The following is a 124467-nucleotide window of genomic DNA, read 5'->3' as shown; positions in this document are numbered from 1 at the left end:
TAAATCATCCACCAGTCACCTGAAGACACTAAGTCTTAGGACTGAAGCCCAAGACACTCTAACCGATACCCTAGAAAGAAGGATATCCAGGATTCCTCTTATATGTCCAGGGCTTGGGGTACACAGAGCCTACAAGAAAAAAGGAGTTCAGTTACAGACCTTATGTTTTCAAGTTACCTCTTCCAGCTTTTCCTTTCAATGCATTTCAAACTACGGTCTCCATCATTTTGCTCAGGTGCTTACTGTTCTCTGCCTTGTATTGCTGCAGTAGCTTTTATGACAGCATACCGACCCGATCCCAAGTATTCCAGACTCACAGGCTGGGGTGGGGGGACAGGATTTTGCTGAAGATTTAGATAAACAGGATAGGGATTAGTAAGAGGTCCATCACATGACAGGCAAGCTGCATTATCAAACACCTTAAACCTGAACCACCGAATTCCTATTCTTTAATAGTCCCATGCCAAGGTAATTTTCACTGGTTGTTGTGTTCATAGATGCACCAACCACTCTCCCTATGGCTAGAGCGCTCTCTCTCCTTTAGCTCTCCTCTTTCTCTGCTCTCTAGTTTGCTGGCTCACAAACTTTCGATTTTCTGGTTTTGTTTTGTGTGTGTGTGTGTGTGTGTGTGTGTGTGTGACTGGAAACTAAACCTAGGGGCACTCTACCACTGAGCTACAACCCCATTTCTTTTTTAAGATAGGATCTGGTTAAGTTGCTAAGGGTAGTCTGGAACCTGAAATATTCCTGCCTCAGCTGCCTAAGTAGCTGGAATTGCAGGTGTGTCCCACCATGCCAGGTGCCTATCATTTATTCTATAGAACAATTTAGCCACCTAATTAAGCCCTACTAATGCAGACCCTTTACATTCTATCCAGAAGATCTTACCTTCAAAACCCAAGCATGCCATTGTCTAGTTACATATTGTTGAGCAACAATCTACCCACAAACTTAGTGGTTTAGAAACAATAGAAATCATTTATTTAGCTCATGAATCTGCAGCTTGGGCAGGGTTCTACACTGAAGGTTTCTCTACTTCACACAGCAGTACAGAAGGGACTGCAGAATTCACTCACATGATGGCTCACTTACATGCCTGAGAAGTTGATGCCAGAGGTCAGCTGGGGTGGAGAGCAAATGGCCTGAATTCCTTTTCATTTGAGTTTCTTGCTGCTTGGGCTTCCTAAACACATGGTGGCTACGTTCCAACAGTGTGCATCCCAAGAGGCAGGAAGCAGATGCTGCTAGTTTCTTAAAGCCTATCTCACGAACAGCATCACTTTTCTATTCTCTATTTAACAAGCAATTGCGGAGCTAAGATTCAACAGACAGGAACACAATGCCCACATCTTAATAGGAAGAGTGCCAAAGAATTTGGAGACAAATTAAAAAAATCATACTCATTAAGAAGCATTTTAAATACATACTTCTTATTTTTTCCAATACTTGGGATTTGAACTCAGGGCTGCTCTATCACTGAGCTACATCCCCAGCCCTTTGTATTTTATTTTGAGACAGGGTCTTGCTAAATTTTTGAGGCTGGATTCTAATTTGTGATCCTCCTGCCTCAGCCTCTCAAGTAGCTGGGATTACAGGCTTTCAACAGAGCACCTGGCAAAACAGATACTTTTAAAAAGGAATTCTAAAGTCAGTTCTCAGATCAGTGTAGGCTCATTCTAAGGGAAAAAAGCAAATCCTAGAATGAGAGTAGTTTATAAAAATTTTGGTGGGCTAGGTGCTGTGGCATACCCCTATAAATCCCAGTGATTCAGGAGGCTGAGGCAGGAGGAATCACAAGTTTGAGGCCAACCTCAGCAACTTTGTGAGACCGTGTCTCAAGATATGAATAAATAAATAAATAAATAAATAGATAGATAGATAGATAGATAGATAGATAAACAAAAGAAAGAAAGGACTAGGGATACAGTTCAGTGATAAAGTGCCCCTGAATTCAGTCCCTACCCCCCACCACACCCACCACAAAAAGTTTTGGTGGACATGTTTGCTTTTTGTGTTTTAAGCAATATTTTGGAGTCTTGAGGGCAGAAATTGCTTGGATGTGAGGGAATCAACTTTCTTTGGGATAGAACAAATGTTTACTATATGCCAGGTTCTCTAATTCCTGAAGAGGTTAGGATTTCAGGAAGCCTTTAAATATGGTGAGCATGTCTGATATGCTGATGAAGCTGTCTAGTTTAAGCCTTGCCAGAGGCGTGGAGATTCAAAGAGGAAACTGGACAGCAGCCACTGACAAGAGATTCATGTCCACCACCCAGCATGGGGTGGGCAGGGGAGTAAAGAGGGCTAGATGTGAACAGCCCCAGGAAAACCGGAGCAAGGCAAGGGATTGAAAGCAAAGCCGTTTGGCTTTGCAGGGACAGGTCAGTCACCGAAGGGCGCAGAAGGACAAATGAAGGACAAGCAGTATGATCGAAACTTTTTGAGTATTTATCAAGCAGAAGTAGTATAAAAAGTAGTCATCCAAATACTTAGCAAAAACTAATATTTTGTTTTCTGCCTCTTGAATTTATAGCCAGATCAATGATCATCCCTTGAATATTTAATCTTCTCTAAAGTTTTATATAACTTTACCTCTTACACCATGGGATGAAAAGAAAGAACACGTTTTTTTTTTTTCAAGTCAGAAATGCCCGAGTTCAGAATTCACTTCAACCCCTTATTACCAAGTTACTTTGAATTCTTAAACCTAAGTTATCTTCTTTGTAAAACTAGCATAACCACATACTAGAATATTGTATGTATGCACATGTACTCTATAGTATTACAGAACAATATACTGTTATAACATATGGTAGATATTATTATAATGTGAAAATTATAATGAAATAATACATATTATTCTTAGTCTCTAGTTACCTTTTAAGAAATGTGAACTACTTCAACATACCTCTTTATTTTAGCACTTCTGTCTCTGAACAATTCAAATTCATTGCTACATAGGTTGCTTAAAAAAATACTCAAACCATTTATTGTGATTTTTCCCATTTATAAATATAATGCAAATTCATGGAAGGAACTTTGGAAAATAGTTTAAAAGTTGAAAACTTGAAAAATCAGGGAAAGAATTCTTAAGCACTTGATTCTTAAGATTCATTACACAAGTAGCCTTCAGAAAAATAAATATTTATAAGTGCATATCATATTTTACAGGCTGTTTTGTGTCTACTTTTTGCTTCATAACATTATGAATTTATCTCTTCTATTTTCTAATATTCTTGGAGGAACAAATATTAATGACTATCTTGTTTCTTCACATTGTTGCAACATAATGGTTAACTAATTTCATATTTTAATTATTTGGCTTTTTATAGTTTTGGGCTATGAAAATAATGCTGTGATGAACATCTTTAAATGTAAATCTTTGTAAGCACCTCTGAGTATTTTCATGAGATCAAGTTCTCTACTTAGTATTACTGAATAAAGATCATGAGCACTCTTAAAATTTTGACATGAGATTCCCAATTCCACTATTTTCAACACACTTATATTCTCAATTCTTTAGAAATATTTGATTCTAATGAAGAGTTGCCATGTGAACACCCCCGTTAGAAACTTCTGCTTTTGTGTTTCCTTTGATATTATCCTGAAAATGGAAGAATAAGAGGCTCCTTGTGATTTGTAGAAATACATATTTTACTGCAGAAAGTACAGACTTGGCTTTTGTGTCTACCCATCACCACCCCTCAGTTTATAAACACTGGAAAGACTAATGATCTTAGGATTTTAAGTGTCTTCCTTCCTCCCTGGGTCAAATTTCTCTGGAATAGGGCTCTCAACCAAGCAGGGCACTCAAAGTGTGGTTGCCATGCCAACAGCATAGGCATTACCTGTGATGCTTATGTGTTTCCAGTGCAAATCCTTGACCCCCCTCCAGGCCTGTTTATCAGAAATGGAGGGGGACTGATGAGAAGTGGAAATCTGTGTTTTAACAAGCTCTCTGGGTGCTTCTTGTATAAATTTAAGAACTGCTGCCATGGACCATGGGCAGTGACCACCACAGGTTGAATATTTTCCTGGAGGGCAGGAGGAAGGCTGATATTTTGAGGCAAGAACTCTGCTTTTGACCCATTAAGCTAGTGCAATAGTACCCAATGAGACAGTTCCTCTTGAATTCTCTTTTCCACGTTTTTTTTTTTTTTTTTTTTAATGAAGGCAGTAAATGTCCATCTCGAGATTTTATTTATTTATTTGGGGGAGGTATCTTTTTAAAAATTTTTCTTTTAGATATACATGACAGTAGAGTGTGTTTTGATGTATTCTATATACCTGGAGCCTATCCTTATTCTAATTAGGATCCCATTCTTGTGGTTGTACATGATGTAGGGTTCACTGGTGGTGTTCCAGAATTTTAGTGAACATATTTAAAATATAGTTTAAGAAAAGAAAGTGTTTTCCTTCCTGTTATGGTTTGGATAAGCTGTTGTCTTCATGCAGGAATGTTCAGAGGTGAAATGATTGGGTTGTGAGAGCTGTAATGTAATCAGCCTATCATAGATTGAAGGGACTGGGTAGTGACTGTTTGAAAGTGGGCATGACTAGAGGAGTTGGTCACTGGAGTTATGGCCTGGAAAGGGTCATCTTCCCTGTGGCCCTTCCGCTCTTCTGTTTTCTGGCTGCCATGAATGGAGCAGCTCCCGTACGGTGACCTTCAGCCATGATGTTCTGCTCACTTGGGTCCAGAGCAATGGACTTGGCTGACTATGGACTAAACCTCTGAATCATGAGCCAAAGTAAGTTTACCTCCACTGAAGTTGTTCTTTTCAGATTTTTTTTGCATTTTTGCATTTATTCTAATTAGTTACATATGACAGTAGAGTGTATTTTGACACATCATACATAAATGGAGTATAATTTCTCATTCTTCTGGTTGTACATGATGCAGAGTTACAGTGGTTTTGTAATCATATATGCAGATAGGGTAAAAATGTCCAATTTATTCTACTATCATTCCTACCCCCTACCCCCTACCCTCCCTTCACTCCCCTCTAACTAATCCAAAGTACCTCTATTCTTCCCTAGCTGCCCCCCAATTGTAGATTAGCATGTGTATATCAGTGAAAACATTCAGCCTTTGGTTTTTCTGGGATTGGCTTATTTCACTTAGCATGATATTCTCCAGCTCTATCCATTTACCAGCAAATTGTATCATTTCATTCTTCTTTAAAGCTGAATAATATTCCATTGTTTTATATACCACAATTTCTTTATCCATTCATCTTTTTTAAAAAAATATTTTTTTAGTTGTAGATGGATGCAATACTTTTATTTTTATTTATTTATTTTTATATGGTGCAGAGGATCAAATCCAGTGCCTCACACATGCTAGGCAAGTAAACTACCACTGAGCTACAACCCCAGCCGTATCTATTCATCTTTTGAAGGGCATCTAGGTTGGTTCTATTATTTAGCTATTGTGAATTGAGCTGCTATAAACATTGATATGGCTGTGTCACTGTAGTATGCTGATTTTGATAGCTAGGTCAAATAGTGGCTCCATTCCAAGTTGTCTGAGGAATCTCCATAGTGCTTTCCATAGTGGTTGCACCAATTTGCAGTCCCACCAGCAGTGTATGAGTGTACCTTTTCCCCCATGTCCTCCTTAGCATTTATAGTTGCTTGTATTCTTGATAATTGCCATTCTGACTGGATTGGGATGGAATGTCAGGGTAGTTTTGATTTGCATTTCTCTAATTGATAGAGGTGTTGAACATTTTTTCATATATTTGTTGACCAATCATATTTCTTCTTCTGTGAAGTGTCTTTTCAGTTCCTTAGCCCATTTATTGATTGGATTTTTGGTTCCTTGAGTTCTTTATACATTCTGGAGATTAATGCTCTATCTGAGGTGCATGTGGTAAAGATTTTCTCCCATTCTTTGGCTTTTCTCCCATTCTCTCTTCACGTTAGTCATTGTTTCCTTTGCTGAGAAGAAGCTTTTTAGTTTGATTCCATCCTATTTATTGATTTTCTATTTTACTTTTTGTGCTTTAGGAGTCTTGTTAAGGAAGTCAGTCAGTTCCTAAGCTGAAATGGTGAAGATATAGGCCTGCTTTTTCTTCTATTAGGCACAGGGTGTCTCTGGTCTAATGTCTAAGTCCTTGATCCACTTTGAGTTGATTTTTGTGCATGGTGAGAGAGAGGGGTTTAATTTCATTTTGCTTTATATGGATTTTCAGTTTTCCCAGCACCATTTGTTGAAGAGGCTATCTTTTCTCCATTGTATGTTCATGGCACGTTTGTATAGTATAAGATATTTATATTTATGTAGGTTTGTCTCTGTGTCTTCTATTCTGTACCACTGGTCTACAGATCCATTTTGGTGCCAATAATATGCTGTTTTTGTTACTATGGCTCTGTAGTGTAATTTAAGTTCTGGTATTGTGATGCCTCCTGCTTCACTTTTCTTGCTAAGGATTGCTTTGGCTGTTCTGGGTCTCTTTTTTTTCCAAATGAATTTTATGATTGCTTTTTCTATTTCTAAGAATTACGCCACTGGGTTCTTTATAGGAATTGCATTAAATTTGTATAGCGCTTTTGTCAAAATGGAAGTATGGCCATTTTGACAATTTTAATTCTGTCTATCCAAGAGCATGAGAGATCTTTCCATCTTCTAAGGACTTCTTGAATTTCTTTCTTTAGTGTCAATAATTTTCATCATAGATGTCTTTCACCTTTTTTTGTTAGATTGAATCCCAAATATTTAATTTTTGGAGGGAGGGAGCTATTGTGAATGAGGTAGTTTTCCTAGTTTCTCTCTCAGTGGATTCCTCACTGATGTATAGGAACACATTTGATTATGGGTGTTAACTTATGATTGTTATGTCTTGTTGATATATGATTCCCTTAAGCAGTATGAAATTTCTTTCTTTATACCTTATGACTAGCTTTGGCTTGAAGTCCACTTTATTTGACCATCACAATAAAAATCCCTGCTTGTTTATGCAATACATGTAAGTGATATGTTTTGTCCCACACTTTCACCTTCAGTCTGTGGATGTCTTTGCCTATGAGGTGAATCTCTTGGAGACAGCATATTGTTGGGTCCTGTTTTTAATTCAATCTGCCAGCCTATGTCTTTTGATTGGTCAATTTGGTTTATTTCTAGTTTTTAATTTGAATTAGTTTCTGTTTGATTGACTATTCCTTTAGTGCTGTTCCTCCCTTTGCTGGTTTTCACTCTTTTTTTTCATTTTCTCTTCATGGAAAATTTTATTGAGGATGTTCTGTAGTGCAAGCTTTCTAGTTGCAAATTCTTTTAACTTTTGTTTATCATAGAAGGTTTCTATTTCATCCTCAAATATAAGCTTAATTTTGCTGGATATAAGGTTGGTTGGCATCCATTTTCTTTCAGAACTTGGTATATGTTATTCCAGGACCTCCTAGCTTTAAGGCTCTTTATAGGAATTGCACATTCCTATAAAGATTAGAAATCGCCTGAGATATGAATTAGTTTCCCCATATACATAATCTGATACTTTTCTCTCACAGGATTTAAAATTCTATCTTTATTCTGTATGCTAGGCATTTTCATGATAATGTGCCTTAGTGTGGGTCTGTTGTACTTTTGTACATTTGGGGTCCTGTAAGCTTCTTGTATTTGATTTTCCATTTCATTCTTTAGGTTTGGGAAATTTTCTGATATTATTTCATTAAAAAGATTGTGCATTCCTTTCGTTTGTATGTATGCACCTTCATGTATCTTGATAAATCTTAAGTTTGGTCTTTTCATGTTATCCCATAGTTCTTGGAAGTTCTTTTTATGGTTTTTAACATCATCTTTCCATGGACAACTCTGTTTTGAAGATTATATATTTTGTCTCCATTGCATGAGGTTCTGTCTTCTAAGTGGTCTAGTCTGTTGGTGATGCTTTCTATTGAATTTTTAATTTGGTTTATCAGTTCCTTCATTCTGAGAATTTCTGCTTTTTTTTTAAATCTCTGTCTCTTTATTGAAGTTATCTCTCACTTCCTGTATTTTCTTTCTGATTTCATTCCTTACACTGTGTTTACTTTGAAGATCAGTTTAACTATTTACATTCTAAACTCCTTTCTGACATTTCCTCCACTGTTCTATCAATGGATTCTCTTATTGGATTATCTTGATTTATTTGGGGTGACTTTTTCCCTTGATTTTTCATGATGTTTGTGTGTCTACCCATCTAACAGTATGGATCTGAGACAGTTAAGTTTTTACCCTGTGGACTTACAGTGTCTCTGAAGGTTTCTAGTACCTCACTGTTCAGGGGGAGACAAATAATAACAGCAACTAATTCAAACAATGTACAGCATTCAACAAAATAGCTCCTACTATGATGTCTACAATGTTAATTATCACAATAAGCAGAAATAATATGATCAGTTATTGACTACAATAAAAACAACAAGTTTGCGAAAGGGTTTATAAGTTTAAAACCTTAAACTTATGGACAGGGAGAGAAAAGAAGTGATATATGACATTATGGTTATGAGGGAGAAGGAGAGAAGATAGTTTAAAAAATTAAAGGAAGAGTGAAAGATAGAGATTGGCTGTTAGCAGAAGAAAAGGAGACTCAAGGGAAACAGGTAGGAGAAAAAAATATATAAAGTAAAAATATATAAAGCAAAAATTTCAAAAAAATAAAAAATAGTAGAATACAAAACAAAAATAAAATATTTTGATCAAACGTCCTAGTTCACAAAAAGAAACTAGTCCATGAAAAATAACTGACTTCAAAAATGCTAGAAATTAGAAAAAATATATAAAAAAATGTAGAAGTGTCCATTAAGGTCACAATTAAACAAAGAAAAAGAATTTTTTAAAAAGTGGGGGAAAAAAGATCTTGATGAAGAGTTAAAGAATTCTTTCCATTGAAGTTCAAAATATTCTAAGCTTCTCTTTTCAGCAGTTTTTGGTAGGGTCATCTGGAGCTTGATGCTTCACCCTCTGGATTGCTAGAGAGAGAGGTAATCCCTTGTGGAATTCCTAGAGTTAGGGTTTAGGGTTAGGCAGGTTCCAGGCTCTTTGGTTAATTTCGATTGTTCTGGAGATTTAAGTCAGCTCACCTCCAGGACCCAGTACTTGCTAGTTCATGCTGGAAGACAGTACCCCAGGGATCTCCCCTGGGTTTCACTCCTGTGGTAGGGGAGCCAATTCTTAGTTTCCTACATCATCTGCAGATCCCACGTTTCCTGGTCTCAGTCTCTCCTGCTCCAACCCCTCTGAGTTCCTGGCCAGAGGCATCTCTCCCAGCAGATCTGCCAAGCAATCCGACTGGAGTGGGAGCAGTAGAGCTGAGCGGGTTTCTGCAACCAGTTGTCCCCTGCATAAACCTCTTTCCACATTTGATTCTCTCCTGGTCACTTAAGCATACTCTATGCTTACTGGGCCTGTATTTCAGGTCAAAATTGGGTTTGCCAGGAATCTACTCCCTTAACTGCCAGCACCTGTGCCATGGCTGCAGCATGGTTCCTTCCTTTGTCCTCCTCAGGCTGCCTGGAGAGACGGCCGCTTCTTTCCCTGCACACAGATATTATGCAGTGTGTCTTTCAGGTTTGTTTTGGGCAATGTCCCTGATCTCTAAACACTCTGTACCCAGACACCTCAAGCCTCCCCAAAATATGGGTTCCTTTACCCTTCACTATGCTCATGGAGGGATCGTTGGCTGTTCTTTGGCCTGGCCATGGCAGCAGCTATGTCGCTGTTGATATTTTCCCTTACCTTATTATATTCAACCTCCTCTGTCCTAGGTCTGTTTTGATGTCTGATTTCAAATTCCTGCGTAGCACCCCCTCTTTTTTTGTTGTTCACCCACCTTGCAGAGAAGCTGCCTGTCTGCTTGCACGGTTTCATGCCACGGATCAGCCAGGAAAGAGGCCTCCTCTATTCCACCATCTTTCTTCTCAGGTTTTTAGTCACAGAAACACAAAAAATGGATCAAAATACTCCTTTTTAGTAAATTTAATCCAGCCTTTATTTTTTGACATTTTATTTAGTTTTATTCTTTTAAGGGGAGTAATAAGAGCACTGTGCTATGGAGGCAGAATACATTGCTTTGCTATGGAGATTGTGACACAAATCTGTCCTCTTCAAATGACACCTTGGCCATCTTGAGGAGCACTCTTAGTTAAAAATGCCCTGGGAGTAGTTTGGTAGTCATTGAACACTTGTCACCCACTGCATGGAGGATACTGAAGACTATATGCATCATCCTAGATTGAGAAGGTTACATTTCTATTTGGGAAGATAAAATACTTACATAAGAAAAACAAATACATTAAAAAAATAAAAACTAGAATATACCAACAGGAGGCAATGGAGAAGAACAGTCATCCAAGTTGGTATGGTTAATTCCTATGCGGGTATATGTAATAAGCATACCTGGGAAGCAGATATCTCTGTGGCTGGCAGCTTCTAGGCACAGGAAATGGGATAGGAGCTGGGCTTGGGAAGATCCATTTAGGCAGAAAGGCAGGAGAACCATAAGAAACGAGGAACAGTCAAGAGTAAGGTCTCTTTGGGAGAGCCACCCTGCAGGGACAAGAGGCAATGTTGTTCATAATGTCATGCATCCTAGGCTAGAATGAAACGCATAACCTCTCTAACACTTAGTGTGCTTTGATTCTCATAGACAGAGGATATAATAGTCCTTATCTGATTTGATTCTTATGAAGTGCCTGTAGTAATACCTGGGACTTAAATGCAATATGAAATTTGGTTAAGAAATAAAGATAGAGGGAGACTTTGGTTGGGCATAAATAATTTTAATTTGGAGGACTTGTCTGATTAGCCAAGTAGTTTGTATTTACCGTGCTTCAGATCTCATTAAAGTGCTAAAGTCTTCTTTCCTAGTTAAGGAATATATAAGAACAGCTCTATCTTTAAGTATCTTTGTATATCTCAACAATTTGAATATTTTCTCTCACACTGACTTCTTATTTTATGACTGTGTTTACATGGTGAATCTTTAAGAAAACTAGGTGGGAGAAATACATTTAAGTACATTTTTTTAAAAAGTGGAATTAGGTACTCTGAAACAGACTGGAGTTGATTCAGTTTCACTAAAAAAACAAATCAGGTAATTTAAACCTGAAGCCTACTCTGGAAAGAGATGTCCACAACTTTTTACATGTAATCCTAGAAGATTATGGCAGGAATCTTTCTAATAAAAATAGAAGGGTGAAAAGAGTTTATAGGTTTATGTGATGTTCCAAGTCAACTGTGAATAAATTAAACTTTTATTAATAGGAGGGTAGCAAAGGATTACTGATGTCATTCAGTGGTGGAATTTTTATGAATTTCCAATGGTACAGCAAGATCTCTGAGCGTGCAAATTGTTTACACACCCAAGCTGAAGATAAACAGGACTGACTCCACCCTGGGGTTTTGGATGCCATGGATAGTACAGGAAGCTGATACACACAGCCAAAGCCAGAGGCCAGTTCTGGGTAAGTAGTAACTGAGGTAACAACAAAGAAATCATGGGGCTTAGTTCAAATATCACATCCTCAGAGATGTTTTCTTTATCTTTCCCTTGTAACATTCTCTCACACATGAGCTTTTGGGGGACACCTCACATCCAAACCATAACAGACGTGGAATTCTCTTAATACATTTTTCAAGAACTTCCTATTGGAAAATGCCTATTCTGAGACTGAATTTTAGACTCATCTCATACTTCCTCATGAAAATACTTATTCTTTCCTCTTAGTAATTACCACATTCACAGAGGACAGAGACAATAGAACTTGATGAAGAGAACCAGTACAACCTCAAGATTCTGAACACATTTTTGGGAGGTAACATTTATACCATTGTGCTAAATGACACAAAACTATTTTTATTTGTATTGCTTTCCTCGTTGCCCTGTTTCTGGAGGTCAGGCCATCTATCTTGCTGCTTTCTTTTTCAACCTAGTACGTTTCTTCATCCTAATGGATCCTCCATTAACAAATTGCAGGAAAGCATCCATCACATGTATGGGCTAGATTTCTTCTATTTCCCCCCTCCAAACCACTCTTGACTCTCTCCACCAGCTCTGCCTAGCCTAGAACATTAAGAACTCTTGCCTTCTGGCTATTTCGATGGGTATTGTCCTCAGGTGATTAGAGGGAAGAAGTTGAAGTCAGGTATTGTTTCTTTCCTGGTGGAGTTAAGGAAGGCCGTTCATGCCTTCAACCCCAAGCCACAGCTCTTTCCACCCCTTGTCCTGTCAGGCTCCCTGGTGTTCTGAGTCTCAGGGTGCTATGCCATACCCTGTGGTTTTCCTACACCCTGCCCATATCTTTATGAAGTTTATTGAGTTCCTCTCAAATTACCCAGTTTTAAAGGCTTCATGTAGTAACTCTATTTCTTGCATGGATTTTGGCATAGAAAAAGAAACTGATAGGGAGATAGTGACTAAGAATAATAGTCTTATGCTCAAGTTCTGAGAAAGATAATGATTAGGCTGAAGTATGGTCTTCTGGCATTTTCTTCCCTTTCATAAAAACTATTTCATTTATGACATTGTTTTATTTAGCTTTTTTGCTGCTGTGACTGAAAGACCTGACAAGAACAATTTTAGAGGAGGAAAAGTTTATTGGGGAGCTCACAGTTTTGGAGGTCTCGACCCATAGACACTAGGCTCTATTCCTCAGAGCTCCAGGTGAGGAAGATCATCTGGTGGAAAAGTGTGGCAGAGGGAAGCAGCTCACATGATGATCAGAAAGCAGAGAGGGACTCCACTTACCAGATACAAAATATATACCCCAAAGCCTAGCCCCCCAATGTCTACCTCCTCTGCCATTTCCTACCCACCTTCAGTCACCACTCAGTTAATCCTCATCAGGGGATTAATTCACTCATTGGGTTAAGGGTCTCATAACCCATCATTTCTCCTCTAAACCTTCTAACATTGTCTCACACATGAGTTTTTGGGGGATACCTCACGTCCAAACCGTAACAGACATGGAATTCTCTTAATACTGTTTTCAAGAACTTCTTATTGGAAAATGCCTATTTTGAGACTGAATTTTAGACTCATTTCATACTTCCTCATGAAAATACTCATTCTTTCCTCTTAGTAATTACCACATTCACAGAGGACAGAGGCAATAGAACTTGATGAAAAAAATCAGTAAAACCTCAAGTTAACTTGGGCCTATGGAGAAATGGACAAAAGTCATGTTTTACACAAAATGAAAAACAATTGTTATAATGTGAAAGTAGTGTTTACATGATAAGTAAATAAAATAACAAAACTGGTAACCTTTCCAAATCTCATATGCCCATGAGTAAAAGTCCAAAAAACAGATTCACTCCCCAAAGTCAGAACATGACTCTCAGGAGTGCTATAGGACTGCACATTAAAAGTTAACATTAGTGAATACTAATGAAGTGCCTGGCACTTTCCCTTGACCTTATTTCATCTGCAAAACCACCTATAGGCTGCTGCTTGTTTGAAAGATGTAGAAGCTGAGAGGTTTAGAGGTTTAAAATTTTATATCAGTAATAAGAGGAAGAGGTAAGATCTCAGATGTACAGGAGTACCTTGCTCCAAATCTCATTCTCTGCCTTACTCTCCTAGTCCCACCTTCCTGGATGCTGCATGTGAATGATACCTAATGCTGTACTACTCCAATCCCTGAGAATTAGAGAAGAAATAACCCTGGGCTCTCCAACTACTTGCAAGGGGGGCGTAGAAACAAAGTGCAATAAAAACCTCTTTTATCAATAACCATTGATGAGAACCTTGCTCGCTGCATCTCTGATGGCACACACATTAACCAAATACTACTGTGTGCCATGCACTATGCTTTATAGGCATTATCTCCTGGATCTTTAAACAGCACAGTGAAATAGAAATTATCATACCTCTTTCAGCAATGACAACCTGAGTCGCATGTCCCAAATCATTTAGCCAGTAGGTAATGGAGCTGAGATTCCAGGCCTGGCCTCTCTATTCTTTCCTGCTCCCTTTTCTTCTCACTGCCTTATTTAGGGGACAGCTCCACTGGTAAGGGAATGCTGAGGTTTCAACCAATTTGAATCTTGAACAGATTTTGAATGCTAGGATAGGTCCCCTGGATTCTGTGTTCCCGTCCTTTAACAGGAGGCCACTGAGATGATTTCAAATGAGCTTTGATTTATTTGTACTTAGTGAAAAGAGAACTAATGTGATGACTGCATGATTTGGGCTTTGCTTTCCTGCTCTGTAGCTCTTGGCAGCCTGTCACATTTTCACAACACTGTCATCTTTGCTATGTGCACTCTTGCCACTTTTACTTAGCATTGTGCCGGAGACTGCATTTAGAGAAATTAGGCAATAAAAATGAAATAAAAGCCATCCAGATTAGAAAGAGATAAGTAAAACTATCCCTATGCACTTTTTTTTAACAGAAAATTCTAAGGAATCTGCCAAAAGATATTAGAACTATTAAATGAGTTTAGCTGGGTTGCAGGATGCGTACACAATAAATGCAAAAAGTATGCATTTCTATGTATTTGCAATAAACAGTTGAAAAACCACAATTGCATTTATAACAGCATTGAAAATCTTAAAATATTTGGAATAAATTTATCAAAAGAAGGGTAAAGCTTATACTCTAAAAATTACAAAACATTAAAAGAAATTAAATATTTAAGTAATGGAAAGATGTCTCATGTTTATTGGTTAAAAAAATAATATAATTAAGATGGCAATACTCTCCAAATTTATGCACAGTTTCAACACAATCCCTATCAATTCCAACTGGGCTTTGTAGAAATTGACAAGCGGATTCTAAAATTCATATAGAAACTCAAAGTACTTAGAATGACCAAAATAATCTTGAAAAAGAACAAAATACGTGGATTCATACTTCCCATTTTCAAACTCAGTATGAAGCAACAGTTATCAAGACAGTGTATGAATGGCATAAATATGGCATGTCAAATAGTGGAATTAAATGAACAATCCAGAGTTGAGCTTCCCTATTCATGGTTAATTTATTTTCAACAAGGATATCAAAACAATTCAAAGGGAGAAAGAACAATGTGTTCAAAATTGCTATTGGAACAACTAGACATCCGTATACAAAAGAGTGATTTTGGACCCCCTCCTTCACACAATATACAAAAATGAATCTAGTACCTAAATTTAAAAACTTAAACTACAGAATTCTTGAAAGGAAACATAGGAATAAATCTTTGTGATTTTGGATTTGGCAATGACTTTTTCTTGATATAATACCAAAAGCACAAACAAAATGAAAGAAATAACAGAGTTCATTAAAATTACAAACTGTTTTGCTTCAAAAGATACTATCAATAAAATGAAAATACACAGAATGGTAGAAAATATTTGCAAATCATATATATCATAAGGGACTTATAGCTAACATATGTGAAGAATGTTAGCAACTCAATAAAAAGATAAGTAACTCAATTTTTAAAAGGGAAAAGAATCCAAATAACTCTTTCTTTAAAAAAATAAATGGTCAACAAGTACATCAAAAGATTCTCAACATCATTAGGCATTAAGAAAATATAAATCAAAGCCATAGTGAATGCCAGTTAATATCCACTAGAATGTCTATAATAAAAAAGAAAGACCCAATGTTGGTTAAAATGTGGAAATAGAACCTTTGTATGCTACATTTGGAAACAAAGTGATTGTCACTTGAAAAAACAATCTGACAGTACTCAAAAAGTTAAATGTGGAGTTATATTTGATGTGGCAACTCCATTCCTAAGTATATATGCAAAATAAATGAAAGAATCTGCCCACCTCAAAATCTATCAAAGAATTATTCTTAATAGTTAAAACTGGAAACAAACCAAAAGTCCATCACTAGTAAATGGATAAACAAACAGCACACCCATATAATAGAATACTGTTTGACCAAATCTAAAGAATAAAATACTGACACATGCTACAATGTAGAGAAACTTTGAAAGTATAATGCTAAATTCCAACTACATGAAATGTTCAGAATAAATCTACAACCACAGAAAATAGGATAGTGATTTCCTAGGACCTGGAGATGGGAATATTAGAAACAATAGCTAAAGAGCACAGATTTCTTATTGAAATGATGGAAATTTTCTAAAATTGATTATGGTGATGGCTGTACAACATTTTGAATGTGATAAAATATTAAATTATTTACTATAAGGGAGTGAATTTATATAGTGTGTAGATTCTATCTCCATAAAACTATTACAAAAAATGTACATTTGTTATTGTAAATTCAAACTTGCCTCTGGTACCATCACAGAAAGAGATACAGGAGTCACAGAGTAAGAACTTTGTAATATAAGGCTTTGTAGCTACTGTCCCATTTGTTAATTTCATTGACCTACCATTTTCATTCTCTTACAAACAAATCTTTGTAACCAAAAGAATCCAGTAAATATAGCATAGTGGGTTGAGAGAGCAGGTTCTGGGGTGAGACCGTCTACATCTGAGTCCTTGTTCTACCATTTTCTAGGTGACAAAGCGTCTTCTGTGGAGTGAGGTGTCTTCTCTGCCTCAGTTTCTCCATCTATAACTACACTGCTCTGTTCAGTGATCACTAGCTATTCTAGGATACTGAGCACTCAAAATATGTTTAGCCATCTTGAAATGTGCTATATGTATAAGGTATCACATTTCAAAGACCCAATCCTTCTCCAAAGTAGAATATCCCATTAATAATTTTATATTAATTCCATGTTGATATGATGATACTTTTAATGCACTGAGTTAAATAAATAAAATGCACTATTAAAATTAATTTCTTCTTTCTCTGTTTACTTTTAAATGTAGCTACCAGAAATGTAAAAATATTTGACTCACATTATATTTTCCTCATTGGTGTTGATCTACAACATGGAAATATTACTACTTTTTAAATAAGGTTGTTGTAAGGGTTAAATGATTTGATATATATAAAACTCTTAAAAATACCTGGCAAATAAAAAAACACTAAATAAGTGTGAGTTTTAACACTTATTTGAAGGTAAAGACAGGACACATGACAGGAAACAACAGTTCACAGAAGAGAAGCCTGGCTACATCCATACCACTCATAGGAAGGAGCTGACGGGGCAGAGGCCTCGAGACTCATCTTCCAGGACCATGTGGTTTCCAGACAGACATCTGCACAGAAGATAGAGGCTGTCTGACATTTGCAACTGTGAAGTGGTCAGAGCTGGCTTGGATGTGTCATTTTCAAATGCAGAATATCAAATGCAGAATATAGTCCATCCCTCTTAAAATTCTACCATGTTCCTCTAAAAAGGAGTCACTGTTTATCCTAGGCTTATGGTTTCTTGTTTCTCTGGAGAATGCTAAGGTTTCCAGCATGCCCTGTCTTCATGTGTGAGCAGCGATTTGGTTAAGTCTGCTAGATAAGCAGTCTGGAGTGGCAAAGCACAAATGTTCAGGGCACCAGAGTCTCACTTCTAGGGAAGTGAGTATTTTACATTTTAAAGAGGCAGCTGTGAGTTGTTAAACAACCCATGGCTGAGGTGTGTCAGCCCACTATATCTTCAGCTCACGCCCTGGACCCACTTGTCAGGGCATGAGCTGACAATATATTTACTGATGCTTCCTCAGTGGCCGATGCAACCATCTGCTATGCTCCTGCCACTCTCGGTTTCTGACTCCTTTCTCCCTTGTGAGTAACAGAACACTAAAGGTGCTGTTTGGAGTTTTCTGAAAAGTAGGTTTATGCTTTCTTTTTGAGCTTCCATGTCCTGACTGCTGTGGTTTTCAGGGGCCTGTTCTCCAAATGTCTCTGACCTCCCATCTAGTGACCTTGGCCAGCTCTGCTGTGGAGGCTTGGCTGTATGTGATCTTGGTCTCATAGTGTTGGGAGTAATAAAAGACACAAGGATATCCATAAGATTTCCACATATTTATTACATCACACTTCATTTTCAATTTACAGCTCTTAGTGGGCTAGCTAAACCTTCATCATATGTGTGTATGTTTAATGGGCAAATAAGCACCTGTCATTCATTTTGGGGTTTATCACCATAAACACATAGATTTTATTAATAAATATTTTCAAATGTTTGACATATACAAATAAAGAAACTATTTTATTTCATACTTTCAAAATCCAAATCCATTGAAGCAATGTTCCCTCAGTTACAGTGGTTATCATGCAGATTGTAATCAAACCAACCAAGTTTCTACCACAAAACACGCAAGGCAGAGAAACCTGTATAAGGAAGTCCCTTATAAAAAACAGTGTGCCACATGTCTCAAGCAGATGTGGCATAAGAGTGGTCAAATGGAGTTTCCAAAATTAGGGTGTTTTTTTTTTTTAATTTCTATGTGCTAATTCCATTTGTTTTTTGTAGGAGGTAGAAATCTGAATGGATTCCCAGCAGCCTCATTGCATGGCTAGCAGAAAGATAAAATGATGTGTTTTAATTCTGCATATTCTCTACCTTAATGCTTAATAAAACAGAAGATGTAAATATTAATTCTAAAAGCTGGCTAATAACATTCTTTTAAAGTCTGGTCTTCAGCCTCTCCCTGCAGCCTCACCCCAAAAAAAGAGAAGAAAAAAAGAAAAAGGTCTGATTTTTTTTTTCCCCTTAGCAGACAATATGCTTCACGTAGAAAGCCAGACAGGCTTAAGGTTCTCTCAGAGGCTTTTGTATCTATCGACTGCCAACTGTCAAAACAAAATTGGATTCTCCTAAGTGTATGTGTTTTTTTGTTTGCTTGTTTTGTTTTTAAACACTTGTTTCTTTTTAGAGCGGAACTAATTTCTCTGTGCTAGATGGGATTTGAGAGAGGTACAAGAAAAGTAGAAAGTTGTTGAAAGTGTCACGTGATGACTCAAAGTGACATTGCAGGTAGTGTACTGAATAGGCCCAAATTTAATCAATTGAAGTTTTCCATCACTTTTTTACAAAAATCTTAAATACAGGTAAATATGTAAACACTGTGCTCTCAGAGAGCAAGTACTTAGGCATGTCTCATTGTATCCCTTTGGAGGAGACAAATTCAAGTGAAAAATCAGCGCTCAGTTTCAAAACCATCCACCTGAAGAGGAGTCTTCTGGTTGCGGGGGAAACACCATCTTGCACATCTCAGAGTTCTCTTGGTGGAGCGGGAATTCACATCCTGCCAGTAGACTTTCTTTCCTTTTCCGAGAGACATAGCCTCTGCCTGTGGACAGCCTTTCGTACTTTGTCTCATAGTGCCTGCATTATGACGACAGCAACAACAAAATCACACACGTTAAAGTCACCCCACACCCATCCCAGCCAGGTTTCTGAGTGTACACTTGACGCTTCTGTCCCAGAACAATTTGACAAAGGACTCAAGTACCAAAGATTACTGTGCTCCACTCCCTAGAATGGGTTGGTTTTCTTCTTCACATTTCCTTTCATGCTACTAATTATACTCCAAATGCCTGGGATATGGGAGTCCTGCCATATATTTTTCTGGAATGAAGGACTGAATGCCTTTCATTTCTTTGGAGATGTTTGATAGAACTAAGCTTCACAGGCCTTCGATGTCTTCTGCTCCCCATTCCAGAAGCCCCACCTTCGGGACACTCCCCTTTAGGGTAAATAGCAAGTCCAACCAGATTTAAGCTGAGAATGCTGACAGGAAACATTCCCAAGGCTCCAAGCCCAAGTGAAACATGGAACCAAACCAGGTAACCATGTGGCTGGGTTGGTGGCCACTGCATTTTGGCTATTAGAAGGTTGACATTTTTCATGCATGGATGGATGGTTATTCTAAGCATAAGATAGTATAGGTTAGTGATAGTTTAATATTCTAACTATAAGGCACTACCATTTATTTCATGAAAATATAACCTGTTCATATTTGTACTTATATTATATGGGTCATAAAATGTTAGTAACATGAGATACTCTGGCCTGGTTATCCAAGAAGATGATGTAAATTGTGACTTGCTATTTTAAGTACACAAATTATCTTATAGTCAGATAGTTTATGTCAAAGAGACTTCTATAACTATCATTAAAGAATCAGCGTTACCTAGACCCAAAACATTCTAGCTCCATGGGACAGTACTGCTCCAAATAGTGATTAAAAGGTTCAAGGACACAGTGTTCATGAGAGATTCTAGATTGGAGGAGAAGTTGTGAAGTTGCATGAACAAGTATCTATTTGGCTTTAAGACATTAAGCATTCTATTAACCCATTTTTAAAAATTTTCAGAATTCTAAACACTTAAGCTTGAATTCAAAGTTAAACAAGGCCAGGTTGATGTATAGGATAACTAAGAATTGTGAATTCATCTTATCCTTTAAACCATTGTAAATGGGTTGCCAGGTGTTTTGAACTTTCTGTCCAGAGGACAATTGTGAAAGATACCAGACAGCAAATGTACATCTGGTATTTTGGCTGAAACGATATGGTAACTTTTACAGTAAATCAAATCTCTTTTTTATCTTGAAGAGTTATTTCTGGATTAGAATATGATTTAATTCAGAATCAAATAAACTAGTCATTGGAGTTGCATGGTATTCTAGGAACTGACTTCTTAGTTTTATTATTATTTTAATTCTTTAGGGAAAATTCATTTTTTGCTTAATTTCTAATGTTTGGTGATTCTTTTTTTTTTTTTTTTTATTCTGAAACTGAACACTTAAAATTGAATGTAGCTCCTGGTGAGCATAGATGGTCCTGGATCGTTCCATGAGCACTTATCTTACCTGAATGGAGCTTCAGCCCTATCCATCTGCATGCAAACTAAGAATGGATACTGAGAAAACTGCACTGTGGAGATGAATTCCAGGCCACCCTCTGCTTCTGCTCTGGTTTCCAGGCCAGCTTTCACAAAAGAGGAGTCCACTGTGATGTCACCGGTTATTACCACAGCCACCCTAAAGATTGAGAAAAATACATGTTCATATCACAGTTAGTAGAGCTGGACTGATAGTACAAGTTGTCTGAACTTATGACACTGACAATTGGAAGGAAATACTTAGCAACCTGAATGGGCTTGAGTCCTGCTGCTAACCAGGGTCCGTTTGGTGTCAGAGATGAGCCAGGGAAGTTTGCCCTTCTCCTCCCTTCTGTTCTAGACATGGGAACCAAATGTGTACCAGGTCTGACATTGTGTGCTATGGGTATCTCAAGGACCAAGAAGAAAACATCCTAGAACCCAGTCCTCTTAGGAGGTCAGAAACACCTGAACTATCTTTTAAAGAAGTATAAAGTCTCCAAGGAAACAACTGGTGTTTATAACAATTTTCTCGTTAACTATGGCTCTGGTGGCTTTGAGGTAGCTATATAATTCCATTTAATTACTTTCTCCAGAGTCTCTAGTGGCCTGAGTCTAGGTTGCCATAATATCTGAAAGAATATTAGTTACAAATAACCATTCCTTCAGTGGGGCATGTGCAAGGCATGCTCCAGGAGGGTAGGTTTAACTATGGTCCTCTAGAGAGAGAGAGAGACAGATTGGACTGGCTGGGGAATGTGGCTTGGACGACAATGAAGAAGATTAAAAAAGAAAAATCTCCATAGGATGCTTACAACCAGGATCACTAAGTAATTATAGACTTTAAATCAAACTGTGGGTAATTACTCCCATAATCAAATCAGTGTCAAATGTCCATACTTTTCTTTTTCAAAGAAAAGAGATTGTCTTAATTTTTTGCTGTGCAAACTAAAATCCCTACTGCTGTGGTTGCCAGCATAAAAGTAGGTCAGTGGTTGTTTTAATCCCTGAATCCCTTACAGAACCTTCTAATGGTCTCTACTCAGCAAAGGCTTAAGAGATATTTTTTAAATGAATGAATAAATGAAAAATGGAGAACCCATTAGTTACAATATGGATGCTGATAGTTTCTTAGGGATATTGTGTCCTCTCTAAAAATCCAGACTGTTTTGTTGCTGTTGTCAATTCTTCTCTGCAAAGAATTCTATTCAGTTTAATTTGGAGAAATTTCTGTCTAGAAAATACTTTGAAAAGAGAAGATAATTGGTTCAGTAGGACGCCCCAACTTAGGCTGCTCTCTGACCGTCAATTCCATTTCTCATTCTTGGGTTCCTTCTAGTAACAGTATGTGTCACCCTCACTTTAAATATGACACCTAGATTGTTCTCAGTTGCTTCATCCACTGTTTACAATGAATAAAAGTTCAATTTTATCACTAGGTGTGGTGACACATACCTGTAATCCCAGCAGGAGGATCATGAGTTCAAAGCCAGCCTCAGCAAAAGCAAGGCACTTAGCAACTCAGGGAGACCCTGTCTCTAATAACATATAAAAAACGGCTGGGGATTTGGATCAGTGGTCAAGTGCCCCTGATTTCAATCCCCAGTAGCCCCCCCAAAAAAGAAAAAATGTTCAATTTTATCATTCTTATCTCACTTCTGTCCCCCTAAATACCCTAAAATATGAAAATAAATTGCATTTCCTCTTCATTTTCTTTAATTTTATGACAAACATATCATTGGCTCAGAGACATTGTTTTACTTTCAAAGTAAAACATTTTCATTGAATCTCACAGTAGATTAGAAAATCTAAAAGACCTGAGAAAAAGGTATGTTTATTAAAAAATGTAAAAACCTTAAGGACTCCTAACATTTAAAACTTAGATTCTGAATAGAAGAGATTGTCTTTTTATTTTAATTCATTGAAAATAGCAAAAGAGGAAAGATCTGGGGCTGGAGTTGTAGCTCAGTGGTAGAGCACTTGCCTAGCTCCGGTGTGGGTGTGGTCCTCAGTACCACATAAAAATAAATAGATAGATAGATAGATAGATAGATAGATAATAAAGGTTAAATTATTTAAAAGAAAAAAAGAAGAAAGGTTTTAAAATCCAACAATTGAGTCAAGCTAAAAATTTAATTGAAGGGGCAACCTTATCAGTTACTAAAATGGAATAGAAAGAGAAGAGGAGGCCCCTCTTCTATGGGGCACAATGATGCTGTCTTTAAAACTTGAATGATACTCAGTTGAATTGTCTTAAGTACTGATCTACTCCTGAAAAGCTATGAACAGAATGACATCTCGTGATCAATTCTAACTCTATGATTTAGTGATTGCAAACAGCATGGATTTTGAAAACTTCAAAGGTTGACCAATTCCCAAAACATAAGTCTGCCATTCTTTGTATAGAGTATTAAAAATCTTTTGCTTACCGATTTTTCACTCGGGTTTTAGATTCACGATACCACAGACTAAATTCCATTGCACCTGAAATATCAATAGCTAGACCACCCTGGACCTCTATGTTGGCCTTTAGGCCAGATTGCAACTGAAGTTCCTAGAAGAAGAAGAAGAAAAAAAATTATATATATATATATATATATATATATATATATATATATATATATACACACACATATATATATATATATCTCCACACACACATGTGCATACACTTGTATATTAATAGTGATGACAGTAATAAATACAGTTTAGTCAACCCCCTTTCCCAAAGCACGTTCAAGCTCCTGCTGTAGATGATGCCACTGAACTTGTGTTGATGTTAGAATCTTTCTCTAGGCTTGGAAACATGTTGGTCTTTGTCTTGATCACCAGGAATAGACTGCTGATTTGCTAAATTAATGTGTCGAATTAAAATACTAAAGAAGTGAAGCACCAGTTGAGAAGGGTATTTTCCTTCCATCATTGTCTCACTTTGGGAAGGCCAAATGGTTCTCAATATGTGGTCCTTTGAGAAGCAGCATCAACATCACCTGGGAACTTGTTCAAATGCAGATTCTCAAGTCCCTGACACCTACTGAATTAGGAACTCTTGACAGTAAGGGCCAGACATCAATATTCTAATAGGCCCTCCTGTGATTCTGATGTGCCTAAATTTGAGAGCCACTGAACTAGAGAAAATGAAGGCACCTCTATCAGAAATCCAGTTGTGGCTTTTCTTTCTTCATGGTGGTGAGGGATGGACAAGATGACCTCCTTCGGCCCTTCAGCACTTCTCTAATTATATGCTGTGTCAAATATAGACAACTTCATCTTTCTGACAAAAGGCAGGATTAAAAATTCCCAGTGCAATATACAAGTTCCAGGAATTGCCTAGATCAAGCTTGGAAAGGAATGCAAGGCAATTTAACTAAGCCTTAATACCTTGCTTTCTGACATTTGAAATGACATTGAATTAACTGCCAAGTCCAATATGAACTCAACAGCATTTTTCAGAGGCACAGTAATCATTTACAAACAGACCATCCTGAGCAATTTCATGGTTGTCTGAAACCCATTGTTTTGTGTAGTTTGCCTGCTTTTAACCTTTAAGTCTTGGATTTTCCAAGTACATTAGGCAGGGTGATGTTGGCTGAAACTTTTTTCAGCTAGATTGGAATCAGATTGCCTATGGGAAGTGTTGAAAGTGATAATGATTCTGGGAAAAAAAGCTTAGTCTCCTCAATTTTGATATTCCTCCAAAGATTGTAAGTTCCTGGCAACTTGCAGCATGACTCACTTCTTTATGTAACTGCCTTACTCAGCCCAAACAAGCCATGCATTTGCCAACTACAAATGCCATGATTTCACTTTCTGAAAAGGATTGTGTTGATCTCCCTGAATTTCAAAACGTGTGGCAGAAAAATCTCAGACAAAGAACTTGGTTAATGATCAGATGTCCTGAGAAGGTATGGTAGTACATGAAACGGCTTTCATTCCGAAGGGCACTCCTGGACGGAGGCATGAGATTCTCAGTGCCATCTCAGGACACATCAGGAGATATTCCTACAGATACTTAAAACTGTGTTCAGTCTAGAGTTGAAAATGTGGTTGTTGTAGAATAGGGGGGTTGTATCATGTACCACAACAAATGAACACATTTGTGACCCGAGAAAACTATGGTCATGTCCAAACTTTAACCTGTGAATTACAGGGCCAGGATATCTGAGATCTGCATGTGCACTGTAATTGTGGTTATGTCAAGAAAACCCTATTTTGTGTCCTGCCTCAGAAGTATTCCTTTCTTTGCATCTTCTCCTCTCTTCCTAATTCGAAAATCACATTTTTGTTAGTCCTTCCAGGCCTGTGGGGGTCTGTAAAGTAGACCTTGACTTTTCCATTGACCATACATTAGGGGGATGTCAAAATGCACCAAGTGCTGTGGACAAGAACATTTTATGGCTATTAGACAATCCACCTTTTGAAAGAAGAGAGCATTTATGTTGCGATGTGATTTTGAGGATTTCTAAGAAATTCTTTTTTTTTCTCATGCAAGGGGACCATGGAAGAAATCTTATATGATGTCATAAAGGAATTTTCTTGAATCTCTTCATGAGGGAAGACCATAGATCCCTGTAGAAGAACAAACTACTTTTTCCTTTTTGAAAGGGAAATCCACATTGTGCAGTAGTTCTCATTTTTGAGATATAAAGTAAGTGAAACTAGTAACTTTTGAGGGCCTATCTTGTGCCCAAAGTGCTACTTTTGGTAACTCATTTAATACTCACACCAATTTTCCATGGTAGGCATTATATTTGAAAGCTGAAAGGACAAATCAGGCCCAGAGGCTATACTTGGAGGCAGAATAAATCCACAGACTGCCTCTAAAGTGGAGACTTTTTTCTACTATAATATGTGGCTATCACAAACTCATAACTCTCTTTTTTTATCCTCAAGTGCAAGAAATTCTATTCCAAAAATATACTGCCAAAAAGAAAGATCATAAGCTAATGTACCTGTTTGACCCAGAGTAGATATTTGTTTAATTTTTTGCCTAGAAACTAGGAGAACACATTACTGAAACTTTGATTTGTAGCTGTGTTTCACATAGACACTGACATTTTGACAATTGATCCCATTGCTTCCATTTATGAAAATGTGTTCTTGGCTCAAGAAGATCCCCTTATTAAACTGACTTTATCAGGATATCCTTTCCTGAAGAGTAATCCAATTATCCAGAGAGAAACAGAGAGAGAGAGAGAGAGAGAGAGAGGTAGTTCACAGAGTAATTCCATCTGTCCCAGTGGCTGTGACGGGCCACCTATTGCCAACATTTCCTTCAATGTCAGCACTTGACCTAGAGTGGTATGTGCCTATGAAGAGAGGATGACATTACTGGAGTGCTCTGCAGAGCCAGGGGACCACAGACAGCTTATTTGTATAATAGCTCAGTTCTGCCAAATACTCCAGCCTGACATATACAGACATTGGTTAGGTTTAATAGCTAGGGGACAATCTTTTGTATAGTGCCTTGCCGGAGGCACCCAGACTTAATGAATAGAAAAAAAAAAAAAAACATAAGATAGTCTTAATCAGAGCCTGAAGGCAAGTATGGCCCACTGGATGTTTTTGTAAATAAAATTTTATTGGAATACAGTTCTACTCATTTGTTAATATATTGCTGATGGCTATTTTCACTCTACAACAACAGAGTTGAGTAGCTGCAACAGAAACTGGGTGGGATTTAACACCTAAAATATTTACTTTCTGCCCTGTATTTACAGAACAAGTTTGCTGACCCAGAGATAACTTGCATTGAGTTTTATTCTCTAATCTAAATCTTTAGGCACTGTTAATGGTGGTTCTTGAACTGTTGTCCTGTCTTAAATTGTGAACTACTTCCTTGGCACTCTTAGGCTCTGGTTAGAGCTTTCTTCCATTAAAAGTGAGATAGGATTGCGGATGTAAACTTCTGATGTCCTTTGAGAACAGCTTTTCATGGGTGATTTGCTAAAGGGATATCAGAGGCACTGCTGGGCTTCCTCTTTCTCTCCCTTCATGTTAATAGAAACATGGTTTCATTTGGAGTGTGCCTACCCCAATACAAACTATGTTTACCAGCTTCCCTTGCAGCTATAGGCAGCCATGTGACATAGTTTTGGTCAATAACCTTCCAGAAAGGGCTTCCAAAAAAGTTCGCCTTCCTGGAACAAGGAAGCCATGCTTCAGGTGAAACAGCTACGTCATAATCACCAGGTGACAGGTCTGAGGGTAAAAGCCACATGTAAGGGTGGCTGAGTTGAAGGAAGAGAGCTTGGATTCTGATACTGTAGGTTTTCCTTATTAGCCCTGGACTTCTTCCAAATATATATTACACAATAAATGTCAAGCCATTTGGTTAAGCCACTCTAAAATGTTTTTTTGTTTTTGTTATATCTGGCTATCCTGAACTGATATGAGGAATAATAAAGATAGAGAATTATATTATTTAGTTTCAACTACTGATGTTTTGGAAGAGTTTCAATAAAATTTGGTAGCTAAGGTTTGTCCATCTCTTAAAACCTATTATTTTACCACCAGAATCTAACAAGTAAGAATCCTCAAAGAACAGCAAAGCTGGTAAAATATTTGGATCATCTTTTTAAATGCCCCCACTTTATTAGTAGGAAGTCATGATTTAAAGCTATTAAGTAACTGCTCAAGAGCCCGCAGCAAGAAAGTAGGAAGTCAAAATTCAAACCTACAAGTCTATAAATTTAAAATTCATTCTCATTATACAGCTTCAATATAATAAGTGTTAATCAGAGTGTGCTGTGATTTCCCTTAAGATTCTTATTTAGCCAACATTCCATTTTTTCTTATTGCTTTGCTTAGGCAGGAAATAAAATAAATTCATTAAAGGAAAAATATTAAGCATGAAACATTCAAACTCAGCATTCAGACTAACTGCCTTCTGTTTCGTTGAAAATCCAAGTAAGCAGACCAATCTTATCCCTTAGAGGATCTTGGTTACCTCAATCTTACCATGGAGATTATAGCCTTATTGGACTTTGGCTCAGTAATGTAAGATTCAGGATCAAGAACAGTTGAAAATTATTCTAGACTGGGCTTCAAGTGAGTGAAATACTCCTTCTTATTCTCTAAGAACAAACAGCCCTTCCAACATTCTATGATCATGAGAATTTGGGGCAAAGAGACTCTGTGAAACTTGTGGCTAGCATCAGTGGTTGCTTGTGCCTCTATTAATTTGGCAGGATCAAAATGATGCTCTCCTCGGATCTTCATCCTTGTTATCATTATGAACATTATTGGTAACTTATGAAGCCATGTGGTTCAGCAACTAAGGATAAACACCCAGACTGCCATGCCCAGATAAGCCCAACCAGGAGATAATGCCATCCCTGCTCTGCTATATCCTAGGGATTCTCCATAATCTTATTTCTGTTAGCATCCGTATTTTTCATTTATCTCAAAAGTAAAGAGATCCCTTAATCAACTAACAAGTGCAAAAGAAAATAGCAAAGGAGAAAAGGCGATAATATCAAGAAGTTCAAATGCTTAGAAGGTGAGCTCCAAGATGGACAGAACTTGTCCTTGTATCCTCCAGGCACACAGCACATTCAAAATGTGCCTGGCAATTTAAGAGACTGAATAAATACATGCAGAGTTGGATTACCTGAGAGTGATCTACTAGCAGAATAAGTCCTTTCACCACACTGACAGGGTCACTAGATGCTGACAGCATTTTGGACATCAGATCGCTGTATCCATTGAAAAAAGTGACAGGTCTGAGCTGAACATCGAAAAGGATGGCTGACATGCCAGCGTAGGAGTCCAGATTCTCCTCCCCCTCATCAGGAGTGGCTGCAATTAAGCCTTCCAGCCCTTGAGCTTCGAGGACCACCTAGGGAAAAATGGACACAACATTCATGACACGCCTGCTCTGTAAGTAATGGTGAGGCTTCTGAGCTGAGCTAGAACTTTTCTGGGGGTCAAAACCTCAAATGTCTGTAGTAGGCAGGCAAAAACAAAGCTAAAGTAAAACAAAACCTCTATGCCCCAATATAAGGCAAATTAGTCTCTTTCATGTAATTGTCACAACTATTCTTTAAAGTGTAGATGATTTTACCCATTTTGTAAGTGAAGCAAAAAAAAAAAAAAGTTCCCTCAGTAGATGGTAGAGATGGTAGAGGCGGGATTCAAACTTCTGCTGGAAGACCACAAACACTATGAGTTTTCTTTTTTTTTTTTTTTTGGTACTATGGATTAAACCAGGTGCAGCACTTTATGACTGAGCCACACCCCCAACTCTTTTTATATTTATTTATTTATTTATTTATTTATTGTGATACTGGGGATTGAACCCAGGGCCTTGTACATGCAAGGCTAACTGAGCTATATTTCCAGCCCCTTTTTTATTTTATTTTATTTTTTATTTTGAGAAAGGGTCTTGCTAAGTTGCTGAGGCTGGCCTTGAACTTGCAATCCTCCTGCCTCAGCCTCCCAAGTTGCTAGGATTACAGGAATATGTGTAACACTGTGCCTGTCATGAGCTTTCCATTTTATGGTGTCATCTTAGAGGTGCTTGGTCTCCCCAGGACTGTTATATATACATAATGAATCAGCTATCTTGGAGAGCTCTGAAAGGAGATGGAAAGTTATTGGCACAGTTGTCCCAAGGTTGCTGCCACAAGAGGGCCTGCACTCTCCAAGCCATGACTCATACATGTCCATGTCATCCTTTTCTCCCTTGCCAAAAATTAAAAACATTTTTAAAAAGATGACAAATACCATGAGAAGGTTCACAACCTAATTTCTACCACTCAAGAATTTTACACATTTTCTGTCCTTCCTACCCAGCCCCAAACCACTGGGTGCTTGACATTTCTGAGTGCATATCAGAAAACAGATGGTGAGTCTTCTGGAGAGAAGGGCATGGTATTCTAACTGCAATACTATTAAAGAGTGAGGCAGTTAACATTGAAGGGGACTCACATTTCTGTGGCCATGGATCACTTCTAAAGCTTAACTGACTTCAATTAAGAAGGTTATAATGTAATATTCATAAAAACTAAAAAAGAAGGTATATTTCATAATAAGGAAGGCTTTATAAGTCATCACCAAATCTTGGATAAAACCGACAGAATGAAAAGTTGCCAGCCAGTTGTTGAATGCTTACACTTTATTCTTTTTTTCTTCTAACTGTATTGAAGAAACACAGATGGACTCTAAAGTGAGAGTCATATTCTATTATATAGTTTCATTTATGTTGAATCAATCAATAAAAAGGCAAATATATTACAGAATTAAATACTTGAGAGGGTCCAAAGGAATATATTTATAAATACAAATAAAATTTTATAAAAAAGTTTAAGTGAAGAATACAGACACAATTTCAGTTTTGTGAACCGTATACCTTTGAAAAGACAAATGGATGTCTGGCGAGTTGTGTGTATCAGTTACTTAGGTTCCAGGTACATATCTGAAACTCCCTCTATGTCTACAAACCTATCCAACCTTTGCAGATGATGGAATCATGGCAACATGAGATAGAAGCCATCATCAATTTACACATTCTATAGGGCTGCCATCAGGATATTTTATTTTACTAATTTTTTTACACACTTTATTAAGCACAATCCATGGAAAATGAGTTACCTGGCTACCGTGAAGATCACTCTTCCCAATGTACTGAAAGATGTTCAGGTTACTTCTCCTTAGAATGCCAGAACCGGAGTAAAGAATGTCAAGGCTGTAGGTAGACGCGGCACGGGGACTACCTAATGACAAAGCAACCATGCATCTTAGCAACAGTGCCAGCAATGCCAACCTGGGGATGGGCATCGAGGAGGAGAACCCCTTTTTTGGGTTACGTACGTTCTATGTAGCCGGTATAGGCAGAAGAGGATCCACTCTTGGAGAAACGGTCATAATTGTGAGTGGCCATCTCCTTGAGAACTCGACGGACCATTTTGCTGCAATGTGTAAGAAGAAAAAGCTGCACATTCATTGTAATGGCTGTTTCCCCAGTCAAATTAGGAAAGAAAGAAAATCCTTAGAGGAAAAAGGAGGGGGCTGAATTTTTCCTTATGCCACTCCAAGACTGGGAGAGGTGCCAGCTGGACATCAGCATCAAGATTAGGGCTTTCCCCTTCATTACTCAGATATCTGAAAATTTCGTTTGGTATTAAAATGACAGCAGGGCAAGGCTTCCCAGCTATGATGGGGCTTCAGCTGACAGTGGACACGGAGTGAAAAACACGTGCTATTTGAGTCATCACCGTTCTGCTGTTAAACTGTCCATAAGTTTAAGGAAAACTGGACCAAACTAAGGTTAGCTGCACATTGTGTCTTTAACATTTTTCTTTAATGTTATCATTGGCTCATGATATATAACAGCAAGTTCCCAGGATTTCTTCTATATCTGGGTAGTGTTCAGTTACAGACACAGCTCAATAAAACCCATAAGGGAACCGTGGTCTCCAGGTCTTCCTTCTTACTCCATGCCTCTGTCTATTCTATGTAATTAGTATTGAGATGTTTTCTCTTTTTTTTAAAAAAAACCATGTAACACTAATAATATCAGCAGTAATAAAATTACAACATGGTGAACATCAAAATAATCAACCAAAGTAAACTGGACCTAGACCTAAGGTAGAAAATATTTGAGAGGGGAAAATGGCCCAACTTTATATGCCCTCCATCCTCCAGTACCACAAGATTATAAGATTTCATCTTAGAGGAGCAAAGATGAGGAGGGTCATAATAGGTGCCCCTAAAATGCAAAGGGTATTCATGTGGCTGAATGATTGATTATACATGCTTTGCTTAGCTCCAGAGATAAAACCAGGGCCAGTGGGAAGACTTCAGTTCAGACAGAGACATGGGCAGAGTCTGAAGAATGAAATAGGTTTCCTCAGAGGTGATGAGTTTCTTGGCCACTAGAGAGGAGCAGTTGAAGTCTGAACACCAAGGTCCCTACACTGCAAAGACACACCAAGCAAGGTGGCCTTTAATGTCCTTCTTGCTCCTAAGAATCTGACCCACAATGTTGGTGATTGCTTCATGCCATTTCCTAAGCTGAGCTCTTCCCCATCTTTTTCCATATTCTGATTGTACCTTCCTTTCCATCCCTAAATTATTAGACTCCCAAGACATCGTCAGCAAACACACCCCCGAGACCTCCTCCACAAAGCCTCATAAAATCAACAAAGGTGTAGAAAAAGAATCAAATCCCCGTTCACATGGAAACACATGGCTGCCCATAGTCTTGGCTGCCTCCCCGTCTCCCTCCCCTGCTCAATGGCTCCTTTCCTTTCCTGTTGTCTTGCTCTTCTCTCGGGTCTTCTCACCTCCCCTGTTTCTTGTACTTTCTCTCTTCTTGTTTCTTTTTCTTTCAATCTTTTGCTTTCTTCTTGTTAAATTTATTTTTCTTTATTTCCCACCCTCCCTCATCTGTTTTCCTCTCCTTGGGGGACTCTTAAAGTTCGTTCTTTCTAGGGGGTGCTATTCTGCGGGGACCTCAGGGCAAATGGGAATTCCTTCTCTAGACCTCTGATTCCAGTGAGAAGGAGCTTCAGGGGAGTCACCCTGAAGAGTGGCATGGATGAATTTGGGAAGAAAGACTTGGGGCCTGGAAGGAGGTGAGTCTGGCAAGAGTAACTGAAAGCAGTGAGGTCTGCTGATTCAGACCTCGAATGGACCAAAAATGTAGGCCATGCCTAAAGTTTTCAACTGTAATGGCAATTAAATTGGCCATTCATTGGAACTATGATAAATGAGGATTCAAAGATTTCTCACATTCGGAAAATTAAGATGAATGACAATTCGGTGAGAACTTAACACCATTCTGTTGTGCTACATATAAAAAGAATCCTGCAATTAGGTTTTAAAACATTACTAACATATGGCAGCATGTAGTTAACAGCCTGAACAGGATAACCAAAGTCAGACTCAGAGCTCCCAATCACAAACAGCCAATATGAAGCTATTTTAGCTGGCTCACTTCTACACAGCCCTCTTTGGGCAAATTTGGCTCCCTTGGTTTTTATGCAATAGAACACCATTATTATTAGCCACACAGTACCATATCACTACGTAAATAAACTTAAGCACAGAGACATGCAATGGGTCATACCTTGCAGGCATTTCAAACCGCAGAATGTCTTGAATAATGGACAGCATGTATTTATTCATTTCTTTGGGAAGTTCCCCGATAGACAGCAGGATGTTTTTTACCTCCATGTAAGAGGGGTTGTTTTTTAAAATGACAGTAGCTGCAGTCGTGCGCACAGTCTTTTCATGGACTTTGCGATTCTGGTGGTATATCCTGTTCAAGGTCTTCTTCACCTGCTCATAAGATAGTCAAAATTAGTGGCACACCCAGACTTTTAAAATTGATATTGTAGCAGGGACAGTGAGTAAATGCATGCATTACTACATTTCCCAGGTTCCTTCATCATTAGGTTGGAGCTATACAACCAGTTCCAGCTAATAGGCCATGACACAATCAATATGAATCACTTCCAAGCTAAGGCAATGCCTTCTCCATCTTTTCCTTCCATGACTGAAGTGAACTGATAGCCACATATTGACCCATATCAGACACACCACGAGAAATAAACTTTTGTTAAACTTCTGAGATTTTGAGGTTCATTCGTTATGCAGCATAACTTGGTACCTCCTAATATAACTTTTATGAATACTACTGCCGCGTGGCAATGGGGATTTGGGGAGAAATGGCTGTATGAATGGATATTTCCTTACAGTGAAATATCTCAGAATCTTCTTTTTTAAAAATTATTAGGAGATATATATATCCTAATAATATATATATATATATCCTAAAATATATATATATATGTATATACATATATATATATATATATATATATATTTTAGAGCAGTATTAGGTTCACAGAAAAATTGAATAGGTAATAGAGTTTTAATATATCCCACACGCCCATACATGCACAGTCTCCCATTCTGTGCATATTTTGCAGCACAGTTGTTATAATTTGAATGTGGCTTGAATGTGTCACCCAAGACTTGTGTGCTAGAAACTTGGACCCCATGAGGTTGTGTTGAGGTGGTGGAATCCTTGAGAAGCAGGGCTTAGTGGATGGCAATTAGGTATGGGAGATTCGACCCCAGGAGGAATTGATGCAGTTTTATAAGACTGGCTTAATTCCTCCAATAACAGGTTATTACAAGGGATCCTGACACGTCCCCTGAATCTTTATTCCATATGTGCCACTGACCACTCTTGCATGCACTTCTGCCATTGTGATGCTATTGGCCATAAGCTCTTAGCAGAGCTGAGAAGATGTCAGCATCATGTTCTTGAACCTCCAGAAATGTGAGCTAATTAAGTTTCTTTTCTTTATAAAACACTTGACAGTTTTATGGTATAGCAATAGAAATGGACTGAGACAACCGTGGTACAGCTGTTACATTCAATGAACCTGCTTGACAAATCATTATCAATCATAGGGTACATTATGGCCTTTTTTTCCTAAGTAATATTTAAATCAATGCAAATGTGTCATAATAGTTGTATTCCATGTCAACAAGTAATTTTATTGGTTACAACATTGTCTATAAGAAGATATGGTATGTGAAGTTCTTTACTAGGCATTTATAAATGTTTCTTTCAATTCTGCTTTCCTCTGTCTTTTCCTATTTCCCTCAAACCATGGCCTTGCTCTCAGGCATCTGGAAGTTAAATAACTCATCCAAGAACAAACAACTAGGAAAGAACAGAGCCAGAATTTACACCTAGGTCGTCTTTCTCAAAAGCCTGTGCCCTAACCATCATGCTTCATTGCCAACCATATTTGACACAAAACCAGAAAGGGTGCTTAACTGCAAAATGGAAATATCATTCTCAGTGTTAGACACTACTCAAGTAAGTTTATATTAATGTTAGAAATATTCTCTGTCCAACAAAATTTTAAGTTAGGTGACTGCTAAAAATGTAGTTATATGAACAAAAGAGGCCGTGGTTAAGCCAGGATATTTTAGTGTTGAAAATTTTTACATCTTAAAATTTCTAAGAGGAAGTAAATTTCTGAAAATAATTTTTGTCTAAAAATAAGAGGGTATACTTCAATATTTATGCTTCAGGATATAGGACATTATCTATTCAAAATGTGAGGCTGCTTCAGAATAGCCTTCAATGAAACTTTAGAGTTATTTCTAAGCAGAAGAGAAAAAAAAGGGAGGGGGGAAATAGAGTTACTTGAGAACAGTTTGCATTTGACTCATGTTCAGACGTGCTTTTCCCCTTCTGTTCACGTTGCAAATATTCTTGGAGGTCTCACCTCATCTGTTATGAAAGGGACATCATATCTCTGGAGAGTGGTGGTGGCGAGGTGGCTGATGGGCCCTTCTCCTGCCTCTGCGTACTTCAGAAGGAGCGGGATGCCTTCTGGAAGCAGGGCATTCTTCAGGGCCAGCAGGTACATCATAGTGTCCTCCTTTTTCTCTGGTTTTTCAAGTCCTCCCAGGATTAACTTCTTGGCTTCAACTACTGCCTAAAAATGTCACACACTTTAGACATATTCATGACTGTACATAAAACAAAACTTGGGCAAGAAAACAACCTAAAATTTCCAAAAGGTTTGCACTGTTGGTGCCTGAGACATATCATGAAAAGAAGCAAGTTGAGCTTCATAAAGGTGTTGTGAGTGTGTGTGTGTGTGTGTGTGTGTGTGTAATATATATATATATATATATATATAGATAGATAGATAGATAGATATAGATATAGATATAGATATAGATATCAAAACATTGTTAAGAAGCAATGAGTATATTTAATAAGGGGCTGACTTAGTTTTGAATCTATTCTGAATGTAGAAAGCCATTTTAATTCCCTTGCAATTGATTATTTAAAAAACTTTCCATTTATTGAATTTCTAAAACAAAAATTAGATGGAGCCTGAATGTCACCACACACATTTTCTTAAGAAACAACTTGAGTGAAAGTGATTAGAGCTTGCTTGACACATAAGGCCTGCTTCTAAATGTTTTAGAAGTGTTTGTTCTCACCTGAAGCCCAAGTTAATTAATGCTGCTATACAATTCAAAAACATTCTTAAATGCCTTCCATGTGGCAAGTACTTTGTAGGTACTTCTCAAATATGTTCTGCAATTAGGAAAGGACTTTTTTTTTTCCTGGCCTGGAGGATGGGGGAAACATTTCTCTGGGGACAAGCTAATAGTTTGATGGAAAGGCAAATTAGAAATAGGAGCATCTGAGTTCTGGTCTTATATTTTGCCACTACATGTTTTCTGGGCTTTTGTTTCATCATAAAGATTCCTAACACCCAATTCATCTACAGGATTTGTGAACTTTGAAATGAGGCCACAGGTGTATACACACACACACACACACACACACACACACACACACACACACACGAGGAAGGGGAAGAAATCCCTAAACAGAAAGAGACATAACAGCTGGGGGTGTAGCTCAGTTGGTAGAGTGCTTGCCGCCCATGCACAAGGCTCTGGGTTCAATCCCCAGCACCACAAAAACAAAACAACAAAGAAGGAGACATAATAAATTTCACACATACCTAATTCAAGAAGTGACATTTTTCAAGTCTTAGATTTGTTTAAAAAAATCATGCTTGATAATGTATTTTGTTTGTGAGGCTATGGGGAAATTGGCATTCTTGTGTATTGTTAGTGGAAGCATAATTCATATGAAGATAAATGGAATTGACAAAACTAACAAAATTCCATTTTAATTCACAGCTCTTGCCCTGGTGCTACACCCCCAACAATAAAACCAAGGTCCCTATAAAATTATTCATTTCATCATTAGGTGAATTTGCAAAAATAGTGGAAACAACTGGCATGATTGCATATAGGAGGCATTGAATAAACAGTGGTCCAATGGAACAATAGGGTACTAAGCGGAGACAACAAAAGTCTCTGTTACCAGACCAGTATGGAGTGATTTCCACAATATATTGTTAAGTGGAAAAAGTAAGATACAGAAGAGGATATGTAGAATGGTATATTTTGTACAAGAAAAAAAGAAATAGGAATGTGTGTGTGTGTGTGTGTGTGTATGTTTGTGTGTGTGTGGACTTCTACTTGCTGTTGTGAAAAGAAATATAGAGAGAAGATACCAAAAATTAATGATAATGCTTTGCTACAGGAAGTAGGTCACAATAGGTGGGATCGATATCCTTTTTGAGGTTATTTTAAAAATAGTTTTGGCTTTTGAATAGTGTTAATATTTTATATACTCAAGAAGTAAAATTAAGTCAACAAGGATGCAAAATTACTAAAATCCAATTCAAACATAAATGAACCTAAATTTATATCAAATTGATAATAGAACTCAACAGAAGAAGACAATGAAGAATTTATCCAAGCAACTGTTGAGCATAGGATTCAGACTGCGTACCTTCAGTGGAAAATATCCTAAGGAGGGAAAAAACTGTAATGAAATCTTGAACTGAACTTAAGTTTGTTTTTGTAGTGACATCGGTGTAGCAATTTCAAAACTATTTTGTGTGAAATCTTAGAAATGAGCAGATGAACAAATAAATTTTGGGTTCTCAAAAACCCAGGATTCTTGTTCTGGGAGACAAAAGGAAAAATTATGGAATGGTGGAAGGAGAGAAAGAACCTTGGATGTTCAATTAGAATTAGAAATATAGGTATGAACTCATCCTTTAATAAATTATACGTATTTTGTCCAACAGAAGAGCCTAGACGAAATGACACTCAAGTAATAGTAAGTAAAAAAGATTTTGGAGTAAAATATGAAATGTCTACAATGTACTCTCAGATGGTTCAATTAAAATAAAACAGAATGAGTTAACATAAATATGTCAATATTTCAAGAATTGGAAAATATAAATGAAGAGGATATACATGTTCATAAAATTGTACTATTCTTAGAACTTTTCTATAAGTTTTTTTTTTCAAATACAAATTTTTTGGGAGAATGAAATTAGGATGAAGGAAAGTCAAAATGTAAACAAACAAAAAAAAATAGAAAAGACATCATGGGGTTTAGTCCTGATTGTGAACTTGTTTAGCTACCATTCATTTCTGATGCTGGGCAGAAAATTCCACGCTAATAAATACTGAGAAGCCATAGCACTGGATGGAATCACAGTAATTTGGGGTAGCATAAGTATTGCATGCCCAGCAAATACCTTAAATTTGTGTTAAGGATACATCATTTCCTTTCATTTGTCTTTGATTTGGCCAAAAGGTAGATGAAAGTTCCATAGCAGAAAATTGAAAAGAAAATTTGAACATTAACTACCGTCCATTTGGTGGCCAAATCGCATTATCTGAACAATGCTTAAAATAAAGTGGCTCAAAAACATTAACAAGATTGAATGACAGTGATAGAGGATAGTTTGCAGCTACTGACATGGTGATTTTAAAAATGTGAAAAGAGCTAAGCTGTCCCTTTATCAGAAGAACTTTGATCAGTAACTCAGTTTCCTTTTCATGCCACATGCCTTGGTAATCCCTTTTTCTCCCAGGGTTTCAACCACCCTCTATCTCTAGCTCTAACTTCTCTCCTGTTCTGTGATTGTGACCATCTGCCTGTTGAACAACTCAACCTGATGACCCAAAGGATTTAAGACTTAATATGGTGGGAAAAAAATTAATAGCTCCACCTTACTCTCACTACTAAATTAGGCTCTGGAAACCTTGATTAAGTGGTAGGCATTGCCGTACTCTGGTATTCTAACCTGGAAGCTTTGGAGTCACCTAGATTCTGACCTCTGTCTCATTCCCTGCATCTCATCAATCACTAAACACTATTGAATCTACTTCCTAAATGGCTCCTGAATCTGTCTCCTCTCACTCCTTTGACCCTACGTTAATTAAAAACTATTAATTCTTGCCAAAATTATTGCAAAATGTTTCTAGTCAGATCTTACTGACTAATCCAGCCAATACTCAGTTCATATATCACCTGGCTTCTTCCAAAATAAAATTTTAAAAATGAAAGTGTGTCATTCACCCACCTAAAAACTTCACCAGACCTCCTTGTTGGATAGAATGGAGATGAGGCTCCTTAGCTCCTTATTCATAAAGATCTGTTTACTTTTCCTCTCACTTCCCCTCTTTCTGATATCTTCACCCCCACCTACTAGGGGGCAGGCATATATATTTTATGTTTCAGGGTCACAAAATTTCTCGCTGTTCCCAAGCACACTGGGTCCACTTCAGGACTTTTCATACAAAATTATGCTATTGTAGAATGTCCTTTATTCCATATTATGATTTCTTCACCTAAAAACTTCTTCTAGACCAAGCTCAAATACTATTTTGGTGAAACTGTTCCCTAACACCCTAAAACAGCAAAGGTCACTGTGGCTTCTGTGTTCCCACTGTCACTTTGTTTGTTTTAATATTATATTAGTCCCTTAGTATGCATGAGGGGTTGATTATAGGACACCCTGGGGATAACAAAACATACAAATTCTTGTAAAGAATGGTAAATATGGTACTTTCATATAACCTGCACATATAAACCTGTGTACTTTAAATCATCTCTAGATTTAAAAAAAAAATAATTTGAAGGTTGATTTGTTTATTTTTGTGGTGCTAGGGAGAGAACATAGGGTCCCAAGCATGCTAGGCAAGTCCTCTACTGCTGAGCCACGCCGCCAATCCCTAAATCATCTCTGGATTACCTATAATACCTAATATAATGTAAATGTTACACTTTTTAGAGGATGATAACATGAAGGAATAGTCTGTTGATGACAAATCAGATGTGATTTGTTTTCCCCCCAATAGTTCAATCCATGATTGGTTGAATCCTGGATGGGGGACACACAGATACAGAGGGCCAACTGCACTTGCCTGTCTGCATTTGATAAATAGACAAGGAGTTCTTTGAGGATGGTAGAATGTTTTATATATCTTTATATTAAAGGATTAGCATTATGCCTATTACAGAGTAGATGCTCATTAAATACAGCTGTTTTTTTTTTCTCTGTGGATTTTGTATTTTTGCCAAGATATTTAATAAATGAATTTCTGAAGCAATAAGCTACTCAAGTAACTGTGGAAACTGAAAAACATAAAAATTCATAGTTCTGTACTGTCATACAATAATACCAATTTTGATTTCTGCCAGAACTGATATTCAAATATTTTCAGTGACCATCTTTTTAGTTATCTTCTTTATACTTTGTGTACAATCTATTTTGGAGTTGCTTCTTATGAAATTATTTGGTTTCAAAAACATTCTCAAAAAATGCAAATCAAAACTACTCTAAGATTTCATCTCACTCCAGTCAGAATGGCAGTTATCAAGAATACAAGGAATAACAAGTGTTAGCAAGGAAGTGGGGAAAAAAGCACATTCACACATTGCTGGTGGGACTGCAAATTGGTGCAACCACTATTGAAAGTGGTATGGAGATACTTCAGAAAACTTAGAATGAACCCACTATTTGACCCAGCTATCCCACTCCCAATTTATAACCAAATAACTTAAAATCAGCACACTACAGTGATGCAGCCACATCGATGTTTATAGCAGCTCAATTCACAAGAGCTAAACCATGTAACCAAACTAGGTGCTCTTCAACAGATGAATGCATAAAGAAAATGTGGTACATACACAAAATGGAATATTACACAGCCTTAAAGAAGAATGAAATTACATGTAAATGGATGAAACTAGAGAATATCATGCTAAGTGAAATAAACCAGTCCCCAAAACCAAAAGCCAAAAATTTTCGCTGATAAGCAGGAGGGAGGATAGGAAAAATGAATGAACTTTGGTTTGTGTAGAGGGGAGCGAGGGGAGGGGTGGGATTGTGGGGATGGGTAGAAAGAGATAGACATTATTACCCTATTTACATGTATGATTTCACTACTGGAGTGACTCTGAACCATGTACAGCCAGAGGAATGAGAAGTTGTGTGCTCCACTTGTGAACTATATGTCAAAATGCATTCTACTGTAAAATAAACAAACAAAAACCCCATTTTCAATATTGTTTTAAATAGCAAGCATTTAGGAAGCAAAATAATGCAATTATGCCTTCCTGTGGCAGAACAGGAAGCTGGCAATATAATAAATATGAACAGAGAAAATGCTTTATTTGCATTATAGAAAAGTAGGGTGTGTTTGATTTTAATCTATGTAGAATTTCCATTTTGGTTATGCCTACAAAGTGAGTATTTTTTGCTTTTTTATGTAAGAAGATGTGAAAATTGATAACTCTCAGGAAAACAAAGAAGCTTTGAGCAAATGAGAATAAAAACAACATACAAAGTTCTAAGTGATTAGAAATAACTAAATTTCCACTGACAAAACTTAAAACTATAAAAAACATTTACTATAGATAAAGTTCTGTTCTGAGAGAAAACCTTAGCATCTATTTTTTTTCCTAAGAACAAGAAGTAGAAGAAGAACACACCATTCAAAGCTGAGTAAGAATAAAGAAGGCCATTTATTATGATAAAGAGGTTCATTCATCAAGAGGACATAACAATTGTAAATAATATGTGCCCAACATGAGAACACTGCAAAACATAAAGCATAAGAGAACTGAAGGGAGACATACTGCAGCACAAAAAATGTTGAGGATTTTAATACCCTATTAATGACACTAGACAGATCATACAAACAAAATCAATAAGGAAACACTGGACTTGAACTATACTTTAGACCAAATGGACCTAATAGACATATATAGAATATTCCATCTAATATCTACAGAATAGATATTCTTAAGTGCACACAGAAATCTGCCCAGGCTAAATCTTAAACCACAGAATAAGTTTTAACAAATTTAAGAAGATTGAAATCATATCAAATATTTTTCCATCCACCATGGCATGTAACTAGGAATCCATAATAGGAGAAATCAAGGGAAGTTAACAAATATGTGTAACTTAGATAATATACTCCTGACAACTCTTAAATAAAAGAAGACATTAAAATGGCAATGTAAAGTTATTTAGAGATGAATGAAAATGGAAACACAGCATACCAAAACTTATGGGTTACAACAAAAATAGTCATAAAAAGGAAGTTTATAGCACTAAATGCCTACATAAAAACAGGAGGAAAGTATCAAGCAAACATTTTACCCAAAGAATTAGTAAAAGAAGAATAAACAGGCTCAAAATCAGCAGAAGGAAAGAAATAACAAAGATGAGAGTAGAAGTTAATGAAATAGATAAACACCAAAGAAAATTAAACTAAGTTTTTTTTAAATGAAAATAAAATTGACAAGCCCCTAGCTAGATCACGATAAAAAGATAGAAGACCAAACAGGCAAAATCGGAAATGAAAGAGGAGATATTACAACTTACAAATAAGAAAGATCATAAGAGCCTACTATGAACAATGTCTATATACACAAACCAATTGAACAATGTAGGAGAAATGGATAAATTCCATGAAACATTTAACCAAGAATGAATTATGAAGAAATCAGAAATCTGAGCAGAGTGATAATGAGAAAGAAAATTGAATCAGTATTTAATAGTCTTCCATCAAGGAAAAGCCCAGGACCAGATGGCTTCACAGCTAAAATTTTCCAATTGTTTGAAAAAGAACCAATCTTTCTCAAACTCTTCCAAAAAATTGAAGAGGAAGGAATACTTCCAAACTCATTTTTTAAATAATTTTATTTTATTGATTTCTATGTGATGCTGAGGATCAAACCCAGGCTCCTGTACATACTAGGCAAGCGCTCCACCACTGAATCACAACCCCAGTTCCTTCCAAACTCATTTTTACAAGGATAAGGATAGCTTTACTGTGATACCAGAACCAAACAAAGACACAACCAGAAAAGGAAAGTTGAGACTAGTATCACTGCTGAGCATAGATTTAAAATCCTCAACAAAATACTAGCCACAATACATTAAAAGAATCATTCACCATGACCAAATAGGATTTATCCCTACAATGCAAGGATGGTTCAACATAAGCAAATCAATGAACATGATTCACCATATTAACAGAATGAAAGCCAAAAACATGATCATCTCAATGGTAGCAGAAAAAAGTATTTCACAAATTATCATCCCTCATTTATAAAAATTCTCAACAAATTAGGTACAGAAGGAATGTTCTTCAACACAATAAAATCTACATATGACAAAACCATTACTAACATACTCCAGAGTGAAAAGTCAAAAACTTCTCCTCTATGATCAGAAACAAGACAACAATACTCATTAGCACCATTTCTTTCCACCATTATATTGGAAATCCTAGCCAGGATAATTAGTCAATAAAAAGAAATAAAAGGCATTTGAATAGGAAAGGAAAGAAGCGAAATCACCTGTTTTCTAAACACATGATTTTATATACAGAAAACCCTAACAACCCCATAAAATGGCTGTTAGAACAGATAAATAAATTCAGTAAGTTGCAGGACATAATATCAACTTACAAAAATCAATCACAATTCTATAACTAACCACATACTATCTTAAAAATAAATTTAAAAAGCAATCCTATTTGTAACAGAATAAAAAAAATTTCAGAGAAAATTTAACCAAGGAAGTGAAGATCTATATACTGAAAAATATAAAACATTAATGAAAGAAACTGAAGAAGACACAAGTAAATGAAGAGGCATCCCATGTTTATCTTTTGGAAGAATTAATATTGTTAAAACATTCATGCCTCCCAAAGCAATTTAAAGATTAAGTGCAATTCCCATCAAGATACCAATGACATTCTTCACAGAACTAGAAAAAAAAATTCTGTAACACTTATGGAACCACAAAGATCCTAATTTAACAAAGTAATCTTGAGCAAAAAGGCCAACTGGATTTTTAAATATATTACAAAACCATAGTTAAAGAAAAAAGAGAGAGAGAGAGAGAGAAAAGAACCAGGGGGACATTGATTCAGGCAGAGAGTCCTTGGGTAAGACCGTAAAAGCACAAGATCATGAATGCAAAAATAGACAAATGGGACTCTATCAAATCAAAACTTAGGCACAGAAATGAAACAATTAATAGAGTAAGGAGACAACCAACAGTCAGGGAGAAATTATTTGCAAATCATACACCAAGGCTGATACCATAATCATAAAGGCCTAATATCTAAAACATACAAAGAACTCAAATTAATGACAAGAAAAAAAATAATCCTATAAAAATGGACAAACAACCTGAATAGACATTTCTCCAAGAAGACATACAAATGATCAACAGATACATGGAAGAATGTTCAACATCATTAATCATCCGTGAAACCAATTAATACCGCAATGAGACATCACTTCACATCTATTATACTGGTTATTATAAAAAAAGTTGAAAGATAAAAAATGTGGCGAGGATGTGGAGAAAAGGTAAACCTGTGTAGTTGGTAATATTTTAAGAGATTATTCCAACCATCTTGGAAAACAATATGGAGGTTCCTCGAAACACTAAAAATTTAATTTACCTGATGATTTAGCAATCCTGCTTCTGGGTATTTATCCAAAGGAAATAAAATCAGTGTGTTGAAGAGCTATCAGTACTCCCATGTTCTTTGCAGTTTTGTTCAATAGCCAAGAATGAATGCACCTTTAAAATGTGGTACAGATATATATTGGATTAGTAAATCCTTTAAAAAGGAAATTCTGGCCCAACATGGTGGTGCATGTCTGTAATCCCAGTGGCTCAGAGGATGAGGCAGCAGGATCTCTGGTTCAAAGCCAGCCTCAGCAACAGGGAGGTGCTAAGCAACTTAGTGAGATCCTGTCTCTAAATAAAATGAAAAATAGGGCTGGGGATGTGGCTCAGTGCCCTGAGTTCAATCTCTAGTACCACACACACACACACACAAAAAAAAAAAAAAAAAAAAAAGAGAGAGAGAGAGAGAGAGAGAGAGAGAGAAATTCTGTCACTCACAGAAACATGGACAAACCTGGAGGACACCATGCTGAGTGAAATAAACCAGGCACAGGGAGATAAATACCCACATGATTTCATTTGCACATGGAATCTAAAAAAGTCAAACTTACACAAGAATATGGAGAAAGGATGGTGATTGCCAAAAGCTAACCAAAGTAAGACAAGAGAGGGGGAATTAGGAAATGGAAGATATTGGTCAAGGATACACAGTGTCAGATAGGAGGAAGAGATTCTGGGGATCACTCAGCCTGGTAACTATTATTAATAATATTGTGTTGTATATTTCAAAATACCTAGAAGAATGGTCTTTGAATTTTCGTACCACAAAGAAATGAAAAGTACTTGAGGTGATGGATATATTAATTTGATCATGTCTCCCAAGATATAGATGTATCAAAACATCACACTTGACCCCCCAAATATATATAATTATCAAAATTTGTCATTTGAGAATAAAACAATGACCAAACAAACTGGAATACTTAATGGGTGCTCAATAAACATATTTGGTAGGAATATCAAAGGACTATTCCCTTTCTAGCAAATATTTATTGATCATTATCTATGCACCAAGCACTATTTTAGGATACTGGTTCTGAAGGAAACAAAGATCCATTTCTGCATGGAGTATACAGAAATAACAATAGATATAATAAACAACTGAATTTCCAAGTATGTTAGATGGCAATAATTGTATACGAAAAGGAAAATTAGTAGAGTGGGGGAGGATTAGGAGTGCTATGGGTGGGCAGCAAGATGAATATCAAGTATGGTGGTTGGGTGATGGCGGGCATCACTGATTCGCACTTACTTTGAGTTTGCAGCCTTCATTCTGGCACAGCTTCTTGACAAGGGCTCCAATGATGATCATAACAGTTTCTCTGATGTCATTGCTTGCAAAGGAACCTTTGAACTTACTCTATTAACAGGGATAAAAGAGGCCATTAAGACATTTAAATATTTTAGAGGGACACTTTTAGGAATAAAGTAACCAATAACTTGAGTAAAATATTTTCATGTTCCTGGATACCAAACTCAGAAGGTTGCTTTTGAAACATTTAGAAATTCACTATCTAGTTTTGAATGAAGAGTTAAAAGCATGGGCCCTGTCCTGGTATTCCTAACCACGGCCTTTAAACTCTTATTCAAGGGTTTATGGATTGGGTTCATCAGGTTAGTCAGTGAACCACAAAAAGTTTTAAAAATTTAAGTATGAATGAAGTCGGGCTTCATTGTTTTTTACCAGATTCTCAAGTAGGCTTGTTTTCCAAAAAGATTACAGACTGTTCCACTAGATCATAAGTGGATAAATATAATTTTCTAAAAAAATCTCAGACTCAAGAGAAGTTGGGTCTGCACTGAATATAAAAATTTAAATAAGGGAATAATTGTATCTCCTCAATGTATCTGTATAAATACCATAAAGATTTTTAACTGAAAGGAAATTTTAAGTTGCTTATTAAAGCATAACCTAGACTTTTCCCTTCTAAAATATCATCATTTCCCACATATGAGAAGTGAGTCTTTAAGTTTCCATAATGTATCATTTATGCTAATTAGTGAGACTGTAAAGACACTAAGTGAAATATTTACTGTGCAGTCAAAGATCCATGGGTAGAAATAGTCCAGTGAAGTCTGAATGTGAATACTCAGAAGGTATTCACAGTTTGTAGTCTTCATTCTGATCTGAACAACTTTTAATTACTGCTTATATTCTTGCAGGTTTTCGGTTTGTTTTTTGCTTTTAGCTGCTGAGAGTCTTTATTTTCCCTGAGTCTACTTGACTTACAATGAGTGTTCTCAGGAGTTCCTCATCAGGATGGGAGGCAAATCCACAGGCGTAGAGAAACCTCTCCTGGAGGACAATGCTACTGTCACTCTTGAAATCCAAAAAGTCCAAAATGGCTTCTAATGAGGCTGGAGTCTGAGCAGAGGTGACAGCATCCACCAGCTGAGGTCTATGAAAAAGGCATCGTCACACATATCAGTGCTTTGGGTGCTTAAGGAATTATTAAAAACCTCGACCACTCACAGACTCTCCACTGATTTGAATTTCTTGAAGAAGTGAAATATTTGAAATATTTTTATTTGAACAACAACAAAAAAATCTTCTCCAAAAGATCCCCTTCCCATTTTATTTAAATTGCTCCCTTAAGTCTTCTTTTTCTCATTTAAACAATATATGCATAGAATATACAAGCTCATTTTACTATATTAACCTAAGTCAAGAATAATTTGAACATTTGTAAAATTAAAATTATATAAATAATATTATAAATTAAGCTCAAATTCTTCTCTATACCAGTAATATATAAAAGGGGTGGTTCATCAAATTGATATTTTTTCTATTTTTTAATATCCTCAAGGGAAGTAAATAATAAATATGATCAAGAATAAACAGACTTTTCAGATCAAAAACAGAATTCTCTTCTTGATGGTTTGAGTCCTTTGAACTCTGACAGCTGCTGTGGGGGCGGCGGCTGCCGTGTGTGTGTGTGTGTGTGTGTGTGTGTGTGTGTGTAAGTAACTTGGCCAATTTCCATTTTTGATTATGTTAATAGAGTCTACTTTCTTTTTTACACATGTTAATGAATCACTCTTTCACCAAATATTGCAAAATGTGTGAATTTCTTTTCTCTAGATTCTTTTGGTTACTTACGACAGTTCTCAATTTTCTGTATAAAATGAGACATCAGTTAGATCGTTAATGAAATCACATGTTCAATGGAAAAGTCATACCATTCTTGTTTGTTTCAGTCAACTCTGAAATCTTTTCAAACATAAATTAATAGCTTGAGAACACAATTGCAAAAACAGCAAGGCACCCGTGTGCCAGGGTGTCCTGATGAAGCCCTGGCTTTACCTCTCTTATGCGCCCATCTAACTCTAATTTAAAATATGTGCATCTTGAGTCACTCTTAAAATTCGTTCTTGGATTTTTGGTCCAGTGACCATTAAGTCATTACATTATGGCATATATAATTGTTGGATAAAAATGTAGAACAACAGAATAATTGATTTGGAGGTGGGGTAATTGATTTAGAAGGAGTCTTTCTTGCTTGATAAAAATGATAACTCAGCAGAGTTTTCCTGACAGAGCAACCCACTGTAAGTTTGGGGAACTTACAGGACTTCTTTCTTTTCAGTCTTCAGAATTTGGAGGATGTCTTCTCTCTTTGCAGTCCTGAGGTGCTGAACAAAGGCCAGGAAGTTTCTGACAGCTTCAGTATTGGAGAGGTTGTCAGGCTCCAGGTGTTTCCTGATGGACTGCCAGTGTTCTGACAGCTATAAAACATAGCCACAGGCTCATGTCCTGCTCCTAGTTCTGAGCATCTACATTTACAAAGGCTGTTCTCCCCAGAAATGAAATTTTACTTGTATCTGACAAGCAGAAGACGCTTTTTGTATCTTTGCTCAGTATGGTTCTTGTCTCCCTGCCCATATCACACCACTCCTGAAGGCCAGAGGCAAATTGAGAGGCATGCTAACCCTGAGTGCCATTCCTCTTAGGAGGATCATTTTTGTCTATTAGTAATAAATTTGAAGGACCTTGGGAAATAAATCACTTGTGCCAGGGCATATGGTCATCCCATGGCTATACTAAGGGAATTATATCAGAGACCAGACTTTGACTACCCTAGTGAAATTGTGCAGAATTTTAATTAACAGCAAGATATTTTGTAAGGAAAAAAAATCAGAACTGCTGAAGTATTGTAACAGGTTTCTGATTCATTTGCCCCTCACTGGATGGCACTTTTTTCAATAGTTTGGTTCCATACTCTTTTTATAGTACTGTTTGTATGAAATTTAATGTTTTACTGTTACTGAGATCTGAACTTATATCTATGTTTAGTAGAGTAGTATATACATAAAGGCAGTTCTCTCTCACACACACACTGCAATTATTCTACTTTGGTTTTAAAACATAATTCTAATTGATGACATATTTAAATAGTAAATAATTCTAATTGATGACATTTTCTGGCTTGGAGAAAAACTAAAGAACTTATTTATTGTACTTGTCTACTTTTCACCTAGCTGTACAGAATATGTTAAATTGCATCAGTGACCTCTAAATTTCTAACTCTGTGATAATCACCATTCTCCTGGTTTTTAAATTATTCATCCATTCTTGTAAGCAACAGACACTTATTTTTCTCTTTTGCAAATCTCTTTTAGCTATCTCATCCGAAAGGATATTCCAATGCAAAATTCTAGCGATATTTAACTTCATATTTACGAGGTTGTTTCTGAAGCCAAAGAGCACATCTACATGAATTTAGATTTTTTTCTTTACAAAGTTGCTGTAGTAACATTATACTGAAGTTGGAAAAGCAAAGTCCTCAATAACATAAACACTTTCTGCAATAAATAATCTTAAACAGCTCATAATGTTTAATAACTGTGGTGGGGGACTAATAGTTCACAACATAAGAAAATATGATTCCTTTCTTTAGTCATTCCCTTAAATAATTTTTATCTCATAAGACATTGGAAAATTAAATGGCTGTGGAAGGAAAACAAATAAAAGAAGAAATAGAGTTTGAAAATTATAATGTCATGTTTCAAAATGTTTCAATTTTCCTCTAATCCATAAATTTTATAAACTAATCAGGTATCAGACTGTTGTCCTTTAAACAAATTGTGGTATTATTTTCTGATGACTTCATTTTTCTGAATATCAGTAATGTTTGAGGAAGGAGCTCTGTATAATAGCTACACATAGAACTTGCAGCCAAGGTTTTCTCCAGACAAGTAGTTGAATATTAGGAAACACAGAACCTTAAAGTCATTTCTGTGACCATAAAGCACAACTGATTCATGCAGTCAATGAAGTTTCTCTTTGTTACACTGAAAATCTTACAAGATGATCTATAGTTTGCCTTTGAGAAAGAATATCCCCTTTGTGGCTGTAGTCATAGAAGACACTGAAGTATGGTAGAGACACGTACCCTAATTCAGGCAGAGAATTTGGAATCCTCCTTAATCCTGAACAACAATACTTAGAACATTAGGATCAATAAAGTACCTTACATCTGAAAAAACCTATATACAATTCTGCCCTTACAAAATTCAAACACTTGCCTGTGTTCTTGAGAACATTTATTTCCCCCAGCTTCATTAAGTCTTTCCTCCCATAACCTAAATTCCAGGTTTGATTTTCAAAAAGCTGTCTTTAAGTCATAACATATTTTGTTAAGCAAGTAGTAATTATTTCTTCATTATTGTTATATCACGCATCATCTCAGGATTGTGTCGTTCAGGCTACATCACCCTCACTTTGTGGTGGCTGGTAGTTCTTTAGAAACTTTCTTCATAAAATTAGCTGATGCTTCCAATGGAGAGAAAAGGAAAATAGAATCTTAAGCCACTATTAGCCCTCAATTTTTTCATACTTACAGAAGGGCATCTTTTACATTCGCTCTGGAAGACCTGCCCCACAATAGGGATAGCTGTGTATTTTGAATCAACTGCTTTAATTACTGCTGCAACCTGCTTTCCAGGTTTCAGTCTTGGGCCTGCTTCCGTTGTCCTCAGCTCTAATTTCTGCCTGCATAATGCCAAAGAGAAATTGCACTTTATAAGCATTCTTCTGAGTGAACAATACAAATTGTCATTCTTTTGAAAAACAAAATACACAGGTTATTCAGGTTGTAAAAGTTCAAACTTGGGTATCTCCAGGGGATAACTGAAACCTCAAGATAATTATGAAGTCTTTATAAAGCAGTGATTTTGTTCAATGATTCAAAAGTTTGTCAACTTTCAAAATATTATGACAAGAAAATAGAGGAGAGAAAAATTCTCCTCCAGCATGCAGAACCAGATGTGAGATGTCAGCCTGCTTGAATTTAGACCAGCTTTCTGAAAATGATACTTGAATACAACCATGCGTCACTTATTAACAAAGACAGTTAGGAAGGCTTATTTTCCAAAAATGGACTTAACAATATTTTCATCTAAAATTATCTTCCAGAACTTAGTCTCTCTGCCATCATCTCCTTTCTTGAAATGGGATAAGGGTGCCCCAACTAAGAGAGAACAGTAAAGTGACATAGTGTGACTTCTAAAGCTCGGCCATAAAAGGGACTTCAGCTTTCATCTGGCACACCATCAGCACATAGGCCTCTGGAGTCTTGAGTTGTCACATAAGAAGTCAGTATTTTTTCTCTCACATGTGGAAGCTACAAAGAAAAAAGTAAAAGAAGGATGGGCGGGGGATCTCATGAAAACTGAAGGGTGATCAGTAGAGTAGAGCAAAGGAAGCAGTAGGAAGAAGGAGAAGAGGGAAAGGGAAAATACTGGAGAATGATACTGGCCGAATTCTATTGTTATATTGTGTGCATATACAGATATGTAACAATAAATCCCACCATTATGTACAACTATAATGCACCAATAAAAATTTGTGGATAAAAACGTCTGGCCACTTGAATAGGCCATGCCCAGAGATAAAGAGATGATTGAGTCTTCTCAGCTCAAGCATCAGACACATGAGGGAGCAACCTTAGAATAATTCTAGCTCTAGCTTGTCACTGTCATTGCTTAGCAGACACCAGGCCAAGGCAAGCCCAAAATTATGAGAGAGAATAATACAGTGGTCATTGCTTTTTATACCATTGAATTTGTGGTGGTTTATTATAAGGAAACAGAAACTGGATAGACCTGATAAACAATTTTAACCATTTATTTTATATAAGAATATATGAAAACAATAAAGAGCATGAAGTAGAATGCAAAATTTAACTCCAGATGAGACTTGAATAAAATTTCAAGGTCTTTATGGTTTGAGACACTTCTCCTCTGATTTGCATTCATCTAATTCTGATGTTAGGAGCAGTTCAAAGGAAATTTTTTAAAAGCAATGGCATAACATATAATTCACTTACTGTTGAAAATGTCCTTTTGAATTAAAATATCAAAATAAAACAAACAGAGTTGAAATTTCAGTTCTTAATCTTGTTAGAACCATTCTGATCAGAGAACTGGTCTTAAATTCATACCAACAAGCTCAAATATTTACATACTATAAATCTCATCAAAAATTGTGTCACATTTCTTTACTATGGAACTTTTTATGTTTCTTAACAATAACTTTAAAAACTCTCAAGGATGCTGGGGGGTGTGGCTCAGTAGCAGATTGCTTGCCTAATGTGTACAAGACCCTGGGTTTGAGCCCAGTACAACAAAAGGGAGGGGGGGCAGGAAAAAAACTCCCAGAGAAATAAAAAGCAAATGCCACCATTTTTTTAACTATAACATTAAAAAACACAAGAGAAATTAGAAAATGAACTAGTAGTTTGTCTTTTTTAAATTTAAATTCAAATCAATAAATAATTCTAATGAAATTCTATTAAAAATGGTATTTACTTTGTGCCATGTATTATTACAGATGATGTGAAAAATAAAGGTGATTAAGATGTAATCTCTGTTTTCAAGAAACCCACAGTCAAATAAGGGAACACCATACACACACACACACACACACACACACACACACACACACACATTTATAAACCAAGTATAATGTCAAAAAACAGTAATGGAAATTATAATTTCAGCATTATCTTACTTTGACACTATTGTTCCTGTGATGGTTTGGAGGAAATTCATCCCAAAAGCATGTATCTCTTCTGCAAGCACAGCTACAACAAAACTGTCTTCTATCTTATAGGTAGTGACAGATGTGGCTTTGGAACTGACACCCAAAACCTAAATAAATAAAAAGATAAATATCTTTTTAAAAAAGAAATACACTTTTTTATTCTTTGAAGTAAACCAAATATATAACTATCCCACACTCTTCCAAAGAACTACCCTTTTATCCCCTTCCCCATCACCCATATCTACAACATATTTAACTAAATCTACTTATTTGACATATATGAAACTATAACTGAAACATATAAATGTTTCCAAATTATATTTATACCTTATTTTTCTATTATTTAAAATTAATCTGTACAACATGTAATTATTTGATCCTACCTGATTTTGGGTTGTAAATGCAGACCTCTCAATTTTGCATGAATCCAAGGCCTTAATTTTTATCACTTTATCTTGATGAGCCTGGTAAGTCACTTTACAATTTCCAGAGACATCTTCCTAAAAAAGAAAAGCAAAAATATAATGTTTGGAATTTGGCAAGAATCTTTTAATTCTAGTGGGAAGTGATTTGAAAATGGAGGTCCCTAATACATAATTGGGGGATGCTTTTTATTTCAGGATGACAAAACGAAAATAGAGAATTTAGTCTCCTCTAGCATGTTGATTCTTTCTCACCTTCTTTGGTTGAAGATTAACAGCATCCTTTCAATTGAGCCAGGAATATTTCTCTCTATGCCCAATAAGAGTTGGACAAATGGCCTGGCAATAACTGAAATCTCTAGTAAGTAGATAATTATGTGGCTAGGAGAGTTGATTTTTTTAAGGCTGTATATAGACTCTGTGTGTGTGTGTGTGTGTGTGTGTGTGTGTGTGTGTGTTACTTTGACTAGCTGTTGACTACTGCGTATGCTTAAAAATCTGTGGGATTAATTAAACTCATTATTCATCAATTTGAATTTAGGCAAATGTTTCCCAATGTAGATTCAGTTTAGCTTCTCTGAGCTTTCCCCTGGGATCTGCCAGCCCCAGTCTGCCTCAACTCTAGCAAACTAGCCAGCATTCCCTTGTCCCAGCCCTGCAATCAGATTTTCTCTTCCATTTGTGGGCTAGTTAAATTCAGACTAGGAAAGTTGGAGTCTAGCCCTGACTTCAGTGTGATACTGGTGGATCTGTTTAACTTCCCCAATTAACCTCAGTTTCCTTATTTGCAAAATGAGAGAAGTTGGTGCCAATTATTAGTTCCCCACACTGACAGTGCATCCTAATTATCTGAGGAGATTGTTAAAATACAGATGTTCAGGTCCCCTACTCTACTGATCACAGTCTCTGGGATAATCCTCATAGGGTAGTGGTACACAGCGATGTCTGGAGATCACTGGAATGATCCCCAAAGTTTCCTGTATATCTAACAATTATTCTAAGTCCCCTTGCTTATTAGAAGTGATTCTAAATCCCTTTATCTTGTATTTAAGTAATAAAACATTGGGATAAATGACAATTGTTTCATATGTAAATGAGAATTGAGCAACCAACTCATCTTTCCTGAGCAATATACCATAATAGTAACTCATCTACTTAATTTCTTAAAGAAGAACTTATAAACAAATTTGGCAACTCTATTGACAAACAAGACACTGACTCTTATTAAGTACCTCATCTGTTTTTCCAGAAGTTAACTGCATCTGAAATAGGCTAGCCAAGCCTCTCTTGAGATTTACTATGGCCACTGGCTCATTTGGATATGAATAGAACTCCTTGACCTATGAAGAAAAAAAAGAAGAAATATATATGAAGCAAAAATGCATCACTTATCAGATTTAGTTAAATAAGTGACCAGAAAGGTAATAGTCTCACCTCCACTAATTCTGGAAGAAAGTGCTCTATTACTACAAAGCTGTGAGTTCTTTGTGTATGTGTGAAAAGAAGCGATTTAGACTTCTAAGAAGATAGATCACTTAAGATGTGAAATTTAAGGGGCTCACAGTGAAGGTTCTGAATATGATGGGCCCTGCATAGGGGAGAAAAGAGCACTGGTACAGGCTGGGATTTCTGTCAAAACAAGACTTGGTCAAGAAAGAAAAATTAGGTATAGTCCCTTTGAACATATCACCACGTTCCTTACCTGCAACCCTGTTGAAATGAAACTAACCAGGATTGAAAATAACAGCAAATAAAAAGATTCTCAGAAAAAAAAATGATAATTGTCACCCTTGAAACTTCTGAGGTAGCAATAGCCTATGAAGGTCATGACAAGGACCCAGGCATGGCCAAGATGCCCAAGGATAAAATTCCAGAGGGGCGAGGTTTTTTTCCAGAGCATTCATGTTGACCTTGGGTAAAAGGAGATACAGAAAGTTGGAAGATTTGAGATGGAGTTGCTACAGGCTGCCCCAGGTACTGCTTTGAGTTTCTTCTAGAAGATAGGGAAAAGAGGAGGAGAGGAGGTGACCGTGATTTGGTAGCAATAATAAGTAACTTATCTTTGTTTTATTCTTTTTCCTTTTTTTTATTAGTTGCTCAAGACAATACAATAATCTTGACATATCATACATTTGATTCAAATAGGGTATGAATTCTCATTTTTCCACGTGTACAGATAGGTACTGTGTCTTTTATTGTTTGGATAAGTTAGCCGATGTGTAAGAAACAGGATAAATACACAGAGAGAATTCTCTGGGAAGCAGCCTGTTGTTTTTTATCCTGTATTGACTCCAAAGACTCACAAGTTTTAGAAATAGAGGCTAGATATGTTTTCCCTATAAAGATTCCCAAGGTTTGTGATAATTATAGCTGAGAATTTCTACCAGAAATATCTAGAATGCCTTCCTATTCATCTTGAAAAACAACCATGACTTTTCAAGTAAAAAAGAAAGTTCAGTAATTATGTAATGATTCAATTAATATAAATCTGAACAATTCATCCTACATAAAAATCTGTCATGCATTAGAAGAGAATATTTGGCTAAATTATCCAAACAACAGTCTCAACCCTTTATTTTTATTTCCTACATATATTCTGCCTAGTGACATATTTACTAGACACTTTATCTGACAATCAATTTAGTCATTACACTGGACCACTGGACAAACCTATAAATGTTAGAATAGTGTTGTTTGTCCCAGTTAAAAAGGAACTGGAATAATGATCTCAGTGTCTGAAAATCCATGGTATCATGTTCTCAAACAAATCACTGGCAATTTCTCAAATCCAAGCTGAGTTTCTGATGTTCTATATTGTAAATGGGGTCTTTTTTCTTTTAGTAAACTGGGTCTTCTTTACTTTAGCCATGATAATGCCATTTCCTTTGCAAATATCTGGAGGTATGATATCTCCAGATAACATGCCTATTAAGATGTTTAATGGGATTGCTTGAACCCAGGAGAGTTAGTGTTCACTCAGTGGTGTTGTGCACATGAGTCTGGCTGGTATATTCTGGCCTGAGACTTCAATAGTTTAGACAGCATAGTTGTTTTTTTCCCCATTAAGTGGGGAAAATACCTGTATCATTATTCACTTCATTTTCCTTCCAGATTACAAAATGTGCCTATTTACAGAACTATTTAAATTTTACATGAAATTTTAGGAAACCCAGTTCTCAAATTTAATTTTTTACTATGCAAAACATCAAATACTCTTCTCTTATTGACTCACTTGTTTTTCCCCAGAAGCTTGAAGAATGTAAACTATGAGACACAAAGAAAAAAAAATAATTCTTTCAATTAGTTTTATTGTTTCCCTAGAAATAGGAAAGGGGACTAGTCTCCCCCCCCCCCCCTTTTGTATGACTACTACCTCTGGAGCTTAACTTCTGTCTCTTCAGAGCAGACCAGTGAAATCCAAAGTGGAGATAGTATTTGTATACCTATTTGCTAAGGGTCAAAATTATTTTAAAAAATAATCATACAACAGAACTTTACAGTTCTGAAATAATGAATAAGTTCATTATTTCACAACAGGAACTAAGTTTTATTATACCCAGGCCAAAAAGCTGATTACTTCATTAGGTACTGAGATGGTTCTGAACATCCCAGAGCACAAGGTTTTTATCCAAATCCACAGTCTCCAGAGTTTCCAGAGCACAGTAGCAGGCACAACCAGGTTATAAACTAAGCCTTTAACCCAAAGAAACCAAATCTAGAAGGAGACTGGGAAGGTTGTCAGGAAGGGAAGCAGTGCCTCTTCTGATCAAATTTGGGTGGCCATCTTCTCAGAATCCAGCATCATTCACATTTTTTCTATAGAAAGGAGATGTATATCTGCACACACTCCTTTAATTATATATACTTTAAAAACAAAAGAAAAAAATTATATTGCCTGGCCAAATAGCAAAAATAAATGAAAAGATCCCAGCCAACAGTGATTGATCATTTTATCTTAGTTATGTATCTCAGACAGCACATCTAGGAAATGGCACTTTGGAAAACAAACAAATGAAGGAATAGATGGAGAATTTGAAAACTCTTAAGGTGTCGCAGTTCCTTTGAAGGTTCAGTGTGTGTCCAAGAGGGAGGCTGCCAGATTCATAGAATAAATTAATGCCTGGAAACAACACAAAATAAGAGGCCAACTCAGCAGCCATGCGGTTAATTTAATCAATACAGACAACCAAAACCAGGAAAGGAAAGCTGATAATTATCTGGTTAATTAGATTAGCATTTCAGGCTAAAAAAAAAAAAATTGAATTTATGCTGCAACTTGAGGCTTCTTTCTCTCGTCAGTGTTAATCAGCCCAACCAGATAACCGTCACATTTCCAACTTACTTCATGATTTGTAGACAAAACCAGAGTCGCACCCAAACACTTATGTAGGGAAAATGAGCAGCAATGGAAAAAGGAACATGTGCAATGAATATGCATATGAATATTTTTTGAGAGAGAGAGAGAGAGAGAGAGAGAGATATGCATATGAATATTTTGATGAGTTTTCTTTTATAATGTAAATAAGGGAGTTCCAAATGGGAAGGGGAGAAGGGAGGACCTCTCTGGAAGGACAAAAATACATGCTGATGAGCATCCTTGAAATCATAGAAATTTCCAGTAAAACTTAATTTCAGTAAAAAATGCTCCCTAAGAAAATTGCACCTCAGCATTTTTACCCTGTCTTTGCATAATTTCTCTCACAGTAAGCTGAATTCCCAAAGTAATGATCTTTCTAACAATGATATAGCTGAAAATTCCACTTTGGCTTTTTAGTCTCTGGGGTCAAGTATTTTCGAACAGGTACTTTATCGTATAATTGAGAGATATGATGATGTACTTTAACCTGTGGTGACAGTAAATCATGACAAATCAGAGCTCCTCTAGAACTGGCACATTGGCATCACTGAAATAATGACGTGGCTGTTCCATCCCAGCCTTTGAACAGAGAGGGCAGTGAGTTCTTTTGTGCATGTAGCAGAAGACTTTGTACTCAACTGTAAGTGAAGGAGCTATAAAATGACTGGGTGTCATTAAGATTATAAATGCAATTAATATTTTACAGACTCAAATGTCTTGCTACGTTGGAAGCCCAGAGAAGAAAATAAAAGTATGTCATATTATTAACCAAGTCGAGACATATGCAAATCAAGTAAGTGAACACATATGGTAAAGAATGTAATAATGCCTACACCACGTCAAACAAAGAGGCATTTTCACAAATGCTTTCCAGCTGAAAGATAGTAGAACCTAGAAGTTTGACCACAGACTCTCTTCCAAGTCACCAGTAGTGTGGCCTTAGCTAAGATTCTTAACTTCTCTTAACTTAGGTCCCTGTCTATCACAAGATGATAAAGCTACACCTGCTTCCTGGGGCTGTCACCAAGATAAGAAACAATACAGGTGATGTCTTCAGTCAGCACCTGACACACAGGAAGTGCTCAGTGAGGTTTTGCTACTATTCTATCAACAATAAGGAAAGTCTTTCTCAAAGTCTGACTTATTTTAGCCCCAAATAACCTTGTTTGTCTATCCCTTTATTTTACAAGCATTTATTGAGTTCCCCCTATGAGAAAGGTGTTGAAAATAAAGACATTTTTTTTCCCATAAGAAACTCAATTCTGAACATAGACTGCAGATAAATAGAGAAAATTGCAATACTCTTTGATACAGAAATAAGCTCAGGGGCTCTGGGCTGTGGAGGGTGTTGGGTAAGACTTTATGGAATACTACGCCAGTCAGTACAGGGAATGGTTTTGGGGACTTTGCAGAGAAAGGGAGTGGGAGAACATGAAGTAGAGGAGGGGGCTTGAACAGAAAGAGGAATGGGCATTTCCTCCACCTAAGTTACAATCTAGAAATGAATGCAAATGGTCGAAAGAAAAGTGATAAGGGACACTAGTGAGCTACAAAGTGCCAAGAGTGTTCTAAAGAGGGATGGTCATTTCCAACTGTCTGGAAGGACATGAACTGTACAAAATAACAGGGCTGTGAGCAAAACCCACACGCAGAAAGTGTCTTGACAAGTGAAGAAGAGGAAGCATTCCTGAAGACAGGGATTCATAGTTGGTCATAGGAGAGGCGAATACATACATATACATATATATATATATGTATATGTATGTATATTCCTTCTTGTGAGTCTCTTTTCAGTACATTATACAAGTAAAAACGTGCATCCTGATTAGCAATAGAGATGTCTGAAATTTCTATTTTAAAATATTTGTTTTCATCTTTAATTTGAATCTGAAAAGTTTAATTATAGAGATATGCAGAATTATAACTATAGTGTTCCTTTTCTGTTTTTCTACTTTGGTGCCTAAAATTGAGTTCTCTTCTTCCCTGATGTATTTTGTTTATGCCAGTGAAATATGTGTAACTTCCATACATACACTCACAAACGTAATGCAGTGGGGCATGCTTTGAAGGCTGAGGCAGGAGGATCTCAAGTTTGAGGTCAGCCTCAGCAACTTAGTGAGACCCTATCTCAAAAAGAAAGAAAGAAAGAAAGAAAGGAAGGAAGGAAGGAAGGAAGGAAGGAAGGAAGGAAGGAAGGAAGGAAGGAAGGAAGGAAGGAAGGATTGGGAATGTAGCTCAGTGGTAAAGCACCTGGGGTTCAAACCCCAGTACCTGTGAAAAATTGCCTCTCAATTCCAAATATATTATGACGATTTAAATTAGACAATGTTCAAACCATAAGTAATGACCTGTTGCAGAATATCTCAAGCTGATTTTCAAATGCATATTATAGCATTCGTTCTTTATTTTGACCATTAAATGATTTTTCCAAGTTATAGTTTTTTAAGAATCTCTAAGCAGTTAAAAAAAAATCAACCACACCTTAGACATTCCATGCCCTTTAAAAGCTTTGACTTTGTACTTTGGCTAGATATTGATATCCTTGAAACAATTTAATATCATTTATCTAAGATATATCATTTCATTCTAATTTGTCTACTTTCTTGAATTCATCTAATCATGCTGTGATGTCTTTCTGTATTATACCATCCCAACTCTTTCTAATTGAATAAGGAATGTACTTTTTAATAGTGCTTCTCATCAATAGATACTTTACTGTAAAGATTTTCACAAGAGTAGGAAACAAATTGGCTAAAAGGTATAAGAGAATTCAGGTCATCGATTTACTTTGAAAACATTTCATTTGCAATTTTTAAAAATTTATTCTTGAAATAATTCCTTTTACTACAAAAGTAGTGACAACATGATTCCCTCAAAAATAAAGGGAAGAAAAACAGCAAGTTGGAGAAGAAAGATGTGGAATCTCCAAAATCCCTTTACCTTCCCACGGATTAGGTGAAGGAGCACAGGTCTTTGCAGAGCTTCCAGGTTTGCCTTTCCTATGATTTTGGGTGGATTTTTTCCTTTGAAGATACTCTTTTCTCCTCTCTGCTGATTCACATTTTCCACCTTTACATCTGTTACCTAGAGTCATGTATAAAAGCCTGTTAGAAAAGCATCGAAGTCTGTTTCTTGGAAAATAAAATGACAAATAGACCAAGTAAGCTTGTCATTTTTTAATCCATGATGTATAGGACCTTGCCACTGTCACTTAACAAGAATGGAGAAGGTATTTTACAATTAGATTTTTCAAATTAGGCAAAATATCAATACTCAAGAATCCTGTGACCTCAGACTATAACGGCGATATGACTACAGCTCTTCCACACCAGTTTCACTCTTGTCGCTTGTTTGAGCCATTGCTGTCTGCCTGATCACATTGCTTTCTGTACTATTTGTCTGAAAGGACTCCTGCCCCATTCTACCATATCTGTATATATAAAATTAAAGGTAAACTATCTGAACAAGGATGTATATAATGTTTTTTTTTTGCAGAATAGTTTATTGTTCTTTTGAGAAATGGCTCTGAGAAGTAGATGATGATGCTTTGATACTATTTGAAAAATACAACAACCACCAGAGACATCCAAGCAAAGACCACTTGGTAAATGAGTTGCATCAAGCCTTATTGTAAATGACATCAGAAACTATTTGTTTCAAGTACTTGATTCCTGTACCTATTACACATTAATATGCAGAAAAATTACTGACTTAATTTTTTAAAAAAAAAATCTATTGTCTTTAGGTTTTGGAAAAGCAAGTATGGAGTCATCATAGACCATGCAATTGAACTTCATTCTCAATATATGAATCTAAACCATCGTCATTGACCAAATAGTGCTGTGCAAGGGCGATCTTGGTTCTTTCTTTGGGAAGAATGCAAAACAGTTGTACTCCCTCAATGGTGATTCCTCTTGTTAAATCAAGAATCTCCTAATATATCTTGCTTTTCACTTAGCGTAGTCTCAATTGTTTTTCACATGATATGAACTGTAGATTCCCTCACTCCAAGAATGTTTTGAATGGATTCCGGTTTAATGTCTGATTAATATACAGAATTGGACATAATACTTTAGTTGCCCACAAGCATATAGTACCTGCTTCATCAATTTGGAAAAATAAGATCACTTTTGATCAGCAAAAACTTCAAAACTGTGAATCTAGCACTGATTTTAGAGAAAAATAACAAATAACATAGTTATGTAATGAAGAGCACAACACAAGTGCTATCAAATGGTATATATCTCAAAAGACTATATTGACATCTAATCCATGTGTGTGTGTGTGTGTGTGTGTGTTTTGTTTTTAGCAGAAAATGCTCACTGTGATTTGGATCAGTTGGTCATCATCACCATCAGGGTTCCTCCACAGTAGGACAACATCCACATTGGAAGAGATTCGGTAGCCCACAACATCTTGGAGTTTTCCTTTACCCCCATTGAGGAAAACTTCAGTGGAGTAGGTGAGCTTGTACAGCCGGTCATTATTTAATGAGAGACCAGTTGTGTGACCTGCATAAAGAGAGTGATGCAAGTCAATCTGTAAGACAGCTGTTAGGCCAGGGAACAGAGTGACTTAACACCAATACCTTCCTCTAGCTCACTGGTACTCACTGGGGGCTTAGTACTTACAAAGATACTTATCTGCTGAAGCAAAGATGGTCCTGCTCCTCCACCTGTGTGAGATCAGTGGCTTAGAAAATATAAATAAGACAACCAAAAAAACAAATTCCCATTTCAGAAAACCTTAGTTTGTACCTCTTGTCAGTTATCAGGTTATCCAAATATTAACCTGGTTGAACAAAAGAACATTTTTTTAAAAAAATGCCATTGCATTGTTTCTTATTATGTTTCTAGGAACCACAGCAAAAGTATTATGATACATGACACTTTTGGTTTAGGTGACTGCCAGCTAGCCATTGAGATGATATGATTATGTTAAGCTTTACATTCATATGGATATTGGACTCCTGCTGTTCACCTAGGCCTGTTAAGGGACTCACATTACGGGACTCCCGGAGAGTTCCCATTGGTTGGGGAAGGATAGTAGGAGGGAACTTCCGGGGGAGGTCTGGGCCCCCTTTCCAGTGGAGACACACGTGGGTCCACCGGCTTGCTAGCAGGGCGCACACAGGACGCTGGCGGCTTTTTTAAATAAAGCTTTGTTTCCCGCTTGAGCGGCTTGTGTTTCTGTGCCCAGCCGGGTTGAGCGGCTCGTGTTTCTGTGCCCAGCCGGGTTGCGGCATTATGTAACATGAGCTCAATTAATTAATAGGAGTCACTTGATACATTTATTAAAAATTATTTATAATTAATAAGAACCATTTGTAATTTCCATCTTTTTAATGCCAACAGTTGAATGCCAAAGTAGTTTTAGTAGTTCTAGAAGGGCACTTCTTTAATTTGGATATTTTTGCTTTTTAAAAAATAAGCCCCCATGTACTTTATTAATTTACTTAGTAAACTTTTAGTACAAAGGTACTTTTAAAAAAATCTTTATTTATTTATTTCTTTTTATGTGGCGCTGAGGATTGAACTCAGGGCTTCATGCAGGCAAGGCAAGTGCTCTACCACTGAGCTACAACCCCGGCCCTGTACAAAAGTACATTTTAAGACTACAACTAAATAAAGTGATTTTTTTTTACTACATAAAGTCCTAGCATAGGCTTAAATTTGACCAGGGGCGATTTTTTATTTACTTATATGAATTTAGTACTGGGGACTGAACCTAGGACTTAATGTATGTTAGGAAGCCATTTACCAGTGAGCTACATCTCTAACTCCACCAGGGGCCAGTTAATATCACAGAGTGTGCACATACATAGTATTGTGGGACAAGAAACTGACATATGGAACTTTTCCAATTCAATTTAACTTATCCCCAAGAAATGTAAAGAAGGAGCAAGTAAGCCTTCTCCAGAGATGACTTGGAGTTTATAGTCATATAATTTGGGGTGGGTGTATTTTCTATGAATGGGTCTCAAGAGATTATCAAGAAAAATTCAGTATATGTTTCTCCTTAGGACTAATGAGGTTACATTATTACCAAGTTAACTGTAACAGGCAGTCATCACTTTTCTTCCTGAAGAACTATATGTATGGAGGGAGGGGCAGGAAAGAGAGGGGAGTAGCTACATCAAAATTGAGATTGCTGAAAAAGGAAGTAAAATTACTTTCAAAAACCAAAAAAAAAATTAAGAAAGCCTCTGAAGCGCCCTTACCATCTACACAGTAACGAACTATTCCTCTGGCTCCACTACCCACTAAAGCACATATTGCCTGGAGAAAAAAAAAATGGTCAAAATATATTGTCTCTAGTTTTTGTGTATGGACATAAAAATCTACTGTGTTAAGCACTAGCATTACTCATTTTCCAAATGTGGAAACTGAGCAATTCAGAGATTTTACAATTTACCCAAAGTTCCCCAGGTAATTAGCTGTGGAGACATAATTTGAACCTTAGTCATCTAGCCCTAGAGACCATGTTCTTGCTTATACTATAGACGTTGGAAACTTTAGATTGAATTATTTTCCATTTCTATGGAGTGAGATAGAAAATTCACTCATTCATTGAACAAGGGTGTACTGAGTTCCTGCTGGATGGTAGGCAATTTTCTGGACTCTGGGGCTGTACAAACTAACAAGGATACAAAATTGCTACCCTCATGGATTTACATCCAAGTGAGGGGAAGATGAGTAGTAAAGCAAAAATAAGCACAGGAGCAATTGATATGCTATGTTAGAAAGGCGAATGAAAACAACTGAAACCCAGAAGGGAATGGGGATGCTGAGGGGGAAGACCTCTGTGGGAAAGTGAAGCCTTTAGGCTATCCACATGGAGAACTATGGGAAGAGTTTGCCCTGCTCCACTGCCACTTGGACTCCCCATTCCCTCTGCACAAGTAGCAAGTGCAGAGGCTTAGAGCAGGATCCCTGCAGTGTGATGCAGGACGGGCCTGGAGGTTACTGAGGGCTGCAACCCAGCAAATGAGATGAGTCAGATAGGGCCCTATGGGCGTCTGGGAGACTAGGGAAGACATCTGCATACACTTGGAGGTTGACTCAGAGCTGAGACAGAAAGCTTGCCAGACAGTTTCAGTGGTGACCTAGTTTTAGGTTTCAGGTATTACATGATCTGATGAAGTTTCAAAGAAAGAAGACAAGAATTTAATAGGAATCAAGAGGTGGATAAAGGAGGTGTAAGAATAGGTATCTAAGTGTGTCCAACTGTCCAAACATCGAGTTGGGGATCTGAGGTCTGAGATACAGAAGGCAGAGAGAGTCAGGAAAAATCTTGAAGGAGTTGATCTCCCCAGCATCCCATCTCTGCTCTTCTACATTTTAACTGGGGATTCTGCAGGAGGTACAAACACTGGCTTTGAGTCCGGGAAAGATATTTTGGCTGGAGAAAATAAGAAGCTTCTTTTATTTATTTATTTATTTTAAACATTTTTTTTAAATGACACCTAATAAATTCCACATAGGACATAAAGGAAATAAATACATGTTTTTGTCATCTAATCTTCACAGCAATTTTAAAAGGTAAGCACTATGGGAAAGCTGACAGAAGCCAACTCCCAAGTGTGACCCAATAAAGTAGATATACTGCAGACTTTTAATATTCAAATTCAACTGAAATCAAAGTTTGTGGTCTACATGAATGAGCCTTCTGATTAAAATAACTACAAAAAAAATTGGAGGAAGGTAGTCTATCTTAAATTTCAAAGCTTTCACAACTATTATGCGGTTCATTTTTTTTCTTACTTTTATTTTACTGTTCAACGGAACACAAAAGGGAACGATAGATCAATTCTTGATTATGACTTGAAGAGAATAAAGCACAGGGAAAGAAAAGAGCCCTGTTGACCCAAAGGTTTTTTTCCTCCTGCCTTCAACAGGCCTAAAATGTTGTTCTTTTGCCTAATGCATCAAAAGCCTAACATGGTTCAAATAATTAGTGTGCCCTAGTATTCTTTCTGTGATCCCTGCCTCTTTCTCAGTTGTGTTATTCAGAGGTCTGGCAACACTGGGAATCAGAGGCATGTTATATTATTGACTTAGTTTCCTTTTTTAGGGTACTTGCTCTTCAGAATATGCACAATGGCCCTTTTTGGGAACTGATGTTAGTGAAACCAAAAGTAAAACTAAGCTGAGTCAAAAAAGGAGTCAGTATCTGTTCAATTTGCCCCTTCAAATGCATTTAGAGTGTTTAAAAGACTGAAGAGCAACAAAACTCTCAGTTTGGAAAGCTTAAAAAATATTTTAAAATACTGTACTCATTCATAAAACTTAGGTAAAATAAAAAGCACTACTAATTGGCTTAAGCATGGAGACAAAGCAGAGGTAATCTAAAATGAGGTGTGAGGAGCCGGGCAATGATGGAAAGAATGGGAGGTGATGGAGTATAAGATCCAACACAGAACTATAAGGTCAGTAGTAAAAAAGAAAAAAGAAAGATGATTCATGTAAACAGACCAAAAAGTAAGGGTAGGGCTAGTCTGAGAGAAGACTGAAAGTGAAGGAACCATTCAGGTTAAAGGTGGTGGCAAAATTAAACAGAAAGTAAAAAAGTGTTATATAGAGAACACCCAAATATAATATTGAGAACAGACCCGCCATTACGAAGTATAATTATGAAAAAGTAGAAGGCTGGGTACCGTGGTTCACACCTGCAATCCCCAGACTCAGGAGGCTGAGGCAGAAGGATGGTAAATTGGCCAGCCTCAGCAATTTACTGAGACCTTATGCAATTTAGCCAGATCCTGTCTCAAAATAAAAAAATAATAAGGGTTGGGGACATAGGTCACTGGTAGAGTGCCCCTGAGTTTGATCCCAGTACCTCTTTCCCTAAAATGTAGGGAAAATTTGAGTCTTTAAGAAAGTTCAGACTCAATAAATCACATAGACTCTCTCTTCTACTAATATTTTAATCCCAGCCCTCTCCTCCATTCTCTTCCTGTGCCATCTGCCCTCAACATCCACTCAGAGTTTAGAAATTACTAAATAGTTGTATTGGTAATTTAAAGCAGAGATGAGTTTTGAGGTGATGCACGGGATTCCAACATTTAGAATGGCTTAATTTTGAGATAGCTTGCTGTTTAGATGTAAATCATTATGAAAGCAAAGAATCTATAATGAAATCATGGTACTATAATACTGAAGGTCATTCCATGCAAGTAGAAATAACTAGTCCTTTTTATTTGTGATATTTGGAATAAGCAATATGCATTTAGCAACCAGTTAAGCTTAAAGGCTCCTTCCAGGACTTTGGAAGGGGACCCTAGTGATGTGTACACATTCCTTATCTTTTTTAGTATCCCTTGAAAAAACAAGATAGTTTTGTAATCTTTTCTCAAAGGTGGACTCTAAATTGCTTAAGCTTCAGGTTCTAAAATCTGGATTTGCCACTGAGCTTGTACACAGCAAACTATCTGTCATGTTCTAAACTACAATTTCCCTGTGTGCTGTTGGGTGTATATGTGTCTATGCATGTATATGTGTTTAAGAATAGAAATTAGAGATGTCCACCATTATTTTTCTCAAAACTATCATGATATTAGGTTTGATATTATGGTATTTGTATTATTCATACTTCAAATATTCTAGAGTTTGGCAGTAAAATAGTATGCTCTCTAATAATTCTCAGATATTATTTACAAATCGCTATTTTTTCTCATTAATTTTTTTTCAATCAAGTAAGGACTATCTTTAAATACAGTTTAGAAACTGGTAAAACTGTATTATCTTTAATTATCTATAATTTGTTTAGGTGAAATAGTTGACATTCAGTCCTCTTCTCATTGTTCCAATGACAAAATTTGCCATTTTCTCTGGAAATTTCCTGCATAAAAAAATCTTGATACAGATTTTGCTTTATAATCAAAAGCCACATTATCCCAAACAGATATTAAAAGTTTACCAAAGAGTTGTTTTGTATCAATTTCTTAGAGTAAGTAGTTTTACAAAGTGGGTCCATGTTAAGTGGTTTGCTAGATGGACGTGTTTTAACAGTGTGTCTTCTTAAGTCTCTAAAAAGTGACAATTTTATACAGAGCAACATTCAGAAAGTCAAGGAGTTTATAATCTATCTGATTTAAAATAAGTTTCCATATTAGTACATTTTATACAGCCCTTTGAAACCATTTCTCATAAAATATGGATTTTTTTCCTCTTGCTTTTTCTGGGGATATCAATTTGTAACTTAATCAATTTCATCTTAAAATAAAAACTAACTCACTACACTATTTTTCCAAAGATAAGTCTTATTTCTTAAACTCATATCATGTAGTTTTATTTTCTTAATTCACCAACTGTGATTATTCTAGCACTTTTGAATGGTAATGGGTTAAACACATGCATTACCATTTCATTCATAATTCTTTGGCAAATCAAATGCCTTTTTCATTGGATCTAATTCTTCTTGATGTCACATTGCTAAGCAACTAGAAGGAAATTTAAGTACTGGAGGTTTTTTAAATCCTGTTTTACAATTCAAATGAAGGGAGTTGCATTCAGCTTTACCAACAGCCATGAGTAACAATAGCTAGCTTCTTTTCCCCCTCTTTTAAAAATAGACCCGGAATGAGAAACTGAAGCTAGAAACCCACTGGTAAGAAAGACTAAAATGAAAAGGAAAATGGAGGCAGAAAGTTGAATTTAGTTTTCATATCAACCTAGTCTTGCTTTCACGAACATTCCAAAATCACACAGCTTTAAAGATAGTTTAGTTAGGAACTCATTCACTACACACACACACACACTTTCTCCCCAAAGACCAAAATCAAAGTTTAGCAAAAGACAACACAAACTTACCTTTAACAGAAGCTGAATATGAGGAAATGAAGCAAAGAAAAAGCACAGCAAGAAGAATCATATTGACCAGCTACCCTCTACTGCATCCAGTCCTGAGCAAGGAGTCACTGAGAAGTGGACTCTTCAGATGGCAGGCAGCAAGGGAGTGACTCTCCTCAGAACCTGTGACAATAATGTTTATCTTTGGGGAAAGGTCAGATTCCAAACTCCAAAATCAGACCTAGGTTCACCAAAGGGCTCATTATTAATGATTAAACGTAGGTGGGCTGTAGTTTTTAGCCTCTTGCTCTTTTTATTTATTTATTTATTTTTACTCCCTATGGAAAATCTAGAAAGTTTATAATTTGAGAGCTAAACCAGGCCAGTCTACCTTCCTACAAACACAGAAGTACTGAGAGATATTCCAAGAAAAAGGTGGTGATATTTTTCTGCCCAATACATAGTCATCATCATGTCTATAATATTAACTGCCTATATTCACATTTCACCACTCTATGTGGGAGGGTGGCAAGAGTTCTCAGTCCCAGATAAACCTAACTGAATTTTAATGTCTTCTATGGTCAATTTTGAAAGTTTTTGTATTATTTGTATGCCATTATTAAAAACCATCCTGAATATTAGAATTTACATTTAGACTAAGATGTGCCACTGCCAATTACTTTAAAATAACATTAAAACAGAACTTTCATTCCTAAAACAGAGATGATTCTCCTTGTATGTGAAACTATAGCGGGTTGGGGCAAATCGGTGTTGTCCATCATTAATGGGCTAGTAGGCCAATGAGTAGGTCATGATACACCTCTATTTGTATCTAAGGGGGGCATACTTCTATGAGTTCCCAGACTGATTGATTCGCTTTCTGAATTTCATTTCTAGGAAAAGATTCAGAGAGCAAATCATAGTTCTCAGCCATTTTGCTACAGAATATTAATTAGGAAATTTCTCTAGAATTAAAGCACATATTCTGGTATCGCTAAGGCCATGCTAGCTGAATCAACCTTTGTCCTTGAAATCTCCCATGAGAAAGAACTGACATGAACAAAACCTACTAAATAGAAGTGGCATGGAAGAAGGGGAGGGTTCCTGGTGAAGTGTCATCTCAGTGTACTTGAAAATACTTATGGCCATGTTTCAATATAAAATGGATTCTTAAATATACCCTGATTCCTTTCAAAACCTTACATTTTATTTTTTTGTAAGAGAGAGAGAGAGAGAGAGAAAGAGAGAGAATTTTTTTTAAATATTTATTTTTTAGTTCTCGGCAGACACAACATCTTTGTTTGTATGTGGTGCTGAGGATGGAACCTGGGCCTCATGCATGCCAGGTGAGCACGCTACCGCTTGAGCCACATCCCCAGCCCCAAAACCTTGTGTTTTAATCTTTCAGACAACTAGGGAAAAGATAGCAGACTTAATGGGGCCACAAAATAAATACAAAATTTAGAAATCTCTAAAGTATATTTTCATATAAGGAATAAAAAATGAAAATTCTTTGTGTTATCATCTATAAAGAGTAGAAATTTATATGCTATTATCAGTTTTATATAAAATAAAACAAAAAAATAAGTTGTTTGATTAAGAATATCTCTTTAAAGCTCTAAATACTAAGTTATCCTGGGATTTAACAGAAAAGGCCACATTTTTTTGCCCCTGTAAGGTCCTTAAAGTAGAGACTATCAAACTTGCTTCTTTTTTTTTTTTTAAATTTGTCCTTTTTAGATATTCATGACAGTAGAATGTTTTTTGACATGTTATACATACATGGAGTATAACTAATTCTAATCAGGACCCCATTCTTGTGGTTGTACATGGAGTAGAGTTTCACTGGTTGTGTATTCATATGTGAACATAGGAAAGTTATGTCCAATTCATTCTATTGTCTTTCCTATTTCCATCCCCTCACCCTTCCCTTCATTCTTAGAAAAAATAACTTTGTTGAGAAAATAAAAGTATTATGAACAGAAGGGATTACCAACACCAGATAATGTGAAAGTGCTCTTTGCTTTCCATTTGAACAGATTTCTAAATGTTCCCACAATTTCCATCGGGATATGAAACCATTATAGTCACTTAAGTTTTACTTCCACATTTATTTAAGAACTAGTTTCCTTCTTATTTGATTCTATAAGAATTGTCTTTTGTATTTTCATTTGAGACTCATAGTGAAATAGACTTTTAAAGTTCGTTGTTAGACTATGTTTCATGATACGTGTCTCTTCGGGTAAAGTACTGTCTGTTGTCAGGAGTTTATCAGAGTCCAACCAATAAAAGGCATATCACTATTGCCTAATAAAATAACTGCTGTTCCATTTGAGCATTTGATTTCCACTAGAAAGTGCCTGTCATCGTACTAGAATTGTTTCAACATAGGATATTCAAATAAGCCCACTTCTATTGGTTAAAATAACATCACCCTTTTATATTTTGCGAATAAACTTTTCTTTTTACACAGACATTTGAGAAAAGAATTCCTGTGATTGCTTCACCAAGATGAAATAAGAATCTCAAATCCTTTTCATATTGAATGAACTCTGGACCAAAGAAGCATCCTCTTCTGTTGCTCTGTTGATCAAGCAGAGCAAAAGCTCTACAATATGTGTTGGAGGTACTTCCTAAAACACACTGGCTATTTTACATGGCATGTGAGGCAAGGCAGATGTACATAACAGCATAAAAATCACAAGAGTTGCTATCTGTGGAACAATAACTATATACGATACACTATGTTAAGTGATTTATAATTTTTTATAATATATCTCATAATAATCATCTTACATATCAGAAAAACTAGACTCAGATTAATTTAGTAAAGCATTTTAAGGAATATAAGAAAACAAACCTTAAAACTTAGATCCAATACTCTTCTTTATTTAAAACCATTAAAGGTGGGAAGTAGAAAAAATTAATTTCTTATGCATGCCATGAAATTATTATTATTAGGAACTGTCGTTTTAGTAAGTCCATCACAATTGTCTATGGAAGCTCATGGAGCACTTGATTTTTGTGGTTAGATGACCCAGGCTGACAATACAGGGGAAAAACTGATTTGTACTAGTCAGGAGAAATCATAAAATACATTTTAAAACAGTGCTATTACTGTGAAATTCCTTTGGTAGAACGTGACAATGAAATATTTGCTGTACTACCACTTTGCCTTGATAAATAAGAACATTATGAAATAAAGAAGGACGACTAATTCCAAAGTGCAGTTGTGTTTCTATAGAGTTTCATAGGTTATTAACAGGGGTTAACTTACATTTGCAGATTAGAAGATATATGAACTTTACCCACTAAAGGTTGAAAGGAAGTGTATTACCCCACTAGATACTGATATAGTAAGTCAGGGTGTAGGATCACTATATAAGAGAGTCATCATCAGAATACTTTGCTTTGTCTTACAAACATGACATTGTTAAAAACAAAATTTTAGGAGGATATTTTCCTAAAAGATCATAATGGTTTAGTCTAGTAATATTTTCAGTTTGATAATGGACTTAGCATTTTGAAAGAATCCTGAAAAACATTTTTTGTTAGATTAACAATTTTCTTATAATATGATGACCTAATTTATACCAAGGTAAAATCATGGAAGAATAAATACACTATTGTAATAGGTGTTGTTCAAGAGCTGTCTTTGAGAAAATACTCATTAAACACCTTACCTTAAAAGTCAAATTTAGACTTAGGTAGGAGATATTTATAATTAAAACTTCAAAGAATATAGTCATTTGTTTCAAGATAGAATTATTAAGCAAACTTGACCCCATCATACACATACATATCCACACATATTTGACAACAATCACAAAATCCTTATGCATCAAGTTAGTCAGCCTAAGAGGACTCTACCTTAACAATTATCTTTGGCCACTCAAAATTGATTTGCTAGCACTTAAAAGGAGAAAATTGATAGAAGCACTTTTGGTAGACTACTGTAAAGAGAATAAAATTTAAATTTTGATCAAAATAATTTCATTGGAATTCTTAAACACCAAAATTTCAGAGCCTAGGGAAAAAAATAAATGTGATTTTCTTTAAAAATTGCACATAATATAATATAATTATGCTTATGGCTTAATTATGAATATGTATGTATAAAATATGAGTTTAATTGAAGTTGAAATAGAAGCGAATTATTTTTGAGTAACATCAAAATAAAGAGATTCAAAGTATTAAAAAGAGGTCAGGAAATACATAATATAGAGAGAGTATGAATAGGGTGAAAATAATATTTCATGAGACTATTTGAAGAATTTCCCAGAACTATTGAAAAGCACTATGGTAGTTCTCTGTAGTTGCCTAACAAATTACTATAAAATTACTTACTTAAAGCTATATATTTATTGTCTTGAAGTCCCGGAAGTCAGCAGTCTAATAAGGGTCTCAGAGGGCTGCAGTCCAGGTGTTGGCAGGGTGCATCCCTTTTCTTGAGACTTTGGGGGAGAATCTGTTTTCTTCTCCTTTACAATTTTTAGAAGCCACCTGCACTCCCTGGCTCGTGGCCCTTTTTCTCCTCTTCAAAACCAGCAAAAGAAGGGTAAAGTCCTTACCACTCTGACCACCTCTGTAGTCTTCCTATTCTACTTTACAAACACTTTTGATGATATTGAGCCCACCTGGATTACCCAGGAAAATCTATCTTGGTCAGCTGATTAGGACCCATAATTTCATATGGAGTCTGATCATGGATATTCACAGGTTCTGGGAATTAAGACATAGACATCCCAGGGGAGCCATTTTCTTCTGCCCACCACAGACACTAATCTAAAGATGCAAGAGGCTCAATAGACCTCAAGTAAGATCATTAAAAAGAAACCCACATGTAGACACATCATAATGAAAGCACAGAATACCAAACAGAAAGGGAAGATATTTAAAGGAACCAGATAGAGAAGACAGATTACCTTAAAGGAAGAAGAGAATCATAAAACTGCTAATTTATTAACAGTAACAATGAAAACTAGAAGACATTATAATATTTTGAATGTGCTGAGAAAGTGATTACCGATTGACAATTATCAGCAATCATCATCATAGTATTGTATGTTCTGTAAATACATCTCTTAAACATAAAGTTGAAGTAAAGGTATTTCCAGAGAATGTGCAACCATACCTCCATAATTTATCTTTAAGAGAATCCACTTCAATCAGAAAAAAAAGTGTTCCCATCTGGAATCTGAGATTCAAGAAAGAACAAAGAAAGTGGTAAATAATGTGGGAAAACCCATAGATTCTTGAAACTAATAAAAATGTCTTGTGGGGTGGGGTTGAACTCAACTTAAAAATATGCAAGAATAATTATGTCACATTTTGTGGCATAGTGAAATTTTGGATACTATTATATTTGTTTGATGACAAGAAGTAGTTAAATTATGAAACATCAATTCAACATGTAGCCATTTAAAATAATACTGTACAATTATGTTTATACATTTTTACATACTTGGAGAGTAGACTGCTAAATAGCAGATACAGATGTCATTTGAGATCATGCCTTATTCAATCATAGGTACATTTATATGAGTATAGAAAAAGAATTAGAAGAATAGTGACTAAAAACTTTTTTATTTTTGAGAGATGGACATGTGATTTATGTTTATATTTTCTCTTCTGTCTTTATTTATAGTATCTCACATTCTATCTTATGTTACTTTAAAATATGTTTTATTGCTTCTAGAAATTTTAGATTTACAGAAAAATTGCTAGGTTGGGACAAAGATTTTCCATATGGTCTCTACCCTGTTATTCCTATTGTTAATATCTTTAAATTAATGTGATAGGTTAATAAACCAATATTGATTCATTATTATTAATTCAAATCCTTTTTACTTAGGTTACCACTATTTTCTAATTAGATTTTTTTTTAACCTATTCCAAGATTGCATCCAGGATACTACATTACATTTAGCTGTCAAGTCACCTCAGGCTTTTCTTGGCTGTGAAGACTTTGAGAACACTTATCAGTATTTTCTAAGATGCTCATGCAATAGAACTCTGGGATATTTTTCTTGCGATTTGACAAGGGTTATAAGTTTTTTTGGAACTGGAAGCTATGGAGGTAAAGTTTCATATTCACCACCACATCCTATGTTAAGAAGATATTATCAACATGATTTATTACTATTTATGGTGACCTGGATCACCTGGCTGAGCAGGATTATCAGGTCTCCCCACGCAAAGGTTTTCTTTTGCATCTTCTTTTTCCATACTCTATGTGATTTTCAGAAGGAAAGGCCATGTGTATACCACATTTAAGGGTGGAAAGTTTTATTTCTCCTCTTTAAGAGGGGAAATGGATATAAATATTATATGGAAAGCTTCTGTAAAAGATATGTGTCTTCTCTTTCCCATTCATTTATATTTGCATGAATTCATGGATATTTATTTTATACCTGGGGATATAACCCAATACTATCTCTTTTGATTTGTTGCTACAATTATTTCATTTTTAGCCATCAGGAATTCTTTCATTTTGGCTCCTTTGACCATATCTCATATCCATGTGTTTGTTTATTGATTTGATTTTTTTTTAGTATTCCTATTCTTCTTTTCATTTTGTGTATTTTTACCCTGATCCAAGAATCAGTTGTTTCTTCAGGAATTTCTGGTTCCTTCCATTGAAGAATGTCATTAGAAACCAAGATCGGGTACTAGGTGTGTTCTTGGTGTAGCTATGCTTTAAAGAATATTGAGTTTCCAGTCCACAAACACATAATATCTCTTAATTTAGATATCATTTGATTTCTTTCTTTGGAGTTTTGTAGCTTTCCTCATATATATTCTATACGATCTTTGTCAGATTTTATATTAAACAGGTTTTTTGTTGCTGTCATTAATACCTGAGGGTGGAAAGACTTAAAGGAGGATTTATTTTGACTCATGGTTTCAGAGGTTTCGGTCCATGGTCATCTTGCTCCATTTACTCTATCACTTTGGGCCATGGCCATAATTATGGTAGAGGAAAGCTGCTCAGTCCATGACAGCTGGTAAGCAGAGATCAGGACTGGGGACAAGAAATACCATTCTGGGTCATGCCCTCAGTGACCAACTTCCTCCAACTAGTATCCACTTCCCAATAGCACCATCAGTTGCAAATCCCTCAATGGATTAATCCACTGATGAAGGTAAAGCTCTCATAATCCAGTTATTTCCCAAAGCCCCACCTGTGAACATTGCTGCATTGCAGACCAAGCCTTCAACACATGAGTCTCGAAAGGATGTTCCAGATCCAAACCACAACAGATTTATATCAATATATAAATCTGATATATATATATATATATATATATATATATATATATATATATATATATATATAATGATAATCTAGTTACTTTCCAAGTTCCAATTGTGTATTAATGATATATAGGAAAGCAATTGACTTTTGTATCTTAACTTTGTATCCCATGAGTTTGCTATAATTGCTTATTTGTTTAATAAGGGTTTGGTAGGATTTTTTTGACATAGAGAATATTATCATCTGCAAACAGTTTTATTTATTTTTTCTTTTTATTGCCTTATCCTATTGCACTGGGTAGGATTTTCAATACAATGTTGAATATATATGTGTACTTTTAATATTTCTTATTCTTTTTTGAGTTCTATTGTCCTCTTTAATAAAATATTTTCTTGAGTAATTTTGAGTTATTGTCTTTTGTTCTTTCATATTTTCTATCATTTAACATTTTTGAAAATTTTCTAGGAATATTGGGTTATAGTTTTCATCTTTTTTTTTTCTGCTTCATCGTTCCCTCCACCTTTATTTAACTATAGCAACTTTGAATAGAATTCAATCAGAATCCTTTTCTGTGACTTATTTTTAACTACATCTTATTTTGTAATTTTAAGAAGGAAAGGTGTATAGAAGAGTTTTATAGCTTTATCATTCTACAGATTCTTTCAAAATATTATTTTAGTTGTAAATGGACACAATATCTTTATTTATTTATTTTTATGTGGTGCTAAGGATTGAACCCAGTGCCTCACCAATGCAAGGCAAACACTCTACCACTGGGCCACAGCGGCAGCCCCTACAGATTCTTTTTCTGGTATTTTATGACATATGTTAACCTCAATTTTTGAACCCTTTCTCCTGTCTGACTTTTGGGTGGGCCCACATTATTACTTTGCCCTCTATTGTCCTCATCCTATTCAGTTAGGATTTTACTTCTAGCAGTTTCTCCTTGATGTTGGACTTTGTCCAAGAATGTAGTTCCTATTTGCTGGAGTTTCTAGACTTCACATTATGTGGTAACTTTAGAACTTTCTGTTCATTCCTTTACAATTGACCTAAACTTTTTGTTGACCAGACTCCCTGCCCATTTTGCAGCTGATCCCATGTTGGTCTCCTTTGCTTTTTAGCAAATATTTGGCATTTTGGGAGCTTCCCATTCTCAAAGCTTTCAGGTTCTTTGTTGTGTTCCCCTATTTCCTTCTACACAGAAGGCGATATTTCGAAATTTATTAAGAATGCTTTTTTAACCTAGTTATGACTATTGCCTAATAATGTTTTTGTTATTTATTTAGTTAGTTTTAGCTATTCTAGATGCTTTACTTGCTTTTATGAGGATATTCAGGAAGTTCTCATATTACACTGTCTCTCTAGTCATCTTCCTACTCTTCAATATTTATGTACTATTTGAGAAGATGAGGTACTTTAAAATACATTTCAAACTTGATTTTTGAAGTCAATCAAAATGAAGATAGAAGGAAGTTTACATAAGAAGCTGATAGTTCCTTATAGATGCCTTTTAAGTCATGTTTAAAATTGGTTCCTTTTTGGTTTTCTTCATGTGAAATTAAGTACTTGCAAGTGTCATTCTATTCCTCCACCTCCCCATTCTCAACCAGTTGAAGAGTACTCTCAGACTTAAAAATCAGAAGTAGGTTTACGATAATAGAATTTGGAATGATTGCTCAATGTGGCCAAACATAATGGAGGAGCTCATAATTGCATTTACTACCATATTATCATGTGCTAAAATTCTGATTTTAGCTCCTTCTTATTCTACAATTTGCAGTCCGATTTAATACATTGGCTGTCCATTGTTTAAATGGGATCCACAGATATGATTTCTTTAGACTATTCTGTATTTATTTATTGATTTGTAGTTAACTTCGCAGATGCTTTTTTTCTAGTTTTACATAAATTTTATTGTATATATTTAAAGTATACAACATATGTTATGGAATACATATAGACAGTTAAAAACATTCCCAGTTAGGCAAATTAACATACCCATCATCTCCCATAGTTACCCTTTTTATTGTTGTGTCTGTGACAAAATCAGCCTAAATCCACTTATTCAGTATAATTCCCATATGCAGAATAATTTTATGACCCAGTAGTCATTGTAAATCAGCTCTCTAGACCTATTCACCTTATATCTGTTACTTTGTTTTCTGACCTATTGTCTTCCCATTTTCTCCTCCCCCAACCTCCCAATCACTCCTGTTAACTATTGCTTTAATCCATGTATTTGAATTTTAAAAAAACTTATAAGAGAAATAGTACAATATTTTTGCAGCTGGCTTATTAGGATCATGTCCTCCAGTCTCATCCATCTTGCTGCAAATGACAAGATCTCATAATTTTTTAGGGCTGAATAAATACTCCATTGTATATCTTTAGCAGTTTCTTTATCCATTCATCAATTGACACTTAAGTTGTTTCCATATCTTGGCTATTGTGCATAATGCTGCAATAAACATGGAAGTATAGATACCTGCATGAGGCAGTGATTTCATTTCCTCTGGATATCCATACAGAAAAGGGATTTCTGGATTGTGTGGAAGTTCTACTTTTAATTTCTTTAGAAAACTCCTGATCATTTTCTATAATAGTTGATCAGTATTTTAAAAACATACAAAATAGTTGCCAAAGCTTACAACCAAGTTTCACGTACAAATGCAGATATCTGACTGATCTTAAAAAACCTGAAGCCCAGTGTCATAATGCCTACATTACAAAATGGAACTTGTATCCTGATTAAAGAGGCAGTGCACTCTCAGGCTTGTGACACCTTTCATTTCTTACCTTCCAGTCCTGATAGACTTGGTAAATCATGGACAACTTCTTATATTGGCTTAAACTATAAACATGTGCTGTTGATTTTTAAATGTTTCTATTTAGATGTCCTACAGACTCACCAGAATTCACATATTCAAAACCAGCCTATTTTTTCTAAAACCTAATTTTCTTCCAGTGTTCCCTTAATGACACAGTTAACGGAATTACATTTCTACAGCTGTCCAAATTAGAAAAATCCTTAGGGTTATTTTTCTTCTTTCTTCTTCCCTCTATGCACAGCTTTTAGTCATGTGTAAAACTGTGACCCACTTAAGTCTTTCTTTTACTGGTGTCTGTATATTAAATTCCTTTCCCTTCCTGATGTCTGGAAAACTCCTACTTACTTTACAAGATGGAGCAAAATCATTCAATCTTTGAAACTATGTTCTTTGTCTCAATAAACATTTAGTTGCTCTTTTCCCTCTACAGATATCTCTAATACATTGCATATTTTACGTTGTTTATTTACTTCTGGCTCTTCTACTAGACTAGGAATTACTTAAGGACATAATGATTTAGCTATTTACCACCAGAACTAAGAAAAAAGCATGGAACTAGACAAATACATCAAATAAACATGAATTTTACAAATCAATGAGAATTGTTTCATGTCCAACGATTCCACCTTAAACTTTTTATGATACAATCTTTGGTTAAATTCAATTTTGTTTTCTTTTTTGCTCATACTTTTTTGGTACTTACTTTGGATTATTCTAGGGCCTTTAAATTTGGACCATAAGACTACAAATTAAATGGTCAAGTAAAAATTAATTTACTCCATTATTAAAACATGAGGACTTTTTAATGACTTACAAAACTTTGTTTTAATTATCTAAGGATGCCAGGTATTACCTTTAAAAAAATGTGTAATTATTTATAAAACAGATCCCAGAGAGGCAACTGAACAGCTGTTGAAAGATCTGGCACATCACTGTGCCAGCCTGAATTTAATGACCTACATGTGAAGGGCTACATATCCAATTACTAATCCTCCCTCAGCTACTCTTTGCCCCGATATGGAGGCAGCTGAAAAAAGATGCCCTACTAACAGATCAGAAAATGAATCCAGATTTCATTGCCAATGTTCAGTTACAGAGATCTTTTAGATTTCAGATGAGGAAGAAACTGAGAGGGACTCACAATTGTATTACAGCTCACACAGTTTTTCAAATAAATTTGAGAATTTAAAGCAAGAGTGACTTCAGTTTTGTGACTAAATTCAGAGACACTGAAATTATTTTAGAGAACCTAAAATTCTGAATTTAACTTTCTATTCACTCAAGCCTTAAACACGTTCAAATGTCTTCAAACATCAAGGGAAAAATACTTCAGAGTTCCTTCTATATTAAGAAGGCCAATTTATATTCCAAGATTCAAACCTCATTTTTAATCTTCAAATTTTACAGTAATCACCTATTAGAAGTAGGGTCAAATAAAAAAAAAATAGAAAACGACAATCCACAGGATTGAGTTTTGCTTCTCCCTTAGTTGACTTGGTCTATATATAGCAAAAAGATTATATAAGGTCAAGTAGTACAAACAATGAAACATCACCTGATGTTTTGCAAAATAGCACAGGAAAAATAGGTCAAAGAATGAATGGAGAGTAAAGCGTCTGGCTTTTTTTTCCTTAAGCCATAAAAAAAGGCTTAGAAATTCCAAATTTAAATGCATTTTTATTATGAATTTGACTAATTTCTTGAACTCTTATTTTCCACTTGAGTCATGTAAAATCATGCCACCGTGTTAACCTTTTTCTGTATAAAACAGACATAACTTAGGCAAGAGATGCTTTCCTCTACTCTTCAACACAAAACTAAGAATCTTTCATCCGTACCGCATTTTTAATTTTTAAGAATGGGACTATCTTAAGCACTCTACGCCGCCGAACACAAACAAGAATATGAATGAATAAATGCCCGTAGGTACACCTTTACTTCTTTAAGGGGAAAAACTGACGTCACCGTAACTACCTCCCACTCCCCAAATCCTAACTCCAAACCCCGCCCGAATAAACCCCTCCTCCCCCCGGCCAGCTGAGGCGGAAGTTAGCGCAGTTCAATGACGTATGACGTAATCGCCGTAGCCACCACCGGGTAACTCTCGCCTCTGCCTCTGGGAGTTGAAGTTTCCAAGGAGGACTCGCCCGCGGTACTGAGAGCACACAAGAGAGGCTTTCTGAACGAACTACTACGTTCCCCACATCAACTCAGTTTGGTAAATCTCCTGGCACTGCGGTTCGCGCTCGCTTCCCCTTAGGTAACGTTCGGATACAAAAGGGAAGCATGCCATGCCACCCTCGAGTGGCAACAAGGGCTTCCGGGGTATGACGGAACGGGCCTGTGCGAGTGGCCATAGCCATCCTGTTCCTGAAGGAAATTACGTTGGCTAGGGCGCGCCCCCGAGGCCTCCGCAGCTCTCTGATTCGCCAGCTACATTTTAGTCCCGCCTCTCTGCTGCTAGCGCGGCGAACGGTGTAGATAGGGAGGGTGGACTGGGCTCTGCTGGCCTGCAGTGGGGCGCTTTCCTTTCAAGTTATTTAAGGATGGGCCCTCGGTTCCTAGGATGCAAAGAGTGTGGTCTTACAAAAGATGACGGGAGAGAGAATATAGACTCCGAAGGGCCGAAAAACGAGTTGTGGCAGTGCCACCTGTGGCTAGAGACCAGGGGCGAGATGCTTAGTACCTCTTTACCCGTCCCTTCCCTCTAGAGCTGACGTTGCTGAGCCCTCTGAGATGCAGGGAGCTCGAGGGGAAGTTGTTGATGCTGCTAAGCCCCATGGTGGTGAGCTGGGGACTATTAAGTTGGCTTGATTTCACTGAAGCACGTTAAGAGTTTAAAATTTGGGAATTTCTCCAGAGAAATGTGGAGAGGATAGCGGCAGGTTACCTTCTCACCTATTAAAAACATTTCTTCTGAGGGAGATCTTTGGCCCTAGGGACTTGACATAGAAACAAAAGGCTTTTGCTACCACCGATTTGATTAACATGTTTAAAGAAAGGTCTTTTACTGTCACGGTCAGGTCCTTAATTCCGTTGTGCAATTATTCCAATATTAGATCTTTCTTGAAGGGAGCTGTATTGTAAATTACGAAGACTTTTTAGTTGTTTGATAACACGGAAATTTTTAAGATTTTCCTTTTGGCTTTAATTGATTTATGAGGTGTATTCTCCCTGCTTTAACGGGGTGAGGAAATGTAAATATTGAGATGCCTTTTTACCTATTCCACCAAGTACCTTAGTCGCTTTTATCTAGTTCTTTCTCTTTTAAGCCCACCCGATAACCTGGATCTGTGAATTACCCACATTATTTTACGCTAAAACAAATTTCACACAAATATTTCTATAATTAAAATACCGTTCTTAAATATTTGTTGGACTTGGTTTAACGACTGAAAATGTACTGTGAATATAACTGCATGTCACAGAAGAACACAAAATTCTGCCATAGAAAATTTACAAATTATGACCCAAACTAAAACAATTAGGAAACTAGTAATTGTGCTATTTTTTCACAACAGGTAATCTGAACAAGCTAGTATGTAATGAAGTGATGGTCAAAGTTGGTTTATCTTTGTAAAGTCTACACAATAATTTTTATCAAGCTAGTATTTTTTCTTTTTTTGCATTCCACTTATGTCTCAGTGTATCTATGTTTGAGGTTCAGAAAATTCACCTACTATAGTGCATTTTCTTAACGGAGAATAACTAAAGAAAGTGAATGATTATGATGACTAACTACTTCATGACCTTTTCTTGTTTTTGATAGGCTGTTTAAAAACATGACTATGCTGTGATAGGTCATGTTGAATTTAACAAGACTTATTAAATAGGAAAGGCAAAAGCTCCCTCTGGTGTACATGGTTGTAAAACACTGCGTTAGGTTGCTTTTAACATTCCCACATTATAGAGCTCATCAACCCTTGAGTTTTTGAACAAAGTAGAGAATTAGCCAATAAATGGAAAGTACTATAGAAATGTGCTCTTTTGGAATATTATTATTTTACGAAGAGAGCAATTTATTTCCTGTTATTTTAATTGTGCTTTTAAGTTTGCATGTTTAGTTTAACAGACCATGTTTTTCCACTCTTGCTTTGGGTAATATGCACTGCTGAATTTTATGTAATTCAGTGCATATGAAAAGAAGGTAAAATAAAAGTTGTCTTGGGAAATCACCCTCTATCTTTATGTATATTTAAAGTTTTCTTCTTTCTAATCTTTTTAGGTTTACTGAGTTTCTCCTGCCACCAGTTTCTAAATTGAATACTAACATTATTTAACTATTAAAAAAAATAGTGGCATGGAAATGAAACTAGAGATTTTTTTCATCATATATGACACAGATCTCAAGAGTCTTCTATTATCAGAATTGACACAGCACAGTTCTTTTATGTTCTTTGGAACCCCTCATTTGTAAATAAGGTTTTGCATTACTGGGAGGTTACAGTAGAGTTAGGTTGGGTTTGAATCCAAACTCTAGCCCTTCATTTGTCTAATTATTCAACCAAGTATTGTGAGTATATATTTTGTGCTAGATTTGCTTGCAGTACCTTGTTTCTTAGGAATTATAGTAGCTTCGTAATTCTGGGCAAGTTATTGAGCCTCACTGTGCATTCTTTTTAAAGTAAGGATAAATAATACAATCAACCTCATAGAGTTGTTTTAAGGAATGAATTAGATAACAATACCTTACTATTACTATTTTCATTGCTTTTTAAAAATCTTTCATCATACTATATTCACTCATTTATTTACTCCACCATTATATAATAAGCATCAACTAAGTACCAGCCACTATGTTACTGACATATTACAATGTTGCACATTTTTTTTTTTTTTTGGTACCAGGGATTGAACCCAGGGGTGCTCAATCACTGATCACTGAGCCACATCACCAGTGCTTTTTAATATTTCATTTAGAGACAGGGTCTTGCTCAGTTGTTTAGGGCCTCACTAAGTTTCTGAGGCTGGCTTTGAACTTAAACTTCTCCTGACTCAGCCTCCTGAGCTACTAAGATTATAGGCATATGCCTCCATACCTATCCAGTGTTGCACTTTTTAAAGAAAGCAAGAACCACATAATAAAACTACTGCCTAAATTATGCTCTGCAAATATTTTATCCTTTAATTATCTAAATTGTGGGATTTTTTTCTTTTAGTTAGTAGCTTCTCCATAGACTTATTAGCAAGCTTTGTAAGAAGGAAGAATCATTTCCTTAATGATACATTTACCTTAATTCAATAGAAATTTAGTAGTATCATGCTCATTCATTGGTATGGATAAATAATAATTACGGTTTTAAGCTTCAGTGTTACTAATCTATTAAATAGAAAAGAAATATCAGTATTCTAGCCTTTCCTTAATCTGAAGGCAAGTTCAATTTTACTTAATAGGTATAGTTAATAGGTAAAGATGTATTTGGCATCATCCTAAAGCATTCCACAAAGCCATACTGATTACAGAGTCAACTTTCATGTTTTGTTTTTTAGTCAAGACTAAAGTGGAGGATTTACATATTTACAATGAAATATAGTGAAGGGGGCAATGTTGTCTGTACTGTCCAAAATTTATAAATCTTATAACAACTTCTGTCTAAAACTTAGTGTGAGTATACAACCAGATAAAGAAATACCATTCTATTTCCCTCATTCTGCAGCATTGAAAATTACAGGATGATGTTTTTCCATCTCTTTTTAAAAATAATATTTTTTCCTTTATAAAAATGTATTTTCATTATAGAAAACCATGAGTAAGAATTAAACGTGTATGTGCATGCTTTTAAAAATGACTGGATGTGATGGATATATTGGTTTTTGTTTTGTTTTCTTATTTAAAATATTATAACCATTTTCCCTTATCAATAAGTAATTTTGGAAATGTGATTGTTACTGCTTAGTAATCCTAGTCTGTGTTATAGATGAGTGATAATTTGTTTATTCTCCTTTTGCAGACATTCAAGTATTTTCTAACTTTTCATTATTAAAATAACACTGCAGTGTGTACGCTCTGGTGAATCTTTGCATGTACACTTCTGATTCATTTACAGGAACTTATCCTAAGAAAATTAATTACTTGATTGAAGGGTCTCAATTTGTTAAAGATCTTGTGTTACCTTCTAGAAAAATCGTGTGATAACTACCAATATTATATTAAAATACCCCATTTCTTTAGACCTTTACCATTTTCTTTAGACCTTTATCATTCATTTCCAATGAATGATATTTAATTGGTATTAAATGACAGTAAAATGATTTTTGCAAATAAATGACATTTAATTATCTAAATTTACATTTGTATTTTTACTGATATAGTTTAACAATTATCACCAATAATTTTAATCACATCTATTAGTTATTACTTCATGTGTTTGTAAATTATCTTTTCATGTAAAAATTGCTTTTCAATTTTTCAGAAACACCAACATAATGTCATCTGAAACGTCACCAGCATTTATTGAGTCTTCTAATGTTGAAAGGAAGCAAGACTTAACTGAAGATCAGGAAAAAGAGAAACCAAGAATAGATGAAGGGATTGAACCAGTATCTAAACGACAAATGAAGAAGCTAATAAAACAGAAACAATGGGAAGAACAACGAGAACTTCGAAAGTACGTGTTTCAAAATATGTATGCTCTACCTTATTCAGAAATATGGAATATTAGACCTTAATATATTAAAAGTAATTGTGTTAATCAAAATTGAGGTTCTGCATATTTTTTGTTAAAGACTTGTCAATTGACTTAAAAATTGTATGTGTCCTGAATTAAATTATATTTTTTGGCACTATTGATGAACTTGCACTCTACACTTTTCTCATCCAGAATCTTTTATGAGTAGCAGTATAGTTTCTGAAACAACTATTATAGATAAGGAATATAGTTAGTATCCGTGTCCTAGATATGGAATAAAAATAATCCAATTCCAAGTGATCAAATTTTGTCCCAATATTTATGTTGCTAGAATAAGTTTTTTATGTAAGCATTTAGGCTACAGGTATTGCATAATACCAACATATGTAAGATAAAATAAACTATAGTTGATATGGAGAAAAATTGAGTTTTTTTTAAAAGGAACCATTTTCTTTTTTTCTGTACTTTTTGATTGTTACTTGAAAATCATGTAGGTAAAACATAGTAAACCATGTAGTAAAATCCATCATAACTCATATTTATTATTTTAAAAATCTTCTTAAGGATATTGTGTTGCTAATAATAAATGAAACTGTTGAGAAGTAAGTATAGTTAGGATTAGATTAAAAGCTTTAAATTGTGCAATCATTTCCTTCCTATATAAAGCTATTACATGGACTACATAAAGTTGCTCATACTTGACCACTTTTGACCTGTGAAAGTGGTAAATTTCATATGATTTAACTTTAAAAAAATTTGTCTTTTAGAACGGTCTTGTGAATATTTAAATATATAAATAACAAAGTTGTTTCAATTACTAATTTTAGACAAAAGCGGAAAGAAAAACGCAAGAGAAAGAAATTAGAGCGACAGTGTCAACTGGAATCAAACTCAGATGGAAATGACAGAAAACGTGTTCGAAGACATGTTGTTCACAGTACTCTCCGCCTTATCATTGACTGTAGTTTTGATGATTTGATGGTGTTAAAGGTATCATGAATCATTGTCAGAAAAATCCTGTACACGACCTAGGCTGAATCTCCTTATTTAAATGCATAATATTTCTGATATAAATGTATATGTAAAGTACATCTTAAGTCAAATTTTCAAAATCTTTTCCTTTTCATTTAAGTTAATAAATTGCTTTGATATATGTGTTCCTATTTATGTGCATGTTTTTTGTGTATGTATAGATTGAGAGAGACACATGTTTCATAATTATGTAAGAGTCAGTATTTGTGTACATAATTATGTAAGAGTCAGTAAAGATTTGTGGGCTTTTACCAATGCCATTGGTAAAGCATGAAAATAGTAATTCCATGGCTCTTAAAAGAGTTTTTTATTGTTTATGAAGAAAAGTAGATGTTTTTCATGAACTAGCATTTTATATGGATACAAAATAAATATAACGTGTCACTTATAGATTATTTACTTATAATAATTTTGTTAGTATGTAAGAAAATTAGTGAAAATTGTCAAAATTGATTTGTATTTAAGGACAAAAAAATCCATTCTATTTATTCTATTTTTTTAGCACTATGGAATAGCTATAGATCATTTTGATAACTACTTTTAAAATTTTTTTTTCTAGGACATTAAGAAACTTCATAAGCAGATCCAACGATGCTATGCAGAAAACCGACGAGCACTGCATCCTGTGCAGGTATGTCTGAAGAATTTTTTTTTTTTTTTTTTTAATGTTGGTTGTTCAAAACATTACATAGTTCTTGATATATCATATTTCACATTTTGATTCAAGCGGGTTATGAACTCCCATTTTACCCCATATACAGCTTGCAGAATCACATCAGTTACACTTCATTGCTTTACATATTGATAAACTCATGTCTGTTGTATTCTGCTGCCTTTCCTATCCTCTACTATCCCCCCTCCCCTCCCCTCCCCTCCCCTCTTCTCTCTCTACCCCCACTACTGTAATTCATTCCTCCCCCTTGTACTGTTTTTCCCTTTCCCCTCACTTCCTCTTGTATGTAATTTTGTATAACCCTGAGGGTCTCCTTCCATTTCCATGCAATTTCCCTTCTCTCTCCCTTTCCCTCCCACCTCTCATCCTTGTTTAATGTTGGTCTTCTTCTCGTGCTCTTCTTCCCTAGTCTGTTCTTAGTTACTCTCCTTATATCAAAGGAGACATTTGGCATTTGTTTTTTAGGGCTTGGCTAGCTTCGCTTAGCATAATCTGCTCTAATGCCATCCATTTCCCACCAAATTCTATGATTTTGTCATTTTTTACTGCAGAGTAATACTCCATTGTGTATAAATGCCACATTTTTTTTATCCATTCGTATATTGAAGGGCATCTAGGTTGATTCCACAGTCTTGCTATTGTGAATTGTGCTGCTATGAACATCGATGTAGCAGTGTCCCTGTAGCATGCTCTTTTTAGGTCTCTAGGGAATAGACCGAGAAGGGGAATGGCTGGGTCAAATGGTGGTTCCATTCCCAGCTTTCCAAGAAATCTCCATACCGCTTTCCAAATTGGCTGCACCAATTTGCAGTCCCACCAACAATGTACAAGTGTACCCTTTTCCCCATATCCTCGCCAGCACTTATTGTTGTTCGACTTCATAATGGCTGCCAATCTTACTGGAGTGAGATGGTATCTTAGGGTGGTTTTGATTTGCATTTCTCTGACTGCTAGCGATGGTGAGCATTTTTTCATGTACTTATTGATTGATTGTATGTCCTCCTCTGAGAAGTGTCTATTCAAGTCCTTGGCCCATTTGTTGATTGGGTTATTTGTTATCTTATTGTCTAATTTTCTGAGTTCTTTATATATTCTGGATATTAGGGCTCTATCTGAAGTGTGAGGAGTAAAGATTTGTTCCCATGATGTAGGCTCCCTATTTACCTCTCTTATTGTTTCTTTTGCTGAGAAAAAACTTTTTAGTTTAAGTAAGTCCCATTTGTTGATTCTAGATGTTAACTCTTGTGCTATGGGTGTCCTATTGAGGAATTTGGAGCCCGACCCCACAGCATGTAGGTCATAGCCAACTTTTTCTTCTATCAGATGCCGTGTCTCTGATTTGATATCAAGCTCCTTGATCCATTTTGAGTTAACTTTTGTGCTTGGCGAGAGAAAGGGATTCAGATTCATTTTGTTGCATATGGATTTCCAGTTTTCCCAGCACCATTTGTTGAAGATGCTATCCTTCCTCCATTGCATGCTTTTAGCCCCTTTATCAAATATAAGAAAGTTGTAGTTTTGTGGGTTGGTTTCTGTGTCCTCTATTCTGTACCATTGGTCCACCTGCCTGTTTTGGTACCAGTACCATGCTGTTTTTGTTACTATTGCTCTGTAGTATAGTTTGAGATCTGGAATCGCTATACCACCTGATTCACACTTCCTGCTTAGTATTGTTTTTGCTATTCTGGGTCTTTTATTCTTCCATATGAATTTCATGATTGCTTTCTCCATTTCTACAAGAAATGCCTTTGGGATTTTGATTGGCATTGCATTAAACCTATAGAGAACTTTTGGTAATATCGCCATTTTGATGATGTTAGTTCTGCCTATCCATGAACAGGGTATGTTTTTCCATCTTCTAAGGTCTTCTTCAATTTCTCTTTTTAGGGTTCTGTAGTTTTCATTGTATAAGTCTTTCACCTCTTTTGTTAGGTTGATTCCCAAGTATTTTATTCTTTTTGAGGATATTGTGAACGGCGTGGTTGTCCTCGTTTCCATTTCAGAGGATTTGTCGCTGATATACAGGAATGCCTTTGATTTATGCGTGTTGATTTTATAACCTGCCACTTTGCTGAATTCATTTATTATCTCTAATAGTTTCTTTGTAGACCCTTTTGGGTCTGCTAGGTATAGAATCATGTCATCTGCAAATAGTGATAATTTAAGTTCTTCTTTTCCTATTTTTATGCCTTTAATTTCTTTCGTCTGTCTAATTGCTCTGGCCAGTGTTTCGAGAACTATGTTGAACAGAAGTGGTGAAAGAGGGCATCCCTGTCTTGTTCCAGATCTTAGAGGGAATGCCTTCAATTTTTCTACATTCAGAATGATGCTAGCCTGAGGCTTAGCATAAATTGCTTTTACAATGTTGAGGTATGTTCCTGTTATCCCTAGTTTTTCAAGAGTTTTGAACATAAAGGGATGCTGTACTTTGTCGAATGCTTTTTCCGCATCTATCGAGATGATCATATGGTTCTTATTTTTAAGTCTATTGATGTGGTGAATAACATTTATTGATTTCCGTATATTGAACCAACCTTGCATACCAGGGATGAATCCTACTTGATCATGGTGCACAATTTTTTTGATATGTTTTTGTATCCGATTCACCAGAATTTTATTGAGGATTTTTGCATCTAGGTTCATTAGAGATATTGGTCTGTAGTTTTCTTTCTTTGAAGTGTCTTTGTCTGGTTTCGGAATCAGGGTGATGTTAGCCTCGTAGAATGAATTTGGTAGTTCTCCTTCTTTTTCTATTTCCTGAAATAGCTTGAAAAGTATTGGTATTAAGAACTATGTAATGTTATGAACGACCAATAAAAAAAAAAAAAAAAAAAAAAGTATTGGTATTAGTTCCTCTTTAAAGGTTTTGTAAAACTCTGCTGTATACCCGTCCGGTCCTGGGCTTTTTCTTAGATGGTAATCTTTTGATGGTTTCTTCTATTTCCTCAATTGATATTGGTCTGTTTAGGTTGTCTATATCCTCCTGACTCAATCTGGGCAGATTATATGACTTAAGGAATTTATCGATGCCTTCACTATCTTCTATTTTATTGGAGTATAAGGATTCAAAATAATTTCTGATTATCTTCTGTATTTCTGAAGTGTCTGTTGTGATATTGCCTCTTTCATCCCGTATGCTGGTAATTTGAGTTCTCTCTCTTCTTCTCTTCGTTAGCATGGCTAAGGGTCTGTCAATTTTATTTATTTTTTTCAAAGAACCAACTTTTAGTTTTGTCCATTTTTTCAATTGTTTCTTTTGTTTCAATTTCATTAATTTCAGCTCTGATTTTAATTATTTCTTGCCTTCTACTTCTTTTGCTGTTGTTTTGCTCTTCTTTTTCTAGGATTTTGAGATGAAGTATGAGATCATTTATTTGTTGGTTTTTTTCTTTTTTTAAGGAATGCACTCCAAGCAATGAATTTTCCTCTTAGAACTGCTTTCAATGTGTCCCATAGATTCCGATATGTTGTGTCTGTGTTTTCATTTAACTCTAAGAATTTTTTAATTTCCTCCTTGATGTCTTCTAAAACCCATTGATCATTCAGTAACCTATTGTTCATTCTCCAAGTGATGCATGATTTTTCCTTCCTTCTTTTATCGTTGATTTTCAGTTTCATTCCATTGTGATCAGATAAGATGCATGGTATTATCTCTACTCCTTTATATTGACTAAGAGTTTCCCTGTGACATAATATATGTTCTATTTTTGAGAAGGATCCATGTGCTGCTGAGAAAAAAGTGTAGCTGCTTGATGTTGGGTGGTATATTCTATATGTGTCAATTAAGTCTAGGTTGTTAATTGTATTATTGAGTTCTATAGTTTCCTTATTCAGCTTTTGTTTGGAAGATCTGTCCAGTGGTGAGAGAGGTGTGTTAAAGTCTCCCATGATTATTGTATGGTGGTCTATTAGATTCTTGAACTTGAGAAGAGTTTGCTTGATGAACATAACAGCCCCATTGTTTGGGGCATATATATTTATGATTGTTATGTCTTGTTGGTGTATGGTTCCCTTGAGCAGTATGTAGTGTCCCTCTTTATCCCTTTTGATTAACTTTGGCTTGAAATCTATTTTATTTGATATGAGTATGGACACTCCTGCTTGTTTCCGCAGTCCATATGAGTGATATGATTTTTCCCAACCTTTCACTTTCAGTCTATGTATATCTTTTCCTATCAAATGCGTCTCCTGCAGGCAGCATATTGTTGGGTCTTGTTTTGTGATCCATTCAACTAGCCTGTGTCTCTTAATTGGTGAGTTTAAGCCATTAACATTTAGGGTTATTATTGAGATATGGTTTGTTCTTCCAGCCATAGTTTGTTTATTAATGCTATTAAACCTGATTTGTTTTCCTCTTTGATTATTTTCCCCCCTTTACTGTCCTACCTCCCACTGTTGGTTTTCATTGTTGTTTTCCATTTCCTCTTCCTGTAGTGTTTTGCCAAGGATTTTTTGAAGAGATGGTTTTCTAGCTGCAAATTCTTTTAACTTTTGTTTGTCGTGGAATGTTTTAATTTCATCTTCCATCCTGAAGCTTAATTTCGCGGGATACCCGATTCTTGGTTGGAACCCATTTTCTTTTAGCGTTTGAAATATGTTATTCCAGGATCTTCTAGCTTTTAGAGTCTGTGTTGAGAGATCAGCTGTTATCCTGATTGGTTTACCCCTAAATGTAATCTGCTTCCTTTCTCTTGTAGCTTTTAAAATTCTCTCCTTATTCTGTATGTTGGACATCTTCATTATAATGTGTCTAGGTGTGGATCTCTTATGATTTTGCACATTCGGCGTCCTGTAGGCTTCTAGGATTTGGGATTCTGTCTCATTCTTCAAGTCTGGGAAGTTTTCTTGTATTATTTCACTGAATAGATTGCTTATTCCTTTGGTTTGGAGCTCGGTGCCTTCCTGTATCCCAGTGACTCTTAAGTTTGGTCTTTTGATATTATCCCATAGTTCTTGAATGTTCTGCTCATGGTTTCTTAGTAGACTTGCTGAGCTATCTATGTTCTTTTCAAGTTGAAATACTCTGTCTTTATTGTCTGATGTTCTATCTTCTAAGTGATCCACTCTGCTGGTAGTATTCTCAATTGAGTTTTTAAGTTGGTTTATTGCTTCCTGCATTTCTAGGATTTCTATTTGTTTGTTTTTTATTACCTCTATCTCCCTGTGAAATTGATCTTTTACTTCCTGGATTTGTTTGTCAATGTGATCTTTCATTGTCTGATTTTGCTGTCTCATGTCTTCCTTGAGACTCCAGATCATCTGAAGCATGTATGTCCTGAGCTCTCTATCTGACATTCCATCTGTTGCAGCTATTACCTCTTCTAAAGTTGAGTTGACCTGCATTGCCTGTGGTCCTTTCTTTCCTTGTCGTTTCATACTGCTGGCGTTTCTTTCTGCTTGGTGAAATTGTTGTGTCTTTGATATTTTCCCTCTATTTATTTATATTGCTCTTGTATAGTTGAAAAATCACCCTTGCAGGGCAGGTAGTGGCTGTGATCCTCCTCTAATTAGTGTGATCCGTCTACCATGCTGGCAGGCCCTAGGTCTGCTCTGCTGGTCGGTCAAAGGTCCACCTACCCTGCAGGCGCCAGGGGCACCTGTGTCACTCCGTAGGTTGCTGGGCCTAACCTCCCGATGGGTCGCAGGTTCGCCTAGCTTGCAGGCACTGAGGGAGGGGCTGGTTCCGTCCCTCCACAGGCCGCTGGGCCCGATCTGCCGGTGTTCACAGTCCCGCCTACCTTGCAGACACTGGGGGAGGGGATGGGCCTGGCCCTCAGCCGGCCGCCGGACCTGTACTAGTGGGTCCGGTCCGCGTTCCCCGCAGGCGCGTGTAGCTGCTCTGTCACTTGGCTGGTTGCTCCTGAAGAATTTTTAAAAAGACCAGTTTTCTTTTCAGTCGTTCATGACAAAAACATAGATAATTCCAGTTGCCTTTGCAAGTCTTATGGGTAATCTTGTTTAATGCTTTTATGAAAAATATTTTCTTTTTGTAAAAAAATAAAATATTTTAAACATCTTTTCTTATGAATTATTCTCAGACACACTTTTTAGTCATTAGTCTTGTACATGTTGACCTGTTCATTGCTGTGTAATTGATTATCTTCATTATTGGACATGCCCTTATTTTTATACCATTTTCTCAGCTTTCAATTTCTTGAAATTCTGGGAGGCAAAAAGGGACTTGAGGGAGAGATTGCCCTTTCCCAGTGTGAGCTGTGGTACCCGTTTTAGATTTTGTCTACTTAAAGAACTTTCTTTTCCTTTTGAGATGCTCATAATTTTAAAAAGTATTTAAGCTGGAGTGAGGGAATGATTTATACAACTAGTTTGTTGATGACAAGAACAGAATCCTTTTGTTTGAATTCTAGATAACCTAAAAATTAACACTGACTCACTAATGTTAAGAAGCAGGAACTTTTAGTACATTTTTTATTGATATTTTATCCTTTTAACAAGTGAGTAGTTTATATTTTTGCATTTTTATTTTTCATAATTTTTATTACACTTCTGTGATAGTTTTTATATTCTCATTTTTGTCCATAATAGACACCTTATTACCCTTGATTCAGATTTACAATAGGTGTAGGGTTTAGAACCAAAGAAAATCATGAAGATTTTGGATTGATTTAAAAAAATAAAAAATAAAAAAAACAACAATGGTGGCCAAAAAAGAAGGGGATGGTGAGAATGACATGGAAGAAGGAAGTTTGCAGACATGATTGTTACTGGAGAGGCAGGTTATAACTAACTAAAAAAGAAGTGCGATAAAAATGTAAGTTGAATGCTGAAGTTGTTGGGTTAGAAGATACACCCACAAAACATGTGATTTCTACCATGAATTTCTTGTATACTCAAAGTTTGTCACGAATTATTTTTTTCTGTGTCAATGAGAATATATCTTGTGTTTCATTAGTGAGCAGATGAACATAAGAGGGAAATAAAATATTGGACTTAAATTATCATTTTTTTCTCTTTCCCTGCCTACCAATCCCTTATCAGTTTTACTTGACAAGCCATGGAGGCCAACTAAAAAAGAACATGGATGAAAATGACAAAGGATGGGTCAACTGGAAGGTAATTAAAGCAGATCAACTCTCCCACAATTACAAGTGTTCTTATTCTTCTAAAGTTCTACATTTTTTTGTCTAAAATTTAAATATTTTATATATATAGCATATTTCAAACCCTGTAGGTCATTGAAGCTAAATCTAAAGTTGCAGATGGGAAATGCTAAAGAAGAGATTTATATGTTAACTTGTATTTGTTCTCATTAAGTCTTGCCTCCTATTTTACCATCAGTCTTAAAACATATTTTTCAAAAAAGGAAAAGTTTTAAAGGTCTTTATTTAACTTTTCCCTAGAAAACTACTATGCATTATTTGTAAGAATGAGGCCACTTTAAAATTTGAAGAGTGCCTGCGTTCTGTTTCTTTTAATCTGTAATAATATGTGGCCACTAGTCACATGTGACTATTGAATACTTCAAATGGGATAGTCTGAATTGTGAATTGAGATGTGCTGTAAATGTGAAATACATACAAGATTTCAAAGACTAGTAACAGATACAGATCTGCCTAATTTAAGAAATGTTTATTGATAGTATTATGGGCATATTGGTTTAATAAAATATTTTAAATTAATATCACCTGGGTTTTTTTTCCTTCAATTTTTAAAATGTGACTACTAAAATTGTGTGGCGCATAAATTTTTTCTGTTGGACAGACTGTTCTCACTCAATTTGTAAAGATGTAAATAGATTGACTTTAGTATCAATCCCTAAGGAACTTTTTTATTCAAAGAAGTAGCAGCCTGTTCCTATACTTTTTAAGTTTTTATAGTGATAAACTTTCTCTGTCATGCTTATTACATAAAGGCTGCATTTATTTTCTTTAATACCCTATGATATGAACATTTTCAAAGTCTATTTAAAGAGTATTCTGTCAAACTTCAAATATTTTTGGATAGGATTGTTTTGGGAAAAGATGATAATCATTTTTATCCAACTTTCACAAATCCTATTAATTAGTAACATCTTTCCCTTTGCCTTAAAAGGATATCCATATCAAACCAGAGCACTATAGTGAACTCATAAAAAAAGAAGACCTGATTTATCTTACATCAGATTCACCTAATATTCTAAAGGAATTAGATGAATCAAAGGCATATGTGATTGGAGGATTAGTGGATCATAATCATCATAAGGTACTGTTAAGTTTTATTTTTGGTTTTGCTTGTACTTAAAAATCCATATTTCGGAGTTTCTTCATCATAACAAAACTACTAATAATTAATAGCTGATCTTTCTAAGAATTTCACAATTATTTTCTTACTTAACCCATAATACCACCCAATGAAATCAGTGCAATTATTGTTATCATTTCACAGATGAGGAATCTGAGACACAAAGAAATTAATCCTAAAAGCAGTAGTGATTGGTGTCAAAGCAAATTACTTAAAACAAGACAGACCGCTGCAGAGTCTGTGTGCTTAAGCACTATGCTATATTGGGAAAAGATACTGTCTCAGTTCTAAAAGAAAATATCATTTTGTATTTTGCCAGCTTCTTTCCTTGCTGAATTTAACCCAGCTAAGGAAAAAGCATGTTTACTAAGTGTCTGAGGAAATACTGTCATTAGTCATGAACTAATTTTTTATTCTTGAAAAGCAGCACTGTGTAGGTATAACTTTATGCAGCATTGGAAATAATCATATCTGCTTGCCCAATATGTAATTGTGTCACTGTTGGGTACTTTATACAGTATGACTGAGGAACTGAATTTGTGTGTGTGTGTGTGTGTGTGTGTGTGTGTGTGTATCATCTGGATATTACCATTATTTTAAAAAAATTATTCTCATTTGTTATATATGACAACAATGCATTTCAATTCATATTACACATATAGAGCTCAAATTTTCATATCTCTGGTTGTACATAACGTAGAATCCAAGGATTCTCTGTACAGCTTTCCATATTGGTTGCACCAATTTGCAGTCCCCACCAACAGTGTATGAGTGTGCCTTTTTCCCACATCCTCACCAACACTTATTGTAGTTGGTATTCTTGATAGCCGCCATTCTGACTGAAGTGAGGTAAAATTTTAGTGTAGTTTTGATTTGCATTTCTTTAATTATTAGAGATGAGGAACTGAATTTTAAAAATTGTAATCAATTTAAATTTTAAGTAGTCAGATATAGTTACCAAATAGTCCAGTTTTTAAAAAATAGTTCTTACATTTATTGAAAGAGTGATAGTATTTCCCTCAGAATTTTGTATATTTTAAACTGAGAGAAGGGTAATAGAAAGTGATGAAGGTAGTCAGAAGAGAGCCAGGTTTTTCTTGTGGTTCTGCCATCGAAAAGCTTTGTAACTGGGCAGGACATATTATTTCTTTGGTTTCTTTATTTGTAAATAGTAATGTTAAAATAAATGCTTTAAATATTCTAATTGTCAAGAGAATATTTCCAAATTAGTAGTAATACATACACACCCTTCATATAATATTCTTTGAACTAAAGTCTTCTTTAAAAATTATACTGTTATGGACTTTAAAATAATTTAATGTTCTAATCCTAAGTCGCACTGTCTTTGTTCTAGGGATTCACATATAAACAAGCATCAGATTTTGGAATTCATCATGCACAGCTCCCCCTTGGAAGTTTTGTGAAGATGAATAGTCGAAAAGTTTTGGCAGTTAATCATGGTAAGGTATAGGGGGTACTAAGAAGATACATCAGCACACATTTTGAAAAAGAGCATAACATTAAGATTTGAACAAATAGAAAATATTAATCCTTGTTGGAGAACAAAACTTATAAAGAGTAACCATTTATGATTTGTTTAACTAATAGAAAAAATTATGAATATTTTAGAAAATTTTGAAAGTGTATCAAAGTATAAGAACAATTAGTTGTAATTTTACAACTTGGTATTAACTTTTTGGTGTGTTTTCTTCCAGTTCTTTGCCTGTGCATTTATAATATTTATTATATAATTGGATTCCTACTGTAGGACAATGTTATTAATCTCTTTTCTTCTTATTTTAGTCAGCTTTTTAGCTGCTGTGACCAAAATACCTGATAAAAACAATCTTAGGAGGAAAAGCTTATTTGGGGGAATAAGGAATCGAGCTGGTTTCAGAGGTTATAATCTGTAGACAGCCAGCTCTATTCCTTGGTCAGAGGAAAGGCAGCCATCATGGCAGAAGTGTGTGGCAGAGGAAAGCAACCGGGAACTTTGTACTAGGAAGCAAAGAGAGAAAGAGACCTCTCCTCTCACCTAGGACAAAATATATACCCCAAAGGCATGCCCCAGTGTCCTGCCTCCTCCAGCCATATTCCACTTGCCTACAGTTATCACCCAGTTAATCTCTACCAGGGGATTAATGCACTGGTTAGGTCAGAGCTCTCATAATCCAGTCATTTAACCTCTAAATTTTCTTGCATTTCTCTCACTTGAGCTTTTAGGGGACACACAACATTGAAACCATAATACCCCTCATCTATTTGTGGCTATATAACATTCCAACATTTCAGTGTGTGGTAACTTAACCATTTTCCTATTGTTGAATTATTTTATTTTTCTTTTTTTCTATCGTGAATAACGTTTTTAAAAAATGTTTTCTTCTAATTTGTTATATATGAAAACAGATACATTACAATTCATATTACACATATAGAGCACAATTTTTCATATCTCTGGTTGTATAAAAAATATATTCACAACATTGGTGTCTTCATACATGTACTTAGGGTAATGATGTCCATCTTATTCCACTATCTTTCTTGGACCTAAGTCTTTGCCTAGAGTTTTTATTTTTAAATATTTTTTAGGAACCCTAAATACTTTATCTATATAGCAGGCTTTGGAGGGTTATAGAAATGAAGTTATTGATTCAAGGAATGAACTTCTTCTAACATTTTTGATACATAATAGAAATTACTTTTCCAAAAAGTAATTAAATTAACCCTTCATCTCTGTGTTGACAAGAGAGTTCTTAGAGACAGTATTGATATTCTTTACTCCTAATAAACAAAACAACAACAAAAAAATTAGGCAAAAAGTTTCTCTGTTTGTAGGAAAGAAGAAATTTAGATGAATGCTAAACATTTGTTTTTAGTTGTGTATTACATAAAGGATAAAGAAACAAAGGGAAAAAAAAGAGTAGGAAGGAAACTAAAATGGTCCTTGGTTATAATTGACAAGGGATATTGCTTAAGCTTTTGTGTGCTTAAGAACCAAATTGAGGAAAAGCTGAAAAGGAAGTAATGGGTTTCAGAACCTTGGAACATATTGCCCCTGATAGCCAAAGGAGAAGGAAGAAATAAGAATAAACTTGTTAATAGGACAAGCTAGCTTTGTTAACACAAAAGGAGTGTGTTTTTAAAGATAGTATTAACATTATGATGAACTTGACCAAGAAATGTGTGGTATTTTCTTTATTGCAGTATTTGAGATTATTCTGGGATACCTGGAAACAAGAAACTGGCAAGAAGCATTTTTCACTATCTTACCCCAAAGGAAAGGAGCTGTTCCTACAGACAAAGCCTGTGAAAGTTCTTCCCAGGACAAGCAGTGTGCCATGGTTGAAGATGGATCGGACAGTGATTCCAGTGAAGAAGAATATAGCAAAAATGAAACAGGGTCACCACATAAAGATGAACAACAGGATAAGGAAAATAGCACTGAATCTACAATGCAATCTGCACCACACTAACATTACCTGTTTTTCTTTTAGTAAGGAAAAATTAGGAGAAAGTGAGGTGCTTCAAAAAATATTCAAATTGGAAAAAAATTTATTTTCTCATTTATTTTGTGAATTTTAAAAACTCTTTAGAGCTAAATGGTGATGAAAAACCCTTTAAACTCTGTAAGAATTTTTGTTTATGTATAAGACAACTTTGTGTTGCTTCTTAAATTACTTTTTAAGCCTCAAATAAGAGTTTTAGAGAATTTTACTTTATTAGTATACCCTATTTCTCTTTTCTTTGTTGGAATATATTCTTCAGAATGTGCCTTCTGACCTATCAGTTCATATCAGTGACCTTTATGTTTGTTTATATCAGTGTCTTTCTAATCTGTTGTGTATGTATTTTTGGGGCAGATATTCATAAATCCCCTGTAACTCTATTAAAATGTTATATATGAGAGCTTATCTTCCATTTGCAGCTTTTACATCCAATTTATTTAGTTAAAAAATATCAATTTGCTACTTAATAATTCATTTCTTTTGGACTGTGGAGTGCACACCTGTGCTTCCTTTGTGGCCTTTTCATGGTTCTGAAGTAATAACAAAATAGTAGAAAATATCTTTAATTCATTTTCTTAATTCCTATAATGGTAACAAATTATTTCAGTTATAAAATCAAATTTTTGCAGGCAAGATTATTTTATAAGGCTGTTACTTTTGAAGGATCAATTTTGTCTTTACCTGATTTAAAACATAACAGTCCTTATGAGCTATCCTTTCCTTACAAATATTTTTTTTAAAAAATATTTGTTGACTTTTAAGGTGAATATTGTGCATCTGTCTATCATATAATATTCAAAGTAACATAAATGTGTGTCTCTGTAAATAACGTGCACGTATAAAAATACGCGTGTAATGGTCTGTCTGTCCGTATCATGTATGGTTCTGTTATTAACTGATGAAAACAGACTGATTTGTATTATTTGTGTGGTTGCGTCGAAAACACTAAGAGCAATTAGAATTTCATTAACACAAAAATCCGTAACCAAACATTCATTTGGAAAAGTTGGCAAGGGAGCATGGAGCAAAAATGATCTGTTTTAGCCTCTAAATGGTGATTGTAGAGAAGTTGTATTTAAAATAAAGTGATTGTTCTCTGTCACAGCTAAAGTTGTCAGGAACCTTCACTGAGCTTTGGCAAAGTAAGTTTTTTTTTTTTTTTAAATATGTGAATGTTATACTTAACAATTACATAACATGTATAAGTTATATACATATTTAGTAGGAAGTTTATAATAGAATTGATGCTTACTATTTTTGTTGCTTTATTCTTAAAAATCTTTTGTAGTTAAAGTAAAATCTGTAAGCAAGGTATGTCAATAAAGAAAAGCCCTATGCTTGTAAAAGAACAAAGCTTATTTTGTAATGTGTACTTTTCTGAAGTTCAAATTTTTCTGAGTAAATTTGGTTTGCTAGTATGAAATACGCCTTTTACTTAAACTATTCCTTATGGAATATAGCACTATTTAATTATGAAAGGTAAAGAAAAATCATTCAGGTATAACATAGTTTAATTTTCATTAATTGTAAAGACATGCTGTATTTGTTTCCTTGGGGTGCCATAAGAAATCACGACAAATTATGTGGCTTAAAACAGCAACAGTTTGGGGCTGGGATGTGGCTCAAGCAGTAGCTCTTGCCTGGCATGCATGAGGCCTGGGTTCGATCCTCAGCACCACATACAAACAAAGATGTTGTGTCCTCCGAAAACTAAAAAATAAATATTAAAAAATTCTCTCTCTCTCTCTCTCTAAAACAAAACAAAACAAAACAAAACAAAAAATCAGCAACAGTTTATTCTGTAACCATTCCGGACGCCACAGTGTCACAGGGCTGTGCTTCAATTGCTCTAGAGAAGAATTCTTCCTAGCCCCTTGTTAGCAGCAATGCTTGGTGTTCCTCAGCTTGCAGTTGCATTATTCCAATCTGCCTTGTCGTCAAATGGTCTTCTGTCCTCTGTGTCCCATGTCTATGTCCAAACTTTTTTTTCTTAGAAGAACACTAGCATTGGTTTAGGTTCATTGTAATCCAATATGACCTTATCCTAACTTGACTATGTTTGCAAAGCCCCAGTTTCCAAATAAGATCACCTTCGTGGGTACCACATATTAGGACTTGATATATATTTTGGGGAGAAACAATTTTACCCATTACTACCCCATGTCTTATCTGGGCTATTGGTGAAAAGGCAGCAATGATTACTAATCAGTTATTTTGAAATAACTGATTTCTGAGGTACTTGAAAATCGGTTTAAGAATATTTAAAGCTTTTTCTCTCATTTTAATATATCCTTCCAATACTTTTTGGTTTATTTAGTGTATTATTAGTTAATAATATTAAAGTCACTTACATTGGGACTTAATAAAAGTAAGGAATTAATTTAATAAATGTATCAAAAGGATATATGTCTGCTGAAATAATGGGATTTCTCCTCATTTAATTTTTGGTCATCATAAACAAAGTTCATTTTTAAGGAGAGGAGCATTCTTTACATTGTTATTCCAGAGATCAGTGATTTGATATCTTGCAGAATTTGAAAATGCTTAGAATGAAAAAGGAAAGTAATTCTACTGAAAAGAAAAAAAGTTTTTAGGAGATAAATACTCAGAGTGATGAAACCCACCAGTAACTGGCAACTATAAGGTAAAGTGATAATTAACTTTATAGATGGAAAGGATTACTGAGGTGGTAGAGAAAAAAGGCAAGAATTACACATAGACCACTGAGAACATGCAGACAACAGGTATAAAGTGAGATAAGAAAGGAAAAATGGGCAGAAGTGAATGACATATTATTAGAATTAATGATAGCAAAGGCCTGTATAGTCAAACTTTGGTCTCCTAAAGCATAGAGATTTATCTCTCTTTTCCTAGCTCATTGCCAGACACTTAACAATAGTTTTTCAATAAATGTGAAGAAGAAAATAAGTGACAGAATTGAGAGGGAGTATACTTGATGTAAAGAATGGGGAATTCAATGAGGCTCAGCCCTTGGCACTGCTACTATGTTAGCTGTGAGGCTTTGGCTAAGTTATACAGCCTTTTAAAATCTCGGTGTCCTTATTTTTGAAGTAGGAATGTTACGTCAAAAACCCTTTTAGAATTTGAGCAAACAATTGTGTTTTTAAGTGAGCAGTAGCTTACTTAATAAGTAGCATGGCAATATATTTCTAATACTGATTTCCTCTCATTTCTTCTCATTGCCCTTTTTCTCACTCTTCCACTTTGACATTGGCCACACTAAAAAAATAGTAATAAGTAGGCTTTTGTTTCAGGTTCTAACTTTCTGAAGAACCCAAGCTTAGACAAGATTGAAAAACTGTAAATGTTCTATTCTAAATGAATACTCACTGAACAAAACAAATATAGATCATTTAGTGAAACACTTATAAAAGCAATAAAACAATGCTAACAACAACAACAACAACAACAAAAACATCTACACATGACCACATCTGTATGTCCTATCAGCAAATATAAGTGGCCTACAATGAGACTGGATTTTTATAAAGTTGATACATGCAGTATTTGAATAAAGTTAGTTGAAAAGAAAAAAGATATAGCAGGCTAATGAAAAGAAGATAGAAGTCACAATCCTAGCATTGGGTAAGGTTCAGCACTTTATAAATAAGAAAAAGAAGGGATACTATAGTCTGAAACACAGTCCTTACTAAACATCAACAATTATGCATATATCTGTGCTCTAGGTAGCATAGTATTCAGATGAGAAAAAAAATTAAGAATTAGATGTAATAGTAAGAAATATGAGTACTATAGGTGAAAAACAAAAAATGCATTAGCTATGGAACTTCCTAAAAGTAACTATTTTAGACTACAAAGGAAAATGAATTTCCAAAAATAGAAATTTCTCTTGATAACCATACATTAATCTATAAAATAACATTGGTGGCATAGGATAAAAGCATTACCACCTAGAACTTTTTAATTTTTTTCTCAAGCAATTCTCAAATGAGATGAAGTTAAATTGTAGAATATTTTGGAAATATTTAGGAATGAAAATACATATTAGAACTACAGTTCTTGTGAAAGCAGTGATTAGAAGAAAATCACCTTAAAAACAAGCTAATAAAAGACATTGAGTTAATTAAAATATTCAAGACAATACAATGATAATGGCCCTAAAGAAATAATAAGAAATTTAAAAAGTGAAATCCAAATTGGAAAATTGTTAAACATATTTAAATCCAAGAAATAGTTCTTATAAAACGAGATAGTGAAATGTAAAAAACATTAACCAAATCAAGAAAAAAATTACAAATACATAAAAATGAGATTTCAGAATAAACATGGGAATTTAGAATAATTAGAAATTTGACTGAATTCTGTGAAAATAAATTTGGAAACCTGGATGCAAAATTTTAGGAAAATATTTAACTTCAAGATCTATGCCTTCTAAATACAGAAAATATAAACGAACCAGTTATCATAGAAGAAATAATATTGTCAGAGTCACCATTCCCAAACACAAAACTTAGTATGGTCTGATAGATAAATATTACCAACATTTCAAAGAAAAGGAATCTGTAATACTGTATGTACGTCCTCTGGGAAACAGCAATGAGAGAATCAGCATGGTCTCCATATGTTTTACTACCATCTTGTGTAAGTAAGCACGTAGATTGCAGCCACTTTAAGCAAGTCACTAAACCTGTTTCAGAGATAGTTAACAGTCCATACAAATTCAATTTTTCTTTTCTATAGACTAGGTGGAATATAGTTTCTACTCAAAATTGTTTTCACCAGCTTCCCTTTTCAGCTCTCAACCATGGAATATGACTAGAAGTAATATTTACCATTTTGGAACCAAGACTTTAAGCACAGATGTACTCTCCATAGGGAAGGCAAAATATAGTCCACCCAAACATCTGAAGGCCTAGAACCTGTGTCTATGTTGTGTTACATGATAAGCTAGAATTTAAGGTTACAGATGGAATTAAATTACCAATCATCTGACCTTAAAATGAGGAGGTAATTTTGGATTAACCTGGATAACACGCCCGATGTTATCACAAAGGTCCTTAAAGTGAAAGGAAGAGGTGGAAGAGTCAGTGTCAGAGTGACCACCTCTACTGGCTGTTGTTACCTTTGAAGACAGAGGAGCCATGAACTAAAGTGTGGGTAACCTCAAAAAAAAAAAAAAAAGCCTGTTCACAGCTTCATTTCTGCCTGATGGATTCATTATTTCAGACCTCAGCCTCCAGAATTGTAAGAGAATAATTTGTGTTGCATTAAGTCCCTAAACATTTGGTAATTTATTATAGCAACAATAGGAAACTAATACTTTCCTCCACTCTTATTTTCCTCTTTTGCCCACTGGATACCATTGACAATGAAGCCCTCTATGATGGTTGAACCACAAGATGGAAGTATCTTGGGCCTTCACATCATGAAGTAAAGCCAAAATCATCCACTGACTATAAACTCACTTTGGACTCATATGTGAGAAATAAACCTCTCTTATATTTGAATGATGACACTTGTTACAATTTATCCCAATAAATGTAATTCTATGTGCCTCAGTTATCTTATTTTAAAACATGATAGTAATAATAGTAGTTACTAGAAATAGTTTTTTGTGAAAATTAAGTGTTACTATATCTAAAATGTTTAGAATGATTCCTGATAGGATATAAATTTTATTATTAAGATTACACTTACACAAACGGAAACGTGTGCACACATGAAAATTATAGTATTTCTTTCAAATAACAATACAAACATTCTAAATGAAAGCCTGGATTATTGGTAGATAGAATCCAGTCCCACACTGACAGATATGGCCAAAGTAGTTACTTTAAAATACAGAAAATTCAATTTTAGGAAATCTGTTAATATTCAACATTAGCAGTGGATGCAAAACAGCTCCTTTCTGGCTCAGATATCCCTATCTGAGTTAGGGATAATTTGTATCTTTTTTCTTTCTTTGCCAGGGTGTAGGGGTTGAGCACTTTTCCAGATAGGCCAACAGCATTGAAATACTGTAGATTGTAAAACTCAGCTCAAATGTTGAAATTCTCAGACTAGGCTTTAAATTTTTTTCTTCTAATAGTTGGAGATAAGAATCTATCAATTATAATTATGGGTGTTATTTTCTAGTATCAGAACTCTATGCTTATGTACTAAAAATAACAGTGCACGATTGGAAACAATATTTAAATAACTATGCTTCTTTTTCATGTAATATTAAAAATTAACTACAGATGAAGCTGTTGTCTTCATTAACATTTATTTGTAGCATTATATACAGGTGTTTTGAGATTTACCTGTGCCACCATAAGAGAACTGCTTGATTTTTTAAAATTAATTAACGTGAAACTCAAATTTCTGAAAGAATTAGCTCAGTGTACAGTTTCTACCTTTGGTATGTTAAAGGATAAGACAAGTTTTGAGGACAAAGATTGTATCCTTGTATACTCCTTGCAGACATTGGTTTTGCTGACCCAATAATATAACTCTCCTGATTATTAGACCTGAAAGGAGACTTTGGTTTGCTGAAATATTCTGTAATAGGTATTTTCATGTTGTTTTTTCTTATAAACAATGGGGTCTTGTGCTCAGCTCCTGAAACAGAAAATATACATCTATATATAAAACCATATTTGAGACACTTAAGTATAGCTGAAATAGAAAAAAAAAATATATATATATATATAAATAAGACCATGTTTGAGATACTGAGTATAGCTTCTACCTTGTTTTAGTATTAAATGATATACAAAAAAAAACCCATCATATGAAGTTTAGGTGAATCAGAAACAGCCAAAATTCATAAAAGAATCTCTTCTCATATTTCTTACCACAGACTCATCTTTAATGAGCTATGTGTTCTATAACACGCAGGCTATGCTCTTTTACTCTTAGAAACAAATGTGATTCTGGTAGGAATGATTTAGAATTGATGATGAATAAGAGGGGTAGGCAAGTATTGGACCAGTGAGAGAAAGGAGAAAGGTCTATGGTCAGATAGATAAAATAAGAGAATAGATAAGCAGGTTAAAACACATTCATTGTACCATACACTACTTCCATAGCCTACATAATTGCACCCAAATAGCAATACAAATTTGTAAAGATGCTGAATAACAACAATGGAGTGAAAGGGGCATAATTTGAGGGATTTCTAGGTATCTAACAGGGAAAAATGTTGTGGGTCCTGAAGTAAGACAAAGTTAATTAGACACCATCAATGTCATCATTTTACAGTCCTAGGGTGGGAAGTTTGGTAGGAGAGTCCAGATGCAGTAGATTATCCTCATAGTTAGAGTAACGAGTGCTTTTTAATTTCTAAACTACACTTATTATTGTCTGTTAGCACATAAAGCCACTTTTGGGTTTGGTTAACCCCAATGGAACTGCTGGCATCTAGAGTGACCCCATGGGAGTCTAATTAATTAGCATATCATTCTAGTATGAGGGGAATTTGGAGAAATAACAAAGCTTATAGATATACTTGACAGTTTGTTTCTCTGTAGTCATATTTGCCATGCTTGTTTTAAAGCTAGAAGCTGCCAGATCCACAGGGGTGCTTCTCTTGGGCTATTCTGGACCAAAGTAGGACTTTCACAATTATTTTCTCTGGTCCATATTGTAGGCTGGTACTGGACATCTGTCTGGTGGAGACACAAAACTGCTCTTTTTCTATTATATTTCACCTGTCTTACAGGGTACCTGCTTGTGGCTGGTTGCCATTTTACTCTTCTCTCTGGGCTGACTTTGTATCCAGAGAAATCATCCAGCTCTATGACAGTTAAGCTGTAAAGAACCAAACTCTGAGATCGTCATCTTTTTGTAGGTCAATGCAGGGTTTTCCTTTTCATTGAGTTTGCATGACTACACCTATAGTTCTGTTGTCCTGCTGACCTGTTTCTAGGAATGTCTCTGTCCCTGATGAGGCAGCACTTTGCCTTTCAAAACAAAGGTAAATTTATTTTAAATTCATCTTCATGAGAAATTCAGCAGATGTGGTCCCTTAACAGTTTTGATGGAAATCACTCTTGTATTTTACTTTTTTTCTTGTAAAAGCACAAATCTTTAAAATCAATGACCCTAAGTAGTTAGTACTGGCTGGTTTCCTTATACCGACTCAGTAATTATCACAAACTATACTTAACCTTTTGCTACTTCCTTATTTCCTGCAGATTCTTGGCTTGATGCTCTGAATCAATTGGAGAAAGAAAAAAATTAATTTCACAGATACAAATTAGACTATTCTATCAAAAACTCAGCATATATCTATCTTAAATATGCTGTCTCAGTTCTTTGCTTTTTAATGTTGTCAGTATTAAATTTACTTCCTAACAAAAAGTTCTTACTTGGAGTAAATATCTAACTAGAACGTCCATATGCTAGTCATGAAGGTGGATATTGGCTCTAACTATCTCCTAGTTTCTGATTTTATGGATACTTTATGATAGAGACAAATTACAATATAAAATTCTCTGTCTTAATCCTTTTAAAGTGACAAATTATGTTTTTAATATTAATTATCTCCGAATTTAAGTTTTACCAACTTTTAACTTTAAAGCAACAAGATTTTCTTCCTCAGCTTTAATAATACCTTACCACACATTCTTTCAACATGATATGATACATAATAAATATATATTAATCTTCTGTTCCTGAAATTATATAGTTTAAGAAAAATTTCTTCTGAAATAATTTTCAATTTCCTTTGTGGTTATTCTTCTCTCTTAAAGCCCCCCAGGAGTTTCAGAAAAATTAAGTGAAACTATTTATTTTTATCTTTATTATTCTACACAAAAACCATGCCTATATGATGTTCATTTAACAAAATATACAATAACCATAACACTATACTTTCAGTTTTCTTTATGGCTTCTATTCTTAGTTAAACTGAAAAAAAAAAGCCCCCATATTTTCTTGGTTTTCTTTTTTGGAGAAAGAAAAAAAATTACTCTTGCTTTGCTCTTAGTGAAAAGGGAATTTTCCTCAAAAAAAAAAAAAAAAGGTTATTGGATAAAGAAGACATAGCCCCTGCCAAAATATTCTGAACAGTAGACTTGAGAACAATTCTCATATTACATATAAAAATGAAAGAAAACACACATATTGCAATCATTTACTGAGCAGAGTTGAGACTTGAACCTCAGCATATTTAGCATTTTGACAGATAAACAAGAGAACTCAAACCCTTTATATAACTATAGGCCCTTTAAGTGACCATATCTAATTACCTGGTTGGTTGATATCCATCCTTAGCTCCAGTCAGCACCTTTGACTTTGCAGGTGAATTTGGGGGAGATTTGATCCTAGTGGGTGATTTAACTGCAGATGGCTTCCCAGTCTCTCCTGCTGGTTCCGCTGGGGTGTTTCTTCTGTGGCGACCCAATAAATGTATCTCAGCCAGCTCAGAATGAATTAAAGCTGAGATCCACTCTTTTTCTGATTAAAAAAAAAAGTTGGAGAGTGGAAGTTGTCATTATCATGTTAGCTAGAAGCACAGACTTAGTACTTATTTCTAGCACACCAGTGTGAAGGCTGGCGATCTGTTCTCCAGGTAGGTAACTATATGTGAGTCAATGTTGCTGCAGAAAAGTTCATTCATTTCAACCTAGTTTCTGTGGACCTATGATACTGTAAAGTGCTCAGGGTAGTTAAGTCACTGTCTTTGAATAGCAGTGGAATAATTTAAAACTATTGAGTACAAAAGCTTTATAGGTTGCTGTAAAAATTTAAGGATACCTGATAATGCAGATTCTCTTTAGAAGTTTTGCTCTAGTCAGTCTGATGACCAGTTTAGTTTCAGGATAGCTGCTCTGTGTCACTTTTGGTCTCCCTGCTTGTTGGGAATTTTAGGCATTTTCATGGGATAGGTGTTAAGAGCCCAAAGGAGGCTGAGATATAACTATGTTGATGGTTTGGGTAAAAATAGGCAGAGTTGTTAACTGAGTCCAAAACTGGGAAAGCTATGTTACTGCCATCCATACTAAAGAAGAGAAACAGGCTCTATGTTCAGAATTCACAGTAGGTGATAGGATGTGCTCAGGGAGAGTTCTAGGTGTGTGGAATTTGGAAGGAAGCCCAAACCAGCTCTAATTGAGAATAAGGTCTCCTCTGGTCATAGGTGTTTCATATCATCCCAATGAGTTCAGTTGGAAACATACTGTATTTGGGGTTCATTAAATGACCAGCATGCCTGCAGTTGGAAATACAGTACTGTAATGATTCTGACACTGAAACATGGAAGAAACAATTGCAGCCTTATCTTTGCAAATCCAAGGTAGAAAACTTCAGATATTGGCATATTCCCAGTTTCTTTCATTAACCGAATCTCAGTATCTACAAATACTTATATCGATCTCACCTTTTGTACTTGCATGAAGCAGCCACTGTGTAACTTCTGCCAGAGAATCAGTATGTAAAATGTCACACAGCTTTGCCAAGATCTGACAGAGAACATTAATTAGAGTTACAGGGTGAGCAAAAAAGTTATACAAGTCTTAAAACATTTCCTTTACTTTCTTCATATCTCATCTCCCCGCGTCCATGATAATCAACTAACTCAAGTGGGATCTTGGTTCAGGACCCCATTTTCAAAAAGTACAAAATAATTTTAGCAAAAACATTACCAGTGTAAGTAATAGTTTAGACTAGGCAATGCTATGTGTTTCTCTTGTTATGTCAGTTCCAACATCTTCTGTAGGAGAAACTCACTTCTTCTGGGAAAGGGGTCCTTTCCTACTGTTCCTTGGGGTTCTAATGGGAATCTGAAAGAGGCTGAAGCAGTGGCCTTTGTTAAAAGTTATTATATAGTCTCTCAATCTGTCTTTTTATTGGAGTTTTTAGCCTGTTTTTGCATGGGTTTAAGTGTACCATCTTGTCACTTTTTTAAAAATTCTCTTCTATTTTTGTTCTACTTTTTCTTTTTTCTGCTTCCTTTTGGATCAATCAAGTATTTTTAAGCATTCAACTTTATTTTCTTCATTAGCTTTTCAGCCATACTTTTTTTGTTGCTCTAGGATTAAAATATTCATTCTAACATATCATAGTGTCCCTTGAATTAATATTATACCACTTCATATATAATTTAAGAATTGTGAGTTATATTTCCAGTGCCTCCTGTCTAAACTTTCAGTTACTCTTCTGCACAAACCAAAAGTCTTAATAAGACCTGTTTTTTATTTTGTTCCCTCTTTCTTAATTTATTTAACAAATAGTCAACAACTATCTAGTAAAATGCCATGCTGTATGTGCCCATTAATATTTTTCAAGCAGTGATGAGGGCTGAGGAATCAGTTGTGAATATAAGATCCCTATCTTCAAAGAGTTTACATTTTAGTAGGTTTTTTAAATCAATCAGAGTCCAGTTAAACTTATGTCTATAACATGGCAGATGCCTTTAAGAGGAATGCTTTTTAATAGATACCTCTAAAGTTCCATCTATAAGAATTTTTAGTCTATTGATGTGCCCAAAGAAGCAAGACAGTCTCACTAAAACTGCATTCAGCTTCTAATTGTTAGGGTCAACCCCATGTAGTTAATTTTCTACAAATTTACCTTGGTCTTGGTTGAATATTTCTGTGTTTTACTTATTTAACATTCAACAAAAACTTATTTATAATTATCAGATTTTTATCACTCATCTAGGCCCTGAAGAGGAAGTAGTAAACAAGATGGACAACTATGAGATCTTCTAGGACTCAACTTCTGGGGTGAGGAAAGAGAGACAATACTGAAACAAATAAATAAATGCAAACAGTTCAAATAAGGCATATGTTATGCTCAAATAACAAAGGGTAATGTCATTGAGGATGACTGGGTAGCTACATTAGATTGGGTGGTCAGGCAAAATATTTCTGAGTGTTATTTAAACTGAAACTTGAATGAGAAAGTGACTACACAGAGGATCAAGGGCAAAAGAATGCTTATGAGGATAAGCCTATGAGGTAGAAATGAGCATATTATAGAAAACATCAGTGTGGCCATAATTTTATAGGTAAGGTGGGTGGTGATTTTGAAGACTCTGTATACTATCTTTAGTTAGAACATCATCTTTTCTTTTATTATTTTTCCCAATATAGCCATCACATAAATTATTATATATTAATAACACTGCTTATTTCTATAACATTGTTCTACTTTATTTTTAAATAGTTCCTTGCTAGAATTATTCAATGACCTTCTTTACAACACGTTTTGTTATGTATAACTGTTACGATAAATACTGATTATTTAAAATTATATTAGAGTCATCAATACAATACTTTTGACCTTTAATTCATTGTAGTGGGTCTTACAATGAAGCAATGTGGTATGTACCAAAGTGATTCAAAGAAAAGAAAAAAAATAGCAGATAACAAATATCAGATAGTTTATTATCCTTGATCATATGTCATTGTCAGAAATAACTGTGACTGAGGAGAACCCTCTAGTCTAATGTGACAACTATTAATATAACTAACTTTATAACTTCAGGCAGAAAAAACTTGTGGAAATTTTCCAAAAATAAGGAGGGAGACATGAATGTTGATTGGAAGAATATTTGCCTTAATATATAACAAGGAAATAGACAAAAGTGGCAAGAAATTAGGGATAGTGCCTCTGAAGTTTTAGGAAAATAATGTCATGGGAAGAATTGGGCTGGTTTGGTTGGTAAATGCCCATCTTTTTATTACATCTAAACCAAAGCTTGTGTTTATGTATGAGTGACAGAATTCCAGGGACAAGTAAAATGATTAGAAATGAAAACATGAACAGGCCTTGCATTTCAGGCTAAGTAGTTTTAAATATTCAGGTATCAATAAGGAACCATTCTTAACTTTTAATGACAATAGTTATATGAGGTTTTTTTGGTATGTTCTTGCTATTTCCAAATTATGGATTTAATAAACCTGCCTTTTACCTTTATTTCTTGATCCAGATAGTTTGGTATGCAAACAGTGTTCTCTTTGACATCAGCCTTGGTGCTCATTGCCTCTGAAGAGCAGGATCCAGCAGTATAGCATGCATTTGGAGGTGATGGTGACTTTTTAACCTTAATTTCTTCCTAAATAAAAAGTATATTATAATCAATATGCATTTCCTACTTCTATGCAAATTAAACATAAAATGAATGAGAAACATTCTAGTAAATAAGAGAGATCCATGAAAGTAAAAGGAGGATAGTTTTAATTCTCCTTTAAATTCTATCAAACATTTGTATTTGGAGACAAAATAAATAGTGCTATATTATTAACTTTTGTTGAAATCACATAAAACTCATAATATATAATGTGTGTGTGTGTGTGAATGACTATCCTTGAAGAAATACAGAATGAAATCAAGGTTGGAACTTGGTTTAAGTTGGTCTAAGCTGATAGAACTCGGTTCCTATAAAAGTAAACCCTCTGGGAAAAACACATTTACTTTGAGTTTCAGATTCCTACAAATAATGTTTCATACAAGATGACCAACAATTGGGTCCTGAACCAAATAAGAAATTACAGTGAGAACTGGAAAATATTTTGAACTTACTAAAAATGTTGACTAGTGAAAATTGTGAAGGCAGCTAAAGCAATATTTAAATATTAATTTATAGCTTTAAAGTACACATATTAGAAAAATAAGTTAGAATAAATAAAGTATGTTAATATACAAAATGATAACAAGAAAAATCAACAAAATAAAAATATTCAACAGAGGATGAAAAATTCACAAAGTTTTTGATACACTATTAAAATACATAAAAACTTCTGTTAAAATTAATGAAGAAAAATAATGACATGTTGTAAAAGGGTATCTCTTACAAATTCTGAAGATATTCTTACAAGATTATAAGAGCATTATGTATAACTTTTCCAATAAATTTGACAATTTAGAAAACAATTTTTAGAAAAAGGATGTGTTGCTAAAATTGATTCAAGAAGAAATAGAAAGTCTGAAGTCTAAAGTAGATTTCAAGGCAAAGAATAGTATCAGGAGTAAAAATAGTAATTTTTTAATGATAGAAAGATCATTTCATCCCAAGAACATAGCAAACCTTAACAGTTATACTCCTTAATAAGAGGTTAAAAATATATGATTAAAATTTTCAGAAATGATAAGAGAAATATAGGAATCCATAATTGTAGTCAGAAATTTTAATACCCTTTCCTCAATAACTTATAGAAAAAGTAGATAGGAAATCAGTAATGACTGTAGAAGACTTGGGCAATGATATCAACCAACATAACCTATTGGTGTTTATATTACATTGTACCTGAAAGCAGCAGAATAAAAATTATTTTCATGGGAAAATGGAATATAATTAATTGACCATGCTTTGGTTTATATAACCATTCTCAATAAATTTAATGTTTCAAAGAATGCAAAGTGTGTTCTCTAACTAGAGTGGAATTAATAAGTAATCCATGGGTCAAAGAAAAAAATTAAAAAGTTTTTACCATATATAAAGGTGGAAGCCAGAATCAATTAAATAGATAGAATTGAAGAAACAATAGAGATAATCAATGAAATGAAACCCTAATTGCTTTTTTTTTTTTTTTTTTTGGTACTAGGGATTGAACCCAGGGTGTTCAATCACTGACCACATCCCTACTCCTTTTGTATTTTATTTAGAGAGAAGGTGAATTGCTTAGGGCCTCAATAAGTTGTTGAGGCTGGCTTGAACTCATGATCCTCCTGCCTCAGTTTCCTGAGCAGCTAGGATTACACGGGTGTGTCACTATGCCTGTCTGAAACTCTGATTCTTTAAGAAGATCAGTTAAACAGGTAAATCTTTAACTAGACACATCAAGAAAGAGACATGAATTACTGATATAAGTAATGAAACAACATTGGTATAGATTATATAGTCATGAAAAAGGCTGAGGCAGGAAGACCTGGAGTTCAAAACCAGTCTTGGTAAAAGTGAAGTGCTAAGGAACTCAGTGAGATCCTGTCTCTAAATAAAATGCAAAATAGGGCTGGGAATGTGGATCAGTGATTGAGTGCCCCTGAGTTCAATTCGTGCCACCCACCCTCCAAAAAAAAGAAAGAAAGAAAGAAAGAAAAAAAGCCTACAAATATTGTTCATGAACATAAACAAAATATTTTTTAAAATTTTATATTTAAAAGAATAGCATATCATAACCAAATAAAGTTTTCACCAGGAATTCAAGGTTGGTTTAATGTTTGAAAGTTAAACCCATGTAATTAATTCACTATATTAACAGACTGAAAAGAAAGATTATGTGATCCTCTCATATGCAGAAAATGCATTTGGCAAAATTCATCCCCTGTTTCTGATAAAGCTCTATAAATAGAAAAAAATTTCTTCCACCATATGAAATGCATCTATGAATAAAGTAAACTTTATTGTACTGAATGGCTAAAGTCTGAATGTTTTCCCCTTTGTTCAGACTCCAGGCAAGGATGTCTGCTCTCATCACTTCTGTTCAACAGTGTTCTAGAAGTTCAGCCATTGCAATAAGGTACAATAGAGATAAACACCAGGCAGATTTGAAACTATAATACAAAAATTATGCATTTCAGTGTCATCAAAATTGTAAATTTTGTGGGTTTTTTTTTTCAAAAACACTGATACACAAAATAAGCAAGTATCATACTAGAAGAAAACTTTTGCAAAATGTGCATATGTGTTGCGATATAAGATATATAATTGAAATATAAAAAGAAATTTTATAAATTATAACAAAAGATCAACAACCCAATGTCAAAAATAGGCAAAAGATTTGAACATATACTTCCTGTAAAAGGATATATGTATGACAAATAAGATTATGAAAAGATGTCAACCTCATTAGTCATTAAGAAAATGGAAATAAAAACCACAATAAACTACCACTATTTACCAGCTAAATTGTTAAAAATAAAAAGAGTGACCAAAACTAAGTTTTGAAAGTCTGTGGAAGAAAGGAAATTCTTATTTACTGACAGTGGGAGGTGAAATGCTACAACCACTTTGGAAAACACAGTGGCCATTTCTTAAAAGTTTAAACATAAAATTCCTATGAGACTCAAGTTATTCCACTCCCAAAAGAAAAGACAGTACATATCTATAGAAAGACTTTTACACAAATGTTCATATTAGCTTTGTAAATATTAAAAATATAGGCAAACAGATAAACAAATTGTGAGACAATCATAAAATTAAATACTACTCAGCAATAGAAAAGAATGAATTATTGATGCACAAAACAACATGAATGAATCTTAAAATAATCATGCTGAATTAAATCAGATTTTAAAGGAGAACTCATTATTTTATTTCATTTGTATAAAAATTTTTAAATCCAAGTGATATAAAGTGCTTTGGGAGTGCTGTGGTCATGAGGAGACTTTGGGGGTTAATATATATGTACATACACACACATATGTATGTAGATTCTCTTGATTGGAGTGCTAGTTTCCTGGATGTGTCAAATCAACTTGTGTATTTTGAATATATGCTTTTTATATCATGTTAGTTATATTTTAGTAAAGCTTTAAAAATATTGTGCAATGTAGTGACTTTTCAGAAAGATATGTGAAGAAAAGAAAAGGAAATGACTGAATCCAATTAAGGACTTGGGATATAGCTCAGTTGGTAGAGAGCTTGCCTCACATGCACAAGGCCCTGGGGAGGGGGGATAGTTGAGGATAGAAAAGGTAACATCATACAACAGTTACTAATATGGCATTATGTAAAAATGTGGATGTGTAACCGATGTGATTCTACAATCTGTATTTGGGGTAAAAATGGGAGTTCATAACCCACTTGAATCTAATGTATGAAATATGATATGTTAAGAGCTTTGTAATGTTTTGAACAACCAATTAAAAAAAAGAATCCAATTAAATAGATAGCTGTAAATAGTTGTTTCTTTACCTTTTTAATTACTAAGGGATTTTCACTGGAAGTTTTGAAGCACTCATTGAATTTTCTGCAGGGCTCTGAAATGAGGTTTAGGAAAAATATATGTAAATTAAACTAAAAAAGAATTTCTATCATGTAAGGTGTCAATTGCTGAAATATATGAGAGTATATCTGACTTTAGGTTAAGTTCAACTGCAGGATGTATATATAAATATTAGGAAACATTTCAGGTGGAATTTCATTATAACAGCATAAGAAAAGTGCATTTATATTAAAATATTAATTCTATTCCCAAACTGATAATATAAAGATACACTGTAAGTGCTTTCTTAATTCAGTTAAACTGATTTAAAAGTACATATCTTACAATAGAACATGTTTTTTTCTGTTTCATACCCATCAGGCTGTCACATTCTCTAATTAGAATAGAATTTATGTATTTGTTTCCCTGAAGACAGAGAATATTTGTGCTGACCTATTATTGTATCCTTTCTTTATTTTTTCTTGTTTCATTAGTCTCTCAACTCTACTTTGACTTGGCCATTGAACTAAATCCCCCTGCCTTAAAACCACTTGAAATTTGCTGAACTTTAATTTAAAGACATATTCTGTGTAAGTGATGCTATCTTTTACTAAAGCCTTAATTAACACAACAGTCATTTTAAGATGAAAATATTTTGTACACATTCATAGTACTAACTAAATTCATTAATTCTAGCTAGAGAAAGAGAGAAAAATAAACTTTAATGTTATCTCTCCTCAAATAATGAAAACAAAATTGTGGTGAGTATGTAATGTTAGTGTTCACTCATGGAAAATCAAAGCTACTCAATTTTAAGCCAAAATGTAAATAATACAGATTAATAAGAGTTTGTAATAGTGTTGGAAGGACTGGGGCTATGAACACTGATCTCAACCTTTCCAAATTACTCTAGGAGCAACGTCTTGGACCTGACCTACCTTGAGAGGCACAACCTTTAGCAGAGTCAAGAGGAAGGGGAACCAGGAGGCTGCTGCCACTTGAATTACTACCCCACATTTATGATGCTGAAGATCAGGCACTGGAATGCTATTATAGTCAGAAAGCTACAATATCTGCTGACCTTGCTTGTTTATACCCATAAATGCAGAATCTGAATATTGGGATGCTGTAGCTAGAAAATTCAAGTTTCTAGTCATGCTTGATATTATATAGCAAAAAAAAAAAAAAAAAAAAAAACAATGAACTTACCCCTAAAACTAACAAATCTTACTAGGTTGCAACTACTAATTCACTAATTCCTATGAAGTCACTCTGTCTTGAAAATGTAATTTTTAAGTTTCCAGGTGCTACAGAATTGGAAGGAATACTAGAAAGAAAGTGGAATAAGTGGACTTTAGCTCTTCATTGCCAATAGAAGAGTGGAGGAGGAATTCTTGAGAGAATAAAATGAATTAACCAGTGTGAATACCTTAGAATTGAATTGTGTCACATAGTAAGTATTTTGTAAATGATTACTCTTACTAACTTTAGAAAAAATATATTTTACTATAGTATACCAAAATAATTTGCATATACTCTGAAAGTTTTAGTAACAGCATGTGTTTATATTTAGTAGGAAAGAGGGAACTGGGTATAATTTTTACCATGCAGAATTCCTTTCTTCTATTGTACTTGTCCTTTGGATTTTACCACACATTGCTTTTGATTAAGTTTATCAGCTTCATTTAGAAAGTATTCTGCTAGGACCTGAGGACAAACCAAGAGGACAAAAACACAGAAGGCAATGACACTAAGGCATGACCTTAAGGAGATGATAGTCCTGTGGGGATGTAAATGAGCAATTCTGTCCATACTGTTTCCTGGACTTGCTTTTTGACTGATGTAGTTTCCCTTTTGGTATCAGCTTAAAGATTCATATCCCCTTTCTCTTAGCTAGTTTTATAGGGATTAGAGACTACAATCATGCCAAATACATGTTGGACACAATAATAGTAATAATATTTATTAATGTTATTGCAGTACTGAATTGAAGTTAGAAGAGAGAAATAATTATATACTGAAAAACATATTTCATAGTGAGAAAATTCTATTTAAAAATCACTACAGCCATTTTAGCAATCATATAGGACCACACCAGTAATTTGTACGAGATCCAAGAAAATATTCCATCAGTTGAGAGCAACTCACCTGAATGAGGTCTTGGGGGCATTTTGACTCTGCTTTGGGCTGGTGACACTCCTCTGACAGGACTCTCTGGGGCAGCAGGACTCGGTGGATAATTGCATTTGGCAAGTGGTATCTCATCCTTCTCTAACTGGTCAAACTGGCTAACACCATACAGGTCTCCGAGAGCAAGCTCATCGTCATTCACAGTACAGATCGGAATGTTATTCAAACCTAGGTGAATAAGATTAAAAAGATCAAACAAACAGATTAAGGTTTAGGCAGTTTTTCTTTAAATATTGGCAATTTTCAACCAAGTATTGTTAAATGTGCAGCACTGGACTTCCAAAATGTATGAACCAGTGCTAGGTGCTATTCTTCAGAAGTTAGCATAGGTAATTTTGTTTGCAATAGATGCTTCCTTAAAATATTCTGGCATTTTATCAACCTTAAGAACCAGGCCACATCTTAGAGTGAAGATGAATAGGCCTGCTTTTATCCTTTTACCCAAGTCTCTCACCCATGTAAAATTTTAGATTTTTGAAAGCATTCAGAACAAGTCCTTTAAAAAAGATACTCTGGATTTTTTTTTGCCAGCACATGGTCAAAAGCTTTTGGAGGTAGGACTAGGAGGCTGGATAAAGGAGATTGTGAGGGTAGTAAAGAACTTGGTACAAAGGGACCTTACCTCTCCTGACCAGAGACTTCTGGTTCATTTACTTTCTTCTAACAGTTGTTTGCTTTTGATTCAAATATAGAAATATGCTCAAATGTGAAATTATAGAGAGGTTCTTTTTTCAATATCAATGCAAAGTCATGTGGAATTGGACGGCTTAGGAAATGGTAATGTGCAGGACATTGATTCATTATCAGTGGGTTATAAGAGATAATAAAAGATGGCTACTTTATCCCCCAAGAAATTACCAGGCAAAACTGCTGGAGTTTTCATGCTTATTCAGTCTTCAAAATCTCCCCATAGTACTGCTAGTCTTCCCTCTTCTTATTTATTTGCTCAGATGACATAAAAATGTCTTTGCTGACAACTCTGTCTGAAATACAGTCCATTTCTCACTGTCCCCTTATGTTCTTTTCTTTTTCTCATTGCACTTGTTACTTTTCATAGTATACCTATTTGCACATTGCTTGTCTGAGTTGCACTAGAACGTAAGCTTCATGAAAGCAAGGATTCTGTCTGGTTTGTTTGCTCTCCATTCCCAGCGCCTAGAACAGTGCCCATCAGAAAGTAGGTGCTCTTTGATTATTTGTTGAATGAATGACTAAGAAAACCAAACATAAGGATTTTATCTAGTCAAATACTTAGATAAGAAATCATAAATGATTTCTTGAAAAGCCCTCAGATGCAGCTAAGGTGGCCACTGTTGCTTCTCAGAGAGGAAGGGAAATCACAGAAATCCAGGCTCTCTTTCAATGAAAGAACCAAGTCTCCTTAGTAAAAGAAGAACCTGGAGATAGGTAATGGCTACTATGGCAGGGACAGGTTTGGGGTTTTTGTTGTTGGTGCCATTTTTGCCTCTTAACAAGTGATACATACATGGTCTCACAATCTGGCTTTGGCAAACATTCTGAAAGCAGCTATGACATTTGCTTATATTTCTTTTTGCAACACAATAATAATACTCAAACTTCTTTATCTACTGTTTCTGTGGTTAGAATCATTTTACTCTGTGTCTCTTGCCTGGATCTCTAAGACTTATCAGAATATAGCTTGAAATCTACCAAGCAAATGTAAGCTATTAAGATAGTTATGTGTATAGGTTCAAATGCTTCCTATTCTCTTTAATGGAGCTTGAAGAGGTTACTAATTTGGAAAACAGATGGAAATTTTTTATTTTTTATATGTATTGATCGTGATCCCATTTATTGTTTCCTTTCTTCAAAATTGTTTCTCTCTATTCCCAGAGACATTTTACTAGTTCTATCTCAGTATATCAGACCATTTCTTTTCTTTCACTGGATTATATATAATCAGAAGTTGCAACTATTGTTGTAGTGTATGCTACAGTAGACTCACCACTTGCCTAGAACATGGACTAAGGATATAGCTGAGCTCTCCAGCTGCCATGACCATCAGTTACTTCTGAGTAAGCCTAAGTCCCTCTCTTGGAATTACTCTTGGTTAAAGGAAGCTCTCATGCCCCAAAGAGCTCAACCAATGAGTGGGGGATGAGGAGTTAGCAAAAGGCATGGTGTCTTTGCCTGGAATTGAGATATCTCTGAAGGATCATCTGCTCCTTGTGGGACTGGTTGAGGCCTCTGTTGTATTTGTGTGGCAGTTCAACTTCTGCCTGATTCTGCTTCCCTTGTTTTTTCACAGCTGTTACTCCCCAAAGCACTCCCCAATAAAGCTACCCAAATCTCCATTTCAGAGTCTCTTTCCAAGGAATCTGATCCAAAAATATTGCTCTGTAGAAAAATATAGGGTACTATGATAAAACATCATGTAGGAAAATCAAATTAAGATTGAGGATATGGAGCCTGGAAAGTCTCTTTGAAGTGATGTTTAAACCAATAACTGACAAATAGAAACAACAAATAATAGGGAAGTTTCATGGCTAGAGGGAGGAGAATATGTTAAAATCCACGGGAAAGGCTTGTTGATGTTCAAGGAACTTAAGTCCAATATGGCATGTATATAATGGGTTTATGAGATGCCATAAGAAATAAGAAATAATCAGAGTCCACATTATAGGGAACATTTTATTTAATATCAAAATAAACAATCTTATCCTAAATGCATAGCAAGTCTCTGAAGGATTTGGTATAGGATTTTTGAACAAATTTACATTTTAATGTTATCTTTTTGGTTGCTCTATCATGAGTGGATTGGACAAGGGTAAGAATGGAAACGGAGCACCAAGAAGGACGAAAATTATGAAAATAAGAATCAGAGCAAAGGTAAAGGAAATGGCAATGGAGTTGTGAACATGACCATAGAGAGAATTTTTTTAAACATTTAGGAGGAAAAGGGATAACATCAAGTGAAATATTGCCAAGGGAAGGGAAGAAGGTGGAGGAGTGTGGAGCAACCTCAGATTTGTGGTACCACTTGTTTATTAGTGTATACTAGTTGGGGGGACCACACTTCTGGGAGAAGACTAAGAGTTTAGTTTTGAAGAGGAAGTTCAGGTTTTCAATCAGGCATTCCATTCCTCACAAGTAGGCAGCTGAATATTTAGGTCTGAACTTTAGAAGTCTAAGATGTGTATCGGAAACTATTGCCTATCTATGACATTTAAAATGAGTGAATGAGTGTATTTGCCTAGGATTAGAGTATAGATTACAAAGAGGAAATAGCCAACGGTTGACCTGTGAGGGATTCTAAGATTTTACTGCAAGCTGGAAAGTAGAAGCCACAGGGATAGAGAAAAAAACAACAACGTAGAAACATATGATGCTACAGAAGCTAAATAAAATATCCGGGGTGGGGGGGAAAAATGAAGGAAGAAAAGAAGGACGGAAGGGAGGGAGGGAGGAGGTAGGGCAGTTGAAAGGGAGGGATGAATTAAAGTATTAGTGGTTAACTTTGTCAAATGCCACTAAAAGGTCAAGATGGAATTAAACAGTGTCTATAGCAGATATTTGTCAGGTCAGCTCAGAACCCTTGTCTTTCTGCCTCTGCTCAGTACCACTGCAGAACAAGGATGTTTGTCCTGATGGGTCTGGACAGCTGAGCAGCCTCCTAATATTCTTTGTTTCTAGTTTCAGGCCTTTTTCCGACAAAGATGGTTCATTTGTATTATGATAGTAGTCTCACTTTTCAGGATTAAGATATGTTTCCATCTGCTGGGGGTTCACTGAAACAATGGTTCTTATTTAGTAAGTGAGAATCTCAGGGGTGGGTTTGAGGATCTAATGATGAAGCCCAACAGCTGAAGCTATACACTCCCTTAATGTCCCACAGTTACCCATCCTGGGCAAAGTGACAAGTTCATTCTAACAAGTCCCAGTAGTTCTGCTTGTTTTCCATACACTCATAATCTTGAGAAATCTACCTCTCAAAACAAAATCTACCTCTTTTTTGTTTCATCTAGAAGCCAAAATATTGGTAAAACCTATACACTTTTTATGATTCAAGCCAAGCTAAATTTTGAGAAGATATTGTCATTAATATCCAATTTCCAAAACGCCTGTTCCATAAAGTTAAAGGAAGAAAGAATAAAAAAGAAAGGAAAGAAGGGAGGGAGAGACAAAAGGTATGTTTCTTTAGGGCTCGTATTACATGGCAGGCTGCGCTTGTAGTTGAAATATTAAAATACTTTTAAACCAATTGGACAATGCTACCCTTAGTCCCCTGAATGGTCCGCATTGCCCTCGTGACTTTGACCCCCTCTCCAGGCCCCTGTCCTAACAATCAAGCAATCCAATGGCTAATGTCTAACAGAAAAGAGACTTGCTGTGGTGCTGGCTTTTGGTCCTAATTGTCAGCGAACATGCTTTGCCACTGGTTAAATATTTTGAATAGCTACCTTTTGTTAACTCACCAGAATCATCAAGTAAACCAATTGTGGAGGAAAGAGACACATCCTAGGACCTTAAGTCCCCTTACCTTTGATATGGCAGACTCTTCTGGGATGAGGAGTATGCCTAACTAGAAAACAACTCCCATTTCTAGTCACAATAGGGTTGCTTTTGCTCTCAAACTGAAGAACAGAAGTTGGGGATTTGAAGTTCCTTTGCATGACCTGTTGGTTGACCTCCTTCACTGTTGCCAAAAAAGTCCTTGGGGTCTAAATTGATTGACCTTAGTTTCAGTTATGCTCAGACCCTGAAATCACAGAATAAAAATTGTTCTCACAAGAGATTTTTGACATTTTCTTATACAGCAAATATTTCCCATCATCTTTGCACTGAATTACTTCTCATGTCAAAACAATATGAGGCATTTGCTTTCAGATCAGATGTTTGTAAACCACAAAAATAGTATAGGTATGAGTAGAACACAAAAATTTTCCTCTGGAAAATCAAAGAATTTGTAACAAAGTATATTCAATCTTTAATTGCATTTAAAGTTACTTTGTTGGCTTACCAACCAAAAATCACATTACATGATTATTAGCAATTTTGACTTAGTAAATTATAATGGTGGCTTTAAAATACAATGCCTAGAAATGTGCTTTACATAAAATTAACTTTAAATGAAAACATTTCATAGCATAATTTAAGAAGTCTAGCATTTTAAATTTGTATTTTCTTCTAAGAAAATGATATAACCTGACGGAGAAAAATTCCAAAAGAATAACACTATATCTATAGATAATAAAATTAAGAACTTTTGTCATACTGTTGTTTGCAATATTCAGTAATTTTTACTTTTCCTTTCAATCATTTAGCAAACATTTATTAGATACCTACAGTGTCATAGGTTTTGGAGAATAAAAATAATGTTATTACTTGCTGAATTCACAATAGAGTAGGAAAGAAAATACTTGAATTGAGAGCAAAGGAAAGACATTACTTTCTTAAAGATGGTACACTACTCTTATAATCTAAGAAGGATTTTATTTAATTAATTAATTTACTTTTTGGTGGCTATTGTATATATCTCTCATCTTACACAGATGCCAATTCATCGTGGTGGAATTTGGAAATACATGCTTTTATTTCTAATTATGGCAAGGTGATTTTTTTGGGTCAGACTTATTTGCAGTGTCAAAACATGTTCATAGTCTTCCTAGTTGTGGTGACACAGGCCTGTAATCCTGGCTACTCAGGAGGCTGGAGCAGGAAGAGGCCAACCTGAGCAAGTTCAAGGCCAGACTGGGCGACTTAGCAAGACCCCTATCCCCAAAGCAAAAATAAAAGAGCCAGAGATGTAGCTCAGTGATAAAGTATCCTGGGTTCAATCCCCAGTGTTGCCAAAAAAAAAGTCCAGGTTGTAGAAATTGAAATCAGGATTTTATTGGGGTGGGGTATATTTAGTTGGTTGACTATCTTTTTATACCATAGTCTGGATTTTCCAGGGTATGGGTTTAGAGCATATAGTCTATAAATTACCAGTCCTGTTGCCACAGAACATCTGATTTTCAAGAATTTCAATTTGATACACATTAATTCTAAAATTATTATGTTAGATAAAATACATTTAAATATTATACTTAGAAGATACAATTTTCCGATAATAAAAAGTATGTTTTTTATTGTTTCTTATGACGATCACAATGTGGGTTTAGTTCTAAATTCCTTGCATAACCTCTTGGTATGATCAAACTTTAGATTTATTCTTTTTATGTTAGTAGAATCTTATTAAAATATAAAAGCAAAATGAATTACAGGCTTCAAGGAAGCACTGCTATTTTCATAAGAGAAGAAAGAGAACCCTCTGCTTTAGTCAAATTAGCATTGCTGTAACCAAAATACCTGACAAGAGCAACTTAGAAGAAGAGAAGTTTATTTTGGCTCACAGTATCAGAGTTCTCAGTCCATAGACTACCAACTACAATAGACTACCAACCACAGTCCGTAGACTACCAACTCAAGGTGAGGCAGCACATCATGGTGGGTAGGATGTTGTAAAGGGAAGCTGCTCCCCTCATGGCAGAGGCAGGAAGCAGAGATGGGATAGGAGTAGAGAGAAGGGGCCAGGGCTTTACCTGCCCACAGTTACCACCCAGTCATTCAAAAGAGGACAGACTGATTAGGTTTTGACTCATATTTCAAGTCCTTTACCTCTGAATATTGCTGTAGTAACCCAGGAGTTTTTGGAGTGATACCTCATATCCAAACTGTAACAGTCTGCATTGATTTACTGTTGACCCGTTATACCAAATTTTAAAGTAAGTCACTACCATTTAGACCCACCTAAAGAATTGATGTGGGACAGACACACATAGAAGAACTAGAAGAACTGAATGTTTCAGTTGACATATAAATGAATCCCATCAGACTACAGATGAGTAGCTAAAATATAGACAGTAAATTACTTAATCTGCAGACACTTTGCTAGTTAAAGGCAAAGAGGGGACTATAAATCCAATTTTTATTCCAGTTTAGTGTCATTATCACCATCCAAATTGCCTGTTGTATCTTTTTACCCCAATACAGATTAAATGAATTTACTGGCGTGATTATACAAAAGGTTCCAGATAGGAAAAATAACTCTTACTTTTGGCTTACAAAAAATTTATTTTGATGTTACAGTTTTTTATTGTTTACAAATTACGTTTAGGAGTAAAGGTAATATACAAATATTTTAGTGACATGCATCCCTGAAAATTCTGCAAAATATAAAATATTTATTGTTTGCTGTGATCTGAATGTGTCCCTCCAAAATTAATGTGTCAGAGCCCAATCATTAATGTGATAGTATTAGGAGGTGAAGCCTTTGGGACATGACTAGGTCATGAGGGTATAACCCTTATGAGTAGAATTGGTGCCCTATAAAAAATATCCCAGAGAGCTGCTCCACTCTTCCCATCATGTGAGAATGCAGTGAGAAGGTACCATCTGTGAACCGGGAAGTGGGCCCTCACCAGGCCCTTAATCTGACAGTGCCTTGATCTTTGACTTCCCAACCTTCAGAATTATGAGAAAATCAGTGTCTATTTTTGATTGACCCAGTTTTTGATATTTTGTTATAGCAGCTAAAATGGATTAAGGCAGCGTGCTTTTTGGTTTAAACTTAAATCTTCAAAGATACAGTAAATGAATAATTCAGAATAA

At 35.3% G+C, this 124467-nt stretch overlaps 3 protein-coding genes across 5 annotated transcripts; 1 reads left to right on the top strand and 2 right to left on the bottom strand.

Annotated features, from left to right (window-relative positions):
- Positions 1-17912: 17912 nt before the first annotated feature.
- Positions 17913-67797, bottom strand: Mttp (microsomal triglyceride transfer protein). The gene is made up of 18 exons (XM_026398111.2): positions 67677-67797; positions 61189-61376; positions 59806-59949; positions 53741-53848; positions 52470-52586; positions 52054-52193; positions 49884-50034; positions 47611-47768; positions 46273-46441; positions 45295-45402; positions 34923-35135; positions 32738-32949; positions 30478-30575; positions 30259-30380; positions 28277-28504; positions 23094-23218; positions 20654-20824; positions 17913-19165 (listed from the first exon to the last, which is right to left on the bottom strand). The coding sequence occupies exons 1-18, from the start codon at positions 67735-67737 to the stop codon at positions 18991-18993; spliced, it is 2688 nt and encodes an 895-aa protein (XP_026253896.1). The 5' UTR covers positions 67738-67797; the 3' UTR covers positions 17913-18990.
- Positions 67798-79837: 12040 nt separating this feature from the next.
- Positions 79838-99491, top strand: Trmt10a (tRNA methyltransferase 10A). 3 transcript variants are annotated; one of them, XM_077803345.1, is made up of 8 exons: positions 79838-79962; positions 84158-84352; positions 85201-85363; positions 85965-86036; positions 93078-93152; positions 94131-94280; positions 95674-95779; positions 97524-99491. In XM_077803345.1, the coding sequence occupies exons 2-8, from the start codon at positions 84171-84173 to the stop codon at positions 97790-97792; spliced, it is 1017 nt and encodes a 338-aa protein (XP_077659471.1). In that variant the 5' UTR covers positions 79838-79962; positions 84158-84170; the 3' UTR covers positions 97793-99491. The 3 variants fall into 3 exon arrangements, with proteins under 3 accessions (XP_077659471.1, XP_077659470.1, XP_077659472.1); XM_077803344.1 differs by having other exon boundaries at positions 79838-80004; XM_077803346.1 differs by lacking the exon at positions 79838-79962 and adding an exon at positions 80315-80529.
- A 4707-nt stretch (positions 99492-104198) lies between these two features.
- Positions 104199-121487, bottom strand: C10H4orf17 (chromosome 10 C4orf17 homolog). The gene is made up of 8 exons (XM_026398104.2): positions 121355-121487; positions 116812-117021; positions 114654-114718; positions 110709-110852; positions 108171-108252; positions 107041-107248; positions 105958-106001; positions 104199-104407 (listed from the first exon to the last, which is right to left on the bottom strand). The coding sequence occupies exons 1-8, from the start codon at positions 121485-121487 to the stop codon at positions 104199-104201; spliced, it is 1095 nt and encodes a 364-aa protein (XP_026253889.1).
- Between the last annotated feature and the right edge of the window lie 2980 nt (positions 121488-124467).

The sequence above is a fragment of the Urocitellus parryii genome, chromosome 10, assembly GCF_045843805.1.
Source record: "Urocitellus parryii isolate mUroPar1 chromosome 10, mUroPar1.hap1, whole genome shotgun sequence".
NCBI lineage: Eukaryota > Metazoa > Chordata > Mammalia > Rodentia > Sciuridae > Urocitellus > Urocitellus parryii.
This window is presented reverse-complemented; position numbering and strand designations above follow the sequence as displayed.

Bases quoted from the DNA above. Each gene is read 5' to 3' on its own strand.
- Trmt10a (XM_077803345.1), top strand. From the start codon at position 84,171: ATGTCATCTGAAACGTCACCAGCATTTATTGAGTCTTCTAATGTTGAA. The intron at 85,364-85,964 runs GTATCATGAATC...TTTTTTTTCTAG, and splicing joins ATGATTTGATGGTGTTAAAG to GACATTAAGAAACTTCATAA. The intron at 95,780-97,523 runs GTAAGGTATAGG...TCTTTATTGCAG, and splicing joins AGTTTTGGCAGTTAATCATG to TATTTGAGATTATTCTGGGA.
- Mttp (XM_026398111.2), bottom strand. From the start codon at position 67,737: ATGATTCTTCTTGCTGTGCTTTTTCTTTGCTTCATTTCCTCATATTCA. The intron at 52,194-52,469 runs GTAGGATCAAAT...TTATTTATTTAG, and splicing joins CATTTACAACCCAAAATCAG to GTTTTGGGTGTCAGTTCCAA. The intron at 19,166-20,653 runs GTAAGATAAGTG...GTCATAATGCAG, and splicing joins AGGGCTGAAGCTCCATTCAG to GCACTATGAGACAAAGTACG.
- C10H4orf17 (XM_026398104.2), bottom strand. From the start codon at position 121,487: ATGCAAAGGAACTTCAAATCCCCAACTTCTGTTCTTCAGTTTGAGAGC. The intron at 110,853-114,653 runs GTAAAGAAACAA...CTTTTTATTTAG, and splicing joins ATCCCTTAGTAATTAAAAAG to GAAGAAATTAAGGTTAAAAA. The intron at 106,002-107,040 runs GTAATTAGATAT...CAATTGATTCAG, and splicing joins GATGGATATCAACCAACCAG to AGCATCAAGCCAAGAATCTG.